Source organism: Mesocricetus auratus, unplaced genomic scaffold (genome assembly GCF_017639785.1).
Source record: "Mesocricetus auratus isolate SY011 unplaced genomic scaffold, BCM_Maur_2.0 Super-Scaffold_100676, whole genome shotgun sequence".
NCBI classification, from domain to species: domain Eukaryota; kingdom Metazoa; phylum Chordata; class Mammalia; order Rodentia; family Cricetidae; genus Mesocricetus; species Mesocricetus auratus.
Window position 1 is genome coordinate 168619117 of NW_024429266.1, and position 144179 is coordinate 168763295.

General features: G+C 42.4%; 2 protein-coding genes across 10 annotated transcripts in view; one reads left to right on the forward strand and one right to left on the reverse strand.

Annotated features, from left to right (window-relative positions):
• Positions 1-22060: 22060 nt before the first annotated feature.
• Positions 22061-100385, reverse strand: Sumf1 (sulfatase modifying factor 1). The gene is made up of 9 exons (XM_040737966.1): positions 100099-100385; positions 85263-85436; positions 81860-81934; positions 65398-65480; positions 63259-63381; positions 62370-62484; positions 54986-55099; positions 30939-30998; positions 22061-23144 (listed from the first exon to the last, which is right to left on the reverse strand). Exons 1-9 carry the CDS (start codon positions 100360-100362, stop codon positions 23034-23036), a joined length of 1119 nt encoding a protein of 372 aa, XP_040593900.1. The 5' UTR covers positions 100363-100385; the 3' UTR covers positions 22061-23033.
• A 31059-nt stretch (positions 100386-131444) lies between these two features.
• Itpr1 (inositol 1,4,5-trisphosphate receptor type 1) overlaps positions 131445-144179 on the forward strand; it is a 343520-nt gene continuing 330785 nt past the window's right edge. For all 9 annotated transcript variants that reach the window (XM_021224857.2, XM_013110375.3, XM_005066174.4 and 6 more), the window contains exons 1-2: positions 131445-131618; positions 132440-132515. The gene's annotated coding sequence lies outside the window, so the exon portion shown is untranslated. The remainder of the gene's footprint in view (positions 131619-132439; positions 132516-144179) is intronic.

The window sequence follows — 144179 nt, forward strand, 5'->3', positions numbered from 1 at the left end:
TCTTCCTGTTCCCATTTAGAGACCAAGAGACATTTCCAAACTACATAGTATTTATTATGAATGCCCTGGAAACTGATTTTTCACACCACCATATAGCTCATATTATTTTATATTGGTTTATGTGTGATTCTAGAAGTTTTATATTGAGTTCTTGTCAGTATTGTATTTAAGAGATGGTGAAAATGTCCCCTAAAATTAATAGTTTATACAATTTAAATGTTTCTGCTGTAATAGTAATTTATTGTATGTAATAACCCCATTTTTTTGCATGATATATAAATTTCATGGTTTGTTTTCAACTCAGCAGAATAAAGCTCAGATTTTTATTTTTATTTTATTTATTTATTTTGGTTTTTCGAGACAGGGTTTCTCTGTGTTAACAGCCCTGTCTTCCCTGGAACTAGCTCTGGAGACCAGGCTGGCCTGGAATTTACAGAGATCCTCCTGCCTCTGCCTCCCAAGTTCTGGGATTTAAAGCATGCACCACCACCACCTGGCTAAGCTCTGATTTTTAAATACTATCACAGAACTACAATGATTCAAAAGTTTCTTTTATTTGGCATTAATAGAATGACTACATGAAAATCTTATTTGTAATAACACAATTTGTGGTTTTACTGAATGATGAGAAAAGCAAATTTTACAGAAACTACATAGTAATTTATGAACCCATATAGGCCATTATTTTATTACCCATCCAATTATCACCAGCTCAGTGAATGCCAAGGCATGAGAAAAGATAATGGAATTTAGAAATATTCGGTGGTTTTGCCAACTTTCACTTTACAACTCAGCTTTGTATATGGTTTCACTCATCTGGCTTTGAGGATGCTTTTTATGCACAGTTCTCCCACAAGCTGTCCTGGCCTTGATGCTTATAAAGGAGACAAGGGATTAACTTCCCTGGCAAGGATATTACGGTACTCAAAGCAATTTATGGAGATGTTACCCTCCTTACCACCTTACCCCATGCTTCTTTCTGGCATCAGCCCCTTGGCCTCCAGCTGTGCATTCCTCCCATCTCTTCCTACAAGAACACTTCTGCCTTCAACATCCAATGGTTTATCATCAATTTAAAGATGTTGGTCGAATTCCTAAACATAACCAGCAGGTCTTCAAACAGTAATTTCTATCAGTTTAGCCTTGATGACAGTATTCCCTGCTATTGGGAGCTTTAAGGAGCAGATTTTTAGATTTCCTCATCAAAGGGCAATGTGTGTGTGTGTGTGTGTGTGTGTGTGTGTGTGTGTGTGTGTGTGTGTAGTTTTTACTTTAAACCATACTCACCCCTGCCTTTGTTGCAGAATACTCATTATTTTCTTCATTCTGGTGATCTCTTTAGATACTGCTGTAATTTTTTGCTCTCTGTCCCTTATACTTACTTTTAATAATGCTACTAGACAACTGAAAGTAACAGCAATATATTCCATGACACTATTTCTCTCCCCACTTCCTCCTTCCTTCTCTCTCTTTTTATAATTTTTTTATTTAAATTAGGAAAAGCTTACTTCACATGTCAATCCCAGCACCCTCTCCCTTCCCTCCTCCCTTGCCCCTCTACCAACTCTCCCAGCCCCCCACCCAGTCCCCACACTGTTCCCCAGGGAGGTGAGGCCCTCCATGGAGAATCTCCAGAGTCTGTCATTTCATCCAGGGCAGGGCCTAGGCCCTCCCCCATGTGTCCAGGCCGAGAGAGCATCCCTCCATGTGGAATTTCCCTCTCCCTTTGCTTCCATTTCTTCCACTGTCTTGTCTCTGTTTGCTGCCTCCAAATTATACATTACTTTCATCAGCCTGCTGTTACCTTGTCAACGTTTTTATCAGGCACATATCCAGCCCTGTGACATATCACCATAGTTGAATGAGGGAAATACAAATGACCTGATCTACCCTATAATCTCCTTTGCTATGTCCTACTTAGCTAACTTGATAATCCTCTGGTACATGTATATTCAATATGCAAAATTGACAAAGACAACCAATTACCAAGCATTGACATCAGTCATTATAACTCCACACCCAATGACTTCCCACTGTGCCCTCCTCTGAGACCCCACCCCCACACCTCCCTCCATCATTCCACCGGTTCTGTCTCTTCCTAAGAGGGCATTACTTCAAATCTTTTAAACAGAGTAAACTAACATTGGGGGAAAGCAAAATACCAATCAATCTAGATTGTCTTTAGTCAAGTCTGGGCCATTTTCTTGACTGATGATTGATGTGTGAGGGTCTAGTCCACTGCAGGCAATGCCAGGGTATATAAGAAAGCAAACAGAGCAAGCTATGAGAAGCAAAAAGTATACCTACTACAGCTTCCCTCAGTAGACTATAATCTGAGACATATAAACCAAACAAATCCTTTCCTCCCCAAACTACCTTGCTTATGGTGTTGAGCAAGCATAACTGAATCCCTTCTATATGAGTTTTTGGTTTTGTAAGAATTGTTTGCTTGCCAGTGTGCATTCCTTATTTTCCCAACTCCTGCAAATAGCATGATACCCATTTCCTCTCCAGCAACCAACTCAACTGCTCCCTAAGTCTAACAATAGAGACCCTTGACTTTCAAACACAGTTCAAAGATGTAAATTTTTAACAGATACCAGACCTCCATTCTATCCCAATTTGCTTTGCTAAAATTGTTCTCAAAACAGAACAAATTGAGTATTGATGGTCATCTTGTAGACCTTTCTCCTAATACCTTGAAGATAAGTCAATTAATTTTTAATCACTCTTTTTAATGTAATAAAAATAAAAATTTTAAACTTCTGTTGTTATGGGATTCCTGCCTGGGTCCCGTTGCCACTTTAGCCCCCAAAAGAACACATGGAGACTCTATTTGTTACAATGCTGTCAGCCAATGTCCATAGGCTAGTTCTGTCTTAAGTATTAACCCATAACACTAATATATATATATAAGGTCTTATCTTATTGAGGATACCAACCTCATGTGTCCTGTCTTCCTGGGATAACATGGTTACCCTCCACTCTTAACTACATTTCCCAGAATCCTCCTCAACTCCTAGTTCTACCTATTTTGATTCCCTATTGGCCAACAGTGCTTTATTTATCATCCAACAAGACAAGCATATACACAAAAGGACTTCCCTCATCATTCTGTTACTTATTCAGTCAGCCAATTAGTTCACAAATGTTTTTTATTATTCTCATACATACAAAATTCATGAAGTTGAGCCGCTGAGCTCATAATTTATTCAACAAATGGATTTGAGCCCCTAATCTACCATATCCTAGAGAAGTCAAAACCAATAACATTCTTTATCTTCAAAACACTTAGTTTCCCCTAAAAGAAAAGCCACTGACATTGTGAATAATGGGGCCATATACATATGTTTCATATAGTTTTTGAGTACCTATATTATAGTACAGGAACAGTGTATGCAAATTTGGCACCTGCATAAATAAGTGACCAGCAGAAGAGAGTTCAGAGAAGATTCGAGAAGACCAGGAACAAGATTGTTTAAGGCAGACCAAGAAAGTTCTTAAGTAGCTGCATGAATTAGTAAGCATACAAATAGAACCAGGAGATGAACAAGATGGCAGGGATGAGGGATCATGCACTCTGAGGAATGGTGCTACAATATTTACTAACACAACAAGTTGCATTGAAATGTCTATTCCAAACACTGGAAGAAAAATCATTGGTAGAACACAAGACCCTCGATACAGAGTTTGTACATTTTTTGTTTTTTATTCACACAATTCAAGTGTTAAATGCAAAAACAAAAACAAACAAACAAACAAAACACCTTAATTATAATGCTGGCAAGAGGGCTCCAAGGGTAACAGTATATGCCATACAAGCAGGAATCCCTGAGTTCAGATTCCCAGAACCTACCAAGAAGGCAGTCATGGTACCACAAATCCTAGTGCCAGAGAGGCAGAAACAAAAGCATCTCTGGTGGTCACTGGCTAGTCAATCAGTGAGCTCCAGGTCCAGTGAGAGACTCTCAAAGAACAAGGAGGATGGCAGTGGAAGAAGCCACCCAGATTTAACCTCAAGCCTGCCGATGTGCCTACACACATGTGTGCACACTGCCCCCCCCACACACACATACAATCTTCACTTGCTTGACTTTTCTTCTCACATTGATTTTTCACCCCGGCACTGGGCTCCTAGGGTAAGATCTATGCACTGTAGCTTTCAGATCCAGAGAATGCCTCTAGATATTTGACCTTCAAAAACAATTTAAAGTTTAATAAGAGTACATCTTGTTCTGCACTGGCTCTACCCCAAAAGAAAAAAAGTGACAAAGAACATCACATAGGCTGGCATTGTTGCCAGAAAGCACATCTTGCCAAATTTGCTCTCCTCAAACACAAGTCCTGGCCATTTTAACAACATTAAAAAGGAGAAACACAGGAGAGGAGACCTAAAGAAAGGCAGTATCTAACAGGGACTTGAGGCAAGCGCACCTCCTCACAGGAAGCAGAGGTGCCTGGAATAATGATCCTCCGCATGATTAAAGGAGTTCTGGTGTTTTAAAGGGGACTTTGACCCCTAGGCTTTATTTATAAGATTTGGGTATCTTTTTCCATTTCTGCTATAAATTTGTATATAAATACCTATGTATATATGCATACTGCTTTCCTTTTATGAAATAATTTTCCAAACAAAGATGTGTTCTTTTCACAACGTAACACTACAATATCAGAGTAAAAATATTTTTCAGTTTTTCAGTCTAGGAGCTAGGGAGACAGCTGATCTGGGAGATGCCTTGTAAGCATAAGGCCCACAGTTCAATCCCCAGAGCCCGCATAAAACAGCCAGGTGCAATGGGACAGATGCATAATCTCAGGGTTGGGGAGGTGGAGACACAAGAATCTCAGGTGTGAATCTTGGGTTTGCCAGGATATATCCTACCTTTACCTTTTTCTTTTCTTTTTAATCTGAGAAGAAAGTCATTTTAAATACTCCAGCCCCAGTTTCGGTTCATGAAGAATGCTGCTCTGGGGCCACACAGAACAGTAACAATTTACCTCTGCTCACAGTGCCAACCTGAGTAGAGTTGTAAGAGTCTTGCAGAGGTCCAGAGACTGGAAAGTTCTAGGGCACCATGTTCATCGTGGACAACTCCAGTTTCCAACAACGAAAGCACATGCAAAGGGTAACCTAAATGCTATATAGCATCAAGAAGCTGCTTAGAGGCCCACTTTATGTCATCAATCACAACAAATGTCAAAAGCTCAGGTCATTTAGTGATACTTAGTAAGCAGCTATTATGTAAGAGCCACCATAGAAGAATTTCGATCTATCCTAGAACTTTTTGTAGTTACTTGTGCTTGAAGTATTATAGAAAGCCTTGGTTTCAGACATTGGAAGGAAGACAACATACCCTGATTAGTTCCTAGCACACATACACACACACACACACACACACACACACACACACACACACACACACACACTCATAACATCTTTTTTAAAAGGACCCACATACATCAGGTTTTCTATGGTTGGCATTGCTTTTGCATTTACTTACAGGGTGGTCTACAATATACCTGTGTGCCAAGGGTGATGACATTTCCCAACTGGTTTTGTGTTTTATTTGGTATTATTTTGATAATCAAAGGGAGACAAGACTAAGGCAGTCCCCAATGACAAGGTAACCAAGATGACCCAGGAATGACTCACTTAATCTAATGTCTCTAGACAGAATTTTCCTGACAGCTCTCCTTTCCATTTCTCTGCAGGAGAGAAAGTCTAATACAGTTCAAATCTACTTTTCCCACACGCTACAACTTAATCTCCCAAGAGTCAAGAAGCCCACAACTCAGAAGGTAAGAACAGAGGTTTAAGGTTTATAATCCCAAGCCTTGGTTTGATCCAACAATCTAAGTCCTCTAGAGAGAACACTCAGGAAAATGTATTTTGAACAGTCTCCTGACAAATACTTCTAGTACAACAAGTTGAGCCTGGTCCAATGACCAACTCTGGGGATCATAAAATGGAATCAAGAGATGGGGTGTTGGGATATGATGAGACTAGGTAGCATGCCAGACCTCTCTGGCATTTAGACCAAGGTTATTAACTCTCAGAGGCACATGGGGTCAGAGCCAGCCTGAATGAGCCATATGTAGGAAAGGTCAGAATTATTAGCTCAGCAAGGGACTCAGCTCACCAAACCACAGAGAGAAAAACAGCAAGGAAACTGCAGGCAGTTAGAGGTCACTGTCAATTGTGGGCAGAGAGAAGTGTGGAAAGAATCTGTTCCTCAGGACAGAATTGATTAACTGTGAATCACTTTTGCATACTGGAGTCATTTGGAACCAAGAGTGAACCAAGCTACATACCCCAGGGTAGTGTTTCAGCCACAGAAAGTAGGGAGGACTGCAGCACTGGACCACATGAAGAATTGGGCTTGATTCACTCACCACAACTGCCCACCACCATGGCAGCTATCCTTGAACCCTGCAAAATTTCCCCTGGGCCAAGCTCTGCTGGCTCTTTTCAAATTCAATGTGGGATAAAGAACTCTTGAAGTCTTGCAGATTCCCTGTGTTAGGGTGTATAATATGGGTACACCCCTTACTGGGCTGTAAACTGCTGCAGAGGACTGGCAATGTCCATCACTGTTAAAATAATTTTGTGTTTTGATATAACATTTAGATTCTAGGAACTATCCTACCAAAATTATCACCATAAATTGGCAAAGATAAGTAAGTGAAAACTAGTTTGCTGTTACATTTTTCATCTTCATCAGTGAGGATGAAAAATAACCCAGAGCCGGGCGGTGGTGGCACACGCCTTTAATCTCAGCACTCGGGAGGCAGAGGCAGGCGGATCTCTGTGAGTTCGAGGCCGGGCTGGATCGATAGCCTCCAAAACAATACAGAGAAATCCTGTCTCGTAAAAAAAAAAAAGAAAGAAAGAAAAATAACCCAGATACTTGCGGTTCATGTTCAAATTAAATCAATTCTTTTAAAAGGAGCAATACCTGGGCTGTGGAGATCACTCAGAGATTAAGAGCATATACCGCTATTGCAGAGGACCCAAGTTCACTTCCTAGCACCCAGGTCGGGTGAAGCAAACTACTTGTAACTCCAGCTCCAAGGGATCTAACACCATATTCTGGCCTCTTCAGATACCTGCAATCACATGCACAGACACATGCACAGACACAGACACACACACAGACACAGAGAGAGAGAGAGAGAGAGAGACAGACAGACAGACAGACAGACAGACAGACAGACACACAGACACACAGACACACATACAATTTAAAGCAACAACAATAATCTAGGTTCTAGGGGTTGGGGAGAAGGCTTGACAGTTTAAGATGTGCAGAGGACTCAAAATCAGTTACCAGCAACCACATAGTAACGAAGAACCACCTGTTACTCTAGTTCCTGGGGATGCTACACCCTTTCCTGGCCTCTGGGGTCACATGCACTCACATATACATAATTAAAAAATAAAATATATTGAGTCGGGCATATGATCACACACCTTTAGTCTCAGTACTGAAGAGGCAGAGGCAGATGGATCTCTGTGAGTTCGAATAAGTTCTAGGAAAGCCAGGGCAGGTACACAGAGAAAAAAATCTGTCTCCAAAAATATTTTAAAAGATGCACTTCAAAAATTAAAAAGTGAGCTACAACCACAGTAATATACAGTACCTTCACAAAGTATATAAGATATAGTGTTTATAGCTATATTTTTTTCTTTTGGTGCTAGGTATCAAACTCTAGCAGGGTCACAAATGCTAAGCAGGTTTCTATCAATGAGTTCATCTTGTTTTATAAAAAGCAATGTTTTATGCATGATATATAATTTCTATGTGTGAGTACATATATACTTACAGTTATCAGCTTATTCTGCAATGTTAATATACATATATAGTATTATTTACAAATGCACAGGAAAAATCTGAAAAGATCGACGGTTGACAGTGACTGGCAAGGTTTTGAAAAATCAGAACTCACAGAATAAGTACAGAGAGAGAATTTTAAGTTGTTTAGTTTTTGAAACAGTCTCTTTGTACAGCCAAGGATATCTTTGAACTTATGTAGCCAAGGATGGAGTCAAACCAACAATCTTCCTACGTCAGTCTTTACTTAGTTGTCTGAGTTGATAGTTTTATTCTTTGTATTTATTATATGTAATACACTTTTAAAATACAGATTTATCTGGAGAAACTTGATAAGCAGCTATTAATAATTCTTTATTTCTTTTTGAGATTATAATATAATCACTTCATTTCTTCCTTCCCCTCTGAAGCCTCCCATATACCACTCCTTGCTCATGGTCTAGTTTTTCATTAATTGTTGTTACATGTATGGATGTATACCTCCCTAAAGATAGTCTGCTAGTCTGTATAATGTTACTCGTATGTATGCTTTCAGTGTTGACCATTTGGTATTGGATAACCAGTTGGCATGTTCTTCTCTGGGCAAGACTATTTCTGCTACTCTCAGCATTCCTTATCCTGTAGTTCTTTGTGCAGAGTTGATGCTTCCTGGGCTTTCCCCTATCCACGTGGTCACGGCTACTGTTGTCCTCGTTCAGCTCATATTAGGTAGCCACAATGTTGAGACTTCATGGGTGTAGCTTCTGACATTACTGGGAGACATAGTCTCCCAGCAACTCCCCGATTCTCCAGCTCCTATGATCCTTCTCATCCCTCTTCAGTGATGCTCTCTGATTCATAGGTATGGGGGTGTCTTGTAGATTTAACCATTAGAACTGGGCTCCACAACTCTGCATTTTGATTGGTTACGGTTTTTCTGTAATGGTATCCATCCATTGCAGAGAGAAGTTTCCTTAATGAGGAATGAAATATGATAATTCTTAATAAAAGTAATAGAAGCTTCCAAAAATAATCCAATTGAAAAGATGATGCATCACCCCAAACTACTCTTCCTGTCTGTTCTCTACAAAGCTAGCAATTGGGGATGGAGATATAGCTCAGCAGATAAGAATTCTCACGGGTTGCTCTTGAAGTGGACTCAGGTCTGGTTCCTAGCACCCACATAAAAGCTCACAACCATCTTGTAACTCCACTTCCAAGAGATCTGACACCCTCTTCTTATCTCAGTGGTTACCAGACACACATGTAGTGCACAGACACATACATGCAGGCAAAACACTCATACATAAAACACTAAAAATAAATAAATCTAAAAAAACCAAACACCTGAACATTGACTAAAGGGAAGTTGTACCCAATCTGGGTTAGCTCCTTCCTCTTAGCTCCCCTAAATCCACAGCAGTCCTAAATAAAAGATTCTCCAACTTTACAAACCATTTATTCAAAAACAGTAAGAAAACAATAAAATAAATAACTACTAATGCAATTTGGCCACTAGAGGGGGAACATTCCACATAAAAGCTCTTTCAGAGGCCATCATACAGACAAACATAGCCACAGTAGGAGGTACAATTGTTGGGCCCACTAACAGTAACCACTATATTCCTGTCTTTGGCTTCCCTAATATGTGCTGAAGCAAAAGCAAAGGCCTTGCCAGTAAGATTGGTGACTGTGATTGCTAAGATAGGAGGTTTCTACCACTACCTCCAAACAGAAACAAAGGGGGAGCCAGAAGTGACCCCCAAACCATTTTTTAAGGAACAATGCTCCATTTTGAGTCCAGCAGTGGCGGTAAGAGAGTAAGAAACATCTGCCTTGTTTCACCAAGACTGGGGACTTAATCTTATCTGAGCTGCCCTCACTATGTTTTTTTAAAACTCTCACTGAGTGGATCTCAAGCCCCTCAATCAACTTCATTCTTTTCATGCACTTGACTCTGGCACAAACGAGCCGGTAATGGACCCTGTGGTTGCCATTATTTCCAGCAAGATGACCGTTTCCCATATACTCACCCTTCCTCTACTTGGCCTCTCAAACAAATTCATGTCTTTCTTGAGAGTTACCTAAGCATTTGGAAAAAAAGTGGTACATTCTGCAGGGGGTTCGAACGTGTGATCAAAACGTGTCTCCAAAAACACCATGGTCTTAACCTTGATTGTTTCATTAACTTGTGGAAAGTACTGAGCTGTGGCAAAGCAGTCATTCTGAGTTGGGACTGGATTCAAGGCAAGTCAGAGATCTACATATAAATCACTCTATACGACGACTTTAACAGCCCTGGTCTCAATTCTATGGCTTCCGGACATACTTCCACTTAATCTTCAAAGTTTAAATGGGATGGTTAACTCGGTCAGACTCACAGATCTAACAAGTGGTGGGGCCAGACTTGAACCTTAGATGCCTGACTCCAAAGCCCATATTCTCAACCAGGAATCCATTCTAACACCTCCCACTTGGCTGTTTCTCCTTGTGGGGCTTTGCTTGACTAGCAATCTCCCAGAATTCATCCATGCTTCCTCACACCAGATACACCATAGTCACAGAGTCAATAGCATAGTGGTAATAAAAACAAATAAGCAAGCAAAATCAGTGAGTGTCCTGATTCTCTCTCTCTCCAAGGTTGCCCCGAGGGCACGCTGCAGATCATAGAGTCCTGGTTTCCCACACACCCACTGAGAGTAATGAGCCAAAACAACTAGTTCCTCTCACCGCTGTGCTCCAGGTTAAACTAGCTCGTGGACATCAAGCACTCAGCACAATGCTGAGCACATAGGTGGTACCTGGAATTGCTGGCTGGGAAGCAAACCAGAAGACACGGAATAATCACAGTTAATAGCACTGAGATGTCAAATGTCACCAGGGAAGAGTGAGGTGGGTGCTTCGGACAGCAACACCCTGACTCTTCTCACTGGCTTTATGACCCAGCCCTAAAGGGAAGACATAAGGACACACAGTGACCCAGACCTTTGTTGCCTTGAGTGAAAGCTTCCATGTTGAGGAATCTGGCTTGACATGTATCTAATATATGTGGAAGTCTGGCATTACACTGACTCCAGCTACAAGATTCATCCACACACCAAATTGTGATACAAAGGATATGTAGAAACTGTGACATCCCATGACAGTTCCTTGCAAGGTCATTTAAGCTGTTCGTGTAATTTAAGCTCAGTTCTTGTAGGCTGTCCTCAGGAGCTAGAGAAGGGTAGGTCACATTCTTCAGAGACAAAAGCACAGTTACTATGGAACCTTGCTTTTCTCATAGGGAATTCTCTTTTAATGTTCTGTTTCCTAGAAATGACAGAAGATTCAAAACAGCTATGGTCATTGGGCTACACCCCATGAAGTCTCTGGGAAATTCTACAATGCAGTCATGAGACACTAGGGAATTTTTTTTAAAGCAAATGATATGTTAATGGTGCTGTAAAAATAGTGCAGACTCATTGACTCCCAGTGACACTGAAGTCCTCAGATCGCCAGACCATACTGTGTGAAATGCTAAGCTAGGGAAACACTACTGTACGGTGAGTCCTCTCTGCCTGACCCTAAATTGTTCCCTTGAATATCATCCTAATCTTTAAATGTGGAGTTGAAGAAGGTAGAACCGAGATCCCGGACCTGTAATCAGAGAGAAAAGTATGAATTTAAATCACAGGGCTGAAGTAAACCAAAATCAAACCATCTCAGAAAACATCACAGAGAACATTTCTCTAGCTGATCAAGGTCTCTTACACTAACACACTGCCCTCCCTTTTCTGTTCTTTCCTTCTCAATCCTTATAATCACGAGTGACTTCTTTTTTAATGGAGGTGCTAGGATCAAACCAAGGGCCTTGGACATGCCAGGCAAGCATTCTGCCACTGAACTCCAAGCCCAGCCCAGGTGGCACTTGCCTTGTTTGTGAGGTAGGTTAAGGAGGACAAGCTTCAGAATGACACACAGCAGCAGTGCCCAGATCTGACTTTCCTTCTGCCTGTACACTTTGTGAGCCAGACAGACCATGTAGCATAGAAGTGACTTTGCAAATTCAGGGATCCGGGAAGCAAGTTTATTTTTTAATGGAAGTCTAGTTCACACTTTGCCATGGTCTCAGTCCGTTTTTCTCTGTTTATAGCTACAACCACAGCTGATCAGCCCCATCTGACGGATAGTACCTTCCTCGTCCTCTGCTTTGTTTTCAGTGTGTGTGTGTGTGTGTGTGTGTGTGTGTGTGTGTGTGTACACGCATGAGCACACACAGGCATGGCACACAGTAGAAGTCAGCAAACGGTTTGCAGGAGTCAGCCCCCGCTTCCATAGTGTGGACCGCAGGTTTTGAACTTGGGTCATCAAGCTTGGTAACAAGTGACCTTACTTGCGGAGCCCTCCTCTGCTTTAAATAACAGATTCACAAACAGGAATGATCATCTGGGAAGCAATGATCAAAGTACACTATGCTGAACACTTGAGTTTTTCATCCTCTCCCACAGGTGGGCATCACTGCCAAATACCACAAGGAACAGTACTTACCTCAAGGTGACCCAGCGAAGTAGATAGACATGATCCCAAATGACCTCGTTCCGCTGAAGTGATTCAAGACGTGGTTTCCTATGTCTATGATTTGATTTGGCAAGTGTGCGAAGGCAACATACTTGTGGACTTTGAGAAAGCAAACAACAGGTGTAACAGAAATGCAGGTGAACCTTTATCAGCTCGCTAAGGATGGCCTTACCTTTTCCTCTGGCAGCCCGCTAGCTGCTTTCACTTTTCTCCTAAACTGATTCTGAGCATCTAATGGCGCTTTGCTGAGGTGCTAGGCATGCTGGGGTCACACTGATAAGCTTCCATTCCCAGCAGCATATAAAGCAAGGTCATTGTCAAACAGGGCCTCGACTGGGTGCAAGAGAGCAATTCTATCCGATCTCAGTAATTCTGAAATTCCAAAGGCCCAAGCAGCAGCCTTCTTGTGAGGATGGCTTTGGAGCCAATGACCATTTGGGAACAGGTTAGCATTGGAAGCTGGCCATTTCCACCCCTTAGCATTAATCCCTTGAACTTTCTAAACTCAAATGGGACACGTTTCAAAAGTCAGCATTTCTTAGTTTATGGTCTACCTAAATATCATCTGGAGTGATTCCCCTTAATCAAAAAAAATTAATTAAACTCTGGCTCGAATGCTCTAAACATAACACTGGAAGAAAGGAGCCCTGGCTAGCTGCCAAGGTTTCATCCCAGGCCCTTGGAGTTAATAAATTCCATGGCGCTTTAAGCATTAGAAACAACAAAGGCTAGAGTCTAACAAACCTGTGGAACTAAGGTCTACTCTGGGGACTTTGTATTACAAGAAACAAGTTCCAAGCAATAAAAATGAAGCCAGCAATTAAGAACCTGATACTTGCAATACTTCCTGGTATTGACCAGAAATCTCAGTGGCGAAGGGTGACAGTAAGGAAAATGGGCTCTGCAGATTATACAATTCTGTTAAATGGTTCCAGGTGGGCTGGGGTGGGGATGGAGTCATGGATCTTTACAAAGGATTTCTGGGTAAAATGAGGTACCTAGGCAAGCTGCTGCTCTCTCTGCCACATGCTGCTTGTATCTACTGGCAGGAACAGTCTGTCTTCACATCTGTGTTGTACTCCATGCTGGATTTTTCACTGTGTGTGCATCTTATATTCATTTTTCATATTCTGTAGTATGTATACTGTTTTATCTAATTGAGTGTTTCTGCGTCATGAAAATGCCTAGTGCCCACCCGTAGGTACCAGAAAAAGATTTCATTTTTCCTGGAACTGGAGTCACAGGTGGCTGTAAGCCACCATGTAGGAGTTAAGAACACAACTCAAACCCTCTGCACGAGCGCGGCACATGCCTATAATCCCAGGGCTCATACCTATAACTTCAGGGCTGCAGGATGTGGAGTTGCAGGCCAGCTTGGGCCACACAACAGGAGGTAAGGGGAAGGGCTCAGCGAGTGCAAGCGCTTGCTAGCAGCCCTGCCTACCTGAGTATGACCACCAGGACACACATGGCAGAAGGAGAAGATTCTCACAGATGACCTCCATGTGTGTTGTAGCACATAAACACACACACAAAACGTAATAAGAAAAGTTTTAAAAGGAAATGCAAATATCTAGATCTACCCTGGTACTGAACAATTTAGCAGTTGCACGATGATCCCTTAGCCTCTTTGGAATGGTCCTCACTCACACAGAGCCTGTTTCACTGGTGACAATTTGTTTTGTCTTGTTTTATTTGTTTTTGCCAGGCTCTGTACTTCCTTTTTCTGGTAGCCAGCCTACAGGTTAATCCTCTTGTGTAAAAGACTAATACTGGAAAGGAGGAGGAAAAGATGCATGTATAGCATCATTCCAAAATGAAAATTAAAAACAGTAAGAGAAAATCCTTCTGTGGTTCCTCTTGTGAAATTCCCAAAGTTTCAGAATAGAAAGCAAGTGATGTTCATTTCCAAAAGATTCTTTGCTCTAAGTCAGCAATAGATTTAACTACCTGGAAAAAGCTCTAAGTGCAACTGGAAAACTAAAGATAAATATGACTTCTTTACTAAGGGTGATAACAAGAGGGTGAGAACTCTGGAATTCCCATGGTTAAAGGCCATTATTTTACTTTATGTCAACAATTCAATTATCAGGGAAGAAATGGAAATAGCAATGACCCACTCCAACACTATTTTGGAACAACCATCTCCCCACACGTTTGCCTGAATCAACGCCTACTGAAACAAATAGCACCTTTCATTTCATTTTTTCCCCCTGAAGAGCAAATGGGCAACTGAAATGTTTTGTTCCAAAAGTGTTCCGAGCAGGGAGGAGGAAAGATCTGCATTGCTACATTTTAAGCTACAGGCTGAACCATTTGAAGTTTGAGAACTATTTGCAATTCAATGTTCCACAAGAAGGAAGTGTCACTCTTGGTGGCCACCACCATCTCCTGCCACCTCCTCTTCCTTCTAATCATGCCTTCAAGGCCTTGGGAAAGAAAATACGCCTGCTTCCCACTCAACTAACAAGTATAACACACACCTGAAAATAAAGCAAGATTATCCGGAATTCAAGGCCAAAACAGATTTTAAAAGCCACACCCCCAGTGGAGGTAAAACACTATATGTGTAATAAATAAAAAAAAACAACAAACAAGCAAACAATAGAAGGCGATCCCCTTCATTCAAGTTTGACTTGTTTTGTTGTTTCATTTGTTTGTTTTTATTTGTTTGTTTGGTTGGTTGGGTTTTTTGAGACAGGGTCTCACACTATGTAGCTCTGGCTGTCTTAGATGTATGTAGACCAGGCTCCCAGCTAAGTTTGAGTTTTGATGAAAATAGGCTCCATTAGAAACAGATAGAAGGGAGAGACAGCGTCAGGGGTTAAGAGGAACAAAAGACTGAAGAGCTATAACTCTACTTACAAATGGCAGCAGGGAGTTTCTGGGCCTGCATTCCAGTGCCTGGAGACCACCACAGAGCCTCCCCTCTCGGCAGCAGCCTATGCACCCCAGATTTGTCTCGCCACATAATAATCAAGACCCCAAACATATAGAATAAAGAATATTAAGAGCAGCTAAGGAGCCAGGCGTTGTTGGCACACGCCTTTAATCCCAGCACTCAGGAGACAGAGGCAGATGGATCTCTGTGAGTTTGAGGCCAGCCTGGTCTACAGAGCGAGTTCCAGAATAGCCTCCAAAACAATACAGAGAAAAACAACAACAACAACAAAAAAAAAAAGGAGCTAAGGAAAAAGGTCAAGTAACATACATACAAAGGCAAACCTATCAGAATTATACCTGACTTCTCCATGGAAACTCTAAAAGCCAGAAGTACCTGGATAGATATTCTAACAACACTAAGAGCCCATGAATGCCAGGCCAGACTACTATACCCGACAAAGCTTTCAATCACTATAGATGGAGAAAACAAGATATTCCATGAGAAAACCAGATTCAAACAATACCTACACACTAGCCCAGCCCTACAGGAAGTTCTGGAAGGAAAACTCCAACCCAAGGAAATTAACTAAAACCAGAAAAACATAGGCAATAGATAATCCCACCTTACCAACAGCCAAAAGAAAAAAAGGGATGGAAATACACATATAATTCCACCACCAACAACCATTCCAAAACAAACATGAATGAGCAATCAATGGTCATTAATATCCCTCAATAGTAATGGTCTTAACTCGCCCATAAAAAGACACAGTACAAGAAACACACCTCAGCCTCAAAGACAGACATTACCTAAGAGTTAAGGGTTGCAAAAAGGTTTTCCAATCAAATGAACCCAAGAAACAAGCGGGGGGGGGGTAGCAATCCTAATATCTAATAAATTAGACTTTAGGTCATTGCATACTCATCACAGGAGAAATCCACCAAGAAGAAGTTTCAATTCTAAACATGTATGCCCCAAATACAAAGGCATCCACGTTCATAAAAGAAACATTAGTAAAACTTAAATCACATATAAAGCCCTACACACTTATAGTGGGAAACTTCAACACCCCACCCTCACCACTAGACAGGAATAACAGACAGAAACTTAACAAAGAAGCAAAGGAACTAATATAAGTTATGACCCAATTGGGATTAATAGACATCTATAGAATAATCCATCCAAATAAAAAAGAATATACCTTCTTCTCAGCGCCACATGGAACCTTCTCAAAAATCAAACACATACTTGGCAAAATATCAAACATCCACAGGTTAAAAAAAAATTGGAAGCCTGGCGTTGGTGGCACATACCTTTAATCCCAGCACTCGGGAGGCAGAGGCAGGCAGATGTCTGTGAGTTCGAGACCAGTCTGGTCTATGGAGCAAGTTCCAGGACAGCCTCCATAACAATACAGAGAAACCCTGTTTTGAAAAACAAAAAACAAACAAATAAAAAAATTGTAGTAACTCCGTGCATATTATCAGACCACCATTTGTTAAAATTAGAATTCAACAACAACACAACTTGTGGGAACACTACAAACCAATTGAAATTGAATAGTGTACAATTGCACCATTCTTGGGTCAAAGAAGAAGTGAAAAAAGAAATTAAAGACTTCCTAGAATTCAGTGAGAATGAAGACAAAACATACCCAAACGTATGGGACACTTTGAAAGCAGTGCTATGGGGAAAGTTCATAGCGCTAAGTGCCCACATGAAGAAACTGGAGAATAGTTACACGAGAGAATTAACAACGCAGCTGAAGCTCTAGAACACAAAGAAGCAAAGTCACCCAGGAGGAATAGACCCCAGGAAATAATCAAACTGAGGGCTGAAATCAATAAAGTAGAAACTATGAAAACAATACAAAGAATCAATGTAACAAAGAGTTGGTTCTTTGACAAAATCAACAAGATAAACAAACCTTTATCCAAACTTACAAAACTGCAGAGTATGAACATGCAAATTTACAAAATCAGAAATGAAAAGGGACACATAACAATTGACACTGAGGAAATACAGAGAATCATCAGGTCATACTTTGAAAACCGCCCCCTACAGACACTGAGGAAATCCAGGCAATCATCAGGTCATACTTTGAAAACCTGTACTCCACAAAATTCCAAAATTTAAAGGAAATGGACAATGCTCGGAAATCACTTACCAAAATTAAATCAAGAACAGAAAAGCTTATTTTATGTGTGTGGATAATTCATCTGCTTCTATGTCTGAACACCAGAAGAGTGCACTGGATCCCATGGTACTACAGTTATAGACAGTTGTGAGCTGCTATTTGGGTGTTGAGTGGGAATTGAACCCAGGTCTCTGGAAGAGAAACCACTGCTCTTAAGATCTAAACCAAAAGCAATCTACAGATTCAATGCAATCCCCATTTAAATCCCAGCACAATTCTTCACAGATCTTGAAAGAACAATTCTCAACTTTATATGGAATAATAAAAGACCCAGGATAGCCAAAACAACCCTGTTCAGCAAGGCAATGTCCGAAGGCATCACCATCCCTGATTTCAAGCTCTATTATAGAACTATAGTCCAGAAAACAGTTTGATATAAAAATAGACAGGTAGACCAATGGAGTCAAATTGAACACCCTGATATTAACCCACACACATATGAACACTTGATTTTTGATAAAGAAGCTAAAATTATACAATGGAAAAAAGAAGGCATCTCCAACAAATGGTGCTGGCATAACTGGATGCTAGCATGTAGAAAACTGCAGATAGATCCATGTCTATTGCCATACACAAAACTTAAGTCCAAATGGATCAAAGACCTCAACATAAATCCAGTCACACTGAACCTCTAAGAAGAGAAAGTGAAGGGTACCCTTGAACGAATTGGTACAGGAGACAGCTTCCTGAACGTAACAACAGTAGCACAGACACTGAGGTCAACAATTAATACATGGGACCTCCTGAAATTGAGAAGCTTGAATAAGACAAAGGACACAGTCAACAAGATAAAAAGGCAGCCCACAGAATGGGAAAAGATATTCACTAACCCCACATCTGACTGATCTCCAAACTCTACAAAGAACTCAAGAAGCAAGTCTCCAAAGCACCAAAGGATCCAATTAAAAAGTGGTCTACAGAACTAAATAGAGAATTCTCAATAGAGGAGTCTAAAATGGTTGAGAGGCACTTTAGAAAGTGCTCAATATCCCTAGCCATCAGAGAATTGCAAATCAAAACAACTCTGAGACACTATCTTACTCCTGTCAGAATGGCCATAATCAAAAACACCAATGACAGTTTATGCTGGAGAAGATGTGGAGAAAGGGGAACACTCCTCCACTGCTGGTGAGAGTGGAAACTTGTACGGTCACTTTGGAAATCAATATGGAGATTCCTCAGGAAAATGGGATCAGCCTACCACAAGACCCAGCAATTCCACTCAGGCATATACCCAAAAGATGCACATTCATACAACAAAGATGTCTGTTCCACTATATTCATAGCAGTGTTATTTGTAATAGCCAGAACCTGGAAGCAACCTAGATGCCCCTCAACTGAAGAGTGGATAGAGAAAATGTGGTACATTTACACAATGGACCACTATTCAGCTGAAAAAAAACAATGGAATCTTGAAATTTGTAGGCAAATGGATGGCACTAGAAGAAACCATCCTGAATGAGGTAACCCATTTACAAAAAGACAAACATTATATGTATTCATTCATATATGGATTTTAGACATGGATCAGGGGAGTGCCAGCATACAATCCCACTGCCTGAGAGTCTGGGAAACAGAGCCTTTAACCAATGACTGATGGAAGCAGAGGCAGACACCCACAGCTAAACACTGAGCTGAACTCAAGGAACCCAGTGACAGAGAGGGAGCACTGATGAGCAAAGGGGTTAAGACTGGGCTGGCTTAACCCAGAGAAACAGCTGACCTGAACAAGGGGGGAGATCATGAACCCCAGGCTGATAGCTGGGAATCCAGCATGGGACTGATCCAGACCCCTGAATGTGGGCGTCAGTGAGGAGGCCTAGGCAATCGATGGGGCCTTGTGTAGTAGATCAGTATTTATCCCTGGCATACAAATGGACTTTGGGTGCTCATCCCACAATGAGAGATGCACTTTCACCCTGGATTCTTGGTGGAGGGCCTAGGCCCTGCCCTGGATGAAATGACAGACTCTGGAAATCCCCCATGGAGGGCCTCACCCTCCCTGGGGAAAGAAGTGGGGATTAGGGGGAAGGGGAGATAGGTGGGGTGGTGGGAGGGCATAGGAGGAGGAGAGGGAGAGGGAGAGGGATTTGGGATTGACATGTGAAGCATCCTTGCTTCTAATTTAAATTTAAAAATAAAAAATAAAAAAAACAACAAAAAATATACAAAACCCAAATGGCAGCAGGGACTTCATTAGGGACCTGGTAGAATTATGTCACAAGTGCTGCTGTGAGTTTCCTAAGTAGTCTGCATCTATCTATATATTTTTCCTTATGTGCTGTGTTCGTGACCTGTGTGCCTGTATGTGTCTATGTGCCTGTATGTGTATGTCTGTGTGTGTGTATGCCTGAGTATATGTGCTAGTATGTGTGTGTCTGAGTGTGTATATGTGCCTGTGTATGTGTGCCTGTTTATGTATACCTGAGTGTGTCTGTGTGTATGTTTGTATATCTGTCTATGTGCCTGTACATACGTCTGTGTGCATGTGTCCCTCTGTATGTGTGTATACATATATTGTAAAAGACAAAAATTATCAGTGTTAATGGTTTGAATGGTTTGACTATGCAGTGTTCCACCCACTCAGGTTCATGTGTTGAACACTTAGTCTACAACTGGTGGGACAATTTTCAGAGATTGCAGAAATTAGAAGAGGTAGGACCTAGCTGAAGGAAATAAGTCCGTAGAGGTATTTCTGCAAAAGTTATATACTTGAGGTTCCTTACCTCTCCCGACTTCCTGGCCTCCACGAAGTAAAGAGTCTCATCTTCTACACACTTTGGCTGCCATGGTGATCTGCCTCCACCACAAGTCCAGAATCAGCAGGCCCAAGGGTAAGACAAGCAACTAACACATTCAGAATCACATTTGCGGGACTGTTCATACGTCAATATGTACTACTATGAGAGTATGCTGCAGTCATAGATATGTGGTTCCTCAATCCTAGAACACTGTAGGATTTTGTTTTAAATGCTCTCTAATTTCATGCTACTGTTAAAAATGCAGCTCTAAGGGCTGCCCCAAACCACTCAAGAATGTTTGTGATACATAACATTAGTTAACAGGGAAAGAGCCCAAAATATATACATGATAAAGATATAAAACACAGACAGGTGTGTGCATGCACACAACCGCATACACATAAACAAAAGGTGGGAGGTAATAAGTAAAAACAAAAACAGTACAGGAGTAGTGGTGACTTAAAAATAAAAACCTTATTTGCAACATAAGCTACTTCCTACAAATGTTTGTTATTTTTTCCCTTTGAGTGGGATTAATCATCACTTAGAAGTTTTTAGAGAAACATTTTATGTTCACAGAGTGATCGTAAATAAATGTATCTACACACGAATGACTACATTGTTAAGGGGTTGCACAATGGTGAAACCCAAAAAGACAGCTGACGGTACAAGGGGAACTCTTGAACACCAGACTGATGGCTGAGAGGCCAACAGGGGACTGATCCAGACTCCAAGAATGAAGTATCAGTGAGGAGGCCTCAGAAATCTCTGGGGCCTTGGGTAGTAGATCAGTGTTCACCATAGCATACAAATGGACTTTGGGAGACCATTCCACATGGAGGGATGCTCTCTGAGCCTGGACACATGGGGAAGGGCCTAGGTCCTGCCCTGGATGAAATGACAGACTCTGGAGATCCCCCCCAAGGAGGGCCTCACCCTCCCTGGGGAATGATATGGGGATTGGGCCGGGGGCTGGAGGGCTGCGGGGGGAAAAAGGGAGGAGGGGTGGGAGAGGGAGCTGGGATTGACATGTGAAGCATGCATGTTTCTAATTTAAATAAAAACATATATTGAGAAAAAAAAGAGGTTACACAAATACACAGCCATGGTCAGGCCTGGTGGTACAGTGCTTAGGAGGCTGAGGCAGAAGGGCAGAGAGTTCAAGGTCAACCTAGTGAGTTTCAGAACAGGCTAGGCTGTAGAGTAAGACCCTGTCTCAAAAGCAAAAGGTGGGTAGGTAAGGTGGCTCTGAGACTAAATTCGCTTGTCACCAAACCTGAGGACTTGCGTTTGATTCCTAGCACCCAACAGCAGACTACCATCAGTTGTCTTCTGACCTTTGTCCATGCACAAGTACTCATGTGCTCATACACTCGTGTCATTTTTTAAGTAAAAACATAATAGCAACAACATTTAATTATCACCTTTAAGTATTACTTGACTGACATTTTGAGCAACTAACATAGATGGGCCTTTCTTCCACTGCTGTGCTAAAAACGGCTCAGGAACCTGGGTGGATCTAACAACAGGGATGTTGGGTTGAAAGCCACCACTCTAATAGAAGTGCTTTCCTGGCATGCGACGCACCTGCTCACCAAAGCAGTGCCCTTGACTTTGCATCGTCTATTGTGACAAGACGTAGCAAGGTTATAACAGGCTTCCTGAAGGAACGTCCTTGCTTTAAAGAATTAAAATTGTCACAAACTACCCACATATCAAGTTATCAACTAGCTTCTGGAATTTAAAAAGCATTTTCTAGCAAACAAAATATACAAGCATCACAAAATGATTTTTTTTTTAAAAAAAAGGAAAACACCAACGAGGGAATGAGAAAGGGCATCCAAGTTAGGAATGAAGAGTGAAGCCTGACTGGGGGGGTACCAGTTTATTTGACAGTGCATGATTCAAAGCATCTGGTATCTCAAAGTCAACAAGACTTCCCATCTCTCTAGTATAATATACCAAATACCCGGAATTGTAGTCTATTCAAGGCCCTGGTTCTTTTTCCCTTGTACCTAGAATTAGTACACATTTAATACAGTTTCCCGAATTAGTACACATTTCACATTCTCTGAAGGCTTGGGGGGCGAAGGGGAAACAGGGCTTCAAACTGTCCCTCTGAGCCAAAGGCACTTAACGTTAAAAGATAAAGGACAGTAGAGTCACTCCACAAACCCTGCTGTGTGTTCAGATCTCTGAACTTGAGTGTCCCATCACTGGCCCACATGGGATTTGTCACAACAATGTAAAAGACACTGATTTCCTCAAAAGAACAAAGTGCAGTATGAATATAAAAGACTCACACCCTACCCTTTCCTGAAAATAATACAGAAGAGGACTCTCACCTTGTACGATTAGTATTATCCTAGGTTCACACATGGCAAAAAAATAGCTAAAAAATAATCTGTCATAAATTCTCACTATGCAATCACAATATGCTCTGCTATTACACAATAGAATCTGCGAGTTGGAGAGAGCCTCAGAGATCATGTTGTCCATCCCCTCATTTGATGATGGGACAGAGGCCCAGGCAGAGGAAGTACTGGACCCCAGGGTCTCACTCTGTGGCAGAGTCTGGGCAGTACTTTGAGGTTCTCAGCTCTCTCCTTCCCCTTCAAAAGGCTCTCAAAGAAAACATGGCGATGATCCCAAAGATGCACCACACAATAAAGCACAAGCACTGACATGCGTCAGCAATTTGGTCACGCGAGACGGTCCCTTTGGCCACTGGGCAGACATGTAACTCTCTTCAGGTGGGAAGTCTTCACACGAGATCAGTTCAGAGTGAAGGGGGAAGCCAGTCAGAAACAATTTCTTGGCTCTGGAAAGGCTCCTGTTGGCTATCAGTCAGCAGCGGGCAAGTGGTCAGCTGCACAACGGAATCCCAGGTTGGAGGCAGAGCTATCCGGTGTGTTCTGGCTTCGAGCAGCACAGCGGTACCTATAGCAATAGGACTATAAGAGATAACATGCCATAAGAGATCCTGAAACCTTAGCCTAAGGCTTAGAGCACAAAAGTACCTGGTACAGAGGAGGCAGAGCTACCTGAAGTCAGAGATTCCCCTGAATGGCCTCCTAGACACTCAGTGTACTATAGGCTTGGCAAAGAGCAGCACGTTCAACAGTCAACCAGCCTGTATTTTTCACCTTAAAAATACTACTTACATAGAGTAGAAAGACCTCTACCACTTACAATACCCAAAAAAGCAGACAGTAAACACCCATGGTTATCCATGTGACTGTTCAGTCAGCAGCCACTGAGAATCATGGTTTTACATAACAAATGAAAACACAGAATTCCTGTAATAAACCGTTGAATTAAAAGTCATGATATAGAGCTGTACATACAGTATGGTCTAACCTATATAATCATATACTAAGAGGAAAAAGACACTAAAAGACCCACAAGATTATAAAATGTATACACTCACAATCATCCTTGAAAGCAAAGTTTCTAATTTTTAGCTTATTATATCAACTTTTTGACATCTTATCAACAGAGATAAATGGCAATAAAAAGATTAATAACAGCATCAAATATCATGTAATAAACAGGCTGGCAAAAAAAATTAAAGAGTCAGCATAGTACCATAAAACTATAAGAAAGGCTATGGGAAAATTGCTTTCTTCCCAATATCCTGGGAGTTTAAATCAGTAATAATAAAGCTAGACATTTTGGGGTGCAATTTATTTCAGTCTGTCAAACTGTGTAAGAACAGAGTGTAAGCGCTCACACAAACATGGACATTGATTTCCTAGGACATATTAGGCATGGTAGCAGGCACTTTTGTCTTTTATTTCTTTGATTGTAAGAGCCTAGGCAAACCAATTAAGTTACAGAAGGTGACACAGCTGTTAAAGGGAGCATGACTGTAGTGTGGTCCCTTTCTTAGCAAGAGTCTACACTCTCGGTGGGAAGTGGGCCATCCTTCTCACATCTTTCCTACCACCACACACACACACACACACACACACACACACACACACACACACACACACACACACACATCCCACTTACAGACACAACACAAACACACAGGACATGTATCTGTAGCCACAGACTATTTGACACAACATTTTGAAAGCTGCCAGATTCCAAAGGAACCATGCACAGACCTCTTGTGAGGTTCATTCCCTGATTCAAAGTAACAGAGAATGAAAGCAGTCATTCCGGGTGCCATGAGCATAAACTCAAGAGCTGGCCCAGTGAATCCAAGTACCTGCCAGCTGGTTAAAGTATTGTGTAGAAAATGTTGGGAACTCACACAGAAGAGGTAATTTGTGGGAAGGGAAAAATGGGTCAGCATGCAAGACATTTTCTTATTCCTATCATTTCTTTTCTCTCACAAAGAGTCAGATGCTTCCAATCTCCATAAAAATTATCTCTGAGGTTGACATGGAAATTCTCTGGTGTATTTCCCCCATAAAAAAATAAGAGACAGAATGCTCTGTCTTCTATTGATAATAAACAATAGCAACCAATTTTCCTTGTGGACAGCAAGGAACAGAATGTATTACCAATTCTCAGGTAGATCAACAGGAGATGAATTTCGAATGTACTTGAAATAATATCTGCTCCTATGTGACCCGCATGAATGGAAGCTCTCAAACATCTGGTAAGGAAGGAGTGGGTGAGAAGACACAGCAGAAGCCTCGGTGCAGGCACTAGGCTGCTGTGAAATGGCAGAGCTCTGGCATTTCTAGAATCAAACTCAGATAACTCAGCGCTTTCTGAAACCACACACACACGCAGTGAATTCCATGCTGTAGCAAAAGTCAAGCTTGGGGGAGGCATACAGATGACTTTGACAGTCTTATTCCACGATGGGAGCACACACAATGAAAACGATAAGCATTTCATTTCCTGACTGCCTAATGTATACATCGGAAGAAATTTCATTTCCTTAATGCCTATTGTACACACTGTGAGAACATACCCAGGTCTAGGCATGATCTTGTCCTGGTTGGCTAGAGACCACAGGCGGGTGAGAAAACAATGACTACACATCAAACCATTATAAAACAGCCTTGGACTAAGTTAAAGACTAATGCCAGTCATTTGTATACCTTGCAAAATATAAATGTCTCTAGGAAGTACTTGGCCTAAGTGACACATGCATGTTTATGTCAGTGGTTCTCAGAATGCAACTGTGGTGATTAATGCTGTAAATTAGACAGGACTAAAACACCAACGAGATAAACCTTGAGCCACACATGTGAGGGATTATCTTGATAAGGTTAACTGAGGTGGGAAGACCCACCCAAAACATGGGTGGCATCATTCCCTAGGCTGCAGTTCTAGAATGCATAAAAAATAGAAAGCTAGTTGACCATCAATATTTCTCCCCCTCTGTCTCTTGACTGTGGATACAATGTGACCAGCTACCTTAAACTATAGCCACTATGATGTTCACGTCACAGAAAATCTACCCTGGAACTGTAAGCCAAAATAAGCCTTTTCTTCCGTAAGTTGCTGTTAAATTATTTATTCTGTCTGTGTGTTGTACACGTCAGTGATCCCACACATCAGTCCTGTCAAATACTTCCTTCCTTCCACCCAGTGAGTCATCTCACTGACCCGTAAATTGCTTTGGTAAGGATATTTTATCACTGCAATAAGACTCCCCCAACCCCTCCCACACAGCCTAGAGAGCTTATTCAAATACACATACCTAAGTTGTACACCCAGAAATGCTGCTTTTACAAAGCTCGTGTGGCATTCAAGGTACATTTCTAACAAGCTTCCTGGGGCTGCTTCAGCCCACGGGGTACACTTTGAAAAACAGTAATTTATAAAGGAGAGTGGCGTGCAGATTAAGTGGCTAAACAGTGGTATTTGAAGTATGAAAACAGCAAAAATTGGGCAAGAGAACAGTCAAACCATAGCCCAATCATATCACAGCAAGGTCATACATTAATTGTATGAGAGCTTGTAATACGCCAGATGCAATTTGAGGCATGAGGAATATAATCAGAGCAGACAAACAAGGAACCTGTTATCAGAGAGCTGACATTCAAAGGGAGCAGCCAGACTATAAACAGACTGAAAAATTCAAGACAGTGGTCGTCTCTGAAGAAAGCAAAACTGGGGAGAGGACTGAAAACAAAGGCAGACATTTCTCACAGGGTGGTTTGGAAAGGCCTCTCTAAGAGGGAGCGGAGATGCCCCCAAAATTGAAAAACTGGAATTCCAAACAAAATTAGCCAGAGACAGTTAATGTAAAAAGCAAGAAATGTGATCACATAAGTAGATGGAGTCACACTACCATCCCCACAGTCAAAGGAATCTGGACTAGATACAAATACAAATTGTGATAAACATTTTGCTAATTTTTGACCAGCATTGGCAAAATTCCAAGCTCAGTGGCTATTTACCCTTAAGCAAAGCCTTCTAGAATCTGGGTCCTTGTTGCTAACATGAAGCTGTCCACAGAAGCACAGAGAAACACTTGGTCTTGGCTGAGAGACTGCGCTCAGTGTTAGAACACACATCTACTGTGAACAAGGCCTGCATTCAATCCCTCGCACCCCCAAAATTGAAACACACCAAAACAAACCCCTTCATAACAAAGGAAAACAGTGGTCTCTAGAGAGCACTGTAGATGATTTGTTTAGTGGACACCCACTCTTGGTCACAGAAACTCGGCTTGGCTGACGGCTTCCTCACAGAAACAAGAGCAGCACTGTCCAACCTTGAAGCAGGCCTGTGTTGACTGTGGGGAAAAAAATGAAACCTCCTCCAGCTTCCGACTGTGGATACACTTGTGTCACACGGATGGAAGGGAGAGGTTTACTGCCGTATAAACAAGTGAGTTGAAGGACAACTCTGGTGGATTATTCTATATGCTACCAAAGCCAGGCTGCAACAGCCCTGATGAATTTTTAGTGCCTGCTCAGAACAGTGTTGAGAAGGATTCTGCTTCAATGACACAAGAGAGGAGAAAAAAGATCTGTGATGTACAAGATTGTTATTATGACCGTAATTGAAAACCTTAAGTATACACAGAGTAATTAATTCTATTTTTGAAAAATATATATATTAAAGTACATAAAAACTCAAGGTAGAAAACCATCTAATAGTTTTCTCTAGGACATAAGACATCTAATTTTATGTCATCTTTATCATTTCTTTTCTAAATTTTATGCAATGAATTCGCTTTGTTTGTATAACAAAAAGCCTTAAAAGTCAACAACCACATAAAGGGTCACCACTGGATGACAGCAGTTACTGAGCCTTCCATTAACCAGAACAACTATGAAGAATTCAAAAGCTGCAAGTCTCACTACAAAAGTGGCGAAGGAATAGAGACATCACTTGGTGACAGAACATTTTCCCAGTGTGTGCAAAGCCTGGGTTTGATCCTCAGCAACATGCATGCACATGCACTCGGGAGAGCTGAAATGAAAGGTCAGGCTCATCACCTGCAAAGAATCAGTTCACACCACCGTTCCACGTAGACTCACCCATTCACTCAGAAAACACTTATTAATAAGCGCTTCTCTTAAATTTCAATCGCGAGTCACCAATGGAGCCACAGATAAAGGGCAAATGTCCTGGTTATGAATGTTCTGGTTATTCTTTCTATTTTTCTACCTCTAACTGTAGCATCAAAAGTGGTTCTTAAAGGAAGGTCTTTGGGTGGCTGAAAATGGGTCATTCTATTAATTAAGAACGGGAATAGTAGGAGGGACTTGTTTCAACCCAATTTCATCTAAATGGCTAATTACTTTGTGAAAGTGATCTCAGTATCTATGTTAAGGATCTAATCCTGGATCAGGAAGCAATCCAGTTAAGATAATGACCTACCAGCCTGGAGGCTGTGAACTCAAATGAGACACAAATATGTTTTCCATGAGAGGAAAATGTTTCTCAGATAAAGGATATTTTAAAGGCAACTGTATCTCATACTGAATAAAATCATTCTAGGGAAGCAGTTACCAGAGCCCAGGTCTCTTTTAAATGACATGTAGTCAATTCCTTTGCCATTTTGGTAGGCTGATCCCCCTGGTGCTGTGGATTGGCATGAAAAGTTCACATTGGAATGTTAGGCATCAATTTAACAACATCAATTACCAAAATGTGTATTTGAGCACTTATTAAGTGCACTGATCCATCAATTTACCATATGTTGATTCTGTGAATTCTTCAAATAATCCTATGAGAAAGGCATAAATCATACTCACATTACACAGGAGGAAAAACTGAGACCAAGAGATAGTAACAGTAGGCCAAAGGCCACACAGATTGTAATCAACAGAAGGAGGACAATAGCCTATGCTCTTAACTGGATGCAGTGCTACCTCACTGCTTCTCTTTCTGTGTCTTCATCATTCCGGAAGCTTACACAGACTGCTAAAAACTAGGAATGAAGGTGTTAATCAGCTGTAAGGGTTCCCTGGTAGAGTTCTTTGGGTCATTTATGTAAACTATCATATCATCTGCAAACAGTGAAAGTTTGACCTCTTCCTTCCCTATTTGTATCTCCTTGATCCCCATTTGTTGTTGTATGGCAATGGCTAGAACCTCAAGTACAATGTTGAAAAGGTATGGAGAGAGTGGACAGCCTTGTTTTGTTCCTGATTTTAGAGGAATTGCGTTGAGTTTCTGTCAATTTAGTTTGATGTTAGCTGTTGGTTTACTGTATATAGCTTTTATTATGTTTAAGTATGTTCCTGTTATCCCAGATCTCTCCAAGACCTTTATCATGAAGGAGTGTTGGATTTTGTCAAAGGCTTTTTCAGCATCTAGTGAGATGATCATGTGATTTTTGTTTTTCAGCTTGTTTATATGGTGGATTACATTGATGGATTTTCGTATGTTGAACCATCCCTGCATCCCTGGGATGAAACCTACTTGATAGTGGTGAATGATTGTTTTGATGTGTTCTTGGATCCGATTTACCAGTATTTTATTGAGTATTTTTGCATCAATGTTCATGAGGGATATTGGTCTGAAGTTCTCTTTCTTAGTTGTGTCTTTGTGTGGCTTGGGGATCAAGGTTATTGAACCCTCATAGAAAGAGTTTGGCAAAGACCCTTCTGCTTCTATTGCGTGGAATACTTTGAGAAGAATTGGTATAAGCTGTTCTTTGAATTTCTGGTAGAATTCTGCACTGAGGCCATCTGGACCTGGGCTTTTTTTGTTTGGGAGACTTTTGATGACTGCTTCTATTTCCATAGGGGTTTTAGGTCTATTTAAATTGCTTATCTGTCAGCCAGGGCTACAGAACAAAAGTGAAAATATTCTCAATCTGATATGAAACATAAAAACTATAGTAGTATGATACTTAATTTCAAAAAATTATTTATTCCCTATGATTAAGGCTGGGCATGGTGGTGCACACTTTTAATCCCAGCACTTGGAAGGCAGAGGCAAGTGGATCTGTATAAGTTCAAGAAGAGCCTGGTCTTCATAATAAGTTCCACGCCAAACAGAGCTACATAAAGAGACCCTGTCTCAAAAAAACAAAAACACAAACAAACAGAAAGAGATATGAACCAAGAAAGGTAGAACATATCCATAGTCCCATTTATTGGGGGGTTGAGGCAGAAAGAATACTTTACTTCAGGAGTTGAAGACTACATGGCCAGCATACCAAGATCCTAACTCAAAAATTTAATTAATTAATTAACTAGTTAATTATGATTCCATAGAGTTAAATTTATCCACATCTTATTATCAATGTAGATTTGTTGTCCTATTTTGGTTTCAGCTTTTTAAGACAGGATCTCACTGTGTAGCCCTGGCTGACCTTGAACTCACAGAGATCCATATACTACCTCTGCCTCCTGAGTGATGGAATTAAAGGTGTGTGCCACCATGCTCAGTTTAATGTAGGTATGAAACAAGAATTTAGCTGAACTGAATGAACTTCACACCTGAATCACATGGTCAAAGATTCTAAACTAAGAAACAAGCAGGAAACACATACCAACAAACTCACTCATGTACATCATCTAGTTTCTTGAGGCTATAACCAAACGTTGCTGTATGTTTTCAATACCTGCAGAACTTTAAAGCCCCTGATGTTTTTGGGCAAAGTTTGATAATGTCCCATCACAAAATTAGTAACTTAATTTGAAGGTACTATAGATGAATTTAAGTCTCCAGGACTAAGTCAATTACCATGCAAAGATTCTTGGCAATAATAAACTGCAAAATGCTTGAGTGTTCATGGCACTAAAAATACATGAGTCACAGAGGAAAGCGAGGGGTCAGATTCTATTTCCAAATTCCTTATAAAAGTTTCTCTCAGGCACCCATCACTCAGACTAACCAAGAACTACCAGTTTGTACACTGAAATCATAGCGCATGGAAGAAAAATGCACGTTTACACCCAACACTCTGGGGTGCTTCCATTTTGGTAGACCACAAACCATCCTCCATTTATAACTTTAGCTTGAATCCAACAGAGAGTTTGGGAATTTTACACATCTGAGCATATGGGTGTGGCCCTAGGACTAACCAGGGGAAGAGGTAAATGGCCCACCTGATGTCACAGGCTAACAGAAGACTCTGACCAGGCAAGAGTCAGCAGATTATCTGGTTGGCAGCATGCAATTCACAAGCTGTTTCTCCGGTTACTTTGCCCTGTGCATGTTAGGAAACTGAAAACTCTCCTGTCTTTTTCTCATTTGGTTGGGAAGAGGTTTATATTAGCAAAAATGAACAGAACATTTGGGGACAGTATGTTATAATGAATTTGTGACCCACAAGAACATCTCAACAGTTTAGTAGCATGACTGACCTTATGGCACATGTAGGATCCACCTTTCTTCACGCGGTCTTTCCCAGAAGTGGGGCCTTTCTATTGATGAAAAGAAAAATCATGTTAGTCTCAACATGAATGCTGCCCACATAGTAGAAAAAGAGTCCATTTTGTTGAGAGACACCATCCCATGGCTACCTAAACTTTCCACATGTGTTTCTATCCTGGAACACTGCATCTGCACCCACACCCATGACCCCAAATGTCCAACTACTTTTCTTTTCTAGTTCACCTCAGATTCCTGCTACTGTATAAAGACTTGGTGATGACAGAAAGCAATTCCAGTGATGACAGAAATAATCTCCAAAATTCATTTTTTTTTGCCTAGGTGCCTAATAAACTACTTGGCAGCATCTTCTGCCTCATCATCCTGCTGATATTCAGATTTATCCTGTATTAACACTGGCTTATTCAATCAGATAGCAATGTTGAGTTATGTTGTTGTGCGTTAGAAATTCCCCTGTTCATCACCCAGTTTACCCTTTACATCCCTTCAAAAACTACATACAACCATGTAACTGTCAATGTAATTCAGAAGCAGAACACTGTTTTCTTAAAAAACAAAATGAAACACTTCAGACATAGTGCCTAGTAGGGAAAAAAGCATGGCACGGCTCTAAGTATCTTGTATTAATTCTTGTGCCATCAATAGCCCCTTTGCAGAGAGGTTAAGTAGCAGAATGAAGATGTGCACCCAAGCTTTGCTCCAGGCTCTGTGCTTTGAAGGCCTCTCTACCTTACTTCCCATTAGAAACCAGAAGGGCAGGAAGCTGGAGAGCGCCTAACGTTTCACAAGAAGGAACAGTGAGGAGAACAAAGATCCAGACAGAGCAGCCAAAAGGCAAGTCTGTTTCTTCTAGAAAGAAGTTCAGATAAAACGGCAATGGAGATGAAAATCCTGGAGTTTCAACTGCCAAGATAAGAGCCTCAAGACCAAGTAAGTTCTCCAAAAGGCATGCAAGACATGCCAAGAAGCTCCCATAGCCAGAGCTGGGGGGGGGGTGAGGGGTGGGAATGATTTTGTTTTTCCTTTGTTGTTCAAAAATACAGCTAATCATACAGCCATCTGTTCTGTTTACTGAAAATAAGAGAAGCCTGCACAATCTTCTTCCTGGCTTAGTTTTCCCATTTCTAGCTAAAAACATATTTGTCAAAGGCTATTGAGTAAGAGACAAAAGACACCTCACCTCCAAACAGGGATAACACATTGTCTTGATAATGTTTATCAAGGTGGAGGGAAGGGCAGGTTTCTCCGCAAGCATTTTTTTGTAAGTCGCTGACCCTACATCATTCCTTTGTAAGCTGAGAGTATTCCTAAGGCCCTAAACACTTAAGATACATTGTTACATTTTACCCATTATCAGTGGCATACTGACAATGTAAAAAGCACCAGTGAAGACAACGGCTAGAAGCACAGCTTTCTCTCTAGGAACATTTAGAACTAGACAGCTATTGCATCAGAGTCTCCTGGTGAGTTAGTCAATGTATAAAAGTAAGGCATTGCTGGGCGTTGGTGGTACATGCCTTTAATCCTAGCACTCGGGAGGCAGAGGCAGGAGGATCTCTGTGAGTTCAAGGTCAGCCTAGTCTACAGAGCGAGTTCTAGGACAGCCTCCAAAGCCACAGAAAAACCCTGTCTCTAAAAAAAAAAAAAAAAAAAAGTAAGGCATTCGGGGCTGGAGAGAGAGCTCAGCAGTTAAAAGCAGAGGACCCAGGTTTAATTCCCAGGACTTACATGGCAGTTCACAACCATCCATAAGCCCAGTCTAGGGGATCAGAGGTCTCCTAGCCTCTGTGGGCACTGCATACACATGGTGCATACACATACATGCAGGCAAAACATCCATACACAGAAAAAAGCAGGAAAAGGGTAAGGTATTAATCAAGAATCTACTTGAAGGGCTGAGAAGATGGCTTAGCAGTTAAGAATACTGACTGTTCTTCTAGAGGACCAGGGTTTAATTCCCAGAACCCACATGGGAGCTCACACACATATCTATAACTCCAGTTCCAAGGGACCCAATACCCATGGCAAAAACACCAATGAACATAAAAAAATCCACTTGAAGTATGTATAATTACATATCTCCTCCATATGATGGTCATATCCCTTAAGACTGTTTCTTGCTTGGAAATTCTTGCATTTGCTGCCTTGAAAGGTTCATCATATTCTATCAGACCATAGGTTAATGACAATTCAGTCTTACATAATTATCACAGTATGTGCCAGAATATAAGATAAATTTTCTTTTGTCAAAATACACCTAAGAACAAGAACAGGTCATTCACCAATGGGAAGATGTGACAACAAAATTTCTCTCTTATTGCTACTCCAATGACCTAAAGTTGCAGCTGAAAAGTATGTCACTTTTCACGGTGGCACAGCACTAACAAGAACCATCACAGGCTACTACAACTACAACAGCCAATACAAGCCTGAACCTAGGTGTGTGCTCAGCAACTGGTTATAAATAACACTATTCTTCCTATAAAACAAGACAGTGGATTAAGTACAACTGAAATGCTTACCACTTTGCCAAAAAGGCAGGAAAGTTACTAAGAGGATGCAGTATCTTAAATAATGTTCAACAGAACCTTAATGGGGTTATTCATTTGGGTTGCCGGGATAGCTCAGGTGTAAAGGGGCTTGTCATGAAGCCTTTATGATCTGAATTCTATCTGCAGGACTTACATGCAATTTGTCGTCTGACTTCCACATTCCCACTGTGGCATAGGTGTGCTCACATATAAACATACAAACAAAATAAATAAATGCCTTAGCAATGATATTTCTATATCTTTAGGTGGTAAGAGCCTATTGCTGAAGACACGACTCACTTTGGGTACAGGACGTAGAGAAATCAGCCTCAAACTAGACCTGGACCAGTAAACTCTCTCCTGAATGACAGAGTGGCAGAAGTACTATGAAGTCTGCTGGGGGAAAGAAACATCACGGGTCTTTCCTAGCATGGGAACCTGGTGCTATAACACTGACCTGTTGGCAAGCTGTGCCCATTAGTGGCATGGTGGTTACAGGAATTACCAACTGCTTTCTGATTGGCTATGGGCCCGGCTCCACAAGAGGAATTTCATACCTGGTAATATAAACCTGGTCAAAAGTCCATTACCAAGGAGATGGTAGGCCTTAGGGAGAACCTACTGCTTTTGTTTTGCTAAACAGTTACACTACCACACTGTCTTCTAAATATTCTAAATATAAATGTTTATACCCATGGATTTGAGTTGTTCTCATATTTGGTCAGAGAAGATGCTTATGTAAGACCCACAATTGGTGGGAATGCATAGGGTGAGTGACTGTGGATTTGTCATCTGTAGTAGCTTTCCAACACTCAAGGCTCAGAAAGCATGGCGGGGGAGGGGGGGGTAAGATCAGCAGATGGGGAAGAGAGCTGACTTCTGGACACGCTGTGGTTGCTGAGTGCATCAGCTCAGTTTCATAGACTCAAGTCAGTCAAAAGTCCACAGTAGATCAAGGAAGAGTCCTCAAGACCCACCTCTACTCAAAGAATTAAAATACTGTTTTAAAAGTCTACATTTTACAGACACACACTGAAGTTTTAGATAAAAATCACAAAGCACTTGGAATTTCTTTTAAAATAATATGAAGGAGTTTGAAAATAGAAGCTTTACAATGTGTCCCAGTTCTGTTCCCCTGGCTTCAGGTTAAGGTCAGCTACAAGAGGCATCTACTGGGAGGCCTGGACAACAAGAGAAACGGGAGCCCCCGTGTTTCCTTGTTCAGAATACTACCATGAGAAGACCAAGCAGATCTGCAGTTGCTGCTGCCTCTCTCAGACCATCCACCCTGCAGCCTCGAACTCTAGAGCAAGTGGGCTGTAGGCTCAGAGATGAAGGGCAGTGAGAGATTGGCAGTCAGCCCATCTGCATGAACTTCAGCTGACAATCCTGAGAGCCAGGTTTCCTTTGTTCTTTTGGCCAGACATGCATATTTCTTTTCCACTGTATTCTCAAGGACCCACACACTTGAAGAAAACCACTACTTCATAATACAGGGTACATATGTATGACACTATCAAACGTTAAACTAAAAAACAGCATTACAGCCACTCTGCACAGTAAAAGTTCAGTAATAAATTCACCTGCACATGCAGATATGCACAGACACACACTCACACACTCACTATGGCTGGTCCATCTCTGACTGAATAAATCACAACTGACAGAGTTAATAACCCCTGAGTCTGAACTATGGAACTCTCTATTTTCATTTATATCTCAACATTTTCAAAACAAAAAACTTAAAAGTAACATTTATCTATGATGCCACCAAGCAGAGTCATTAAAGAACTATCAGTAACACTGCTTGAAGAAGAAAGAAAAAAGAAGTTAAGAGACAAGGATGTGGGTCTTTGAAATTGCCATTCATGAGTTACTTATCAAACTCTTTTAACAAAAATTGGGGAACAGATTCAGTGCAGTAAAAACTAAAATTCTCTGGCATAATAAAGGTCACCTTTGTACACTCAGAGGCAATTCATTAAAATGTTAAACGTATCTTTCACTGTGTTTACTGTTTCAAAATAAACAACCCAGTACTGTAAGCACAATGTATTCTCCAAACCAAAAAATAATATTGAGCTTCTAGGAGGTGCCCACAATCCTCCAAATAATAGCTTACCCATACCCCAGTAAGCAATCCCAGCGAAACTCACTGAGATGGACACACACACACACACACACACACACACACACACACACACACAGGGACTACTTGGGAGAGGGATGCAGATTACAGAGATTGGGATGGGGATAAGTAGGCAATGGGGTGAAAATGATAATTGTGTACATGTATGAAAATATCATAATGAGTCATGTAGTGGTGGTGCAAAGCTTTAATCCCAGCACTTGGAAGGCAGATCTCTAAGTTGGAGGCTAGCCTGGACTACAGAGCAAGTTTCAGGATGGCCAGGGCTACACAGAGAAACCCTGTCTGGAAGAACCAAAAAGTCATAATGAAACCCATTATTGTGTGTAATTGATACATACTAATAAAAATATTTTTAAATGGGTAAAAAATAATGAAGGAAAATAAAAGAATGAGCCTCTGAGGAAAAGATCCACCACCACACTGTAGATGCCACTTGTGCAAACACTGAGCATGTGAGAGCACTCGGGTGGTACTCAAACGCTGGCTGACAGCCCGAAGGCCATTAGCAGAGTCTGAGCAGAGCAAGAAAGATTTATAACCACAATGGACTTTCCCTTTCAATCACAATGATTGAGAAAAGGGGCAAGCAGTGGAGAGCAAGACCCAAGTTGTTTGAGTTCAGAAAATGTCTTTGATATCAGCCAAATCAGATGCTTGTAGTATGCACGTTTTGCCTCTAAGAAAATAAAAAGAGGGATCATGAAACTACTAAAAATTTAAGAAAAGATTCTAAAAGGTCTTGTAAATTTCTCTATAAAACGTCTGCTCAGGTAACCCAGACAAATGCCTAGAAGCCACTTCTCACCAGTCTCTCAGGAACACTTGATTCTCTCTGCCTAATATCTGGTCCTGCATGTTCATTAGACTCTTACTTACCATGCAAGATCCACCTCAAATGTTATCTCTGGATGAAAAACATGGGCTCAATCAGCTTGGGTTCAAACCCTGCCTCCGACACTGAATGACCCTCTGGGATAGTTATGCAATCCCTCTATGCCCCTAGGCTCCTCCTTTACAAAATAGAACTAATAATGGTCCCTGGTTCTCTGGACCCGATGTAGGAATTGAAGGGAATAATGTTTTGGAGGTACTGAGTAAATGGCAGGCAATCTGTGTCAGGCTGCTGACACTGCTTCATATTATTAATTTATAACTACCTCAGATTTCCCAAAGGCACTGATGAACTTAATAGCCCTAGTAGTGTATAACTTCAAATTCAAACCCACAGAGACCACTTGATCTAGTTTGTCTGATGCTCAACTCCCAAATGGAGTTGTCCAAGTCCTAATAAAATTCATGGCATGCTAATAACCCTTGCAGAAAAAAGACAGACTGTTTTATACCATAATAAAATTACCATAGCTAGCATCACAAAATGCAATCTGACTCTATCATGGCATCAGACATAATTGAACTGAACTTTTCATCAGTAAAACCAACACAGAAACCTGTGAGTCATTGAGAGCAGAGTTAATGTCACTTCAACATAAATGAAAAGTCCAAAATATTTGCCTTCATATCAAGGTCTCTCCACTAGTCTAGTTCAAAACACTGAAGAGAAAACCGAAACTTCAAAATGTTCTATTGGACAAAGAAAGGTGTACTTTATTTTAAAAAAATATTTAAACAGCAATTTTGTGACTGTCTCAAAACATCATCCAATCATGGAGATAATCTGGAGTCCACCCTGTCTTTCACCCCTACATCCAACTAGTCCAATTAAATTTACCTCCAAAGGAGAGCTTTCATGAATGGCGGCTCACCATCACCATGGCAACCTCTCTGATACAAGCCACCATCGCTTCTCACTTGAGCCAACTACAATAGCGGCCTAACAGGCCTTGACAGATTCCAAAAGGGTTCCTGGGGAAGCTCAATAACATTTGTAGATTAGATAAAAGACTGGTGTTTCAGAAAAAGGCCAGAAAAAGGAATGTACAATGTATGATTCCATTTATCTAAAACTGAAAAAGTACCGGCTAATCTGTGCTTTCTCTGGGGCATGAGTCCCAGAGAAGGATGGAATTACAAGGTGGTACAAATGAAATCTGAGGTGACTAGTACGTTCATTATTCTGATTGGGATGATTTCATGGATGTCTACCAAACTGGATCAAAATGGGCACTTTAAATGTATGCAATTAGTTGCATATTAATGTCAATTATACCAAAATAATGCTGGGGAACTGCTTATTTATTTGTTTGTTTTAGCGGGGTCTCACTCAGTAGCCCTGGCTGGCCTGGAACTGCTATGTAGATCAGGCCACCTGCCACTGTGCCCCATGTGCTGGGAGGTGTGCATGCTCAGCCACAACTACAAGTTTTTTATTTTTTTTTTTTAGAGAAAACAAAAACGGAAAATGATAAATGTCAGAGTAAGCCATACATCAGTAAGAAGACAAGGCCATTGTCAGTAAAATACAAAATCTGAAGTGGTCTCTGCAAACACCATAGCCAGAAGACCTTAGTGCTCCCTACATGCTACGAGGCAAGAAGAAACATAGCATAGATCCAACAAGATCCACTATGAATTGGTAATTAGTAAAAAGCTATTAAGAACAGGAGTTTAGCAGACTACTTTTTTCTATTTTTGCATGTTTGAAATTTCTATATGTGTAAATAATTTTTAAAGTCAAAGGACACAAAATGAAAAGATAAAATTGTGTCTTACATGACTCAAAATGTTAGTCATTAAAGACTCCCTTGGAAGTTTAAATGAAGAGGAATTCAGAGACTAAAGGGAGAGATTTTATTCCCCACTCTATAACCTTGAGAAGTGTACTTGCTGAGTTGCAAGCTAAGTTGCCCTTGCCCTGGTTAGGTGAGTGCTGAAGTCCCTGGCAGACTTTGACTTCTAGGCAAGTCTTCCAGCTGGCAAATGACATGGACTCCTATAGGCAGGGTTCCAGCGACCCAAAATTTGGGCAACAAAAACCCATCCAGCTGCCTAGCCTAAGGTTTCCCTGCACATTAATGCTAGCATACCAACAGGGGCATCATGAGTGTGACCAAGACATTTGCTCTGCTCACCTGCTCCGACAAAAGCTTCTTCAGCCACCTCTGCCCTCTTCCTTTTTTCTTTTCTTTCTGGTTTTTTTAAGCAATGTCTCATTGTTGTAGAGCTGCTTGTCTCAGCCTCCTGAGGGCTAGATGATAGGCGTAGACATCACACCAGCTCAACCCCACCCCTCTGATCCCACCACCTCTTTTAAAAAAGGCACTCTGCTCTCAAACACCCCATAATGTAAAGACAGCGGATGACTGCTGATTGCTCTGCATCACGATTACTGTACACGGACCTTTTCCATCTCATTCCATCCTAATGACGATTCAGGAAAGCAGGAAGTGTCATTTTAAGGATGAGAAACTCGGAATCCCCTAGAGATGAAATGTATGTCAAGTCTCAGTCTCACAGCTAGCAAGTAGTTAGCTGGGAGGCCATATTATCAGAATACCACGGTGCCTTTACCTCTAGCCCATCAACCATCTTGTAGACTTCACAGAACCTCTTCCCAAGGCACAAAGTAAACCAATAATTCTCTTTTATGCTCAGTATTAAACATAGACAAAGGATTTTAAGGGTAAACAGATAAAATCATTACTTCAAATAAAGTTTTTTGAGTTGTGTGAAATGTTATTCATCTCCTAGGAATAAATTAATGAAAAAGGTATACAAGCTGGTTGTCGTGGCAAACGCCCTTAACCCCAGCACTTAGGAGGCAGAAGGAGAATCACTATGAGTTCAAGGCCAGCCTGGTCTACATAGTGAGTTCTAGAACAGCCAGAGCTACATAATGAGAGCCTATCTCAAAAGAAAACAAAAAGATTTAAAAAAAAAAAGGAAAAGGGTAAATAATTAGGTTAAGTTATTGCAGGAAAAGAGTAAAGAGGAAGTGATGTCCAAGAAAGGTCAAAGGTGGAGAGACTAACTTAGAACAACAGCACATCAGATACACAAACCAAATGAACAGCTCCCCTATTTACTTTGTAAAACCACCCAATCCTGTGGCAGTAAATTATCTGCTTGGGAAATGAACGAGAAAAGCTATTTCCTTCATGCCATTTGTTCTACTCTTGCCAGGTCAAAGAGGAAGAGAATTCTCAAAACTGCATTCAAGTTGCTCACATCATAATGAATGGCCTCCACTGGCTAATGACCTTCATTCAAATCTTGTTTCTGAAATCATGCACAAAATATGGTATTTAACATAATAGTTCTAATCACAGTATAAGCAGCATAAAAATAAATATAGAGGTTGATATGTATCACATATATACTATATCTAAGTATTGTTTTATAAGCCTTAAAATTGTAAAGTGACCATTTATTGGTTATTCTATTATCATTATTGTTGTAAGACAACCACAGGCTTTATTGGTTTTTTTTTTTTTAAAAGATGTTTGAAAGACAAAGTGAGAACTGTGCCAGCACAAGTATGTATGGGCACTCAGACATTTGCTCTGTTTTTCAAATGAAGAATTAAGGATAAGGTGAGGAGACTACTAAGGTCGCAAGCAGGGAGAGAAGCAAGAATTCTAGCCCAGGCTGTCAGGTTCCACTCCATCATGCATGCTGTATTTCTGCAATAAATGACTCAGTTGTTCCAACTGGGGTGTATAAATTTTCCTTTACAGATTTCTTTCAGGAAAATACCTACAACTCAAAGAGAATTGTGAGTGCAGAGCCATTTTTTAAAGGACGTTGATTAGCTTTACCTCCCCACCTTCCCACTTGGGGGGCAGGGGTGAGAAGGGCTCACTATGTCCTAGGCTAGCCTCAATCTTTTTATATATATAGAAAACTAGAGTAAGTGGCCATGGGAATGAATGCAAGCACAGGGGCCAAGGGAAGCCTGAGTCACCTGAGTGCCCTATTTCAGGCTAGTATCTGGGATGGGAACAACCTTAAAGATCTTAATCTGTGGAGTCTGTGCTAAAGTCCAGAGTTTCAGTTTATATTAGAACTAATGAACTGATTATTATCCATTGGTGTTAGAGAACTGGTGTAATAAAATGACATGTATTTCATGTCAGGAAAAAACATATATACATATATACATACATTCATGTACACACACACACACACACACACACACACACACACACACACACGATGTAATGGCACGTGTCTGTAATCACAGCACTTAGGAGACAGAAGCAGGATTTCATATTGGAGCCAGCCTGCACTACATAGCAATTTCAAAGACAGACAGGGATATGTAATGAACAACCCTTATCTCCAACAAACAAGAGAAAGAGGAGAGGAAGAAGTGAAGAAGGGAATGAGAGAAGAAAGAGGAAAAGGAGGAAGAAGAGGCAGTGACGGCCACTATGACAAGTGACCAGAAAAAATGAGACATACTAGCATTCCCCACCTCAAAACAATTCCATCTTTATGTCTGCGAGTATAAGGCTGGAGCCTTGACAGCACAAGCTTTGTTCTGTTCCCCTATTTATCATGAGCGTTCACCAGCATCAGAGACTGGGAATGTAAACAGCCATTTACCACTCCATAGTAAATGTCTGTGAAATAACTGTTGGCCAGAGATTTGCGATTTGGCAAACAAAAGGAATTGTCAGAAACAAACAGACAAACAAAAGATGGAAAGGGTAACTTTAAAAATCTTAGTTATACAAGCATCCAAAGTCAGTCTTGGTCTTAAAACACACTGCAGATAGAAAGTGACCAGGGGCATTTGCAGGATGACCTGGACAGATGACATCCTAGGGTAGCCACTACAAGGACAAAGACCTGGGACCACAGGGTCCAGTCTGGGCTATGTACTGCACTCTTACCCTTGAGTACCCTCATTTGTGAAATGCAAGAACTGCAGAGGGACACTCTGAAGTCCTGCCTTTTCCGCCACTTCATGGGAGCTTGTAGATACAACCTTAGATGGGTGTCTTCACATCCCAAATGTCTCACTACCTCCAGAGAACTTTCTATCCATTCTTTCAGACAGGGGAGGTAGGCGACTACATTCTTCTTTAAAATGCCTCATTAAGGCTTTCAACTTTCCTTGCCACTCCCCATGACTGCCAGGAAGGAGGAAGAGAAGAAAGAGTGCAGCCAGGCTCCAGGAAAATGGTTTCATGCTCTAAACTACTAGTGGCATATCCATACTCCCCATGGTAAATGAGAGGTAACTTTAAAAGGTAAGAATATGAAGTATCTCGGTGCTAAAAACCAGTCACCCTGAATACAGAGGCAGTTATTAGTGAGAGAAAACAAGTCATGTGGATCTCTGCACCACAGAAACTTTCCCATCATCTACCAAAAGCAGTACACTGCTCTGTGGATTCTGTCTCCTAACAGAATCCTTGTCTACCCAATCCCAGTGATAGTCACACTAAATTACAGAGAAATCAGTTTTCTTCACTTTAAACAACGCATACATCTTCTTAAAAGATGACTTCAGGTGAACCCAAACCAAACCACTGACATCACAGGGTACTGGCTACATGGGCTTAAAGTCCTTCTCCAGAGTCAATCACTTCTACTTCTCAAAATAACACTATGAGCGCACGATTCTGCAAGCAAGGTCAGACAGGGTTCTAAGCATCCTTTAAAGGGTCCCATGATTTGATTTGGATGCTCTGAAAGTGGGTAAGTGCTAAGTGCCCAACTGTGGAGACTGTTTCAGTTGATGAGACGCAGTGTTTACTTCCTGTGTTGGGTACGAGGTGGAGGCTGTCCATGGGAAGAAGTGTTATTTATAACCGCATGCTACCAGATGGCATAGTTCTTCTCCACATTTCTCTTGCATGTATTAGATTTCAGAGTAAGGTGTATCCTTGTAGCTTACAAATATTTCTTTTAAACTTTAATTACATTCAAAACACTAGTTATAATTAGCATTTATGAAGTGCTTACTACATACCAGACCCTACACTAAACATTCTCTTCAAAGTACCATGGAAACCTCTCAATGACCTGGAAAAGGCACTACTATTTCTTCACTTTTTTCAATTACATTTATTTACTTATTGGTTTGTGCGCATGTATAGGTGAGCAAGGCAGCGAGACAATGAAGGGTATATCTACGAGTGCCCATGAAACGGGAGTGGAGGCAGGACCTCAGAGGACCCCTCAGCAGCTCTCGAACTTAACAAACGAGGGAACTCAAGACCAAGAATGAGGGTCAGAGCACATACTACAACCCTGAGGTTCCAGTTCCCTGTCCTCATCATAGTGGCTTCCCTGGAATGCCATCTGTCTTGCTCAACCTGCAGATGTGTCTGGTTACTTTCTGTCTGCAGTGTGTGTTAAGACTAAGACTGACTTCTGTAGAAATACGATTTTAAAGTGATCCTTTCCATGGGGCTGAGTGAGTGCTTTACAAACTTGCCTCAGTCTATCCAATTAGTGGGTAGCTGAGCTAAGACTTCAAACAAGACCCAGCCTTAAAACTCAATGCTTCCAACATTCACAGTCTACTTCCTCCTACATGTAATTAAATAGACACACATTGTGTGTGCTTAGCTGCGTTCACTTTTTATTACTTTTTAAATACCTGCAAACTTCATAAAGGAAAGGGGCTATGTCTACAAATGCCCGAAACCTTACATACAAATATGACATTCATAGATTGCGGATAAACAGATGAAAATACAAACATTCTTCAGTATCTGGAGAGGACTGGATCCAAGTCCTCCGGAGGAACTCAAATTCTCATGTAGTTCAGTCCCTTATGCAAAACGGGGCAAGGCTGGCATATAACCTACACTCTCTGCTAGTATTTGCAACATCTCTAGATTATTTATAATTTCTAATAGAACACAGACATTGTATAAATCTCCACCATACTACATTGTTTAGGAAATAATGACAGCAAAAAGGTCTGGACAGTTTTGGTGCGATTTTTCAAATTTTTTCAAGGAGTAGTTGATGGAACCCTCAGATTCAGAACTTGTTGATGCCAAAGACCTCCTCCATGGACTCACCCCAGAGTGACGTGTGATGTGCGTATACCTGTATTAAAAATGGGTCTAGAGAGTCACGTCAGAAAAAAAAAGTCACTGCATAACCTGAATAAGAATAAAAGACAATTTGACTGTTCTATTTTCTCATCAGGCTTTATTTCCAGATACTTGAGGGAAAGAACAAATGAGTCACAGTGTGGCAGAGGGGAGGCATTACAAGTAAGCTATAGAAATGGAAAATGACAGTTACTTTATCATTCATTAACAAGTTAGGTACCAGATTTAAAAAAAAAACAATTTGCCTAGTCACTAATTTTAATAATAACATAAGAGCAATAAGAGATGGAGAAGGCAAGAAGACCAGAAATCCAATTTCAAATCTCAAATCTTAGAAACTATAGGCAGAATTTACCACCTCTCTCTTGCTTTTGGAAAGGGGCACTGCATGACATAGCAATTCATGCCTCTTAAATTATCTTGCATATTCATAACACTTCCTGATCTAACATATGTGGTTTGTGATAAAATATTACTACAAGGAAGTAAGTAGCCCTTCGTATTTTGTGTTTTAAATAACACTTAAGAGTCCAGTAAACAGCAACAAGTCTGGGGATCACAAAAGCTAGAATTAAGTCCAGACTACAAATGATGTTCAAAAGCCAAGGTGAAGTCAGAACCTCTCTCCACTCCATGAATAATCATGAAAAATGGTTCTGAGACCATAGTCATACTTGCATATCATTAGAAAGATTTTGAGGATATGGTGTGAGTGTGAGTGTGTGTGTGTGTGTGTGTGTGTGTGTGTGTGTGTGTGTGTGTGTGGCCTTGGGTTCCATCTTAAGCAACACACACTACAAACCAAAACAGATTTTACCGTTTTCACCTACATAGAGGGATACAGTCTGTTAGGTCCAAATTCCCCAAACGCCAAAAAGTAGTCTAAATATCCAGAAATGGGCTCAACCTGGACTATAGGAGGATTTCTGGAAGTTACATAAAAGGCAGCATTCCTCAGGAATTTGTGAAGCTGGTTCCCCTCTATCAAAAGGAGTCATTTTCCTTATCTCTGGCAGAAGGGACAAATGGCTACCCATGGTGCCTACTAGCAAATCAAAGCTTAGGCTAGCATCTAGACCTTCTCACCTTCCCCCATCCTAAACTTCCTCCCCCCAGCTATTCATTATTCCCTCTAACCCTGCTTCTCTCTGTCTCTCTCTCTCTCTCTCTCTCTCTCTCTCTCTCTCTCTCTCTCTCTCTCTCTCTCTCTCTCTCTCTCTCTCTCTCCCTCCCTCCCTCCCTCCCTCCTCTTTCCCTCCTGGACTGCCTCTCCCTCCCTCTCCATTTCCTCTCTCTGCTCTCCCCTGCTTCTTTCATGATATTTTCTCTATTCCCTGCTGTCTTCCCCTCCTCTCTCACTGATAGCCCTGGCCATGTCCAGTCTGCTGGCCAAGTTCAGTCTATTTCTTTCTCTCTATTCTAGACTATTTCAGATGCCTCTGGCTATTCTCCTTCCCTCGTCTCTACAATAAAAACCTTCCCCTTAACCATACCATGGAGCAGTCATGTCATCAGTTTATATACAGAGGCCAGCCTGGCTGCATAAGAACCTATCTCAGACTAACAAACAAAACACAAAAAAGCAATTTACACTAATAATCTACAAGCTCAAGTGGAAGACTGCTTCTAGCTGAATGATATGGCTGTTTTCTGTAATGCTTTCACTTCTGGTTCATCAGTAGTCAGGGGAAAATGTCCATGAATATGAGTTGACTCATACATGAGAAACTATAAAGGTCAAAATCTATACATATGCTAATCTCTGTTGATTACTGAGAGTGATAAAACAGAGCTCCAATTGAAAAATTCAGCAAAGAAAAAGTAGGGTTTAACAAAGTGTTGCTCAATTCTAAATGGGACACCTATGCCAACACCCCCTGCCTCCCACACCAAAGGCTTAGGAAACAATTCCAAACAAGAGACAGAGAGCCAGAAGATGGATGGGAGGAGTGCTGTGAAACGCTGTCTTTTGGATATGACATGATTACGGTGCTCATGAACTCGCTGTAGCTATGTTCCCTACTGGGTTACTTCGGGGAGGGCACTCACATGATGGGGGGAGTGTTGAGAATCCCAGGGGAATGCAAGAGTAATGAGCATGATCAAGATACACTGTCTGCATGTATGAAACTGTCAAAGAAAAGATATTCTATTTAAAAATTTAGGAGCCAAGATTCTACGGCATGTTGGATGAGGAAAAACCATTGACCCACTGAAGCCGCAGCTACAAAGAGAAGGTTAAGAGGCCCACAGAGATGAAAAGTATACTGGAGATAGCCTGGCCCTCAATGCAGTTCTAAGCTCCTATCCCACTCTCCATCCTTACCAAGATAAGACAGAGAAGCCTCAGGCAGCTAACCCAAGATCAAAGCCCAGAACTCAGTGTCCCCTCCTCTGTCAGAAAGCTGTGGACATAACGAAGGGGGCCAAAGTCAGGGGCTCTGGTAGTCCCTGCCTGTCTCCATAGCCCTACTCATGTTCAGGAAGGGACAAGAAAGGCATAAAACATCTTCAAAAGGAAACTATGTTCCTGGGCTTTAGCTCCAGCTTCTAAAGCATGAATGGGACAAAACTATCCAACACCTCATAAGTGATAAGGATCTGCAGTCTGGAATTATAAAATTCACTCTCTGTGGGTCAAGGCCTGTGATACTGATGTTACCATTAGTTTAGACCAAGTGCCCAACAATATGACTCAACAAATGCAGATCCATTAAACAAGAGGTGTTGCTGAGGGGAAGAACTGGCATAACAGGAAACATTCCCACTTGATAGTACTTAGAAATACTAATTAGCTCTCATTTGCTGAGTACTGACTATGTCGCAAGTACAGGACCCAGTGCTATAGTCTTTCTTTTTAATGAAAGACTACAATGCTGATTTTTTTTCCATTCTTTTTCTTTCACAGAGCATGAAACAGAGCCAAAGGATTTCCTCCTCTTTTCCCAAAGCCACTATACCACCTGTGATACATGTATGTAGACCTCCATCTGAATCATTTAAAAGCTATCCTCCCAATTGCTTGACCATCAGCTGTAGTATCTTCAATAGTGGACTACTTTACCAACCAGAAGCAACGCTGCCCACATTGCCTGGCCCCTGAGAATGGCTTGCTACATAATTAAGACAATTCACAGATACCTTAGCTAAGGTTTCTATTGTTGTGATAAAAACACCACAACCAAAAACAACTGAGGAAGAAAGGGCTTATTTCACTTATCTCTCAAGTCACACTCCATGACTGAGGGAAGTCAGGGCCAAACTCAAGGGAGGAACTGAAGCAAAGGAAAGCTGCTTACTGGCTTTTTCCCCACTGTTCACTCAGCCTGCTTTTCTTTACACATCCCAGGACTCCCAGCTGAGGGTGGTACCATGCCCAGTATGCTGGACCCTCCCACATCAATTATCAATAAAAAAATAGCCCACAGACTTGCCTACAGGCCAATGTGATGGAGGCATTTCCCCAATTGGGGTTTCTTTTTCCACATTAAGTCCCGCTTATGTCAAGTTGACAAGAAACAACCAGGACAACAGATGAAGGACTAAGCCCAACAAGGATGAGATGACTCACCTCTGGCCTTGCAGCATTTTGAAAACTGCAAATGGAGACACGGCTACTGACCTCTTTATTCCATTACTTAACCAGAGTTGTTACTGAGTGTAGCAGAAACAACATTGCTGAGAAAAACAAATAACCCACTGAAAAACTCTCTGCTCTTTTCAGTAAACATTGGCAGCCCTAACAAGTGTCATATACTATGAAAAAGATAGCTCAAAAGTAGACTGAAGCAAGGAACAAAATGTGTAAGACATTCTCTGAAGCCGCTAACTGGTTAGTCAAAAGAAATTCTATATGTGTTTCTAATTCTCCCATTAGGAGTGAGGATACAAAGCAAAAAGAAAAGGAGAAAAAGGAAACAAGTATGTACATACACTGGAAAGAGTTAAGTCACCATGCTTTGGCGATGAGCATAAACTGAAGACAGCAACAGCTCCAAGTACCAAACAAACTATAAACAGCACATGTGGTTGTGGTAGGGAGACCTTCGATTCTCCTTAACAGGCCAGCCCTGCCATTCTTATATACTTGGATCCCACTCATCTAGCAGAGTGACCTGCAGCCATCATGCTAAGGGCTTCTGCTAGAGACGTCATCACAGTTCCCACAGTCAAGAACAAAAAGCTCATCCAGACTCCAGGGCACATACAAGAAATCTCACCATAGTGGACCATCGTTTGCTTAGCATCCAATATTTCCCCCTAAGAACCTTCTTGATACCAAGACCTGTCTATTACAACCCTGTGTCAACCCCCAGATCAGGGACAGCCCCATAACACAGTGAGGACTGTGGAAATGTGGGCTGACTCTGGAGCTCCAGAGCACTGACTTCAGGGTCCTTCTCCAGAGCACTCCTTCTCTTCAGGGTCCTCTCCACTTAGGAATAGCCAGAGCTACCAGAGATAATCACTGAAAAGGAAAGCTCCTATTCAGTGAGCACCTCTACCCCAAGCTGCCCTAAGGTTAAAAGAAAACATTTCAACAATTAGTTGCTGAAAGTCTGATGGTTCAATTGAATAAGTTGTTTAATGTATAAAATTGTCTAAAATATTATTTAAAATCACCTTCAGGTGTAAGCTATGTGTGATATGGAAGCATTTCATATGCACACTTAGATTTCACCCCTGAGACAGTGCAAAATGTGTACTCAAATTTCCTAAGATCCAAATTTTAACTTCTTCAAGTTCTAAACACTTCAGTGTGTTTCTGTATGTGTTCTGGACATTTTTTTCCTCACTGATATTGTTCAGAAGAAGGTAACTGAATTGCCCCAATTGTAAGTTACCCCAGGTACAACAGAAGAAAGGGGATGTTTACCCCCAAAAGACTAAGACTCAGATGACTGCCTTCAGGCTTCCACATGAGGAGAAAGCAGAATGAGAGGCAGAGGGTTAATGCTCCAGCAGAAATTTTTGGTTGGACACAGCACCTTTAGACAGATGGGTCCACAGAGCAACCTTCTCCAGGTTTTGGAGACTTCCTGCTGCCCAGAAGGCTTTTAGCAAGTGGCTGCAGGACCATAGCTTTCTGGGTTATTAGTGAGTCCTGTATGCCTGATCTCCCTAACAATGAACGCAGGGAAGGATCACATGAGCAAGGAGGGGGTATGTCAGATCATGATGGGGAAAACCACAGAGATAGCCAACCCAAGCCAGTGGGAGCTCACAGACTCAGGACTTGCAGCTGGTGAAGCTGCATGATAAACTAGGCCCTCTGAACGTGGGTGACAGTTATGTGGCTTGATCTATTGGGGAACCAGTGGAACCTGGCAGTGGGGCCAGGACTTATCTCAGGTGCATGAACTGACTTTTTGGAGCCCATTCCCTATGGTGGGATACCTTGCTCAGTCTTGAGATGGGGGAGGGGCTTGGGCCCTACCTCAACTTGGTGCACCAGACTTTATTGACTCCCCAAGGGAGGGAGGCCTTATCCCTCTGAGGAGTGGATGGGAGGGTGGGATGGAGGGGAGGGAGGGGGAACTGGGGTTAGTACGAAAAATGAAAAAAAATTAATAAAAAAAGAAGGCGGGGAGGGCAGTTTTATGTTCCACTCCTTGCTCAGGAAGTTGCAATGTGAGCTTCTAAGAAAGTAATTTTATGACAAAGTGGAAGCAAGGGTTTTATTATGAAGATGGAAACAGATGCTGTCTTCTCAGCATTAGAATGAGAGAAGCCCCCACCCCCCACAACATGTTGGAAACGTAGTCAAAGGTGCTAACACTGCAACTCTATGCACTCACACTGACTTCTGTGCCTCAGTAGCTCTTTTGTGCTGGATGGAAAGTTCTACCCCAGAGCCACAGGGACAAATGGCAACAGATACCCATGAGCATTTCCTCCAGAAGGATTTCCAGCTTCCACTAGGACAAAGTTAAGAAAAATTTTAATTTCTGAGATTATAATTTAATTACAACATCTCTTCCCTTTCATCCTTCCAAACCCTCCCACATATCCTTCCACACTCTGAAAATTGTCTTCTTGAAAGTCCCAGGAAGCCAACAGTACCGCCACCGGGGTTTGCCCTAGGCACTCATTAAACATCGCTGTAGTTTGTTAGTTGTTAATCAATGAACTCCATTAACACAATCACACTTTTTCATTTTGAGCTCTCACACCCCAGAATATCCTCACTAAGACACGTGAATAAAAGTCTTCGAGCAGGTAAAGGTTCCAAAGCAACTTCCTGTTTGTAGTACAGACTAGGTAGTCAGTGTATGCTTGATGAACAGCTATGCCTGTGGATGGAGCCTGGATAGGCTAAGATATCATGCAGGCAGAGGAGGACTAAGAGACAGTCGGCAGCATATGGCTTTGTCCTACAAGCAGTGGCTGGGGGCCGCAGAAGGGCTATTGGAAGAGAAGCAAGTAAGCATAACATTTAGGACCTACAAAGTAAAGGCAGTCTAAGCTCTACACCAATCAAGCAATAGGGAAGAAGTGTCTAGGCAGGGCCAGTAAGTCAGCACAGTTACTATTCATGCTGATCTCACACAAGAACACAGCTGTGTGTCCCAATTCACTTAATGTGCCATGTGCAGATCGGTGAGGGTTCAAAGAGGACCCCTTAGAAGCAAGCAAAGTACAAACACTTCATGCCATGGAAGGTACAAAGGATGGGCTAATTGTCTCCCTAACTGAGTCCCTACCACCTCAAAACATGCCAGAGAAAGACACAGACTCTCCACCTGTCCAGAACCACATAGTATGATATATGGTCAAAACCCATGTTGATATAATCTCTGACTAAGCCTTGGCAGGCAAGAGGGGAAGAATGTGTGTGGGCATACCTTGTTTCCACTGGACTGTCACAAGCATGGAAGCACGAGCAAGGTTTGTATTGTAAGAATGACTAAGGAGTGCGCCAACTGAAGACACGGGGATAGGAATAGCAAGCAGTTGGTGTTCATAAGCACAATTGTCTTCCCTTTTGCGTCCATAGGCCAGCATTCCCCATTATCTCTGCTGGCAGACACATGTAACATTCCAGTTAGGTAGTCAAACCATAGCTTAACAATAGAAAACAATACCTTTGAAACACAGAAATAGAAAGTGTTTCCACAATGAACACATCTAATTTTCCAACAACTTGATCAGGTAGGGACTCTTATTTCCAACTCATACACAAAGGAGTTCAGGTGCAGTGTAAGTTGAGATTCATTACGCTGTTGTTCAGGGTAGAGTAGCAAAGAATAGTTATTCTGGCTATCCCAAGGCTAGAACTCTCCTCCTGGTGGTAGGACAGAGGATGGATGGCTGTCTGAGTGAGGCATGATGGCACATTCCTGAAACTACAGCAAAAGCTGGAGGATTTTTGTTTCAGGCCAGCCTGGGCTACAGAATGAGATTCCGTACCTTGTCTCAGAACAGTCAACCCTGTCTAGATACAACTGTGCTCCTCTTCGAATCAGAAAGACACTACAAATCACACTATCCCATCACGTCACTAGCTGCACATCAGCAAGAGACCTGGTAGCCATAGTGACTAAGCAGGAGCAGGAAATCAGAACATTAAATAATAACTACTTTTTTTAGCTCTACATTTTTTTAAAGCACTACGTACTGTCATAGATAATATGGGGCCAGATGTAAGCAACAGAGAAAGACAAAAAAATACAAATAATTTTTTTAAATATGCATATTTTATCGGGCTAAGATATTATCACACAAATCGCCACACTTTGGTGCCTGTGCCAGTGCTCTGAAAGCACCTACAGAGGACTGACAGATGGACAGACGCACACAAACAAGCTCATTCACATGGCACATGGCCAAATAACCTTATTTTCTTTTGAGTCTTTGTGTACAAAGCATTCCGGGCTGTTTTTACAACCTGCTTTGCCATAAATGACAGCCCAATAAAATAAAAACTAATGATTAACTTTTACTTCCTAGAAGCCACAGAATAAGAAAAGACATTCAATAAGCTGTGCATAGAGGGAGCTGACTTTTCCCAAGCTCTCTGAAGCAGGTTAGGACTATTTGCTGTGTGTGAGCTAGTCTTGGAGCTAGCACAAGCACAAGGCACTAAAGAGGTGAGATTCTGGGTTGAAATGTTTACATAGGGTCTTGGGGTTAAAACTCTCCATGAAGATGTGTATTTCTAACTGCTTCTGACACACCTGGAGTCTGGACAGAGACTAAAGTCTTCCAGGTCTACATATCTGGAACTAGCATTTCTATGGGATTAATGGTTATACTATGGGATCCTTGCCAAACACTAAAGATATACAAGTCATTAGGGAAGAAAGGCAAACAAATCATATCCTCATAGAGAAATAGCAATTGACCAAACCAAGCAAGAGCCTCTATAGCTGCAAGAATTGCAGAGCACAAATCCCAGGAAGGGGGTTCCCTAGAGACTTGTCAATTCAAATGGCAGTGGGTGCGAGATAACTTCCAACCCACTCACAGCATAAGGAACAAAACTCTGGAGTTCATGGCCCCTGGAGGAGTCTCCATGGAAAATCCTGTCTCTCAGTTGGTACCTTGAGGAACCAAGGTAAACTGGCAGTAGGCTTGAGAGGGAGCAAAGCTCAGCTTCAGACACTTCAGTTCCTAACTGCATTAAAGCTAATACAACACAGAACAAAAGCAAAGGCTCTCTAGAGAAAAACTTGCCACGGTTTTCCACACACAGTGTCTGGTACTCAAATCAAAACTAACAATGTACAGGTGAAAACAAGATGTCGATAAAAACCAAGGACAAAAGAAGTGGATAAACATGATAGCCAAATGCTTCTTAACAGGTGAGCTCATTGCAAAATAATGACTGTGGGGCTAGAGAGACAGCTCATCAATTAAGAGCACTGCCTGTCCTCTTCCGGAGGACCCAGGTTCAAATCCCAGCACCTACTTGGCAGCTTTCAAGAGTCTCTAATTGTAGTTCCAGGAACTCTGATGCCTTCTTCTGACCTCCATGTGCACAATACACACATACACAGTCCACACACATCCATCAGGTAAAGTACATATGTACACATAAATTTAAGTATTTTAAATGACTGAAAATACACAGCAAAAACAGCACTAAAAATGAATCAGGGCAGCTGAAATGTAAAATACCGATAACACTGAGTTCTGGTAAGAACAACATTTGTCCTTTAATTCTTTCTCTGATCAAAAGGCAGCTATACAGGTCCCTGTTATGCTGCAGTCTATACTCCTCTGTAGCATTTCATAGTTAAGAGTTTTAAAAAGAACTGAAAGTTGAGTCTGAAGAACAGAACAGCAAAAGCTGTATCATTTTTGGCTTTCAGAGTCATAGTCAAAAGTCACGCTTTCTTTATTCTGCAGACAGTAAGAAGCCATTCAAAACCAGGTACACTGGTGCAAAAGCTGAAACTCCAGCAGCACACTAGAGGCCAAGGCCAAAAGGATTCTGAGTTCAAGAACAGCCTGGACTATATAGTGAGCTCTAAGCCAGCCTGGGCTAAGCAACAAGATTACAACTCAAAAAAAAAAAAAAAACAAAACAAAAAGAACGAAAGAAGAGTGGGAGGGAGGGAGGAAGGGAGAGAGGGAGGGAGGGAGGGAGGGAGGGAGGGAGGGAGGGAGGGAGGGAGGGAGGGAGGGAGGGAGGGAGGGAGGGAGGGAGGGAGGGAAGGACAGACGGATGGATGGATGGACCCATGAAAGAATTTCAATGGAAAAGTGGCAGTATTAAATTATTTCTGCACTAAGACCATTCTAGAGGCAAGAGATGAGAACTGATGAAAGACAATGATGACAGCTCATCTATGGAATAAAGAAAGCTGTAAAGATCTCAATAATGGAATCAATGATTTGGGGCTTAGTTCTCAAAAATGATGAAATGCAACCCATCAAATCAGAAAGCAACTGAGGCCACTGTGACAAAGATGAATCTAAATGGGACAATTTCATTGGAATAAGAGTGACATCCAAGAAACAGCCCGCAACTGGTGAAAGGGAAATATGAATTTTCCTACAAATCCTTAGAAGAAAGTCAAGACTATAAAAGAGAAAGCTAATGAGCGCTCAGCTCAACACCAGATGGTCAGATAGATACATTCACAATGTGCCAAAATTCTGGAGCCTTGCACAGCCCCTTCCAAGCATGCAGATGCTTTAATCTGACAGGGAAAAATCTATTTCTGCCTCTGACAGCAAATGCCAAGTCACGTCCTGCCAGGGGAAAGTGGCTGCTCCCAACCACAGACTCCCCAAGTATGCCCAATCTTACTCCCACTTAAGAGACATGGACTGCTTGGCCACCACTTCCACCAGCCCTGCCACAAAGGAAAGAAGGGTAGAGTTTCTAAAGATCTCAGCTTTTTCATCTGCGATCCCAAAAAGTAGAGAAATAGCTCTAGATTATTCATGAATAGTCTACATTCATCTGTGAAAAAAATTAAGCATATCAAACAAACCTATCTGCACATTCTGAAAATGGCCTGAGGCATGGAGTCCAACAGGTTTTTCAAGGACTCTAAACTGGCTAATCTTCCAATGAGAAGCAACTAAAAAATTAATGTTCTTTATCTTTGTCTTCTGTGCATTGCAAAGAGTAATAAGCATAGAACATTACCAGTGGGGCTGGTTTTAACACTGTTCTTTGGTCAGATTGATGAATGCCTGTTTGATTGAGATGGAATTATTATATATTCCACCCCCAATGTGTTTAAAGACAAGACATTTTCAAAGATGTTCTTTGTAAAGGAGGCACTGTCCAAACACATGTTCATTTCAAATCTCCATTTTTATGTACAGCACTGGAGAGCTTGATTTTAGAGGGAGGGAACTTGCATTTAACATTCTTCACAAAGCAGAGGAAGTAAAACTCAGAGGGACAAGGAAGTCTTCTATTCCTGAGGAATATGGTACATTTGCCTGTCAATAGGTTCAGGAAACAACCACTAAGGGAGTCAAGTTCCTGACTGGACAACTACCCATTCTCATGCTCTCCATATAATGCTCCTGAATCAGAACTTGAGCCCAGCAAACCCCAGGCAAGGAGTTTCATGAAAAATACCATCTACCAGAATTTACCAGTTCATATTAAAACACAAAAGACTTGTATGGTATTTTATATATCACATGTTGCTCAAATTTATGAGATGGTGCATAGGTAAATGCCCCCAATAGTTATCATTGTCACAATTCAGTGGCACATAAAACATTTTTATACAGCAGTCTACAGCTGGAATAAGACACATGCTTGAGGTATTCTTTAGGGAAATGTGAGGATGACGTCAATACAAGCACATGAATCCTTGCTGCTGTCTGCTTAGAGGACAAGTGTCACCCTATCAAGGTACAAGCCTACTCTACAAGATACTCACTGGGTTGAGTGCTTCCTCAGCAGAATGATGAACAGTCCACCAGTCTGAGGTCCACTCCCAAGCGTTCCCCACTATGTTGTACAAGCCATAGCCATTGGGAGGAAAGGCATCAACCTAAAAATAAAGAAGGAACAACACTGACCAATTACTCAGCTTGCTTTAAAAATCTCTTTGGCACACGAATGTACCAAGACCTATTTATTTCAGAATATGAATATTGATTTTCATCCCTACGTGTCAAAAACCAATCTGATCAACAAAAACAAAAAGCCCATGCAACCTGTTTTTGGTTTTTGTTGTTGTTGCTTCTTACTTTAACTACTCAGAAGGAATTTAGAAACCTAAGAGGAGCTTTATTGAATGACCCAGAACTGTTGAAGTTATTTTTAGTAGTGACTAGCAAACACTAACTATAAGTATCAAGACTTCACTAGTATGAGAGAGGATGAGTATCTGAGAGAGAGAGAGAGAGAGACAGACAGACAGACAGACAGACAGACAGACACAGACAAACAGTACTTAGGCCTTCAAAATCATTAACAGGAATATCCTACTATATAAGTATTAATGTAAGTCTTGTCACTAAAAAATCAGCTTTTTGTGTCATAGTGTCTTTAACACTGTAGATTCCAGGTCAACTCTGCCCTTTCCACAAGCTCCCTCCAGTTGACTAACTTATCTTTGAACCTTGGTCACTGTCATTATCCCACGTGTTTCTAATGGCATAACTCTGGGATGCAGCAGTCTGCAGTAAATTACATACTCATATTCACCAAGAGATCATAGTATGAATCAAAGGCAGGTCAGACAGTACTGGGCACCATGTATGCACATGGAAGCAAAGTGCAGTTTATGTAAGACAGAGCACAAGATGGGAACCATGGACTGAATAATAGTAAATTCAGGTCACTGGGTAGTTCATGACGTAAAAATTCCCCCACTCATGATTGAGGGTTTAGCTCAGTGGTCAGTGCTTGCTTGTGAGGCCCTCACAATAGGCAGGGAGGAGGGGAATATCTCAAAAGGGCAAAGGCACACATAAAAAACACCTTGGGGAAAGAGAATTCTTTCCACCTTTTTTAAAAATCAATTTGTGATGAAAAAAAAAGTGGTTATCTTTGAGAATTTTTTCACTTTTCATAATTCATGCTTTTCCATACTAACGAAGTTAGACTATAAGAATGAATAAACTAACACTCGTTTCTAGGTGGCTTCAGATGGTTTTACATCTACACATGAATACAGAAGCATCTGCTGCTTAGGCAATTCAGAGCATTTCAATCAAAGTTATGAATCCACACTGAAAAGAAGTTCCTCGAGAAGAGCTGGAAAGTCCAAAAACCCCACCATGCTGCTTCCAGAATCAGCATTCACTATGGAAACAGCCGCTTGTGCCTTGGCTCATTGAGAAATGCCATGTGTGGCCAGTATGGGCAGGGAGGGGCTCAGTGGCAAATAAGATCTTAAAAGAGTTTAATGAGGGAAGGAGAAAAGAGAATGCCTCAAACTAAAGATGGAGCTCTAAAGAGCTGGGCGTGGCAGGCATGAAGACAATCCTACCACTTGGGAGGTGGAAACAGGATGATCAAGGTCATCCTGGGCTATACAGTGAGTTTGAGGCTAACCTAGGCCACATTAGACTCTCTCTCTCTCTCTCTCTCTCTCTCTCTCTCTCTCTCTCTCTCTCTCTCATCTTTTTGTTTTTGTTCCTTTTTTAAATCCAGTTCTACAAAGCAGATTGGGACAAAGAAAGGAAGATGATAGCAACTGCCACAGAAATGGCAAGGGGCCAAACTCTGGTGGGGATCTCAGCACACCCTGTAATAGAGCTCTGTGACCCAAATGTAAGAGACAAGAGGGAGGGGTGGCCACAGCATAAGCTATTTATTCGAGAACTTGAAGGTGACCAAAAAGTGTCCCCTGGACTAAAATGGAAGGAAGAAGGAAGAGAAGAGGTGAGCTGGGCTGTGGGGAGGGAGTGGAAGGTGCCATGGGGCAGGGGGAATAAGGAGGAGAAACACATTCTGCAGGAAGGAATCCATCTTCGGGCTTCTAGAAGGTTCGGAGAGGTGCTGTCAAGAATCTGTCACACCCCAGACCGACAGCTGTAAGGCCAGCATGGGACTGATCCAGACCCCCAGAGTGTGGGGGTCAGTGAGGAGGCCTGGGCAACCTATGGGGCCCTGGGCAGTAGATCAGTGTTTATCCCTGGCATACAAAACAGACTTTGTGTGTCCATAACACAGAGGGATGCTCTCTCAGCCTGGACTCTTGGGGGAGTGCCTGGACCCTGCCCTGAGTGAAATGACAGACTCAGGACATCCCCTATGTGGAATGAAGTGGTGATAGGGTGGGAGGCTGGGGGGTTGGTGGGGGAGTGAAGGAGGAGGGGAGGGAGAGGGAACTGGGATTGGCATGTGAAGCAAGCTATTTAAAATTAAAATAATAAAATAAAATAAAAAGAATCTGTCCCAACCATCGTGAGTGCTGTTGGTCCTCAATAGGAAAGTGACAGTGTCTGATCAAAGGTTTGCCCCCTTTAAGTAATTGGACATTTGAAGTAAAAATGTGAAGGTTACCATCATCTTAATTACTAAGTTATTAAATGTGAGTATGTCAGCATGAAAAATGAAATTTTCACAGCTCATGATTTATGAATTACACTAACCAAAGCTTCCTTTCAGGAAAAGTTAAATCCTGCTTGAAATGCTCATATTCAGGCACATGAGTCCAAAAGCATTAAAACATAGATGAATTAATGATTGTGGGACAGTGGCCTGGCAGAATATACATCTAGTTCCTTAGGTTCACAGCACTGAGCATGCTGAGAGGGGGCAGGAGGACTGTGAGTTTTATGCTAGCCTGACCCTGTCTTAAAAATGCAAACAAACAAAACAGTTAAATACTTGTCCTCGACCTCCCAGAGCATGCTGACAGTCCAGGTCAATCTACGGGCATTTCTGCATGTGTCAATTCAACTTAAAGACAGACACTTGCCTCATCCTTGACCAAACCTTGTTTCTAGAACTCCTGGTACCTGGAACAATTTCATCTTGGTAACTCCAGGGACAATGTCTTCAGGGAAGTTCTGCAGACACCTGATGACCTCTCTGTCAAATACTCTAGTGCTGAACACGGGAAATGCAAAGCAGTGTTTGTGTGGCTTTGTGCTAGAGTGGTCCTAGGTTCAGTGCACAGTACCAAAATAAAGGTAAAATAAACGTGTGTGTGTGTGTGTGTGTGTGTGTGTGTGTGTGTGAGTGTGTGTGTGTGTGTGTGAGTGAGTGACTCGGAGCTTTGTGTTGTATACAAATGTACCCAGAAATGGCTCAATTCTTTTTCTCAGCTCACCTAACTAAATGCACATAGAGTACTGTGGTGGTAAATCCAGGAAATACCCATAACTGGCCTTTTACTAAAACTGATCGCTGCTTACATTATTGATCTGGTTCATTACAGTTACCATGGACTTCTTCAAACGACGGGGACAATGCTGACTGTTTCCTGAGCCTCTAGGATGGAACCTGTTCCTCTCTCAGGACACAACGACCCTGCTCCACAGCTGAGCACGTGCACACTTCTGTACTTTGGCCTTCACAAGCTCATTCGAATGTTGTTACTATAACAACCAAGGTCTGTCTCTGTGGCTCCATCCGAGCCATGCCCTGGGTTCAGGGTTTACTGCAGCTGCTGTAGGTGGCACCACATGCTTTGAGAGAAACCCCTTCTGCCAAGGTCTCTCTTCCTGCCAGGCTCTTGCATGTGTTCACATCCAAAATCAGTTGAAGATGAGTTTGAGACAAACAGTATTATCCATTTTCAGGGCTACCTGCACCTACTAATGGAAGCCTTCCTCCTTCCAACATATAACAGCCAACATCTTTTTATTACATTTCTTTAGTGTGAGAGAGAGAGAGAGTGTGTGTGTGTGTGTGTGCAAGCATCTTTACCTGCTGAGCCATCTCACTGGCCCAGACACCCAACACCTTCCCTAGAGTGTGTTGCACACTCACATTAGGCACACTCACATTAGGCACTTCCACAGACATTTGGTTCCTTCTTCTGGCCAAGAGGCCCCCTAGAAGTCCTCTATCCTGCTCCATACCTAAAGTCTTGACTATGCCTGAAGAAAGTAGAGATCATTGCCTCCCTAAGACCTCAAATAAAACTCTGAGTCTGGGAGAGGAGCAGCTATCCTGAAGAAAATTGAGGAAGAACCAGCTACCAGATGGCTTGATTTGCCTTTTCAGCCTCTATTGAATAATGCATCAACTCCCATCAGTTTGAGTTGGCTTAACATATATGTAATTCACATACATGGAATTGGATACAAAAACAATGCATCATGTGCTTGTATGGTGTATGTCCTCAAGCAACCTGTTTTTAAACTTAATTCTGCTCCAAACACTGTGGTGCCTAACAATAGCTCAAACTGATTTTAAGTTTCTCTCCCATCAGGTGCCTCTTCACTCTTCGTTTTCCAAGAATTTTTTGGTCTTTTACTCTCATTTGGTTTTCAAGCTGAAATTTTCTAACCATTTGGTCATGTTCCAAATAACATATCTGTGTCAAATGTATAAATAGACTTTGCAGGAAGATTTTTCTTGAGGGAAAAAATGCAAATTTAAAAAAAAAGAAAAAGAAAGAAACTGTTTGAAAGACTCCTGGAAAAATAAACGATCATTTTCTTTCTAACAAACCCTGTTATGGGCTATTTCTTCATCACAAAACTTCTTTGTTCGTTATGCTAAGAGAAAGTAGAAATGTTTTTGTCTTGTCTGAAGAATTGTTACCCCCTCAAAACTTCTACTGAAACTTAGTCCTCAATTCAACAGAACTAAGAGAGTGACCTGGTTGGGGGGGGGGATAACCAAAGGATGATTTGATGTGATGAGTACTTCTATAGACAGGCTCAAAGTTGAATGGGCTGTGCTATGGCTCTGGCCATAGGAGGGCGAATTGCTCCTTAGTCCCTTCAAAGGGATACACAAATGCAGCCTCCATCTTATACCTGCCAGTTTCCTTATCTGCGGGACATGTTTTTGTTTAGCAATGGCATTTTGCTATAGCAGCACAAATTAACTAGGACAGTTTTAAACAGGGCTTCATTACTACATTGTCAGTAAAAGCTTGATGAGAATGGATCTCCTCTACATCAATAAAAAGAAGCACTACTGAATACCATTTAGCCAAGAAAGTTTTCTCAGTTGGGAGCGTAGCCACAGGCAAGGTGTTGAGTTTGGTTCCCAGCGGGAAAGGAAAGGGAAATGGAAAATGGACAGACATTTTCTAACCTTTAACATTTGATTACTGCTGGAAATATATTTTTTAAAAATCAGAGATAGTTCAGTATGCACATACAAGATGCTCACTGCAGTACTGTTTAAGTAAAAAATAATCCAAATCTATAACAATCAGAGGTAAATCAAGATTTATTTATATGACAGGTTATCTAGCTGGTGAAAGACAATGTGATCATGACCTATAAACAACAGATAGAATGTTCTTTACAGTAAAGGGGAGCCAATAGGATTTAAAATGTTCTATCCAGAGCTAGAAAGATAGCCTAGTTGTTGAAGCATGAACTGCTCTTCCAGAGAACCTGGGTTCATTTCCCAGCCCCCAAGTTGTATGCAACTCCAGCTCCAGGAGACCCAACTTCCCCTTCTAGCCTCTGTGGACACCTGCACATACCCATACACAGACACATAACTAAAAACAAAATCTTTAAACTATTCTAAGGCAAACTGATTCAAATCCCAGCTCGGCCACTTCCCAGCTGGGTAACAACCTTGACTGAGCTGGTTCGCATCTCTGTGTCTCAGAATGTCACTTGCAGGACAGGGACACCAGCACCTATCTTAAAGAGTTAAATGCACATTACTAATGAGAAGATCTCTGTATGATGATGGAGCTCTATGCCTGACACACCGCAAAGCTGGTGCCACAATCCCCACTAACCCCTACGTTGAGTGGAAAGACAAGGACCAAAATGCTAACAGGGATTAACCTGGGGGGAAGAATTTCAGGGCAGTTTCCTTTCTCCTCTAACCTGGCAGTCTTTTTCTAAATCTCCTATAGTCTGCATCATATGGTCAAAAAGAAAATGTATCATAAAAGAAACATCTGATGATTTCTAGCATTTGGCACTCTTCAGGGTCAATAATGTAGGAAGAAGAATGTCAGTCAGAGAGTCAGAGAGGGATTGGTGCCTTTCACTCCATTTGTTGGGCGGGGGATGGTTCGTGATTTTTGCTTCATTTTTAACTCTGTGCGTGTCTGTGTACACGTGCACACATGCATATATACACGCTCATGCCACATTGTGTGTGTGGAAACCAAGAGACAGTTTATGAGAGTCTGCTCTTTCCTCCCACTGTAAGGGTTCTACGTGGTGACTCAGGTCACCACACGCCAGCAAGTACCTCTACCCACTGAGGAAATCCCCTGGCCATGGGAAATATTCATAAGACGGGGTCTCATGTAACTGAAGGTAGCCTAGACCTCACCCTGTAGCTAACTTGAATTTCTGGTCTTCCTGCCTCAGCCTCCCAACTGCTGGGATCAGAGGCATGTGGTGGAACGCCTGGTCCTTTCATCCGACTTCTATTCTGTCTCAACTCCCAGGGCCATTATCCTTCTCTAGAAGCCTGGCTTTATAGAATATTATTTTAATATATGTTATATTCATTTATGCTGTAGAATATTTGTTTAATGATGCAAAGATGTGCTGCATTCTTTTATGTTGCATTTGTTTAACTTTGGTAAAGCTGTGTTACTTTGCCTGTCTAAAACACCTGATTGGTCTAATAAGGAACTGAACGACCAATAACTATGCAGGAGAAAGAAAATGGTAGAGGGCCGGGCAGTGGTGGCGCATGCCTTTAATCCCAGCACTCGGGAGGCAGAGGCAGGTGGATCTCTGTGAGTTCGAGGCCAGGCTGGACAGACAGCCTCCAAAACAATACAGGGAAACCCTGTCTCGTAAAACCAAAAAAAAAAAGAAAAAAGGAAAAGGTAGAGCTTCCAGGCAGAGAAAATGAATAGGAGGTGAAATCTAGACTTGAGAGAGAGTGAGGAGAGAGAAAAGGAGAGGGAGAGGGAGAGGAAGACCCTGGGAGCCAGTCACCCATCCACACAATAAGCCATGGAGTAAGAAGGGACGAAAGACCCAGAGACACAATGTGGTTAAAGAGAAACTGGATAATTTATGTTAGTTAATCTCACTAGAAACAAGCCAAGCTAAGGCCAGAAATTCATAAGTAAGAATAAGTCTCTGTGTATTTATTTGGGAGCTGCGTAGCATGCCCCAAAAGAGTTTTGTTTTTTGTTGTTGTTTTTTTTTTTTAAAAAAAAAAAAAGGCCAACTACACAGGCTACTCACCGGTGCAGCTCCTTGAAAGCCATCCTCCCCAGTGTTGGTCACAGGAAACTCACCCTGCCAAATGTTGGCATAATGTTGGCCTTTGGGCTGCAGTTTGTTGCCCCAGGGGAAAAGCCTATCGGGAGAGACACAGGCATCAGCACGGTGCACAGGCTTCTGGACTGCAGTCAAGAGAAAGGATGCAATAGAAGAGAACAAACAATGCACATTTGTTCTGAATGAGCTTTTTCTCTAAAAGGTATATTCATAAATATAGCTTTTAACTGGAATTTTAAAAAATTTCCTTAGAACAACTCATGTCAAGCGTACAACTGCAATCTCTCCTCACTAGTGAGAAGGCCTGAAATAAATAACATGACTGAAAGAAGCCTTCTAGAAATCTGATAAACGAGGCATCATTCTGGACTTATATGGTAGCATGAGCAGGCACAGCACACCATACTTTTTTTTTTAAGCCTTGTCTATTTTAAGGAGCTTTTCCTAGAAGATGTGACCCAAACATGCGTTTTCTGTCTTATGGCTGTAGAAGCAGAGAAATACCACTGCTTCAGAAGACAGCTAAAATAAGAAAATAATAAAAGCAGGGCAGCCTGCCAAGCGGCTCCGAGGAGGGACACTCGAGAGGATGCATGACCAGAACTACTCTGGGACAGCAGAGAGCCCATTTGGCCCCATACCTGGCTTTAGGGACTGGAATGAATTGATGACTCATCCACTGGTGTCACCAAAGGACCTCACAAGGAAGAAGAAAAGCCAGCAAGAACAAGAGATGGAATTAATCAGCTTCCTGACCACAGCTAGCTCCAGGGAGCTGAAGAGAAGTAGAGGGGGAGGGGTGGGAGAGGAGGCCAGCACACGCTGGACAGGGCAAGGCTTCTGATGTAAGCACCTGTTCTGCAGGCCTCCTCTACAGCTGTACTCCCACTCTGCCTCCGTGGGCAACCTCTTCCCTGCCCACGTGCAGTAGGCAACGGCGTCATTCCAGGAGACATGGAGAACCGGATGATTCAGCCTAGGGAGGAGCAACCACAGTTAAAAGAGGCATTGACCTGAAAAGAAAACAGGAACTAGATTCAGAAAGTGGCCAGAGGCACCCTCCATCTGGTCATGACTTCAAAGCCTAGCCGTGACACATCTGTACTGACCATTAGGGACTTCTGAAGTCTTAGAGCCCCAAATGGGTCACAGCTCATCTTGGAAATACACTCAAGCATTTCTTCACTTTGCAGCCTTGGATGCTCACAGAGTCCACGGGGATGGTGGACACTGGGAAGTTCCGCCACACTGGTTCAGCACTAAGAGTGCCATCAGCAGATGCTTCTGGCTCCTTTATAATTCTGAAGACGTTATGGGCACCTTAGAGTCCCCAGTGGCTATCACAGCAGGGACATAAGGCCCACAGCGACTCAGCTCATACATACGCTGCACATGCCCCAGAGTTCTATGTGAACGGGGCCAGAACTTCGTTGGACATTATAGTTTTGGCACCTACTCACTTACTCACGTGTGGGTCACTAACAGACATTCTACATGTCAAACTCTTACCTCAGCCTGTTTCCAGACGCCCGACTTTAAATGTTTCATCTTTCTTTATTTTACTAAAGATCATCCAGCACAGTTCGGCTCACTCTAGCACAGTGGTTCTCAACCTGTGGGTCGCAACCCCTTGGGAGTTAAGCAACCTTTCACAGGGGTTGAATATCAGCTATCTGGCATATCAGGTATTACACCTCAATTCATAACAACAACATTGTAGTTATGAAGTAGCAATGATAATAATGTTATAGTCGGGGGTCATCAAAACATGAAGACTGTATAAAGGGTGGCAGTATTAGGAAGGCTGAGAAACACTGTTCTAGAGGATCCCAAGTCAGCCTTTTCCTGAGAGGATGAGGAAGTCAAAGGAACTGAAATCACTTCTTTTAAGTGAACTGGACTGTCCCACTTCACTCCCCATGCATATGTGAATGCCTACCAGGACATTCATTCATTTTCTCAACAAATGTTCCTGAGAAGCTCAGCATCTAGCACACAAATGTAAAAGTACATTCTAGTGTGGGGGTACAGCCCAATAGTAGAACACAAGGTCCTGGGTTCAATTCTTAGCACCACAAACTGAAAATACATTCTTCTTCAAGTTTCCCTTCTTCTTTAGCTTCTCAATCAACTTTGAATGTGGGGGGCAATGATATGAACTAGAAGCTAAGAAGCCCAGTTCTCTCCATATCCCCAAGGATACTACAACTTTCTACCTCATTGTCTATTTCTAGAGAAAGCAGCTCAGACTATGAAAAGTTTGATACCTGTCAAGGGGCTGTATCTCAGAAGTTGAATTTCATGTACTCCCTGCTCCATGACTGTAAGGGCAATAACCCAGAATGTGGTTGAAAACGAAGGCCTCAAACCCCATCTGAAGAATGGGGTTAGGAGAACACAGTTCCCAGACTGTTGGAAGCTGAGTCATAATCGAAACCCCTCTTCAGCTCCAGAGTTTAACATGCGTCTCTATTTTTGATTAAGACAATTACCTCCCTGTCACCCTGGAGACCTGCTGACCGACTTGCCACTCTGGTTCTTTTAGTTAGACTGTGGCTTCTAAGTATGTCAGTCCAGGACTAAAGAGCACACGGATCCTATACCCAAGGCCTCCTGGCAAGAAACAACTCCTTATCTATAAAGTAATTCTTCTCCCACATAAAGACTCATTCATGGATAGACTAAACATGACATGAGATTTGTGGTGGCCTGTCCAAAGGGAAGAAATCTGTGAGGAGATACTCTGGCAAGACAAATGAAGCAAGACAGAGACCATTTATTCAAAGCCGCCTATGACTAGGCACAGTAGCTAGGTCTTTACATACATTATTTCCTACCATCCACTTTCCTCCCCAAGAGGGGTTGGCCATTCTTGTTATTCACTTTACATATGAAGATAGCTAATGAGTTCTACAGGAGCACAGTTTTGTTTTGTTTTTTGTTGGTGTTGTTGCTTTTGTGAACCACATCAATTGGGCATGACCAGACTCACCTGTGCAGAATACTGGAGTCTGGGCCCTCTGGGTGCCTCCAGTTAGCGCCTTTGACAGGTAACCACCATGGAGCAGCTGCAACCTCAAAGCAACCGAGAACAGGCCCTGTCAGCTACCATGATTCCAAAAAACCACTGAACTCATACACATAGCCAAAAAATAAATAAAAATCTCAATTAAGGTCAGGAGGTCTATTTGGGTCCAAAACCATCTGCCTTTACAGAATTTATATCAGGACAACAGATTTACATGTAAATACACCTTTAAACAAAAAGCTATTTATTCATACCATAAGGCACAAGTGACTTGATAGATATATGTGTAAGTTAAGTGTAGTATAGCTCCAGGAATTTTCTAATGTTGCTCTGCCCATTAATCCTCTATAATTTGTGACAAGTGAGAGATAGGAAGCATGGTACATTTCCATCTTTAAAGATGGGGAGGGTCTGGGCTGCCACCTGGGGCCATGCTGGTGTCTGAGGGCCTTGCTGCCATGGAGGCCATGCCAATCCAAGTGGCCTGTGCTGTTACCTAGGACCATGATGACATCCAAGCTGCGGCTGCTACTAAGGACCATCTCTGGGTCCATGGTCCCACCACAGCTGGGATCTGTGTTGATGTCCATGGCCCAAGGTACCACAAAAGGCCACACAGATACTGAGGGACTGAGTCACAACTTGTAGCCATGTTGGTGAGGAGGGCCATGCCACCATCAGGGCCATGTCAATCTGGGTGGCCTGTGCAGCCACATGAGGCCATGCTGTCATCTGGGCCAGGACTACTGCTGTGGGCCATGTCTGGGTCTGCGTCCAACAACACCCAGGGTCTGGACTGATGTCCATGGCTCATGTTATCATAGGAAGTCATAGGAATCATGCATGTTGAAATCCCAAGACCATGCTAAGATAGCCCTGCCCCTCACTGGCCCCAAGATAGCCGGCCCTTCCTCTCACTGGACACTGCAGCAGGAGAGCTGTCTCAACCCCTCATGGGAGAGCTGACCCCAGCACTCAGGTGAGATGGCCCAAGTGTAGGAGAGCTGGCCCTGACAGTATAGGCCTAGGAAAGCTGGCTCTTCCCCTTGCCTGAGGGGGCAGTCCCAGTGGCCTGGACCAATCAGCTTAGCTACCACCCAGACTCACATCCAAGGCCTTGGGTTGACCCACCCTAACAGCTGCCCCATCTATGACCTGCTGGAGTGTGTGAAGGAGTTGGTCCTGTGGAAGAACAGCCACAGGATCTCCATGACTCCGGGAGGGCTATCTGAGAGGGCCCAATGAAGATGATTCGAGAGAAGCCTTGAACCAGACCAATGATTTATTGCAATGAAAATTTTTCAGGTGGGACTGATTGGACAAAAGGCTATTCTGAGTGACACACTGCAGCTCCTGAGGCCAGCAGGATGAATGAAGAGGTGTTGGAAAGACAGAGAAGCGAGGTGGATAAGTTCATGATGCTTCACAGACTACATCTGTGAAATGGGATCAAGATTCAGCCTCCACTAACTCAGACACCAGAGGAGGTCAAACCAGGTAAGATTGCAAAGCACTGAGGAAATCATCACTAGTACCTTAACAATGTTTTTAAGGTTCTGTTAATCCTGTTCACCAGAGTAAAGAGAGTGGGAAGGGATCCCTACTGATTGACTGATTTGCTTAAAGCTTTGATGATGATCACAATTAGCTTTCAATTATGGCTCTGCTATTTACAGATTTAACCTCGCCAGGCCTACTTGCTCATTTGCAACAGAGTCAGAAGCTCTATTAGAGTGAAGAATTATAACAAGCAGGGCTTAAGGCTCTGCCCTTAGCAACTTGGAGTAATGTCTGAGCAAGCTGTAGGCAGAGGGAACCAGTTTCACTGGGCATGGCCCTATGACAAGCAGTCACAAGGACAGCCACATAAATCAATCATTATTGCTAACAGTGAAAATCAGAAACTTGGGAATGATTCCTCTAACATAAACTAGAACAGCCTCATGGATAGCCCCATGACAATTGTATTCTCAACGTACTGCATGCCTGTGAGCTTGGTGGAGTGGAAGTGACAGGGACTATGTCCCTGCTAACAGTGAAAGAAAGCTGTCACTGTGAACATCAAGACTACTCTCACTCATTTTTCTTACATTAGCACAATGAAAACATTTAAGATGTCTGCACAACAGTGTGATGAAAAAAGGCATCTGCTTTAAACACTTCAACAGAAAGGCATTTTGTCCTTCAGCACGACCACAAGGCATTGGATCTCCCGGCATGCAGGAGCTGAAAGCATGGCTTCCTTCTGCTTCATCAGCAGCTAGTCTGGGTTTGCTCTGTGTGGTGCCAGTGACAGGTAATTCACTTGGTGTCAAGGGAACATGTTCACAGGAAGCTCATGTCATCCCACTCTGGGATTTCAAAAAGATAACCACATGACTCAACCTGCCCAACTTCACTCCAAGCACAAAGCATTGCTATTGGAAGATTCTAGTTCTTAAATTAAAAAAAAAAAAGGAAAAAAATATATCAAATCTGGGTGGTAGATATTGGAACATTTTTGTTTTTTCTCATGCCATTTTGTATTTTGAAGTATTTCTTTCACCTATGGCAATGAAAAAGAATGCAATACCTGTTTATATCCATTCTGCCTACTAGTGGGCATTTGGGTAGTTCCAATTTGGAGCTATAATAAACAGTAATTTGAATATTCTTCAAAGGGCTTTGGGTAATACCCACTTCTGCTCACTGTACATTGTGGGAAGGGCTGCAGGTTATACATACCCCCAGCTTTAGAAGAGACAACAAAGACAGGGTTAGGAGCAGCTCCCCAAGCTTCCCAGTTCTTCCCAGGAGAATATCCGTGGAGTTGGGTTCTCCCCAGAAGACCCAAGAGCTGCTGCAGCAGTGGCCTGCCAGTCCTCTCATCTTTAGCTTTTCCTTGAATTCAGCTGGCTACAGATACTTACAGAGGACCCTCTTAGTGGCAGGCACCGAGTCTAATTCCTAGAGACGGTCTCCACGTTCCAGTGAGGCAGGATAGAACAGCAGGGAAAAATAAAACGATATGAGAAAGCAAAGAAGCCCTCCTTGCCTCAGAATCTACCTGGCCTTTCTTGCTGAGTCAAAAACAAAGGACAAACAAACAAAGAAAAACCCGCAACTGATATTGCCAAAACTGCCTCTAGGGGCAATGCAGGTTCTAGAGACATGGCAAAGATGCTAAAACCTACAAATGAACTCAGCTTACCTGGGACCAGAACCATTGTAACCTTGAGTTTTACCATATTAGCACTCCTTTCTCATGCCTACATCTAAGCTGTAAAACTGATGAAAACCACCTCACATTTTCAAAAGAAAAATCTTTTTCTTTGGTTTTTTTTGTTTTTTTAATTTTTATTTTTTGGTTTTTCAGACAGAGTTTCTATGTATTGCTTTGGAGGCTGTCCTGGAACTCGCTCCATAGACCAGGCTGGCCTGGAACTCACAGAGATCCGCCTGTCTCTGCCTCCCAAGTGCTGAGATTAAAGGCATGCACCACCAACGCCCGGCTCAAAAGAAAAATCTTTAAACGTCTCTACTTGAATTTGAAGTTTTGCTTAAACTTGGTTATAAATTCCTTCTGTTGTGGAATGTAAGTTGGAAAGCCATGGGATCACACACACCCAGTGTGGAGGCCAAGCATGGCCGTCCCAAACCCTGCCCCATATCTTGTGCTGTGTGCTGTCATTCCCCCAGATGACTTACTGTCTAAACACTCAATGAGCTCACTAACTCCACTTTACTCTGGCTCACCCTGACATTCTTTTGGGTAGTGTAATCAAGGATCTGTCTTTACCAGGTGGAGGGCCCTAATGGGGAAGAAAAAACGCCTCAGGCTGGTGGCAATGTTGGGACACTACTGTCACCAGGAATTGTCAGAGTACAGTTTAAGGTATTTGGTATATTGACAGGTTTTCAAAAATTATTTATATTATACATAATAATTATTTCATTGCAAAATTAGGTACAAAGTGTAAACCTAGTCACCTCATTTTCTTTACAATGTATCTCTGAAACTCAGACTCACATCCAGAAACACACACATCAGTAACGTGGTCCCTTTCCACTCTCTTTCTCTGCTTTTGACTTTTTCTTTTCTACAATTTCACGATACTCTAGCATACCACCCAAAATGAACAAGTTTTAAGGTCCTGGAGCTGTACAATGATCCGCTTCACTGATGGCTACAGAGGAAAAAAAGAACCCAACATGCAGGGCATAAGGAAGGGACACTGTGACTACAAGTCTTTGATCAAAGACCAAAGACTCCTGTGTAATCCAAAATAGCAAGATCTGAATACAAAGATATTTTTACTTGAATTGCATGCAAAACATAAGCAGGAAATGCAAAGCCACATGTGGACTCATAGAACACTGATTCTAAATACAAATTACAAAATTACCCAGCTACACTTAGGCATCAAAACTTACCTAAACATGGAAATATATCATGTATGTTATAAAAGTAATCTAGAGAGTATAGGTCTGACTTTGTTTCCATATTTGTGTAAAAAAATGTATGTTAGTATACCTAGAAGTAATAAAAAAACCAGGAAAATATACATACACTTAACAGGGTAAAGGATGAGAAGAATTTCACACTTTTTTTAGATGAGCGTGTATCATAAAACATGCTTTATCAGCCTCAGCACTCTGGACATTCTCTAGACCACTGAATTCCATCTCGGTTAGGGCTTCCTGTGTCAAGTAAAATGTGCAGCACCATTTCTGTCTTCTATCCACTACACTCCAGTTGCATGTTAACTGTGACACACAAGCAAATGAATCAAGACATTGTCACATGTTCCCCTGAAGAGCAAACTGCCCAATGTAGTGACAATCTCCAAAAGCACTAATCATTTAAATTGCTAATACATACTTCACACTGGCACAGTGATAGACACACCTGACTCTATCTAGCAGGTACACACTACCCATGTTTGAAAACTGCACAACATTCTACAAAACATAAGATCTCTCCAGTTTACTCATTTGTGAAGTAGAGACAAGAATCTCCTGTGTTCCCTACAGCTGACATAAGAATTGTATAACAAAATACAAAGCATTTTGATAAGGAGGAGGAATCACCAAGTGTTAGTTACTAGTCTTACAATCATTTATTCATGTTATTGCATGTTACAAAATCATCTTAAAGCTTCCATAGAGCACATATTCCAATTAGTGAAAATCTACCATCATTAGCTCTCCAGTCTGTGCCTCATCCCCCCATCAGATCACCACTTCAGAATACTCACAGGCCCAAGTGCCCAAGGCTACAAAGTCAAGGAACAGCAGTTGTCACATCAGAGTATTCTCTAGAAGACTATGTAATGACAATCTTTCATCACAGACTTGCTTCGAGAACTATCTACACATAAGCCAGTCAGTTCCTTTGCAGCAAGATGCACCATGGAGGTGGCAAAGAGGAGAATGACCTCCAAACTAGACAATAAGGACACTGATGGCAACATGCCAGTCTGTGAGACTGATGGTGCTTACCACTGTGCTGTGATAGACACAGGGTCAAAATCTCCAAATGACACAAGAAACTAAAGTCACCCCAGGATAATTATGATGAGATCAGACGTGGCCTTGCTTATCCTGGCCAACTTGTTCTGGATGAGCCAAGATATTTTCATGGCACACTCCATCCAATGTCATGAATTCCTTCTTCTTGCAAATGTCAATATTTTGAAAGATTTTTAAAACATATATATTTTAAAAAATCACATTATACACCCCAATCACACCTACCTCTTAGTGCTCCTAAGTCTACCCCACTCCCACCCCTCCAGCCTCCACTCACCAAAAAAAAAGGAGGAGGAGGAAGAGGAGAAAGGAGAAGAAACAAATCCAATGTGTTGCATACACAACCACTGGAGCATGGTCAAACCCCCAGTGTCCGGCCCCTTAAAGAAAACTGAGTCCTTCCCCACCCCCACCTCTCCATCGGTTGTAGAGAGCTACACTTCAGCATCCTTATCACAATATTTTGAAAGTTCTCTTCAACAGCTTTCTATCTAGGCTGTTTCTTTTTTGTGGGGGAGGGGGAAGCAGATAGTCACAGAAGCCTTCTATGTCTCTCTTTCTCAACCATGAACCTGCAGTCATCCACGCCTCTGCAAAAGCAGCTTCCTTGCCCTTTACAGACAGCGGGAGCATGGATCACGGACTTCCATATAGTTTCTGGCCACAGCATGGACCTTGGGCATCAATACAACCCCAGCCTGCAGTAGGACCACAGACCCAGACATGGCCCTCAGTGGCAGCATGGGCCATGAAAATCAACATGGCTTCAGGCATCAGCAAAGACCATGCATCATGGCCTTTGGTGGTAACATGATTTTTTTTTTTAATGTGTATGAGTGTTTTCCTGCATGTATGTCTGCGCACCATGTCTGGTGTCTGAGGAGGCCAGAAGAGGGCATCAGATCCCTGAGACTGGTGTTACAGAGAATTGTGAATCTCCATGTGGGGGCTAGGAATCAAACCTAAGACCTCTGAAGAACCAGTGCTCCTAACCACTAAGCCATCTCTTCAGTCCCAAATGTCAGGGTTATTAATTCAATGTTTTTAAAAACAGGCATTTAAAAACACATTTAGGAGCCTTTATAAAATAAAACAACTTTCATGAAAAAACACACTTGGGGAATTATCCAGGATTAAACTGCAAATGCTACTACCCCTAACATTGCTCTTTACTGGATATTTTATAGAAGCAGCAATGTAGACAGGCTGGCATAAAAACAAGAAAACCACGTCATCCTAAGACAAGAAAGTCTCTGTGGTTGTCCACATACACATTTGCTGCTCCACCAAGACAACCTGAAGCTATAGCACTGCTTTACATTTGAGGGAAAGGACTTTAAAAATGACCTATTTCTACCCAGCCATTTCCATAGCAACTGCCTTGGGTTTAAGTCGAAACAGCTGTGCCAGCCTGCCAGTGACCAATGGCAATGTAAACAGAGTCTCATGCCCCCTCGAGAAAATGACTTCAGAAAGCAAAGACATGGTTTCCCACCTCTCCCGTGGGATATAGCCAGACTTGTAATAAGAGCTTGAGAAAAGGGAATGGGGAAAACAGCAAAAGTGCCTTTATTTTTGCCAAAGGTGGCAAATTATGCTTCTTATACACACATAGCCCAGAATAAAACTCACACAGAAAAAGAAGGAATACTGTGCAATTATGCATATCCAATTCTAAAGATGTCAAGTTCACAATTTTACAACTTCTCTCTCAAAAACAAAATGCAGTTAGACAAGCAGATTAAAAAGACAGAGGTTTCTTGAAATGTAGCATAAACATGACAGCTATCCTTACAAAAACAGCCAGGGAGAGGTTTTCAACTGGCACGTGTGAACAATGAAAAATTACAGATATATTCAAATTCACAAAGTATAAATAAAACTGAAGGAGACTCTAACAACTGGAAGAATCTAATGGAACAGACATCATGGTGACTAAAATGTATCTAGACTCAGCAACCTGTACAAAGTTATCAGAACAAGCTCTAGTAATGGGTGGAAACAAAATCATCATCACAACAGAAAAGTAGTCAGGCCAGATGGATGGCTTCTAATTAAATCCTAAGCCAGGCAGGCACCTTGATGATTTCATAGGTTATGGTAGAGTACTTACAAAAAGTGTATATAACTCTGGCTTCAAACATCAATCCTGAAATATAAGCACCTATAGAAAATATGCTAGAAGGGTATTTTGACAATTCTATCCACTGAAATATTATCTCTCTCATTCTTGTTCTTGCTTTTGCTCTTTCACAGTGCTGAGACCAAATGCAGGGACATATGTGTACCACCACTGAGCTACATCTCCAACCCATGATTTGTTTCATTGTTTGTTTTTAGATAGGGCCTTGCTATATAGGTCAGGGTGGCCTTGAACTTGTGATCCTTCTTCTGCCTTCTAAGTGCTGGGATTACAGCAGATATTGATCTTTCCCCCCTTCCCCCAGATAAGGATTCTCTGTGTAGCCTTGGCTGTCCTGGAACTCAATCTATAGAACAGGCTTATGTCAAAGTCACAGACAGCCACGCATCTCTGCCTCCCAGGTGCTGGAATTAAAGGTGTACAAAACCACCACCTGGCACATATGGATTTCTTAAAGCTGGGTATCCCTATGCAAGAGTTTTTATTCTGTAATCTACCTTGTTTCTATAAGGGAGTCGGGGAAATGAAGGCTAGACTCATTCTTTTCATTGATCCAAGCTGACCCTTAAAAGACCCATGCTGGGACTGGAGAGGTGGCTCACTGGTTAAGAGCGCAAGCTGCTCTTCCAGAGGACCCAGTTCAATTCCTAGCACCCACATGGCAGCTCATAGATGCCTGTAACTCAAGTTTCAGGGGATCCAACACCTCCACATAGACATACATTCAGGCAAAACACAAATGTACATGAAATAAAAGTAAACAAATTATAAAAACCAAAGCTCTATGCCTTGAGAGTGAATGTAAGTGCACACTGAACAAGCACTGTGTGACCCCACCTTACCTCATGCAACCTTATACTGATCAGGAACCGTGGAACAGGTTGGAGGAAAGCAACTGTCCCTGTTATCCTGTTATATTAATTTCTTCCTTTCCAGGGTTATCACTTTTACTTCCCGAGCCCACACCACACACACTGACTCCAAAATCAAGCAAACAACTGTTCTTTTCAATAAAAGCACAAATGACAGAAGCACTTTATCTTATCCAATCATCCAGCCCTAGACTGCCCTTTCCAAGTAACTGCAGCGCTGAACTCACCTCAACCCTGATGACCAGGCCAGCATCTTTCACCAAGGAAGAGCCGCCTTTGCAGACAGAGAGAGAGGTCATACCAGGTCTGAACCCTGCTCTTTCAAAAACTAAGTGCTCCAATACAATACCTGAGTGATAGATAGACTTCCATTCTGCCACATTGTATTAAGAACATATCAAGTGACAGTCTAGGGATATAGTAGTAAACACACAATGCAAAGCCAGGCATGATGCTGCATGGCTTTAATCCCAGCACTCAGAAGGCAGAGCCAGGCAGATCTCTGAGTTTGAAGCTAGCCTGGCCTACAGAGTGAGTTCCAGGGGAGTCAGGGACACACAGAGAGACCGTATCTCAAAAAACAAGGACACAAGAACAAAACAAAACCCACAGGCATTCGACCCACCTTACAAAATGAAATCTAGCAAAGGGGAACATTCACGAAATACCTCCACCAGCAATCGTGATGTAAGTGAGACGAGCAAGCAGGACAGAAGAAGGGCACAAGAAGCCACAAGGACACCTAACAGACAGGGAGCATGTCGGTCTGGGATGTGGGTGGGACAAGATGGTGTCCAATGGCCCTCCCCAAGGGAGCACAGTTGAGATCTGACCGCAGAGGTGAGGTGGACAGTCAAAGCAGGTGGGCACCGCACCCCTAGCCAAGGGCTCTGCCTGAGTCGTTCTGAGCTCAGTTCCCCTCAACCTGCAGGGATCCGCTGAAACAGTCTCTCACCCAGACTTTCCAGGATCCAAACCGTGGGAAAATTCTCAAATAATAGACAAGCATTGCTGGAAAGCCCTGAAGACAATTTGAGAAAAGCAACTCGAACTGGAAGGAACTGTATCCACTACAGCAGCCTGTGAGTGTGAGCGGCCCACGGTGAGAGTGTGGAAGGGCTGGGACTCTTCCCCCACAAACTTGACACTGACCCACCATGGTTCCCTTCCAGCACAGACTCTATCTAAGAAGTCCTACAGGGCAAATGTCACCTGACCAAAACAGAATGGCAGGAGGGAGAAAGGGCAAGAAGGATCTGAGCAAACTTACAAAGCTACTCTAGAGCAGTTGACAATGAACAACAAAAATGACTCAGGTTCGAATCCAACCAGCAGTTACTACGAGGCAAAAAAAGAGATGAAGAAACAGGACAGAAATAAATGCAGCCTGGAAGGTGTGTGCTCCCTTTTCCCACTGTTATAACAAAATACTGGATGCTGGCTAATGTTTAAAGAAAACTAGTTTGGATTGGGAGTGTAGTTCAATGTCTACCATGTAGAAAGCTCACTCCCCATCATCACAAATGAAAAGGGGATATTTACACAGTAATGATTCCATCCATGCATGTACACACAGTAATGATTCCATCCATGCATGTATATACAGTAATGATTCCATCCATGCATGTACACACAGTAATGATTCCATCCATGCATGTATATACAGTAATGATTCCATCCATGCATGTACACACAGTAATGATTCCATCCATGCATGTATATACAGTAATGATTCCATCCATGCATGTATACACAGAGGCCATAGGCCAGGTCCTTTCCCACTTGCTTAACATCTTCTTTCAGAGTTGTCACTGGCTTACCAATGTAGCTAGACTAGCTGGCCAGCAAGCCCCAAGAATCCTTCTGCCTGTTCCCCCAGTTCTGGAGTTATAGGTATGTGCTATTTAAGTCAGCTTTTTCACACAAGGTCTGAGGATCAAACGCAGGTCTTTGTGCTCACAGGCAAGCATTTACTGACCCAGGTTTGCTCCTTTATAACAACTCGTATAAGAACACCAATCCCTTTGGTAGGCAGCATCCACACTAACCTAAGTACCTCCTAATATTAAAGGTTAAAATTCATCTTAATTGTCTACTTAAATTCTATAAATTCTATCAATTCTATACACGACCATATTGCAACTAATCTTCTAGTACAGCCACACCTAAACTATGGGAGAATAGCTCTCATATGTGCTCTGGCACACGGTCCAGCACTCTCCCCCAACACACACAACATGCTGTTCTAAAATGAGATAAATAATATTCATAAAATTATAGGTAAATGAGTAAAGTTATAATTCATAAACACACATAGGTGCCAAGGTCAGTAAAGCACTGGAAATTAAACAAAAAGTCATTTCACAAATACTATTTCAGACACCCAACAGGCAAAATGAACAAAACTTTTAACTTAAGGGAAAATAGAGACAAAGGTAATTCAAAAAATAAATAATAAACATGGTCAGAAGGTATGCCTCAACAGTATAGTGTTTGCTTAACATACATAAGCTTCTAAGTTTGAGCTCATTTCAGCCCCCCAAAAATTAAAATGGGTCTTACAAATAAAGGGAGCAGTGAAGGCACAGAGAAACAGTAAAAACTTTTTTTTAAGTTCTTATGTTTAAACCATATTGCTAAAAATACAAATTGAAAACTCACACTTGTACCTGAGACTATTGGCCCCCAATGACCAGTGCCAAGACATACTAATAGAGCAAACACCACACACTAAAGAGGAAAAACACACTTGAACACTCAGGAAAAAAAAAAAGCAGCTTTCAAGGGAAAAAAGAAAAAAGAACTTTTCAGACTTTTCAACAGCAAGGCTTTATTCCAAAAAAATAAAAATAATGTGTACAAGACAGTCAAGAAAAACAAATGCGAACCAGATATTTCCTCTCCAGCAAGACTGACCTGAGCGTTTAAAAGTGCCGCAGCAAGATATGAAGGAATACTGTTCCCATGGACACTTCCTGAAGAACCTAGCGGAGAGTGAGCCTCTTCACTTAGAAGACTGAACACAGACTCACTTTTAGAACTCAGTCTAAGGAGCTAAAAAAGACGAACAAACTCCACGCAGTGGAGTCCAAGCTTTGGAAGTAAAATGAAGTAGTCTTAGAGCTGGGGGAGAAGAGGAAACCACAAGTGAGGATTTGAGCTTGCTTTAACCTGTTCTCAGGCACCACAGAGATGATGCTGGCACTGGAGTGTGATCATGGATGAAGTCCTGAATAGCTGTGAATAGTACCCCCTGCCCCTGCCCTCAGAAACAGGATTCCTGGTGTAGATATGAAGCAAAGGATGTAACGCAGGACAGGCTAAGTTGAAAATCCAGAAATGGAAGTATCAACATGAAACTGTGGGCTATCTTACTTAAGCTCTGCCCACTGGAGAGGCAATGCAGTGGCACTGAACACGCTCTGAAAAAAAGAGAAAAAAGGAAAACAGTCCTCTATTGAGATGCAGTTGTGATCTGAACGGAGAACATTCTTCTAGCCTCATTGGTTTGAACACTTGGTCCCCAGCTGGAAGCCCTGTGTGGGAAAGTTACTGAACCTTTAGCAGGTGGAGGCCTGCTGGAGGAGATGCAACACCAGGGCAGGCGTTGAGGTTTGCAGCCTGGTCCCACTTATTTTCTGTTTCCTGAGTGCGGATGCAGTGTGATCAGCTAAGTTTCCCGCTCCTGTCGCCATGCCATAATGGACTCTTCCCTCTGAAACTTTAAACCAAAGTAAAGTCTTTCTCCCCTAAGCTGCTTTTTGTTTGGACATTTCATGCCAGCAACAAAAGAGAAACTAGACAGAAACCAGGGCTTCTTACAACAGAGCTGATACTGGACCGGGGTGGGACAGATACTATCATCAGAAAAAGCACAGGGGCCATAAAGGACTCAAAAGGATCCAGAACAAGGTTCCCTTATGGGCCAGGGAAAACAACTTAAAATTAGACTGTGGGGATGGCTGCACAACTCTAAAAGCATACCAAACAACACTGAATCGAACACCTAAAAAGATGAATTGCACAATATATAAACTACATCTCAATGCAACTGTTTAAAGCAAGAGGAGGGGACAGAACAGGGCCTACATGAATTTGAAAAGGCATCCGGAACTCAAAAATGGCAAGGTGAGGCCTTCAGAAAAGATCATAATTCCAAGTGAATGAAACACATGTACAGATCCATGAATTCTTTTTTTTAATATACTATTCACATATATCTGCAGTTGCTTCAAAATTAAATAGGACTAAATACATATATGCACAATAAATACACAAAACTGGCTTGATCAGCCAACAAGGGGAGGGTATACCACCTGTCATATCTGGCTGTGAACTATAGTTAAACAAGATAATATTACCACAGGAAACTCAGTTAGGACACACCCCCTCATATAACTCCCTGTGAAAATATAACTGTCTTTAAACAAAAGTTGGTTTGGGGTGTCTTCTGTTTCTTTGTTTGTTTGAGATAAAGCTAGTCTTTAATTTACTATGTAGCCAAGACTAGCACTGATCTTTGGATGCTCCTGCCTCAACTTCCTAAGTGCAGAGATCACAATGTGTGCTAACATGTCCAACTTAAAAATAAAATTTCTAGCAGTTGGTGCATGCCTTTAATCCCAGCACTCAGGAGGCAGAGGTAGGTGGATCTCTATGAGTTCAAGGCCAGCCTGGTCTACAAATCGAGTTCCAGGACAGCCAGTGCTGTACCAATGGTAAGAAAACACAAAGTGGAGGGAACTACCACTTTATGAAAGGATCTCTATCAATAAATAAAAAATAGTTAGGCTCCCATCATCCACAATCTCAATAAACTCATGGACGTAGCCACTAAGCACAGTATCAGCTGATAGACAAAAAGGATGAAGAAGCAGACATTAGCTGCTTTACGCTAGGACAGTGGCTCTCAAGTTTCCTCATGCTGTGACCCTTTAATACAGTTCCTCAAGTTATGTTGACCCCCGCCATTAAATTATTCATTACTACTTCATGGCTGTAATTTTGCTACTGTTATGAATTGAAATTATCTGATATCCAGGACATCTGACACTTGCCCCCTATGGGGGTCATGACCCACAGGTTGAGAACCACTGTGCTAGAGGACGACCCTGCTATGATTTTCATGACACAGGTACACCGTGAGCCTGATCACTTTCAGAGGTCGGCTACCGTCTGCAGGAAACATCTGCAAACCATCACAGTTGTCAATCAGCAAATTCGGACTTGGAAGTCTACAAGCTAAATGTTCTATGGTCTTCAGAGGGTAAAAAGTAATAAGACAAATGCAGTAATGACTTTGACAAGCATTTCTTTAAATGGGCAAGATTAAATGTAAGGTATACCCCTAGGTGATGATGATAAAATGAAATGCAAGGAAGAACTCACTTTAAAAACCAGGCCAGGGACCGTGCGGTGGTGGCGCATGCCTTTAATCCGGAGGCACTCCGGAGGCAGAGGCAGGCGGATCTCTGTGAGTTCGAGGCCAGGCTGGACCGACAGCCTCCAAAACAATACTGAGAAACCCTGTCTCGTAAAAAAACAAACAAACAAAAAAAAAAACCAGGCCAGGGGCTACTTTAAGAACAGAACGGGTGTGACTACTGTCACACACATAGGGGGATGCTGGGGCAGGTAGCAACTTTCATTACTGCATTTCATTCATTCATTCTAGGTGACGGGGGCCAAGTGTGCTCCATCTGAGGACAATGTAATAACACATTTAGATCAGGCTACTATCCGTATTTGTGTTTTATTAGACACCAAAAATAGCAAAATTCATACTACTATTGTAAGCTGGAATAAACATAATACAATCCGGAAAACAACCACATAAAAATAAACACAGTTGCTATATTTTTACCAGCTAATACAGCAGCAGCAGGGTTCTCCCATCTGTTTTTATGTTGAAAACAAACTATTGTCAGGTGTGAAGGACATTCCAGAACTCCAATGAGCCCTTCTTTTGACTTAAGGCCTAAAGATGCCTGAAAGGTACTGTAATTCCAGGTGACCTCCCACTGTCTCATCCCCTCCTAAAGTCAGCCTAAAATCATCTCATGGGCATCTCACGTCCTGCCTTATGGAAATGTGGGCTTACAAAAGGTCTAGAGAGCGGAGATAATCAGGTCAACAAAGGAGATGGGATAAAGCTCTCCCAGGCCATCAACAGACTTACTTTGCTCTTCTAACCCTTTCAAAACAACCTTAAAAGGTTTACTTTTCCATTATAAGCATTTAAACCAGGGCCAACCCTGCAGCCAGGTGAGAGCTGCTTGTCCTTCTCCTAGCAACGAGCACACACACTTCACTGTGACTCAGGACGCCTCTGGAGCCTTCGCCCCACGTCTGCCTTCCCACCTAAAACATTCGGAGTTCCTGAGACACACACCCTGCATTTGAAAGGCAGATTACAGAAACAGGAGCAGATGGACTCCTTCATCTGAACCCCATATCTTAAACCAGGAGCCACGCCCTGAGTTGCTTGCTGGGTCATCACCACTACCCTGAGCTGAACTCAATCCCCCCCCCAAAAAAAATGGAATTGGGGGATTAGATTTTGTAAGAAACAATACTAACTGGTATGGGCAAATTGGAATTTAAAAGGACAATCACACCTTTTGAGCATTTACTAAAAACAAACATGAAAAATGGCCTGACTCGCCAGAAGACAATTTTACAATCTGAGACCAAATCAACTTCATCATCCCCTACCATAAATTGTTGTACATTGGTTACAACAGAGAGAGAGCAACCCAGCATGAGCCAGAAGGGGTCCATTTCATGATGCTGCTACTCCCAGGAAAGGACACAAGGATGCCAACACTTTAGGATGAAGTTCAGATAGGACTGTTTTTTGTTTTGTTTTTTTTTTAAATGTGGTGGTGTTCACCTGCCTGTATGTCTGTGCACCACAAGCATGCAGTACTTGTGGAAGCCAGAAGAGGGCATCATATTCCCGAGAACTGAAGTGATAGATGGTTGTGAGCCTCCATGTGTTATGAGACTAGAAACATGGGTCCTCTCTAGGAGCAACCAGTGGTCTTAACCACTGAGCTATCTCTCTGGTTCCCAGGCATGACTGATTTAAAGGAACCTTGTATGAAAGAGGAAGATTAGGGTGAGCTTTCTTCATCTTTACCTCCGTAGCTGTCTTTCTTGAGTCGTCAGACACCCCAAGGTCCACTCTCTCTCACTGTCTCCTGTTCTGCAGTCTCTATTCACCATGTTGTAAGAACTCTCAACCTCGATCTTTCTCTTGCTTTTGCATATTCATGAGACATATATACAAATAAATATTTATAGACCTGCCAAACTGGTTGACACAGGAATCCCAAGTTCTTCCTGACACACAGTACTTATAGAAGACTAGCCAATAGTGTCCACACCTGAGAAAAACAGAGTTAACTAACACTCCCTGTACAAGATGGAACACACCTTCCTCTAAGGACTAGTTCCCAGCCCCCATCTTTTATGAACATCCCCAGCAAAAGGACTCCTTCCATGGACATGACTTTGCACAGGGATTCATGAATGCTAACAAAGCTTGAGCAACACACCCAATCCTGACAGGGTCAAGACTTTGAAAACACAGTCTGTGACACTCATTTATCCTCCATTCTAAAAATGGCTGCAAGTAAAACAAATCCAAAGTACAGAACTGGGTTCTACTTAGAAGCACAGTGTCACTCCAAGGCACAAGCAGAAAGACCAGAAGTTTCATCAACATCATCCTGGGCTTGTATATTTTCAGCCAGACAAGGCACTCTGGCCCATGGGCCTGTGACCGGGGCAAATCTACACTGAGAGAATGGTTAGGCACCAGCAGGGAGATGAAGGTAGTATTTGTAGTTTCTGATGGTCCCAGAGAAACAAGAGAGCCTGTTTAAGCACTACTTACTGCTTGGTGGACGTCCGCCTTCACTTGCTCACTCAACATGCCATCAAAGACAAAGGAGTCACCAAACTTCTCTGCCTATAAGGGTAAGAAAAAAACTGGAAAGGGTTAGAGTCAAAGGCTTCCAAGGTGCCATTTTTTTTCACATCCAAGTAGACTCAGGTTTTCCCAGTAACTCCCCAAACTACTCAGAAATGACTTGAGAGTGTCCAAGTTCCTCTTAAAACAGATTCATGTCACTGACAAGACTACCTTCATCTGAGCATGGTAAGACTGCAAGCTAAAAGAGATTAGACTCTGAGAAGATGAATGCCCTGTGGAAGACACATAACTCTCCCAACATTGTAAATAACGGAGAAATGACAGTTTTAGTATACGTGCTATTACACAAGCAAGCTGTTTGCCCTGTTCCTAGGATCTACCTAAAAGAATCAGATGGCACTGTATGCTGATTCTCTAACACACTCCATGGGTTTACAGTTGTCAAGGGACCAATATAAGCATCAGGTGGAAATCTGTATCTCATTGTTTGACAGTCTATCACAAATCTTCATCAATATCTGCTCTAAAAGTAGGACCCTGTGACCTCTACTACCTGTGACTCTACTGCTCTAGTTTTCCTCCTATGTTGCCAACTGCTCTCACACATCCATGAAACGTAAGGACTCATCTTACTGGGGCTCCCCAGAGCTCTGCGCCTGCCTGTGTGAACTTCTTACACTAGGCTGGCAGCTCCCTGTAGGCTGCTGCTCTCCAACCATGGAGATTCTTATTATGGGGCTGAAAGGAGGCCAAACCACTGCCGTTGTTAAATTGGGGAGTGCTAGCAGAATGAGCTCAAGAGAAATGCAGTGACTAACTGTGGACAGCCCCTCCAGTCTCCTCGCTTTAACCACGACCAGTTTGTGGAATGCCCCCCACTAGGCCCAGCCTGTCCTCACCAGATGTAGTCAACTGACTCCTGATCCCTGTACATCAGGCCTCACAAGAGCATCCAGCCTGTTTTTACTGACTAGGTGTGAATGTTTCTTCACCTCTGACAGTATTCCTATGATCCTAGTGATACCACGATGCCTAACAACCCAACCCACTTATGCACTCAACATATACAGCACCTACCACATGCCTGGTCTAGGGCTAAATCCGGGATTACTGTTGTCAGTATTCCATAGGCATGGACTCTGTCCTTTTGTACATTTTATGAGCATATATTAATTATATGTAACAAAGGGTTTTTATGTCATTTTACCAGCATATATTAATTATCTGCAGTAAAGCGTTTACTATATTTTCACACATGAAGAGAAAGCACTTTGATCCTATGCACTCATTATCTCCCTTGATCCTTTCCCACCTTCTATAATCATCCTCTCCCCAAACAGAGCCCTTTCTCCACCCCGCCCCTGTGGGTGTGTGTGGGGGGGTGCAGGCCTGGGGATTTGGATGATGTATGTGGGGATGTGGGTGGGTGTGGGGGGTGTGGGGGTACTGAGGGTGTGGGTGTGAGGAGTGTGGCTGTGTGGGGTGTGGAAAGTGTGGGGGTGTGGGCCTGAGGGTATGAGGGTATGGAGTGTGGGAGGTATGGATATGTGGAGGTAGGGGTCGGGGGTGGGGGTGAGTATGAGTATGGATAGTATGGGTGTGGGGGTGTGGGAGGGGTGGAGGAGGTGGGGGGCGAGGGGGTGTAGGGGTGTGGGGATGGGTGTATGTGTTCCAATGAGTTTAATTATGGCTGCCTATAGGAACATGGATAAAGGGTTATTTACAAGCGCATGGCACTTGCCGGTATATGCCATTGAAGAAAATGGCTCTTGTTTCCTAGCCACCATTAACTGACTAGGGAGGGCTGGTCTCTGTTCTTAAAGGGCTTAAATGTGAGGGCAGAGATAAAAGTCAAGATGAAAAAAATCACAAAATGATTACTATTTAATTTTGCTTTCTAAGTTAAAATGGTTGATGACAGCCTTCTAGCAGAATGAGTAGCAGACTCCTGGAGAAAGGACAACCCAGCCAAGCAGACTGAAGCAGCAGCAAGACACGCAAGGAGGGGTAAGCAGGGGGCTCCGGTCCCAAGCAGAGGGAACTAAAGGCACTGAAGGGGGGTTATCACCCTCAAGTCAAGAAACAAGAGTCACTGGGCTAGAAGGTGGTGAGAAGTGCGGAATACTTAAATGAAGTTAGACATTGGAGGGAAATCTGTGAAATGCCATGAGAATATAAAATACTCTGTCCAAGACAAGAATCCTCGACTTTGTTGCACCCAAACCCTCCAGGCAGCATGAAGCTGAGACTTCCTCAGAATGAGAGGTTCATAAAATAAAACCAATAGATTGCCAACACACTTACTTCACACTAGTGCTGCAATGGCATATGGGAGGCCGGCTTGGTTTACCCAGGCTCACTAGCCAGCCAGTCTAGCCAAAAGAGCTATCTACAGGTTCAGTTAGAGACCGTCTCCAAAAATAAGGTGGAATACCAGGCAGTTCACAACCACCAGTAACACTAACTCCAAGAGATTCAATGCACTCTTCTGGACTCTTTGGTCATGTGCACACACACACACATACACACATACATACATACACACACACATAAACATTTTTTTAAAACAGTTAATATAGGGAAGATATCCCAATATTAACTTCTGGCTTTTATACATACCCACATGGGTGAATTCACCCATATCCTCATGTAGGTATGTACACACACATACACCCCCACACACACTGACAGATTATGAATTGAGCTGAGAATATGAAACAAAGAGAATGGAGATTTTTGCTTACTACAAATATCTACAAACAAGATTTATGACCACTTCGTATATTTTAGGAAATTCCAAAGAAATGAGACAGTGCAGAACTGAACCCAAATGTTGTTTTGCTTTTGGCATTAACCCAAGTGAAGTTTTTAAATAAAAAAATAGTTTAAAGTAGGGACTCCACAAACTGAATAACAGGGTAAAGGGTTTTTTTGTTTGTTTGTTTTTTTCTTTTTGGTTTTTAGAGACAGGGTTTCTCTGTGGCTTTGGAGGCTGTCCTGGAACTCACTTGGTAGTCCAGGCTGGTCTCGAACTCACAGAGATCCGCCTGCCTCTGCCTCCCGAGTGCTGGGATTAAAGGCGTGCGCCACCAACGCCCGGCCAGGGTAAAGGTTTTTTATGAGATTTTAAAAAGGACAGGACTTAGGAAAAAGTACATTTGAGATTCTCACTGAAACAGTCATAAACTAGAAAATCAAGCTCCCAGTTCCCATTTGAGACAAACATTCTCTTGCCTTGCGCTGTGATTCAGTGACCCCTAGACACAAAGTAAAAGTGTTCAAAGTTCAGTGTTTGTAGTTATTAAACCCTTCTGGAATGTTCTGGGTAATAGCACATTCTCCCTCCCATCCTCAAGCCCATTACCTCTGTCAAGTAGCCAGTTGAGTTCACGAACTTCTCAAAATCAGCATTACTGACTTCATAGGCATCCATGTAAAAGGCATCAACAGTGACTCTCCTGGCAGGGGCTTCTCCATCCTGCTTGATCTGAGGATCATCGGTGCCCATTGTAAACACTCCAGCAGGGATGGGGACCATCTGCAATGAAAGGGGACACACAGGACATCAGGCTCAAAAGCAAAGTCTACCTGTGTAGGCTGTAGTTCTCAGTGCATATCAAGAACCCAGTGCTTAAAAAACCCACCACAGAAATCTCTGCAAAGCTAGTAAAATCGAGGGCCTGGGGACATGGCTCTCTGGGGAAGCGCTTGCTGCACAGACACAGAGACCTGAGTTTGGATTCCCAGCAGTCACATAAAAGCTAGACATGGTGGCTCAGATCTGTAACCCCAGTGGTGGGGGTAATGCAAGGTCACAGACAGGAGAATGCCAGGGGCTCAACAGTCAGGAAGTCTGGCTGAATCAATGGTATCCAGGCTCAGTGAAAGACTGTGCCTCAAAAAAATAAGTGGCCACTGAGCCATTGAGAAAGACACCTAATATCAACCTCTGGCCTCCACATGTGCACGTATTTATGAGTGTACACATACAGCACATCCCCCGTGTGCACACACATACACACACATACACACACACACACACACACACACACACACACACACACACTTGCAGAATCACTCCATACATCAATGACCATGACTCACAAGTCATAGAAAGAAGAAAAAACTTTTGAAAGGGATCTTTCTAGTTGAACCTCATAACAGATTTGGACATGCAAGGTAGACAGTTCTGGAAAAACTGCTGCTAACAGTGAACTATGAAGGTAAGGGAAATACTGAACTCTTTTTTTTTAGTGTCTTTTTAACATATGTGTAGGTGTCTGCGTCTCTGTGCCTATGTGTGTATGCTCATGTATGTGGGCACTTGGGAGGACCAGAAGAGGGTGTTGGACCCCCTGGAGCTGGAATTACAGGAGGTCATGAGCAAGGAAGCCCACATGTTACTCTAGCTGCACCCCCACAATGCAAACGTGAATACCTAGACATTTACAACCCACACACATTAAAATTTTAAAATAATAAAGCATCCAAAACAGGACAATGCAAAGAGTCAGAAAGGAGGTCTATGGCAGCCAGAAGCTATGAGGTAGCTGGCATGGGGAATGACTGCTTAACGGATGTGGTGTGTCCCTTGGAGATATCCCAGAAATATTCTGAATAAGATAGCAAATCATTTTGGCTTCACTAAAAAACAAAATCACTGAGTGAACTATATGACATATAAATTATATCTTTATCAAAAATAGGCCCTCAGCTGGGCGCTGGCGGAGTATGCCACTAATCCCGAACTCAGGAGGCAAAAACAGGAAGATCTCTGAGTTGGAGGCCAGCCTAGTCTACAGAGTTAGTTCCAGATAACAAGGAATCCTGTCTTTAAAAAAAACTGAAGTATATTAATAAGTGAATAAATAATAAAAGAGACTCTCGATCAGGTAAACAGGCCTGCTTCCCGGCCTGTGCTCCAGTGCCTGCAGATCGCCTGGGAACTGCACAGAGCTCCCAATCCCGGCGGGAGCCAAGCACCCCAGACTCCAGATCTTCGCTCCCACCAACGAGACCAGGAAAGGAGAGGAGGCTGGGAGTCCAGGGAAGCAGCTGTTCCTCAGGCAGCATCAGGTAAACAGGCCGGCTTCCCGGCCTGTGCTCCAGTGCCTGCAGATCGCCTGGGACCTGCACAGAGCTCCCAATCCCGGCGGGAGCCAAGCATCCCAGACTCCAGATCTTTGCCCCACCAACGAGACCAGGAAAGGAGAGGAGGCTGGGAGTCCAGGGAAGCAGCTGTTCCTCCAGCAGCATCAGGTAAACAGGCCAGCTTCCCGGCCTGTGCTCCAGTGCCTGCAGATCGCCTGGGACCTGCACAGAGCTCCCAATCCCAGCAGGAGCCAAGCACCCCAGACTCCAGATCTTCTCTCCCACCAACGAGACCAGGAAAGGAGAGGAGGCAGGGAGACCAGGGGAGTAGCTGTTCTGGATCAAGTACAACAGGACCCAGCATAGGGTCCAGGGGACCAGGTAAGAGGATAAGCGCCCCAGATTCCTGTTCTTCTTCTCCACCCACGGGACCAGCATTCGGACAAGGAATAGAAGAACCACCAGATTATTGGACTTGCTAGCACCCACCAAAAGGGAACTCTGGTCCCCAGACCAGTAAGGGGCTCTTTCTGCACCCACTAGAAGAAGAGATGGGAAAGAGACAATACAAAAACACAGTCAGCAACAGAAAAACAAATATGACACCGTCAGATTCTAGAGACTCCACACCAGCAAGACCCCAACATTCCAATGCGGACGAAGCAGAAGAGAACGACCTTAAAAGCACTTTCATGAAAATGATAGAGGCCCTAAAAGAGGATATTGGAAAATCCCTCAAAGAAATGGAAGAAGAAACAAACCAAAAAATGCAAGAAATGGAAGAAAAAATAAACCAAAAAATGCAAGAATTGGAAGAAAAAACAAACCAAAAAAGGCAGGAAATGGAAGAAGAAATGAAGCAAAAAATGCAAGAAATGGAAGAAAAAACAAAGCAAAAAATGCAAGAATTGGAAGAAGAATCATACCAAAAAAGGCAGGAAATGGAAGAAGAAACAAAGCAAAAAATGAAAGAAATGGTAGAAAAAACAAAGCAAAAAATGAAAAAAATGGAAGAAGAAACAAACCAAAAAAGGTAGGAAATGGAAGAAGAAACAAAGCACAAAATGCGAGAAATGGAACAAAAAGCAAACCAAAAAATGCAAGAAATGGAAGAAAGAACAAACCAAAAAATTCATAAAAGGCAACAAACGGACGAACAGATAAACAGAAAATTGCAAGAAGCAATGCAAACACTGCAAGGGTTGAAAACTGAAATAGAGTCATTAAAAAAACACAATCTGAAGAAAGGCAGAAAATAGAAAAGCTGGACAAACAGTCAGGCACTACCAATACAAGCATTACCAACAGAATAGAAGAGATGGAAGAGAGAATCTCAAGTGTTGAAGATACGCTAGGAGAAATGGATTTATCAACCAAAGAAAACCTTAAATCCAACAAATCCTTAACACAAAACATCCAGGAAATATGGGACACCATGAAAAGACCAAACCTAAGAATAATAGGTATAGAAGAAGGAGAAGAAATCCACCTCAAAGGGGCAGAAGGCATATTCAACAAAATCGTAGAAGAAAACTTCCCCAACCTTAAGAAAGACATGCCAATGAAGGTACAAGAAGCCTACAGAACACCAAATAGAGTGGACCACAAAAAAAATCCCCTCGCCACATAATAATCAAGACCCCAAACATACAGAATAAAGAAAGAATATTAAGAGCAGCTAAGGAAAAAGGTCAAGTAACATATAAAGGCAGACCTATCAGAATTACACCTGATTTCTCCATGGAAACTCTGAAAGCCAGAAGGTCCTGGATAGATATTCTACCTACACTAAGAGACCATGGATGCCAGCCCAGACTACTATACCCGGCAAAGCTCTCAATCACTATAGACAGAGAAAACAAGATATTCCATGACAAAACTAGATTCAAGCAATATGTGTCCACTAACCCAGCCCTACAGAAAATTTTGGAAGGAAAACTCCAACCCAAGGAAGCTAACTACAACCAGAAAAACATAAGCATTAGAGAATCCCTCTCTACCAACAGCCAAAAGAACAAAGGGGTGAAATTCCACCAACAACAACCATCGCAAATTGAAGGATGAGCAATCATTGGTCATTAATATCCCTCAATGTTAATGGCCTTAACTCACCCATAAAAAGACACAGACTGGCAGATTGGATTCGAAGACAGAACCCTTCCTTCTGCTGCATACAAGAAACACACCTCACCCTCAAAGACAGACATTACCTGAGAGTTAAAGGTTGGGAAAAAATTTTTCAATCAAATGGACCCAAGAAACAAGCAGGGGTAGCAATCCTAATATCTAACAAACTCGACTTTAAAATAAAATCAATCAAAAGAGATGAAGGAGGTCATTACATACTCATCACAGGTGAAACCCACCAAGATGAAGTGTCTATCCTGAACATCTATGCCCCAAATACAAAGGCATCCACATTCGTTAAAGAAACATTATTAGAACTTAAATCTCATCTAAAGCCCCACACAGTTATAGTGGGAGATTTCAACACACCACTCTCACCACTAGACAGGAATACCAAACAGAAACTCAACAAAGAAGCAAAAGGTCTAATAGAAGTAATGACCCAACTGGGATTAACAGATATCTATAGAACATTTCATCCACATAAAAAAGAATATACCTTCTTCTCACCACCACATGGAACCTTCTCAAAAATCGACCACACACTTGGCAACATATCAAACCTCAGCAGCTACAAAAAAATTGGAATAACTCCATGCATCTTATCAGACCACCATGCTTTAAAATTAGAATTCAACAACAACACAAATTGCAGAAAACCTACAAACTCATGGAAATTGAATAATGCTCAACTGCACCATCCCTGGGTCAAAGAGGAAATAAAAAAGAAATTAAAGACTTCCTCGAATTCAATGAGAATGAAGACACAACATACCCAAACCTATGGGACACTTTGAAAGCAGTGCTACGGGGAAGTTCATAGCGCTAAGTGCTCACATGAAGAAACAGGAGAACAGTTATACCAGAGAATTAACATCACAGCTGAAAGCTCTAGAACACAAAGAAGCACACTCCCCAGGAGGAGTAGACGCCAGGAAATAATCAAATTGAGGGCTGAAATCAATAAAGTAGAAACCAGGAAAACAATACAAAGAATCAATGCAACGAAGAGTTGGTTCTTTGAGAAAATCAACAAGATAGACAAACCTTTGTCCAAACTTACCAAACAGCAGAGAGTGAACACGCAAATTAACAAAATTAGAAATGAAAAGGGGGACATAACAACAGACTCTGAGGAAATCCAGAGAATCATTAGGTCATACTTTGAAAACCTGTACTCCACAAAATTCGAAAATTTAAAGGAAATGGATGACTTCCTGGACAGCTATCAATTGCCAAAATTAAATCAAGAACAGATAAGCAATTTAAATAGACCTATAACCCCTATGGAAATAGAAGCTGTCATCAAAAGTCTCCCAACCAAAAAAAGCCCAGGTCCAGATGGCCTCACTGCAGAATTCTACCAGAAATTCAAAGAACAGCTTATACCAATTCTTCTCAAAGTGTTCCACACAATAGAAGCAGAAGGGTCTTTGCCAAACTCTTTCTATGAGGCTTCAATAACCTTGATCCCCAAGCCACACAAAGATACAACTAAGAAAGAGAACTTCAGACCAATATCCCTCATGAACATTGATGCAAAAATACTCAATAAAATACTGGCAAATCGGATCCAAGAACACATCAAAACAATCATTCACCACGATCAAGTAGGTTTCATCCCAGGGATGCAGGGATGGTTCAACATACGAAAATCCATCAACGTAATCCACCATATAAACAAGCTGAAAAACAAAAATCACATGATCATCTCACTAGATGCTGAAAAAGCCTTTGACAAAATCCAACACCCCTTCATGATAAAGGTCTTGGAGAGATCTCGGATAACAGGGACATACTTAAACATAATAAAAGCTATATACAGTAAACCAACAGCCAACATCAAACTAAATGGACAGAAACTCAACGCAATTCCTCTAAAATCAGGAACAAAACAAGGCTGTCCACTCTCTCCATACCTTTTCAACATGGTACTTGAAGTTCTAGCTATTGCCATACGACAACAAAGGGGGATCAAGGGGATACAAATTGGGAAGGAAGAGGTCAAACTTTCACTGTTTGCAGACGATATGATAGTTTACATCAATGACCCAAAGAACTCTACCAGGGAACTCTTACAGCTGATTAACACCTTCAGCAAAGTGGCAGGCTACAAGATCAACTCAAGAAAATCAGTAGCCCTACTATATACAGATGATAAAAGGGCTGAAAGAGAAATCAGAGAAACATCACCCTTTACAATTGCCACAAACAACATAAAATACCTTGGGGTAACGCTAACCAAACAAGTGAAAGACCTGTATCGTAAGAACTTTGAATCTTTAAAGAAAGAAATTAAAGAAGCCCTCAGAAAATGGAAAGATCTCCCATGCTCTTGGATAGGTAGTATCAATGTAGTAAAAATGGCAATCCTGCCAAAAGCAATCTACAGATTCAATGCAATCCCCATTAAAATCCCAGCACAATTCTTCACAGACCTTGAAAGAACAATAATCAATTTTGTATGGAAAAACAAAAGACCCAGGATAGCCAAAACAACCCTGTTCAACAAGGCAACGTCCGGAGGCATCACCATCCCTGACCTCAAGGTCTATTATAGAGCTATAGTCCTGAAAACAGCTTGGTATTGGCACAAAAATAGACAGGTAGACCAATGGAATCGAATTGAAAATCCGGGTATTAACCCACACACGTACGAACATCTGATCTTTGACAAAGAAGCTAAAAATATACAATGGAATAAAGAAAGCATCTTCAACAAATGGTGCTGGCATAATTGGAGACTGACATGTAGAAGAATGCAGATCGATCCATGTTTATCGCCATGCACAAAACTTAAGTCCAAATGGATCAAAGACCTCAACATAAATCCAGCCACACTGAACCTCTTAGAAGAGAAAGTGGGTGGTACCCTTGAACGAATTGGTACAGGAGACAGCTTCCTGAACATAACACCAGTAGCACAGACAGTGAGATCAACAATTAATAAATGGGACCTACTGAAGCTGAGAAGCTTCTGTAAAGCAAAGGACACAGTCAGCAAGACAAAAGGCAGCCCACAGAATGGGAAAAATATTCACTAATCCCACATCCGACAGAGGGTTGATCTCCAAAATTTACAAAGAACTCAAGAAGCAAGTCTCCAAAACACCAAAGGACCCTATTAAAAAGTGGGCTGCAGAACTAAATAGAGAGTTTTCAATAGAGGAGTCTAAAATGGCTGAGAGGCACTTGAGAAAGTGCTCAACATCCTTAGCCATCCGGGAAATGCAAATCAAAACAACTCTCAGATACCATCTCACTCCTGTCAGAATGGCTAAAATCAAAAACACCAATGACAATTTATGCTGGAGAGGATGTGGTGAAAGGGGACACTCCTCCATTGCTGGTGGGAGTGCCAACTGGTTCAGCCACTTTGGAAATCAGTATGGAGATTCCTCAGAAAAATGGGAATAAACCTACCACAAGATCCAGCAACTCCACTCTTAGGCATATATCCAAAAGATGCCCATTCATACAACAAAGATGTCTGTTCCACTATGTTCATAGCAGCTTTATTTGTAATTGCCAGAACTTGGAAGCAACCTAGATGTCCCTCACCTGAAGAGTGGATAGAGAAAATGTGGTACATCTACACAATGGAGTACTATTCAGCAGAAAAAAATAATGGAATCATGAGATTCGCAGGCAAATGGATGACACTAGAAGAAACCATCCTTAGTGAGGTAACCCAGTCACAAAAAGAGAAACATGGCATGTACTCTCTCATATATGGATTTTAGACATAGATCTGGGGAGTGCCAGCCTACAATCCTATGGCCAGAGAGTCAGGGAAACAGAAACTTTATTTAATGGCTGATCGAAGAAGAGGCAGACTCCCTTGGTTAAGTACTGAGCCGAACTCACGAAAGCCAGTAACAGAGAGGGAGGACTGATGATCAAAGGGATTAAGACTGGGCTGGTTTAACCCCCAGAAACAGCTGACCAGACAAAGGTTAACTCTTGAATCCCAGGCATCAGCCTGGGAAGCCAGCATGGGACTGATCAAGACCCCCTGAATCTGGGTGTCAGTGAGGAGGCCTAGGGAATCTATTGAGCCTTGGGCAGCAAATCAGTACCCATCCCAAGTAGACACACGGACTTTGGACTCCCATAGAACAATGTGAGGTGCACTCTCACCCTGAACTCTTGGGGAAGGGTCTAGGCCATGCCCTATATGAAATGACAGACTATGCACACCCCCATGGAGGGCCTCACCCTCCCTGGGGAAATGAGGGGATAACGGGGGGGGAGGGCTCGGGAGGAAGGGAGGGAATGGGAGAGGGACCTGGAACTGACTTGTGAAGCAACCTTGTTTCTTATCTAAATTTAAACTGGAAAATAAAATTTTAAAAAAATCTAAAAAAAAAAGAGACTCTCTGCTACACCATCCATCAGAACACTCTTTGTAGAAACAAGGTGTAGTATTAAAATCATGAAAACAAAAAGTCAAATTACGGGCTCTAAGATTTCATCAACTGTCAAGTCTCTGACCTAGAAACAAGAGTTCAAATCAAAGAAAGAGAAAATAAACTCAAAGGGGTCATTAGTTGGAGGGGGGCACTTCACAGTGAGCATAAAAGAGTTAGAAGAACACTAAGAAATAGAAGCTGGGAATCCAAGGATTACTCATCCCATATTCCGCATCTACAGATTCACTCAGTCAGAGGTTACTTCAATCATTTGCATGTATTTTCCAGTCACAATAGTGCTATTTTTTAATTTATATGTATACATGTTTTGCCTGCATGTATGTCTGGGTACCACACCACATGCACAAAGTGCCAGGGTTAGAAGAGGGTGTCAGATCTTCTGCAACAGGATTATCAGTGGCCCTGTGGCTGCATGGAATTGAACCTGCATCCTCTGCAAGCACATCAAGTGATCTTAACCACTGAGCCTTCTCTCAGCCCCACTGGTACCGATCTCAGCTGATTTGCATCAATTGTGCTATTTGTCCAGAGTATCAACCCTGTTCCAGGAAATAAACCTTGACTTCCTCCATCTCCAAATGCCAACACCCATAGCTCACCTAGCCTGACTGGTCCTCCTGCACCCATCTCTTCCTAATATCTCCCTCTTTTCCTCTCCCAGGCAACTCAGTGCCCTCACAGGAGCCTCCCTGGCTCCAGCCTCACCCATTCACATCTCCCCATTTCTGCCACCCATTTATGCCACCCAGCCATTCATGTATTCCACTTGAGCTTTCTGGAAATGTCAGCATTCCGTATTCAACACAGCGCCACAGCTCTGTCGCAGAGAAAAACAGGAAAAAAAAATAATCAGTAGTATATTGTTGAGGCTTATGGTAAGGCCATGTAGAAACAGAAATGAAGGAAAAGAAGAACCTTTTAATATGATGGCATGGAGCAGTCTCGCCAATATAGAACTGGGGCGGGGGAGGGGAGCCGCGGGGAGGCAGGGTGCATAGGGGATGTGATATTCCCATGTATGAGGGGGAGGAGGTTAAATACAGGGGACTTTGGGGTCATGGATTTCAAGATTTACTTGCATTTGGTTGTCTGGGAGGGGAATAGTATAAGTGAGTATTTTTCTTATTCTACACTCAATTCTTTTTAAAATTTAGAACCATGTTAATGTAACATTTATTAATAATTCATCGTGGCCCACACCTTTAATCCCAGCACTAGAGACAGAAGTATATAGATCTCTGTGAGTTCAAGATCAGCTGGGTCTACATAGCAAGTTTCTGGTAGGCCAGAGCTACACAGTGAGACCTTGTCTCAACATAACTACATAGAGAAACTAAGTAATCAACAAATTGAAGTGTCAACCTAATCAAACATAATTTCCTATTAAAATTGTGCAGGAATTCCTATCAAAATTCCTATTTTGATACAATATCAAAGTCCTGGAATCTAACACTTATCACCTCTTACTTGTACCCTATGCATAGTTTCATAAGCTACCTTGTCTCTTTATAAAGTATGTCACTGTTCACGGACCACCTCCTTCAGGCCTCTCCTGCCACACATCCTTCTCTTGTCTGTGTCATGGCGTCTCGCTCTGCTTCCTCGGATGCATCTCTGGCTATTGTACTATCTCCTCTCCCCACCCTCTCCCTCTGACTCACACACAAATTATTTAGTTACACAGTGTTCCTAATGTTTTATTTACCTGTATGATTGTGTGTACATTGATGTGGGGGGGGCACACACATGTAGATGCGCTTGTGGAATCCAAAGAACCAACTTGGGCATCATCTTCAGAAACACACTCCAGCTCCATTAAGACAGGGTCACTGATTGGCCTGGAGCTCACCAGTTTGGCTGGACTAGCTGGTCAACAAACCTCGGGTATCTTACTGTCTCTGTCTCCCCCATGCTGGAATGGAAAACACAAGGCACCACACCCATGCTTGTCAGGCAAGCACTTTACCAGCTGAGCAATCTTCAAGGCCTCTTCAGTTACATAGTTTCTCCTTACTGGCATCTTAGGCTCCCGATGAGCCCCAAACAAACTCTGCATCTCTAAACCTCCAGCACACCGCACGGCACAAGATTCACAGTCAAAGGGCAAATGGTCTTCACTGACTGAACATGTAAGACCACAAACATGGAATATGCTACTATTCTGAATTACTCAGGCAAAATGATCAAAAGTCCATTTCATTTGTAAGACAGTCTCAGACATGAACTACTTGTGTCTTAGTGAAACCTGTAATAGCCTTGGCTCAGGGACTGAACTAGATTTGCCTATCATTCTTCATCCTCTGTAACACCTGTACACAAATTCTATAGTCCTTAAGTGAAAAATGGGATTTTCAAAAACAGCTCTGTGAAGAAATAGAAAACCTTAAGATTTCAAGAAAAAGTTTCAAGAGTACCTGGAGAGCTAAGAGCACACACTTCTCTCACAGGATCGGAGTTTAGGTCCCAGCATCCACATCGGGTGGCTCACAACTTGTAACTCCAGTTTCAGGGGCTCTAACACCCTCTTCCAGGTTCCTGTTGAGTAGCAGTTTCCTCCTGTATTAAAACCTTCCACCTTGAAAGGAGGCCCCTTACAACACAGGATGTTTACAGAGAGGTGAAACAGGGTCTTCTCAGGGGACGTTCCCTTCCTGTGGGGAAAGTCCCTGAAACTAACCAGATTCACAAGGTCCCTCTCTCCCTGGCATATGTACAGGTAAGAACTGCTAAGAGGTACTCTCAGACGAGCTGAACTGCTTAGAAGAGGAAGAGACAAGCCTATGCCCTCCAAGCTGTTAACTGCCGGACAGCTGTGCAGTGTGCTCCAGGGTTCCAGCTTTGTGAACTGTCGCCCATGCTGGGGTGAACTTTGGTGACACAGCTGTCTTTTAGTCATTTCTGCTCCTGTAAGTAACTCCTCTCCCATGTTCCTGTGAGTAGCCCCAAGTTGGAATTTGGTGGCATCCTTACTTCAGTCTGTATTCCATAAATCTAGTTATTTCACTCAGCTCTCCATCAAGGATGAATAGATGTTATGTCTCCCTAGCAATAGTGTCACACAGCACTTCCCTGGGCATTTGCACTCACAAGCACATAATTTCATTTAAAATGTCAAAATAGTCTTAAAATGAGTCTTCAGATCCCATTAAGGTTTCATAAAGAGTCATATTCAGTGCTGTTATCACAGCACTAGAAAAGGCAAGAGTATCATGAATTCAAGGCAAGCCTGGGCTACATAGTCACTACCCCTCCCCTCCCCCACCAACAAGAAAAGGTTTCATAAAGGACTTATAGAAAGTGAGGAAAGGAGAAAAAATAAAGTCCACAGAAGACAGGGCCTTGTCTGAGAACAGCTTCATGTCCCAGGTCAAACTCAAAGCCCGCGGAAGCTGTGCACACACACTGTACCCAACAAACTTCTACAATTACTAGTTACTTTTCAAACTCTTCTCCCCAAGGTGAATACCAACAACACTACCACCATCACAGCTTGCACTGTGGACTCCAGCCTCATTTCTTTTCCCTCTTTGATTAACCAATGGAGGTAGAGAGTACTGAAAAGGCCAAGTTTCCATTCTGGAGGATATAAACAAAAACAGCTCTAGACTGCTCTAAGTAGATCCTAATTTTTAACTTATACTAATCGGACTTTCTTTCCTACGAATGTAAAATGTCCATTCTAGTAAAATTCCATAAATCCAGTTATTTCACTCTTCAGGACCTGAGGTCAAATTAAAAGTCCGCTAATCTATTCTTGCCTGTGTCTAAAAAAAAAAATTGCTGTACCACAGCTTCTGCCACTGCCACTCAAGACACCCATAGGGGCTAGTGAGACAGTTCAGAGTGTAAGGTCACTTACTGCACCAGCCTGGCAACCTGAATATGATCCCCAGAACCCATGTAAAGGTAGAAAGAGAGAACTGACTCCTTAAAGTTGCCCCTTGACCTTCATGGAAGCACATACATAAGCACACACACACACACACACACACACACACACACACTTAATAAACTTACATCTTTTAAAAAGACTGAAGCATAAGGTAGTCAAGAATCATTCCATTCCACAGAACCAGGCTTAGGCTGCACACGACTATAAAGTGCAGTGAGCAACCACTAGTTTTGCCAACCCAGCATCTATTCCTCTGCAAGCAGAAGCATCTGAAGTCCCCTTTGAAAACTGCCTTCTCAAAACCTCACTAAACATGAGCCCATGGGAAGATGGGTAAGTCAAGTACACATCCCATGGCAAAGGCCTGTGTTCTGCATTCATGATCTGTCATGATACATGACAGCCATGCTTTGGGTCTCCAATGGGTGAGTTTATCAGGTAAACAGCAAGCTTGTAGAGCATCAGATCAGAAACACTGTCCAGCAGAGACTGACTGGGGTAGTTCCAGGCACCAAGGAGGGAGCCTCTGATCCAGGAAAGGGGGGGGGCAGTCCGAGGCAGAGAGTCTTCTCCTGGGTAGGCTTCCCATTAGCCATTCCCACCACAGACTTTGGGATGAATAGTAGCTGAGTCTCCAGTTTGGGAAGGTATCTCTCAGCAGAATTCCAGGATACAATGTTTAATCCATCCTGGGATAAGGGATCTTGAAGGACACCTTAGACAAACATGCTTGCGTTTAAAGTAGGGGAGCCAACCTCACCTCCAGAGCCAATTTCTCAGTAAGTTTAAATAGCATATGACAATTTAGGAATACTAGGGGCAGGTTCATGGCTCAAAGTTCACCTGGACACTTTTCCTAGAGCTACCAAAAAGGAACTCTTCCTCTTCCAACTGGTTTGGGAGATGGGATGTTATCTAGAAACAGAACCAAACTAGAATAAGATAACACAAAGGACAGCCAGTGATGGGCCTGGAGATGATGGCGGATACCCTGAGCCCAGCTGTGTATAAGCCATGTCTGTTCTTGAACTTCCCAAGTATAGAAAATCTATATATTTCTCTTTCCTTGCTTTAAGCTATATTGACTCCAATTGCTACTTGAAGAATTTTTTTTGAGCATAAGTAAAATAAACTCATATACAACTCTATTGGAAAGCTCTTTTTCCATTCCTTTCTTTCCACTCCTTAAACTTAGCATAAAAGACTTGGGCAAAAGAATTATGTGTGTCAAAAGCTATGTCAACTACATAAGACCTATGTAGCCACACCACACACGCAGACATTACTCATAGGAGGAAGGGAATGGCATCCAGATTTCATCCAGACCTATGTAGCCACACCACACACACACACACATTACTCATAGGAGGAAGGGAATGGCATCCAGATTTCATCCAGCACTGAGATTTGATTCATAAAGTTTCAGGTGCCTCACCTATGAACTAGAACATAACACACTGCCCAGGATTCTTGGGAGGGCGGATACGGTGGAAGTATATGTTTAAAAGTCCCTGATAGCTTTTGCCTCACAAAGTAGCTTTTCAATATTGTCCATACCAAAAAGGACAAAACATCACCTAAGGGATTCTTACAGAATGCCTAAAATAGGTTAGGCATTGGGGGAGGGTAGTCCATGGAGAAACAGGTCTACACCTGTTTCCATCACCAAGTAGGTAACAGGAAAACAACACTACTGTAAGTAAAATAAACAAGCTGCCATTGGGCACAACACACCCCCAAATGATATGGGCATTTCTAGAACAGGGAAAAGTAGTCATAGCTCTAAGTGCCACCATCTCCACAGCTTAGCTGAAAGGGAAGTCTGCATTTTTAGCTGTTGCAGTACCAGCTACCACTGTGAAAGATCAGGCAAGACCCACAGGGGATCTTACCCCCTCACCAAGTCCTGAACATTCGTGCCAATTAACATGGAGGAAAGAAAAGATAGTTGGGAAACAAGATGGACTATATAGGAATACAAAAGAGGGGGTGTTATTCTGAGGACCTGAGGTGAATTCCCGTAAGTTTATGCCACAAAGGCAAACACAGAAAAGCAGGTAGGAGGTAGAATGAAGAACTATTTCCTGATTCACTGTTTTCATCTGTATATGACAACATCTAGCACACCTAGGCACTGTGCAAAAGACATAAATAAAAGCAATAAAGTAAGTACAATTTGCTTGATCCTTCCTTGAGCTCAAAGTGCCAAGCACACAGGATAATGTCATAAGTCTGCAGTCTGCCCTTATCAAGCAGATACCACTGAAATAGACTGCAAATGAGTTCAAGGCAGTGATGGAGACTCAGTCTCCACAGGTACTAAAACGACAACTGAGAACTTAAATCCGAATCAATTCGACTTTAAATTCCTAGTTCTTCATCAGGACAGCAGGATGGAGGGAAGAGGTGAGCAACAAAATGTTTAAAAAGAAAATGGACAACACTCTTCAAGCTAAACTCTTAAGCTTCAGTAATAAACACAGTCACAAAACCCGGTGGGGAGGAGCAGGAAGGGGGGGGTCTCCCATCAAATAGGATCTTCATCTGAGCGACTTTGGGGTGTAGTTATACCCTTTGCAGGCCTTACTAATCACCCCTAGCCTGGTTCATTCCGGAGTCCTGCGGCACCCACACTCCCCGAAGAATAGATGGCGCACCTTGGTGAGCGCGAGCGGCCGCGGGCCCGAGGCCAGGCCCGGGGCGTTCGCCTCCCGGGAGTAACGCTGCGCGGCCGCAGAGCTGCCATGGGCCCCGGGCCTCTGAGGCGTTCCGCAGCCGCACGAACCCGCGAGGGTCGCCGTGCCGTCCCCGGCCCCGGTCTCTTCGCTCCCTGCTGCCCCGAACGCCAGCACCAGCAGCCAGAAGACACGAGTCAATCCAGTACAGCAACCGAGAGCTGGCCCTTGCACGGGCGCAGCCATGTTGTTCTACAAATCATGTGATCCCGATGGTCACGTGACCTGCCTGGCGGCAAGCGGTGGTTTTAGCTGAGTTAAGGAACAGTCTGAAGATGTTCCCAGGTAGTTGATCTGAACTCTCTAGCTAATGTTAAAAGTATGCAAAACACAACAAAACGCTATAATATTCAAGGCCTTCCACGGACAATGCACCTTCTCTAGTCTTGTGATTAAAAAATAGTGCTCATAATCCATTCAGCATTTTCTAAGCACCACTAATACATTAAATAGGCACTAAATTAAAAACAAACAAAACACTTGTTTAATCTCATAGTGATTCTGAAATATTGGGTTGACAGTTAAGTAACCTACTCAAATCACTTTAAAAAACAGAATCTAAATCCAAGGAATTTAGCTGGAAACCCTGAATTTTAGCCATTACAAGCAATTCAGTAAATGGACCCTTAAAAGGAAAATGAACATGTGGGGGACAGTACACCAGTGAGCAGAGTTAGGGATCTAGACTATGGGATGTGGACAGTGCTTCTCCAAGTTTGGAACATGCCAACAGCAGAGCATCCCCTGGTAACTTACTAGAAATGCGACACTTTATCAGAATCTATGAGAAAAGGGCAAAACAATCAGTAGGCTCTGGAGAGGTGGGGGTGCCTGCCAAGGCCAGAAGAGGACATCAGGTGTTCTGCCCTATCACTCTCTGAGACAGTGTCTTTACTGAACTTGGAGCTAAACAGGAAACCCAGGTAATAGTTATCCAGTCTCTATATCTTCTCAAAGCAATGGAGTCTCAGATTTGGGAAGGGCCCAGATTTCTAGCACACATGGGACACTGCCCAACTCCACCTCTCCTCTGCATATTTTGAAGATACTATGTATGCCCTGACTAACCTGGAACTTACTGTGTAGACAAGCTGAACTCAAACTTTCTGAAATCCGTATTCATCTTCCTCCAAACTGATGAGATTACAGTGGTACACTACTCACCATGCCCAGGTGAACCATGTGTCTTAACTAGTTCTTTAATATTCTGGTGCATTTTGAAGATATCATGGGGTTTTGTTGTTTGTTTTGACAAAGCTATGTGACTATGAACTCCTGATCCTGCTGCCTCAGCCTGCAGGGCTAGTATTACATACCTGTGTAACCATAGCTTATTAAAGTTTAGAAGTGATTTTTCTACAGTTCCGTCAGTAAGTAGATTGCAAGATAAAAACAAAAGTAAGATGAAACAAGGAATCTACAGATAAAAATAGAAACAACATTCTGGCCAGCGTTGTTTTGATTTGCATTTCCCTGATGGCTAAAGATGTTGAACACTTTCTTAAGTATCTTTCAGCCATTTTATATTCTTCTATTCAGAATTCTCTATTCAATTCTGAACCCCACTTTTTAATTGGATTGTTTGGTGTTTTGGTGACTAACTTCTTGAGTTCTTTGTATAATTTAGAAATCAGATGTGGGGTTGGTGAATATCTTTTCCCATTTGTGAGTTGCCATTTTGTCTTGTTGACTGTGTCCTTTGCCTTACAGAAGCTTTTCTGTTTCAGGAGGTCCCAGTTATTAATTGTCTGTCTCAGTGTCTGTGCTAGTAGTTATGTCCATGAAGTGATCTCCTGTACAAATTCATTCAATTCATTCTAGGGTACCTCCCACTTTCTCTTCTGAGAGGTTCAGTGTGGCTGGATTTATGTTGATGTCTTTGATCCATTTGGACTTATGTTTTGTGCATAGTGATAGATAAGGATCTATCTGTAGTCTTCTACTTGTCAACATCCAATTATGCCAGTACCATTTGTTGAAGATGCTTTCTTTTTTCCACTGTATAATGTTAGTTTCTTTGTCAAAAACCAGGTGTTCATAGGTATGTGGGTTAATATCCAGATCTTCAATTGGATTCCATTGGTCTACCTGTCTATTTTTATGCCAAAACCAAGTTGTTTTCAGAACTATAGCTCTATAATAGAGCTTGAAGTCAGGTATGGTGATGCCTTCTGAAGTTCCTTTATTGTACAGGGTTGTTTCTCAGGAGAATGGGAATCAGTCTACCTCAACATCTAGCAATTCTACTCTTGGGTATATACACAAAGGATGCACATTCATACAACAAGAACATATTTTCAGCTATGTTCATAGCAACATTGTTTGTAATAGCCAGAACCTAAAAACAACATAGATGTCCCTCAACCAAGAATGAATAGAGAAAATGTGGTACATTTACACAATGAGGTATTACTCAGTGGAAAGAAAACAATGAAATCTTGAAATTTGAAGGCAAATGGATGGAACTGGAAGAAACCATCCTAAGTGAGGTAACCCAGTCACAGAAAGACAAACATGGTATGTACTCGCTCATATATGAATATTAGAGAAAGAGCAAAAAGTACCAGTCTACAATCCACACCACCAAAGAAACTAGGAAACAAGGAGTGTCCCAAGGGAAGAACACATGGTCCCTGGAAGAAGAAGGCAACAAGAACTCCTGAGCAAATTGGGAGCATGGGTAGAGAGGGGATGGAAGTAGGAAAAAGAGAAGGGGAGAACAAGAGGGGGGAGAACAAGAGGGATCAGGAAGACTGAGACAGGGGAAGAATAGAGGAGAGCAAGAAAAAGAGATACCTTAATAGAGGGAGCCAGTACCAGTTTAAAGAGAAATTTGGCACTAGGGAAATGTTCAGAGATCCACAAAGATGACCCCCAACTAAGAATCTAGGGAGTAGTGGAGAGGCCACCTTTGATGCCCTTCTACTATAATGAGATTGATGACTACCTTAAATAATATCATAGAGCCTTCATCCAGTAGCTGATGGAAGTAGAAGCAGGCTCTCACAGTTAAGTACTAAGCCATACTCCTGGAGTCGTAGAGAGGAAGGAGGGATGAGCAAAGGAGTCAAAACCATGCTGGAGAAACCTACAGATACAAATGACCTGACCTAGTGAGAGCATAAGGACTCCAGTCATAATTCTGGGGGGAGCAGCATTGGGCCGAACCAAGCCCTCTGAATGTGGGTGCCAGTTAGGAGGCCTGGGCAGTCTATGGGACCTCTAACAGTGGAACCAATATTTATCCCTAGTGCATAAATGGACTTTGGGAGCCCATTCCCTATGGAGGGATACTATTTCAGCCCAGATACATAGAGGAGAGCCTAGGCCCTCCCTCATATGATATGACAGACTTTGATGATCCCCCATGGAAGGCCTCACTATTCTTGGGGAGCAGGTGGTAGGGGGCTGGTAGGGGGCATAGGAGGATGGGAGGGGGGAGGCAATGGGGGATTGATATGTAAAATTATTGTATGTAAATTAAAAAAGGATAGATACAGTCTGACATGATGGAGCTGCCCTTGTTATAAGATATCCTGAAGGTTGATGCCAAAGTCAGTGAAGCCCAAGAGCTTGAGACCAAGCTGAGGAAAACCCCAAAGATAAAGTATAGTTGGGAATCACACTTGGGTCCTCTAGCACAGTAACAAGTGCTCTTAATCACTGGGCAATCTCTCCAGCCCCTGCTTTTGGATTGTTAGCAATAATAATTGAATTTGTGATTCTTTGGGTTTTTACTGTTCTTTATTTAAAAAGAATTAGTTTTTGAGAGATAAAAAGATGTGCAGTAGCTTGTGTTATCTGAAGAGCCCCTGGCATTAGGACAAGGATCTATCCCTGGTGCATGAGCTAGCTTGTTAGAACACATTTCCTATGAAGAGGTGCCATGTTCAATCTTAACACAGAGGTAAGGGGCTTGACCATGCCCCAACTTAATGTGCCAAACTCTGTTGACTCCCCATGGGAGCCCTTAACTGTTGGGAGGGGTGGATGGGGAAGAGTGAACTGGGGGGAAGCAAGGAGGATGAAAAGAGGAGTTGGAGGGAGAACTTTGATTGGAATGTAAAATGAATTTTTTAAAAATAATAATAAATAAGTAAATATTTTTTACTAAGATCACTGTCTGCACTTCCAATGGATTCAGATTCAGTTTCCTACATCCACATGGCAACTTGCAGCCATCCATACTCCAGTTCCAAAGGACCCAGGGCCTCTGAAGGTACCACAAGTGCATGCAATGCACTTTATAGCAATGCAGACAAAGCTCTCATGCATATGAAATAAAGTTTTTTTAAATAATTATTTTCCTGATTAACACATATATAAACACTGTGTGTGTGATACTGGGGACTTGGTTCGTAACACACCCCCCCCAAAAGTCACATAAGACAAGATGGGTCAGTTGATAACTGTGGTAACTAATTGATAAGTATTTGAGCACATACTGAATTACTCTGACATATTTAAAAATTTTTAATATAAAGCCATTTCCTCCTGTTTTAGAGAAGTTTGACAAAAGCTTCCTTATATTTTTTTCTTTGATATAACAAACACTTGGCAAGAAACCTATTACTATTCCCATATTTTTAATTGGTGAGGCTAAAAGGTCACAGGACCAACCAAAGCTATTTGTGTATACTCTACATAGTATATATTCCAAAGCAAGGATAATCTTTGTTTTTTCCTTTCAAAAGGTCAGTGTTGGCATGTGCTTGTGACTCAAAGACCTCCTTTGATTCATGCTTTGGGCTTCTGTTGCTGTGAAGAAACACCATGACTGAAATCATCTTGAGGAGGAAAGGGTTTATTTCAGCTTGTCACAGTCCATTTCTGAGGACAGTAAGGACGGGAACTCAAACAGGGCAGGAACTTGGAAGGAGGAACTGTGGCAGAGGTTGTAATGGAGTGTGGCTCACTGGCTTGCTCCCTCATGCTAAGCTTAGCACATGGCGCTGGCAGCTGGCTCTGCCCACAAGCAGCAGCCAGTAGCCATGTTTCCGCACATCTCCAAGCCTATCTAAGAGACGGCAGTCAGCCACATTTGACTCTGACTTCTGAACTTCTTAAAGCTTTCTCATGCCTTATATGGATATTTGTGCCAGACATTTGGCTTTTCTTTGGGCTACCAGCTCACAAAAATGACACAGACTTATTATTAATTATGAAACTTCAGCCTATTGCTTAGACTTAACCCACTAGCTCTTATAACTTAAATTAACCCATATCTTGGAATATACATTCTTTTATGTGGCTCGGTTACTTTTACTCTGTACTGCCCACACTGCTTCCTCTTCATCTCCTGCCACTCTGCCCTTCTTCCCAGCATCCCTTGTGCCTGGAAATCCTACCTAGCTACTGGCCATTTAGCTTCTTATTAAACCAATCACAGTGACGCATCTTCACACAGTGTAAAAGAATATCCCACAGCATAAGCCCTACCTTTCTCTTCATGTTTCAGTCAATGGCTGGGGCTTCCCATGAAGAGGACTAGTCACTGCTTTTAATTTGAGCACTGAAAGATGACTGAATACTTTGCAATGCATGCTCTCTTAAAGGCTCACTTCAGTACACACTCCTGCTGACTGCCACACAGAACCAACAACATTCTGGCGTATCTTCCTGCAAGTTTTCCTTTTGCTCACCGTGTTTCAGCCATGATCTTCTTGGTGCTCACAGGACACATCAAATGCAGAGCGACTGCTGAATCTTGATATGTTCTATCCTTCCCGCCTGGATGTTTTAACCTTCTTGTGGTTGGTGCCTTCTTGACCATCATGCCTCTGCACAAAGTACCAGGTTCAGGGAGGTCATCTTTGACCCTCAAATATCATTCCACTTTCTGCTCCATTACAACCCCTCCCCCACTCTCTTCATAGACTTGTCACTTCCTGGAAGGAGGGTGTTTACTTTTCCCATTCTCTATGGAGACAGAATTCCTTAGTAATCAATACTGTATTCTTAATGACTTAAAAACTTGATATGTGTTCTACTTTGCTTTTCTGCTGCGGTGATAAATACCACAACTAAAGCAAACTTTGGGAAGGAGAGGGCCTATTTGGATTACACTTCTAGGTCACAGGCCATCATTAAGGAAGTCAAAGCAGAAACTCAAGCAGGAACTGAAGCAGAAACCATGGAAGAATGCTGCTTATTGGATCACTCTTTAGCTTGCTCAGCTAAACTTTCTCATATAGCTTAGGACCACCTGCCTAAAGATGGTGGTGCCCACAGTGGACAGGATCCTCCCATATCAGTCATCAATCAAAACAATGTCTCACAGATACAGACACAGGCCAATCTGATTAAGGAAAAATTTTAGGTCCCTTCCCAGGTGAATCTAGAATGTATCAAGTTGACATTAAAAATAAATAAATCAAAACAATGTATATAAGTATTAAGCAAACATATATGTATATCCAACAATCTAAACCTTCTTCACTATTACAGGAACAGTATACAGAGGATAACAGGAAGACACTCTTGTCTATGTGGAACTGTCATTAAGTTCTGGAAATATCTGAAATACTTAGAGAGCATTATTTGATACAAAAATAGCTGAAGATTATCAGCTATGGTTATTACTGTCATAAATTTATTTTATACCAAAAACAAGTATTTCAATTTACTTAAACAGGATATTTTTCTCAATATCATGAAGAAAAGAGAGATAGATGTAGCCAGAGTTTCTGTTCTGCCAAGTCCCACCACCCTTCAGCCCCAAATAAACACACAGCTGCTTATATTAACTATAAACTGTTTGGTCGATGGCTCGGGCTTCTTGTTGACTAGTTCTCTCTTAATTATTAATTATTAATCCATTTCTATCAAACTATGTATAGCCATGAGGCTGTGGCTTACTGTAATACCCCACCCCTCTACCTGACCACCTGTATGTTCTCTCTCTCTCTCTCTCTCTCTCTCTCTCTCTCTCTTTTGTTGTTTATTGTTTATCTTGTTTACTCTGTCAATCTCAGTTTGTATTGCCCAACCACTCCTCAGATCCATCCTGATGTGTGTTCATAAACTGGTCACCGCACTGCTAAATAACGTTGACTCTACCAGCAACCATCAAATGCCAATAGTGCCTCAGTGAGGGGGACTTTGTGCTCAACTTCCTTCTTATGCTGGAACTTTGTCTGACTTGAGCTTGCACATGTCTTCTGCATGCTGGGGTATCATCTTCACAACTGCCCTGTTGCACCTAGAAAGCACTGTTTCCTTTAATTCATTCCCCACCTCTGGCTCTTATAATCTTTGCACCCTCATCTTCCATAAAGATCCGAGTGATTAAGGGAAGGCTTTGATACAGACCTCATATTTGGAGATAAACACCTTAAAGTCTTTTACTCTATGCACATTGATCAGTTGTGAATCACTTTGTTAACTGGAATCTACTACAAGAAGCTTCTCCAGTGAGAGTTGGAAGACACATGATCTATGGGTAAAATAATAATTCATTAGGTATCATTTTAATATTGTATTCATTCAGTAAAATGATAATAGAAAGTTTTCCCTAGGGTGTATGAACTATCTAGCTACTGGTTCTTGGCCTTGTTGACAGTGCTAGATATGGATTTCATTTAATGGAACATGCTTTAAATCCAAACAGAAAGTTGTTGGTTAGTCCCAAAACATTTATGCCACTATTGCATGAATGGGCATATCTTGCTAGGCAGGTTGTTATTATTAGCTCATAACGTTCAGAGTTTGGTGAGATTTTTTCTCTCTCCACTAGTGTGCACAATACCTTCCAATGCTATAGAACTAGCCTGTAAAGAATAACCTTCCAGATAATGTAAACGGAGAGTAAAATATATTCATAGTTTACAGAAGGATTGTCCCACAGCAAATTAATGCCTCTATGCTTATAACTCAATAAATAAAAGATGTCTTCAGTACTATGATCTTAGCATTAATTTCTAGAGGATAACAAAGATCAATGGCAATATCTGGCCATCTTTGGAGATCCATGGGACTCTATTAGACAACAACCCAGAGAGAAGTAACCCATTTCTGGTACTGGGAGTTTTGTCTGATAATTTGTTAGGACATGTTTTATACTAGTAGGTTTTTACATGGGGTTTTTTTAAAGGCCTTCAATGTAGGCCTTCAGTGTCCTTTCTTCTTTCTTATCCCCTACATCTCATTCCAGTTAATCCTTCCTGTTCCATTACTCCCCTCCCCCACTTTATAATCTATATCCTACAGGACTCATTTAATTTTTGAGACTTCGTCTCATTATATAGCTTTCTTATATACCACTGTGTAGCCCAGGAAGTCCTGCAACTCCTAACACTTCTGCCTCAGTCTATAAAATGCTGACCAATGAGAGCAAATTAATAAGCCAAGATAAAGAGACAGAGATTCTGTTACTTGGAACAGTTATATTTCAGGTCAGAGGGCATGGTTAGGTGCTAGGATGCTTGCCCAAGATGTTCAAGGCCCTAGGTTCAGTCCTCAACACCACAAGCAAAAGAGAATGCTTTGCACAGGTGTGAAGAACAGAACTTTGAGCAGGGCCTGGTTTAGAGTGTGCTAGTTCCAGAGATCTTCACTGAAGGTTCTCTTCAGCCCCACATGGTGACTTCCCTGCTTCATTCCCCACTCCACCATGCTCTGTGTCTTCTCTTCCTGGTAGCTCGCTTTCTTCAACTTCCCCTTCTTCTACATTAAAAATGTATTTAATGTCGTAGCTTCTACTTGCAGTTCCTGTTTCGAACACGTTCATGACCTTCTGTGGCCCCCCTCAGCCTCTACTTCTTTAAGCCCAGTGACACTCAGGGTATCACTTTCCCTATTTAGCCACTGCTAAGGGGAAGCCTGGTTTGCTGCTCTTCCTCACACCACAACACACCATAAGCCCAAAGGGGAGTCTGTGCTTTGGCTGCACTTGAGTGGGAAAGCCATCTCTGGGCCAGTCTGCTGTAATTAGGTCAACAGAACACATAGTCTGCATTAGAATCACTTAGAGATTGTTTGAAAGCATTGGTCTGTAAATCTGAAGTGGGTCCCAAGAAGTCACATTTCTCACAAGTTCTCCTGTGCCACCCCTTTAATAGAACTGGCTTGTAGTGCTAGTCCCCAGAGCCTGTGCCGGGAAAGGCAATTTTTTTTTGGTTTTTACGAGGCAGGGTTTCTCTGTATTGTTTTGGAGGCTATTGGTCCAGCCCAGCCTTGAACTCACAGAGATCCGCCTGCCTCTGCCTCCCGAGTGCTGGGATTAAAGGCATACGCCACCACCGCCCGGCTGGGAAAGGCATTTTTAATCTTTATATTTTTGGAGACATGGCAGACACATAAGTGACAACTCCAATACACCCTAGAATTATCCTTGTATTAGCTTCCCATCTCTTTGTCTTCCTGGTGTTTCTGGACAGTAGAGATTGAAGAGAAAAATGAGAACCAGGATGGTACCAAAAGAAACAAAGAGCAAGGAAGAGATGTTTTCTGTGCCATTGGAAAAGGAGAGAGGCTACTTGCATAAGAAATCATCACAGTGGCTCTCTTTTTTTTAATGTATTTGATGTGATTATTTTTTTTAATTTAAGTTAGAAACAAGCTTGTTTCACATGTCAATCCCAGCTCTCTTTTCCTCCCCTCCTCTCCTGCCCTCCCCACCAGGTCCCCAGTCTCCCACCCAATCTCCACTCAGATCCCCAGAGAGAGTGAGGCCCTCCATTGTGGATCTCCAGTGACTGTCATTTCATTAAGGGCAGGGCCTAGGCCCTCCCCTAAGAGTCCCAGCTGAGAGAGCATCCCATGTTGTGGCATGGACACTCAAAGTCTATTTATATGCCAGGGATAAATGCTGCCCAAGGCCCCATAGATTACCTAGGCTTGCTCATTGAAACCCACCTTCAGGGGGGTCTGGGTCAGTCCCATGCTTTCCACACATAAATCTGGGGTTCAAGAGCTCCCCCTTGTTAGGTCAACTGTTTCTATGGGTTAAACCAGCCCAAACTTAACTCCTTTGCCCATCAGTTCTCTCTTTCTGACACTAGATTCCAAGAGTTCAGTTCAGTGTTTGTCTTTGTGTATCTGCCTCTGCTTTCATCAGTTTCTGGATGAAGGTTCTGTTTCCCAGACTCTCTGGCAGTGGGATTGTATGTTGGCACTCCCCTGATTCATGTCTAAAATCCATAAATGAGTGAGGACATACCATGTTTGTCTTTTTGTGACTGGGTTACCTCACTCAGGATGGTTTCTTCTAGTGCCATCCATTTGCCTGAAAATTTCAAGATTCCATTGTGTACTTCATTGTGTAAATGTACCACATTTTCTCTATCCACTCTTCAGTTGAGGGGCATCTAGATTGCTTCCAGGTTCTGGCTATTACAAATAATGCTGCTATGAACATAGTGGAAATGACATCCTTGTTGTATGAATGTGCATCTTTTGGGTATATGCCTAAGAGTGGAATTGCTGGGTCTTGTGGTAGACTGATTTCCATTTTCCTGAAGAATCTCCATGCTGATTTCCAAAGTGGCTGTACAAGTGGGCACTCCCACCAGCAGTGGAGGAGTGTTCCCCTTTCTCCACATCTTCTCCAGCATAAACTGTTGGTGGGGTTTTTGATTTTAGCCATTCTGACAGGAGTGAGATGATATCTCAGAGTTGTTTTGATTTGCATTTCACGGATGGCTAGGGATGTTGACGACTTTCTTAAGTGTCTCTCAGCCATTTTAGACTCCTCTATTGAGAATTCTCTATTTAGTTATGTACCCCACTTTTTGATTGGATCCTTTGGTGTTTTGGAGACTTGCTTCTTGAGTTCTTTGTAAATTTTGGAGATCAGTCCTCTGTCAGATGTGGGGTTAGTGAATATCTTTTCCCAACCTGTGGGTTGCCTTTTTGTCTTGCTGACTGTGTCCTTTGCCTTACAGACGCTTCTCAGTTTCTGGAGGTCCAATTTATTAATTGTCGATCTTAGTGTCTGTGCTACTGGAGTTATGGTCAGGAAGCAGTCTTCTGTACTAATTCGTTCAATGGTGCCTCCCACTTTCTTTTCTAACAGGTTCAGTGTGGCTGGATTTATGTTGATGTCTTTGACCTATTTGGACTTAAGTTTTGTGCATGGCAATAGACATGGATCTATCTGTAGTCTTCTACATGTCAGCCTCTAGACATGCCAGCAACATTTGTTGAAGATGCTTTCTTTTTTCCATTGTATAATTTTAGCTTCCTTGTCAAAGATCGGGTGTTCATACATGTATAGGTTAATGTTGGGGTGTTCAATTTGACTCCATTTTTCTACCTGTCTATTTTTGTGCCAATACCAACCTGTTTTCAGGACTATAGCTCTGTAATAGAGCTTGAAGTCAGGGATGGTGATGCCTCCAGATGTTGCCTTGTTGAACAGGGTTGTTTTGGCTATCCTGGGTCTTTTGTTTTTCCATATAAATTTGATTATTGTTATTTCAAGGTCTGTGAAGAATTGTGCTGGGATTTTATTGGGGATTGTGTTAAATCTGTATATTGCTTTCGATAAGATTGCCATTTTTACTATGTTGATTCTAACTATCCAAGAGCATTGGAAATCTTTCCATCTTCTGGTGTCTCTTTAATTTCTTTCTTTAAAGACTCAAAGTTCTTGCAATACAGGTCTATCAATTGTTTGGTTAGCATTACCCTAAGATATTTTATGTTGTTTGTGGCTATTGTAAAGGGTGATGTTTCTCTGATTTCTTTCTCAGCCCTTTTATCATCTGTATATAGTAGGGCTACTGATTTTCTTGAGTTGATCTTGTATCCTGCCACTTTGCTGAAAATATTTATCAGCTGTAGGAGTCCCCTGGTAGAGGTTTTTGGGTCACTTATGTAAACTATCATATTATCTGCAAATAGTGAAAGTTTGACCTCTTCCTTTCCAATTTGTATCCCTTTGATGTACTTTTGTTGTTGTATTGCTCTAGCTAGAACTTCAAGTACAATACTGAAGAGTATGGAGAGAGTAGACAGCCTTGTCTTGTTCCTGATCTTAGAGGAATCGCATTGAGTTTCTCTCCATTTCGTTTGATGTTGGCTGTTGGTTTGCTGTATATAGGCTTTTATTATGTTGAGGTAAGTTCTTGTTATCCCATATCTCTCCAAGACCTTTATCATGAAAGGATGTTGGATTTTGTCAAAGGCTTTTTCAGCATCCAGTGAGATGATAATGTGATTTTTGTTTCTAAGCTTGTTTATATGGTGGATTACATTGATGGATTTTCATATGTTGAACCAACCCTGCATGCCTGGGATGCACGGTGACTCTCTTTTAGTTTTGATAAGAATGTGGCCTCACTCTTTTTAGGAGTGAGTGCTCAATAAGGAAGAGACAGCAGTTTGACTATTGGTACCCATTTATTTAGGAAATGAAATGTCAAGATACACTTATGAAAGCCATGCATCAGCCAAGGAAATTTCCCAGTACACCGTGGGAGCATCTTTTAGAGTTGCTATTGTACATCACCTCCCCAAGCTCAGCCAATTCCAAACATAAAGCAAACTCCCAGCTGTTACAGTTTTCTTTGATTTACTTCAGTATGCAGCTACAGCTTGAAGGCTCCCAGCTTGCTTACTTTGTGGAACAGAAAGAGATGGAGGCAAAGATCAGATTTAGATTGATCTTTAACTAGTTTACTAGTTAAACTTGTGTAAGTCTGTTTCCTGCCTTTGCCTGCTTCTTTGTGCTGCTTTATGGAGGAGATCAAATATACAAGTATAAGGAGAGAAATAAACACTAGCTGAGGCAGGCTTAGCGATGCAAACCCATAATCCCATTGATTAATTCCTGCTTTGGGAAGTGGAACTGTAAGGAGGAGGAGGAGGATCAGAGCTCAAAGTCATCCCCAGTTATATAATAAGCTTAAAGACATCCTGGGATACATGAGATCTGCCTTAGGTTTTTGTTGCTGTGAAAACACAACACAGCAATCACAGCTTGGGGAGGAAATGGTTTATGTGGTTCACACTTCACAGGCACAGTCCATCATGAGTGGAAGTCAGGAAAGAATTTCAAGACAGGAACCTGGAGGCAGGAACTGAAGTAGAGGCCATGGAGGAATAAGGCTTACTAGTTTGCTCCCCTGGTGTGCTCAGCCTAGCCTGGTGAAGGTATTTTCTCAGTGGAGGTCCTTCTTCCCCGATGACTATCACTTGTGTCAAGTTGACAGAACAAAAACAAAACAAACACCTAACCAAGACAAGACCTTATGCCAAATAAGCCGGGTGGGGTGGGTGCTAGTGAGATAGATGGTTCAGCAGTTAAAAGCAAGTACTACTTTTCAAGAGGACCCAAGTTCAGTTCCTAGACCCCCTGGAGTGGCTCACAATCACTGTAACACCAGTTCCCAGGAAATCTAGCACCCTCTTGTGGTCTCATCGGACACTGCATTTGCATTCATATTCCTCAAGAATTTGTGAGCTATCTCAGGTAATCATTCATGCTATGAATACCTATGCTTTGCTAGGACTCCTTTCTTTTCCTCTCAAAACTTGTTTTTAAGATAGACTTTGTGGTGGTTTGAATAAAAATGGACCCCATGGGCTCATAGATTTGAATACTTAAGTCACCAGGGACCGACACTATCTGAAATGTTTATAGGGATTAGGGGTGTTTCCTTGTTGGAGGAAGTGTGTCACTGGGGGTGGGCTTTGAGGTTGCAGAGGCCTATGGCAAGTCCAGAGTCTCTCTCTTTCTCTCTCTGTCTGCCTGCAGATCAGGATATAGTTCTCAGCTACTGCTCCAGTGCCATGGATGCTGCCATGCTCACCATTATGATGAAAATAGACTAATCCTCTGAAACTGTAAATGTTTTATTTCATAAGAGTTCCTTTGGTCAGGATGTCTCTTCACAGCACAGAGAAATACAGAATTTATTTTAGTAATTCATCTAATAAAAAGGAAAAATGGCTTTCTATATTTCTCTTGTTGGCAAAGGTTATGTGAACTCAGTTTTTTTTTCTTGCTATGATGCCTTGTAATTTGTAAATATAGTTCCCCAAGTAAAAAGTTGCCTACAAGAAACGATTCTGGCAAGCAGTGCAATGCTGGGGGTGTCTACATTCTAGTTTCTAGAGCCTGTAAGTGTGAGGCAAAAGGGCATCTGCAGATGTGCTTTAGTTAAATGCCTGCAGCAAAGGCATTAAGTTGGATTCTCTAATATTATAGCAAGTGTCTAAGCTGTATCCAGAGAGATAAATACAATGGAAGAATAGTCAATGGCATACAACATTGTTCGTTTTGAAAAGACCCAACAGCCAAAGAATGTAGCTTTTAAAATCTGGAAATGGCAAAACAAAATCTAAAAAAAAAAAGCAAGATTCTGTTCAAGAATGCCTGAAAGAAACAGCCTTGCTAAAGCTTTGAATTCATCCTAATGAAACCCATGTTGGACTTCTGTCCTGTGGAACTGTAAAATAACACCTTGGTATTGTGAATGCTACTGGGTATGTGATCCTTTGTACAACAAGGAGAAATTAGGCCAAATTTACATTTCAGTTCTAGCATCTTACAAGGTGAGGATTGAATTCACAGGCAAAGAGGCTGGCAAGCACACCGTTCACAATTTTCACTGCATCGTTGGAAGACTGAGGCAACTTAAAAATATTGGGAGGGTCTCTCTCTCTCTCTACTCTCCTTCCCATCTCCAAACCTGTGAGAGTGATCTTGCATGGGGTGCTAGTGGTAGCAACCATCTAGGGACCATATAGAGAGCCTGAGCTCAGACACCAGTTATTTAGGGGGAATTTACAAGAATGTCAACTGCCCAGTTACTGAAAACTTTGGGTGAGGGTCTCATAAACCTGGGATATCTCAGGCATCTTGTTGAGAAACAGAAAGGGGTTGGTGGAAGTTTCTGTCCCACAAGTCATTCCAAAAATAAATACACAGAGGCTTAATATTAGTTATAAATGTTCAACCCAAACCTCAGGCTTATTACTAGCTAGCTCTTACAATTTAAATTAATACATTTCTATTAATCTACATTCTGCCATGTGACTTTTGCCTCTATCTCATTTTGCATGTCTGTCTTGTTCTGAATCTGACTGACAACTCCTCTGACTCAGCCCTTCTTCAGCAAAGCATCCCTAGTTTAGTTGTCCTGCCTATACTTTCTGCCTGGCTACTGGCCAGTCAGCTTTTTATTAAACCAATTCAAGTGACAAATCTTTACAGTATACAAAAGGATTATTCCACAGCAGACAGCCACAGGCTCTCCCCAGTCCCTGGCCAAGCAACACAAACTTCTGGAGTCGTTTCCCAGGTGGCCTTCATAGTTTCCTAATCACAAGTGTGTTGCCTCTGTACGCAGAAAGCAAAGCACAGAGTCTTCAGTGTTCACATCCATCAGAGGTACCCACAGAGCTGGTTAAAACAAAGATTGTTTCCCACCTGCTGCCGCTGGCCTGGAACTTCCAATTCCATCCATCTGATGTGCAGTTGAGAATTTGCATTTCTAGCAATTTCCTGGGTAACAGGCAATGCTGCTGCTGCTGAGCTGAGGGCAACACTTCGAGAAGCCAGGGTAATCCTTAGGAGTCAAGCCATCCTCACTACTTCCAACTGAATGATCTTAAGCAATTTCCCTTAACTTTAGAAATTAAGTTCTTCATCTACCAAATAGGGTAATAAAACCCATCTCTGAGGATGGTGACACGGTTCAGCAAGGTGGTCTACGTGAAGCGCCTAGCAAACTGTGAGACCTTAATAAATGGTTTCTATGGCCGGCTAGATGGCTCAGATGGAAAAGGTACATACTGTGAAAGCATGATAGTCTGGAACCCATATAACAGTGGAAGGCAGAACCAACTCCACAAAGTTGTTCTCTGGCCCTTTACTTACCTGCTATGGAATGTGCACGCGTGCAGGAGCACACCCACCCACACACATACACCCACAGCCACAGCCACACCCACAGCCACACCCACACACTAAATTTAAAATAAATGCTCCCTAGTGTAATGTATTGATATGATTAATGAAAAATTACTTAGTTTAAAAATTACTTAGTGCCTCAGATGTACCTCCATCAGGCATGCCAAAGGCAGACAGTAAATGTACCCTCCTTGGTCCTCTCCTCCCCACAAGTCCAGATGCTCGGCCAGCCTTAGATTATCACTTAACTTTCCCCAAGAAGACTCCCAGACGAAAGGGTCTGAAGAAAATGCTTCAAACACACTACTGAATGAAGAGGAAACACAAAGTTTTCATGTAGTTTGTGAAAATCTGTCCAACAATAGAAAGAGGAAACTCATTTGGCGTGTGATGCAATGGTTACAGAAATGAACAAAAGTCAATTGGGCCAGGAGCAAATTATTCTGAACATAATTGCAGAGAAGAAAAAGGAACTGGGTCACACTCCTTTGGGAAATCTAACAAAAAAAATCCAGGTTTGTGTTCTTTTTTTTTTTTTTTTGTTCCTTCCTGTTCTAGAATAAATAATTGATATCACCACCACGTGAACAAAAAAGAAGCCACCACTGGGAAGACTCCATTTTCTTGTGACTGTGAGGAATTGTTTGCCTGGGTCACAGTGACAGAGTAGGTTAGGTCACCAGGAAAGTAAAATGTTCCTGTGATTCTTCATGGAAAGTTTTCATGGTGAGGACTGGCCATATTGATTGACGAGCAAGTAAGTCAGTGGGATACAGTGCTGTTATAACAAAAAGGTAGATTTATTACAGTGTGATAATAGTGATTTGATAATATGAGCATCATTAGAACATTAATCACATCTATGTTTCAGCGGAAAATAACCAAGAGCTGAATGACAGAACAGGGAGGGTTTTGAAGTTAGTTTAGTAGTTTAGTTTTCCAGTGATCTGAGAGTGATGAACTGATTCCAAGCTTGATTTATCATTTCAATTGTGTGTGTGTGTGTGTGTGTGTGTGTGTGTGTGTGAGAGAGAGAGAGAGAGAGAGAGAGAGAGAGAGAATGTTCAAGTGTGCAGTTCTCATATATATGGTTCATATGTCAATGTGGTAGGGGAGGGCTGAGAACAACCTTGGCTGTTTTTCCTCAGGTTCTGTCCTTGTCCTGAAAAAAAAAAACTCACAGTAGATTAAGCTGCCTGGTCACTTGGCCCCAGGGATCCTCCCGTCTTTACCTCCATAAGAGACTGGTATTATTAATACATACTACCTCCACTGGATTTTTTAAAGTGGATTCTGGGGGTAACATTTAAATGTCTGTGCTTACCAGGCCAGCACTTTCACCAGTGAGCTATCTCCCCAGGCCCTACATGCTAGTTTTCTTTTTGTTTGTTTGTTTTTTGTTTTACATTTTGTTGAGAAAAAAAGAGAAGGGTACAGTAGAATCACTGAAATTTCTAACATTTTTATTGTTGAGTATTTTTAAAATTCTTTTGAGACACTATTGTAGGCAAGACTGGCCTTGAACCCAGGATCCTCCTGTCTAGTCCTCCCTGTGTTCTGGGATTATAGCTATATTGAAACCATACCTGACTCACATATCCTTTTATGAAAAATGCTTTTCAGTCAGACACGGTGGGGCACACTTTCAGTTCCAGCACCTGGGAGGCAGAGGCAGGTGGATCTCTATGACTTTGATGTATGTCTGGTCTACATTAGAAGATCCACTCCTGACTACCTTTCTGGAAAAAGAAAATTACTTTTCAATCACTGGTCATTGAGGTAATCCAAATCTAAAGATCTGAGTGAGATGACACTCATAGCAGTCAGATCAAACTACTGCCATGGAAATACAGAAAATATCACATCTGGCCAGGCTGGGAAAAGAGAGGACACTTAGCCTCTGTTGTAGGAAATGCAAATTAGTACGCCTATATGGAAACCAAAAGAAGTTTCATGAAAAACAATTCTCAAAGTATTATAAAAAATGTTATATATATATACATATATATATATATATAAATACAGGGGACTGGAAAATGGCTTAGTGTTTAAGAGCACTGGCTGCTGTTCCAGTGGAAGCTTGAGCATGCTCTGGCCCTGCATGCACGTGATATACAGACATATATGTGGGCAGGACATCCATAAAACAAAAATAAAATAAAGGCTAAAAAACATTTTAAAAAACCCAAACTACAATGATCATATAATTAAGAAATCTAAGAACCATCCAAATATCCAAAGGAAATGAAATCAGTTTATTGACAACACACCTGCATGGGCCAGCGGGACGGCTGAATAAACAAGCATGCTTGCTGCTGAAGTGCCTACCAGCCTGAGCTTGATCCCTGGGATCTCTGTGTTGGAAGGAAAGAGCCAACTGCTGAAGGTAGTCTTCTGATCTCTACATGTGGTCTGTGTCTGGAATGCAACACACACACACACACACACACACACACACACACACACACACCAATGAAATGAAAAAATAAAAGTTAGAATAAGAAGATATTTGTACCCCTATGTTTATTGTAGCGTTAGTTAAAATAGCCAAAATAGCCAAGATTTGGAATCACACTAAGTACACAACAAGAGATGAATGGACAGAGAAAATGTGATACATATTTGCAACGGGATATTACTTAGCCATTAAAAAGGATGCAGTTGCTACTTTTGAATGTAGCAACGCCATTTGCTACAACATGAATAGATCAGGACATTCTGTTAGGTAAAATAGTCCAGACACAGAAAGACAAATACTGCCTGATCTTACTTATAGGGACTTCTTGTAGAAGGAGGCCGGGCAGAAACAGAGTGTTGAATGATGACTGCCAGAGATTGGGAAGAAAAGGCAGGGAATCTGTTAGTCAAAGAATGTAAGGTGGACATGCCAAGGACCCCACCTCCGACCCATGGAGGAATGGCAATACCTTCTCCCTGGGATGAGGCTCAGAGGAATGGTAAAGCCTTCATCTGGTCCAATTGTGGATGCTGACAGTATGCAGAAAATGTCTAGCATAGTTTTATCCTTCTGAGTGTTTATGGCCTGAAGACTGGGCCCCTACAGAGACTGTATCTACTGAGATTAGCTTAGCCTGTCCTTTTGATCCAGCTGTGTGCCATAAATCTTCCTCCTTATTTATCACTGTGTAATAAGCTCATCTCCTTGCTCGGCTGTATGCAATAACCCCACTAGTCTGTTCAACTCTACTATGTAATAAACCTGTTGACCTTCCAGTGTGCTGAGGCATCTCCAGCTGAGAGCCCAGATCACCAGCTTTCTGTCTGTGTGTTCCCTGTTATTTCTTCACCCCCTTAGTACTCTAGTCAAGTCCATCCCTGGAGCCCAGCTAGATACAGTAAAGGGGCTCCATCATACAAATATATAATGGAGAGATGGGGAAGATCGAACATGTGGAGGAGAGATGGGAGAAAAAGAAGCTGAGTAGTTTGTGTGCTGTGAAGAGAGGTCTAATGAAAGATGCTGTGGCAGTGAGTAATAGGCTGATACAAGGAGTTTACACTGCCACCTGAAGCCATGTTGATATTCTGGGGGGTCATGCTGCCACTGGGGGCGGGGGCATACTGATCTGAGTGGCCTGTGTGGCAGGCCACCTGAGGCCATGGGGATTTCTGAGCCTCCAGCTGCCCCTGAGGGCATTGTCTGGGTCTGTGACCCTATCACATTTGGGGTCTGTGTTGATGTCTATTGCCTGAGTTGCTACCAAGGGACACTTGGATATCTGTTGTCTGGGCTGCCACCTGAGGCCATGAGTATGTGTGGAGGTCATGCTGCCCTAGGGGTCCAAACTGATCTGAGTATCCTGTGCTATCCAGGGCTATCTGGGGCCCTGGTGATGTCTTTGTCCATGGTCTTACTGCAACCAGGGTCTGTGTTGATAGTCATGGCAGAGTTACCACCAAAAGCCATACAGTTGTCCATGGTCTGGGCTGCCATCTGAAGCCATGTTGATGTCTGAGGGCTGTGCTGCCACAGAGGGGCCATGCTGATCTGAGTGGTCTGTGTTGCCACCTGAGAACAGGTTGACATCAGAGCCTGTGCTGCCACCAAGGGCCATGTCTGGATCTGTGGTCCTACTACAATCAGGATCTGTGTTTATGTCCATGGCCCATGTTACCACCAAAGGCCAAGATACCTATGGTTTGGGTTGCCACCTGAAGCCACTTTGATGTTTGAATGCCCTGCTTAGTGGGTCCTGCCCCTCATGGTGTGGGTGAAGGAGAGTTGGTGTTGGCCCTCACTAGCTGTGGCACTTGGAAGGCAGGCCTTACATCTCTCCTGGGTAATATAGTAGAGCTGGCCCTGCTGGCATGGGTGTGGGAGAGCCACTCCCAAGGGCATGAGCTCAGAGATCTGGTCCCACCCCTCAACCGGGCAGTGTGGAAGAGCTGACCCAGGAAGTATGACCCTGGTGGCATAGGTGCAAGAGCCCCAGAGGGCTGTCCAAGTCAGCTACCCAGATCCAGTGTTCTGCACTGGCCACCCAACATCTAGCCCATCCTTGAACTACTGGAGCACACGAAGGAGCCTGTCCTGCAGAATCAAAGCTGTGGGCTCTCCATGACACAAGGCAACAGCAGGATATCAGAGAAGAGTCCTGATCCAGCATTGATAGTGTAGCAGAAGCCAGAGGTCCAGAACCAGTCCAATGACTCATTGCAGTGAACACTTGCAAAGAAGTCTGTTTGGGCAAAAGTTATACAGTGTGACATAACATGACATATCATAGCTTCCGTGGTGAGATTTTTTAATTATTTGTTTTCTTTTGGGGGGAGGTTGCAAAGGTTGGGGGCAGATATAGTAGGATGGGGAGATAAGTGGGAATGGGATGCATGATGTGAAATTCACAATGAATCAATAAAAGGTTCTTACAAAAGAATATTTTCAGTAAAAGATAGGTTAAGTAATATGATTTAATTATTACATAATGTATAGTACATATCACACTGTATTTCTTTTTATGGTAAAGTGAAAGTTTTATTTTAAAAAATCTTTTTATTTATTTTACATACCATTCCCAGTTCCCCCTCCCTTCCCTCCTTCCACTCTCCCCATCTTCCCACCACCACACCCCCATCCAGAGGGTGAGGTTTCCCATGGGGAGTCAACAAAGTGTGTCACATCACACTGAGGCAGGACCAAGACCTTCCCCTCTGTATCTAAGCTGAGCAAGGTATCCCTCCATAGGGAATGGGCTCCAAAGAGCCAGTTCATTCGCTAGGGATAAATCCTGGTCCTACTGCCAGTGGCCTCTAAACTGCCCCAGTCACACAACTGTCACCCGCATTCAGAGGGCCTAGTTAGGTCTTAAGCAGGTACCCAGGCTGTCAGCTGGAGTCAGTGAGCTTCCACTAGCACAGGTCTGCCCATCTCTTCCTCCAATCGGTGCAGGTGGGGCCTGTGCTTCAGGTCCCTAACCCTTCCTCCAGATGGTGAAGGTGGGGCCTGTGGCTCTGGTGTTTGCTCCTCCAGGTACAGGCAGGGTCAAGGCTCCAGTGGTTGCTGATGTGGTGAGGGGTGGTTGGGGGTGTAGGGAGGCTGCTGACAGGTCTCTAGGGCTTCAGAGGATGGGGGTGGAGCTCGAGATGTACCACTGGGGGCTAGGGCCTAGAGAGCAGGGCTGTCCAGCCTGGAGCCAAGACACACTCATCTCCTCCAGGTGCAGGCCCACACTGTATTTCATAAATATGGATCTTTATTAATGCTAGTTACAAAATAAGACAATCTTTTAAAATTAGTTTTAAACCCAAGACTGCATAATATGAATAAATCTGTAGAATCAGCTACTTAGTTAATTAAATGAATTTCTTGAGTGGAATAAATTTAGGTTAATAAAAGAGACTGCAGGGCTAGGGAATGTAGTTCACTTGGTTGTTGTGGAATAATATTTTTATATACTGTAAAGATGTGTCTTTACCTAAGGCACCTTCTCATTGGTCTAATAAAAAGCTGAATGGCCAGGTAGTGGTGGCCCACACCTTTAATCCTAGCACTTGGGAGGCAGAGGCAGGTGGATCTCTGTGAGTTCGAGACCATCCTGGTCTACAAGAGCTAGTTCCAGGACAGCCTCCAAAGCCACAGAGAAACCCTGTCTTGAAAAACCAAAAAAGAAAAAGAAAAAAAAGCTGAATGGCCAGTAACTAGGCAGGAGATAATATGCGGGACTTCCTGGGAGAAAGAGGAACTAGTGAAGAATCTGAAGCCCCCAGAGAAACACCAGCAAAATGTGGAGCAAGCCAGACATACACAGTGGAGGAGAGGTAAAAAGCCATGTGGCAGAACATATATTAATAGAAACAGGTTAATTTGAGTTAAAAGAGCTAGTTGGTCACAAGCCTAAGCTAAAGGCCAAGCTTTCATAATTAATAGTAAGTCTCCATGTTACTCCTTGGGGGCTGATAGATAATAAGGAAGACTACAACTGGTAGAGTGTTTGACCAGTATGAAAAAAAAAAGTCGGGTGTTCTGTCCCCACCACTGCATAAAACCAGTGGGCATTTCTGTGTTTCTAGCACTGGAAAGGTGGAGGCAGGAGGATCCAGAGTTCAAGGAAGGGAAATACTATGATGTTACTGGGTGGACAGGTAAGAGCATGAAGGCTGGTGTAGGAGAGGATGGCAATGGGTAGGAGTGCTTACTGCTCTTGAAAAGGACCTGAGTTCAATTCCCAGCACCCACACGATAGCTCACAAAGCCTGTAACTCCATATCCAGGGGATTCAATGCCCTCTTCTGGCTTTTGGGAGGTCATGCACACCTGTGGTGAACACACACTAACACACACACACAAATACAGACAAATACAGGAGCTAAAGATGATAGGTAGATAGATGATTGATAGATAGATACATAGCATGAAATTGTGCCCACTTTTTGCCTATTCTGACTAATGCTGCTATAAACATTCATTTACAAACGTTTATGCAACTGCTGTCCTGCTCTACTTTCATTTCTCTTGGATAGACATCTAGAAATGATGGCTCCCCTTTTGGCTTCCCTTTACTTCTGTGCGTGTGAGGCTTCTTAGTTGTGACCTGTCTAGGATACAAATGACTTAGCACTACAGGTTGCATCTTAATTCAATAATTATTTGAAACGAGTGATTTTCTTAGCGTACATAGTTCAATATCAAAGAACCATCACTAACTAGCTAGCTTAAAAATCTATCATGGATCTGCATTATCACCTTGTCTGACCTGCAGAGACATGGTTAGTCTATGCAGATAAATGGTGCTAAGACATATGTTGACTCCATGTGTTTACTAATTACATATACATACCAGGCACAGTATTAGGAACAGGGGACTTAACGAGCAAAAAGATCTAGGACCAGAAATCATTTTAAGTTCTAATTGCTGGTGCATTCTAAGTTCTACTCAGATCTCTTTATTGTGTACTTTGTGGGTGTTACCATTTGCCAAATACATACCTCAAAGAGTGCATCTAATGAACATGATTTCTGGAGAATCCTACATTATGAGCCACTCTACCAATAAGACTTTATAATACATTCTGCTTTCCCTCAAGATTTTCCTACTTCTATTTCATTTATACAAGAAACAAAAACAGAGAATGAGATTTGTAATTTAATGGCTTATAGTAATCACACTTACTTGTGGATTGGGCATTTTTTCCATAAACATATGGAAAGTGTTTTTATTTTCTTTACTTTATAGCATGAATTAATATTATTACTGGTTCAAATCATAGTTGGAAAATAGGTTAGCAGGTTTTTCCCCTTTTCCTTTCAATATTGGTGCCTCTTCCCTTGTGATATGCTCTGAAACTCAGGGAAGCAGAGGAGAAATAAAGGCTAATTTAATGTGAGAACCTACTTTCTAATACTGATTTGGGGTCAGGCTGAAGACAGTCTAAAATAAAAATGTCAGAAGCAAGGACGAACAGTTAATGAAACAGTGAGATTTTTTAATATTGTTCCTCCTACTTCCTAAGCCCAAACCAGATACACTTACACATTTTCTGAAGGCCAAATAACTCTTCAATAACACGCAAGTTAAACGTTAAAAATAATTAGTAAAAATCATTCTAGATCTTTTCTTCTCATAGGCCAGACACATTTACTTACTACTAAGTGGAATCTTTTCATTCTGTCATGTAAGGAACAAAAGAGAGAACTTTGGAGGAAAGGAATTCTTTTGAAAACAATCATTATTTTCTTTTAAGTAGCCTTTTCACGATAAAAGTATCATAGACTTGTTTAAAGCCTTCTTATTTACAGAATGACTACTCGTTCGGTTAAGGATAGATAATTTATTCTGTATCTTAAAGTTTACCAGATATTGAGGAAGGCTTAGCCTATCTTTAAAGAGATTCACTTTCCTCCTAATCACAGCTGCCTCCTCTCCTCCTCCTCCACCTCCTCCTCCCTTGATTCTTTTTCTCTTTCTCCTCCTAAGAGGTAGCACCGAGTATACACACACAACAAAACAAAAACAAGGGTTAGATTACTTCTGAAGGAAAAATGATCGGAACCACTCGGAACCACTGCTTCATTTGCTGTCTTAAAGTCAATATAAACGGCTTGGTGACTTAGGATCATCTTGGTAATATGTAATATGTTAATGGAGAAACACTGTTGCATGAACTGATGGCTCATGGAGGTAAGTAACTGAGGATTTGCCAGCATCTGGGCTGCTTTCTCGGCCACAGCTGCATACTCTGCAGTCTACACCTGGAGTTCAAACCAGAAGGGTATGGGGTAAAAGCCCAGCTGGTGACTAGCTTGTGATTTCAAAGCAGCCATTGTCTTCCATTGTCCCCAGTGCCCCACAGAACACCTGGTAAAACAGGAAATTACATATTTAGTATGAGTTTAGTGCCGATCGCCCAGCACTAATTAACTAAGCCCCACACTCTTAGTCCGGCTTCTCTTGGCTGTTCCCACCTAAATGATCCTTATTGTGAAACATGGACCTCAAGTGCTTTATCTGGGTTAACTCAACACATAGGTCAATCATAGCCTATACCCACTATTAGAGGGTAGCAGTACTTAAAATCTGGGAAGGTAATAAATGGGGAATGAAAGCAAGTAGTTGATTCTCTTACGTCTGGATACACCAACAGAGGACAGGAAGTGAGAAAAGTTACAGGTTTCACTTGACTAGTGACCGAATTAAGTAAAATTGAATACTTGGGTTAGTGAATATATTTATTGAGGTCTGCAAAAATATTCAAGTTTTCTATCCTCTGTTTCTCTTCAGAAAAGGGCAGGCCTCAATTTGGTAAAGTTTTAAGAAGGCTGTACTGAAATACATAGAATTACTCTGAATTAAGGAGATTATTGGCATGGGAATTGCTAGGTTATTGCTAGTTTGTATGGTCAATGTATATTTTTTCAACAATCTATTGAAATGTAACCTCCTACATAACTGCCAATGTATTAGAAAAGGGAGTTAACTATCTATAAATACTTCACATAAGGCTTTCTTCGTAGCTTTTAATAAGCTAGATATATAAAAATAAAGAAATGTGTAATATCTTTAGGCAACATAATTGTGAAAGATTTGAGATTCAGTTTCAGATATCACAGAACTTTACTTTGTGAAATTCTAATCTAAATAAAGCATTTCTCACAGAACTGCAAAATAATCGATTTCTTAAAAATGATACCATCTTTTAAAACATGGATTCCTGAATTCTTGTGTAAAGTTGAGCTTTACACAATCCCAGCACTGGGAAGGAGATGAAGGATCTTCACATCAGTAGAGTTTGGCTATATGGTGATATCCCCATAACAAAACAACAAAATAGCTTCACGTGTCTCTTCTGACACCTGGATTTAATTTCTGCTATAATAATATAATAAGGCAGCAAGGCATTTCAAGGTTTCAGGTCCAATTTGTAAACTCTAGCAGGTTAGGGTAACCATCTTGTAGATGGGAGCAGGAAATGGGGCTGGATGTTGTACTTTGTGGTAAACCCCTGACTCTGCATGTTTCACAGGAAAATAATGTATAAGAAATTAATGTCGCCAGGTGGTGGTGGAGCACACCTTTAATCTCAGTACTGGGGAGGCAGAGGCAGGCAGATCTCTGTGAGTTCTAGAACAACCTGGTCTACAAGAGCTACAAGAGCTAGTTCCAGGACAGCTTCCAAAGCCACAGAGAAATCCTATCTCCAAAAACAAAACAAAAAAAGAAAGAAATTAATGTCTGTGGGATTCTTCTACCATCAGACACAGCGCAGCTGCATTTCTATGTGAAATAAAGTAGTAGTAACTAGTTTTTGCTTTTTTTTTAACTTGCACTAAGTGAATACTATACCCGTAGGCTGCTACCTCAGCCCAGATTTTTGCTTTTTGTTTTGTTTCATTTTGGGTTTTTTGTTTGTTGGTTTTGCTTAGCTGCTTTTTGAAATTATTGCCTATGGTAACATTACTTCATCCTAGTACCATATAGTCACCAGGTGACTAACTGGCAGACTCTTCTAAATTCCAGAGATAGGACAACAAATATAGAGACTTTATTTCTGATATTTTCTCTTGGCCACACAGGATACCCTGAGTCTGGACTCAAGAAATGCCTTCCTTTTCTAAGTTCCATAAGGACTTATTCTCTTTCCAGTTTTTTGTTGAATACCAGCTCTATTTTGCCATCTCATATAGGCTGTTGAGTGTCTGCAGGTAACCATTTCTTCTGGCCATTCTTGGAGTCCCAAGAATTCATAGTCCAGTAAGTGTTGAGCATCTCTTCCAGTTAGAGCTACAAAAGGTACACAAATACTCATCTTCAAAGATCTTATCTCGTTTGTGAGAATAAAAACCACACATAGAGCTCAAAGATAACTTAGTCTTTGGGTATGCCCATGAGTGGGTTTTGAACCACTCAGTGCAAAAACTCAAAGGACTGATGCTGCCTGTCTTAGTTGAGGTTTCTATTGCTGTGAAGAGACACCATGAACCCAGCAACTTTTATAAAGGAAAACATTTAATTGAGGTGGTGGCTTTCAGGACCAGAGATTTAGTCCATTACCATCGTGGTAGGACATGATGGTGGGTAGGTAGACATGGTGCTGGAGAGGTAGCTCAGGGTTCTACAAGCAACAGCAAGTGAACTGAGACACTGGGTGTGACTTGAGCATATATGAGACCTCAAAGCTCACCTCTACAGTGGCACATTTCTTCCAACAAAGTCACACCCACTCCAACAAAGCCATACTTTCTAATAGTGCCACTCCCTTTGGGGGCTATTTTTTTCAAACCATACTATCATTTGGATGTCTGGTGGTATTTAGGGACAAGTGTCATGTAATTTATAAAATCATCAAAAAGAACTAGGTTCTTCTACCACACAGGGTTAACAAATAAGTAGGAAAGATGATCTGGTAACTATATAGGCAATATCAATTTCTCTTTACTGATATTTTTCATGCCCAATGGTAGACCATCACATCAGATAAAAAGAAGTTAGCTCAAAGATAAAACACATTCTATAGGTTGATATCTGCTATGCTGCCAGGCCACTGAAGGGTGATGTGGAGAAGCTATTAACAAAAGCATTCAATGCTTACTGTGACAGTCATGGGTGATGGGAATTTATGCCTAGAAGAAAATTGGGAATATTTGTGTTCCAACAAGATGACACTTGTTTTGTGGCTAAGAATGATATCAAGATGAACCAGTATATTTTCCTGGCTTGGCGATCATGTTCTTGTTTTGGTAATGCTCAAGTGAGGTTTGAAACCACTTTCTGTCCTGTAACTCAATGACTGAGTGGGTTGGCAAGTCAAGGATTAGTCACATCCTTCTCTCCACAAACACACCTTGGATGTTAAGGGTACAACTGCATGTCAACCCTGCTTTTTCTGAATCCTGCTTGCCTTGTTTCTTTAGTAGGAGGGGATCTGTGGGTGGGTTTCTCAGCAGATGAATTTAGAATTTAGTCCAAGTCTGAAGCCGTGTACTGCTGACAAAAACTGTTTCTATTTGTAGGACTTCCCTGGAGTAAGCTGCTGTGCTAGTTTTGGGCTTTCTTCAGACTCAGTCTATAATACTGTCTTGCCTGCAAAGTTCTCTGGCTTCCCTGCATGGGCATTTCAAGGGTAAAGTCACACATGGCTAGTTTTATGGTGGATTATCATTTCTTTTTATTGGGTATGTGCATGTATTTAGTATGTGTATATGTATATATGTTTGCATATGCATAGATACATCTGTTCATGGCACATATATGTGTACATACATGTCAAGGCCCAAAGGTGGCACTGAGTATCTTCTGTAATGTTCCTTTTTATTTACTAGGCAGGGGTTCTCACTGTATCCAGAACTCACCATTTCCAGTTGGTCTAATCAGCTAGTATGCCTCTGGAGTGCTGAAATTATAGGTTGCTACACCTGCCAGGCTTTTATGTGGGCTTGGGGGATCAGAACTGGGGTCTTCAAGCTTTTATATAAGGGTTTTAGCCACTGAACTATCTCCCCAGCCCTGGTCCTCATCATTTGGAGTTACCTTAGGAATCTGATTCTCAGTTTTCTGGATTAGCATTGTCAACTAGAATATAACATGAGCTGCAGACTGAATTTTTAGTCAATTTAAAAAGTAAAAATGGGGGGAGAGTCATTTCGATTGTGAAATCTAATCTATCCAAAGTATTGCAATTTCATCATGTAATCAACATGAATTATTGAGGGTGTTTGTTGTTGTTTTTGAACTAAGTATTTGAAACTCACTGTATATTTTACAACTACTTCATATCTTTGTTAGAACTATCTGCATTTTCGGTGCCTAGATGGCTGGTGGCTCCTGGATCGAAGATACAGGTCTAGAAAAATTCTTTCCATGAAAAAATATAACAATGAAGCAGGAACTCCCCTCCCAACCCATGTTCATAAAGAAGATGTCACTCTTCCTAGCATCCATCACTGTCAGCATCACCACACATCGGTTGTACATGATTAGGAACTTCCTTTAACAAGAGTACTTTCCTGTGATCTAGCAGCTTCCAGAACTTACTAAAAGTTGAACGATACTATGTGCATACACTGAAATAGAACACAGATCTGAACAGCTAAACCGTTTGCATGCTCAGAAAATATGCTTATGAAATCTACAAAAATGTGCAGACAAAAGAGTAAGTCCTTTAGAGTCTAGAGAACTACAGTATATAAACAATAGTAAGACATGGTCTTTCACTGGAATATTAGGTTGGGGAGGGAAGACCATGGATAAAGTAGGTAGGGGGCTTATGTCTACTGTGTGAAAATGAGCCACCTGTTCCTTTCAGCTATGACCAAGTATTCTTTGGGAAACCCACATTACAAATCCAATGTTTCCCAGTTAGAAGCTCATGAAGTAATCGCTTCTTTTTTATCAGTTATATCATTATCATGGACTAATGCGCTGAAATTGCTTGACAGGTATAATCAAAGGTCCTTGGAAAACAGAACTAATTGTTTTTATGGCGGGGAAAGGAGAAACAACAGATATGAAACGGTGTGGATTTTTCTGTTGTGGCAAGTTGGGGGGTTTTCCAGAGGAGGAAGAAAAAACATCGAGAAACATCAGATGCTAGATTTCCAAGACCAGCCAATTGTGTGCCTTCCAGGAAGTAACTCAACCTGCATGTCTTTAGGTTCCCATGGGCTAAAAACAAAGACTCCTTAATAGGAATTGATGAAATGATACAGTTAAAGAGCTTAGAAACAATGCCTGGACACAACATGCACCCATGAGATGCCCATAGTTAATAGCTATTTTGCTCTCATTTGTTATTAAAGTTTCACAAGGCTTCAGGCAAGGCTGTTGGATCAAGCAATAGGGAAAGGCAGCAGGTAGATACTAATGAGTATCTGATCCCTCTCTAGAAGGCAAAACTGTGGTGGAGAAATGACAGGGATTTATTTGCCTAAGGGCTCAGATGCTACTCCTAAAATGGGGGGAGGGGTCCTATAAGGAGATAGTGATTGAGGTCCCAAAAAAGCAAGTGCATTGTATAGTTACAGGCTGGAGCTGCAACGGAGACTGAAGCTAACCTGTTTTCTCCTGTCTTGAGTCGTGCACCTGCCACACAGACCAAACCCAGAGTTGGTAAAACTCAATAGCATGACTCAGAAAATGCATGCAGGCTGAGCTCAGTAGAACCATTTGTTAGCATTACAAGGATTACTGTTAGTAGCAGGTCTTTAGCGGGAGCAGACAGACCCTGCTTAGGATGTTATGATATATTTTGGCGCGCTCTCATATCCTGGCACAGTGCCTGGCCTGGCACCCAGATGACACTCGGGTAACGTTTGTGGAATGAATACGTGTAATCTGGTTTGGGGTGTGGGGCAGGGAAGGATGACTTTGCCTGGGACCCAAGCACTTCTTCAAAAGCCAAAGCCCTAAGCACTTTGCAGCCTGGCGCCCAGACACTACTTGGTGGTGGATTGAAACCCACTTCACCTCAGATGCAGGGGTTGAAACCCAGGACCGCGCAAGCATCTCAGTGTGAACAGCTCTCTCTGAAACCCTTTTTTTTTTTTTTTTTTTTTTTTTTTGGTTTGCGGTTTATTTACTTAAGCCTTTATAGATTCCAGGAGCAATGGGGCTGACTGCTAGAAACCGGGTCAGGGCCGAGGTCGCGGTTCGTATTTCTTTTCTGCTTCGCGATGGCAGCTTCGGCAAGTCACAACACGGTTCCTTTATTTGTTAAATGGAGAGGGTTGCGTTTCTTTTCCTCCCCACGAGAAAAAAGACAAGACACAGCTCGGATTCACAAAAAGGATCTCACACGATAAGCCCGCGTCCCCAATAGCAGGAACCATTCCATCTCCAGACTTAGTTTTTCATACAGACACTAGCAGGATTTAATAAAGAACTAGAACAGATTTAATAAACACAAACCTGCTTCTCTAATCCTTGACCGCAAACACTAGCGTTTTTGCGCCTCGGATTTCTGAAATTCTTGGCTTCAGGACGCGGAGATGGGTTAATAGCTTGTAAAAACTTCCCAAAGCAGTAATTCGAGCTCTTCCCCTCTCTCCGGCTCCTAGGGACACCTGGATTTTAGGAAAGCGAAGATACGACAGTCAGAGGAGAATGGTTTATAGGGGTGACTGTGGGTCGTGTTTTCCAAACCTGGAGAGTCGGATGTTTAGACATAGGTTCGCAACCCCGGCGGTCCCGCTGGACGCCCCGCCCCCGTCTCCGCGCGCGTCTATTTAGAACCCAGCCCCAGAGCCCAGGGGCTTCTGGGACCTGTAGTCCTTTTCAGCAGCCCCAGGCGCCGGCACGACCTGGGACTGGGACTACATTGCCCAGGGAGCTTTCTGGCCTATATAAGCGGCCAGGAGCCGCTTCAAAGTGCAGTAACCATGTGGATGTTCTGCTGAAGCGTTTCCTCAAGCCTGCTGGGGTGGGAGGAGAGGAGGAGGTGGTGGTGGTGGTGGAGGAGGAGGAGGCAGGGGGTGGAGAGAAAGAAAGCGCACGCCGAGAGGAGGTGTGGGTGTTTCTCTCCCATCCTAACGGAACCAGCTCCCTCTTCGCGGACATGGGATTGCCCAGCGGCTGCTAACCCCTCTCCTGGTCCTGCTCCCCTAAACCGGCGTGGCTCCCCGGTCACCAAGGTAGCTGCTGGGGCCGGGCAGAGGGCGCGGGGAGTTGGCACTGGCTCCCGTGCACAGAAGTTTTTGCCCTGATCTCTGGGAGTTCTTGGTGGCTTTGCATGCACTTGGCGTATATTTTGGGGCTTCTTTCCCTGCGAACAATTTCGGAGGTCTGATTTTTTTTTCAGGTTTAAGCAATCCCAAATGTCCTCCACTCTAGTGACTGGCTTCAACCCCTTCCCCGTCCTGAAATGGCATTCCCCCAAGTTGGAAACTGTTGGAGTGGCTGCAGGAAATAGTCCCCCCGCGGGGGGTGGGAGGGCAGTTGAGGGGGTGTCATATGAGTTTGCTCAAGGAAATAATCTTTCTAAATATGTAGCTAGTCCTGTTGCGCCGCATGGCTGGTAGAATGCATGCGTGGGGGCCCCAGTAGGGAGGGTTAAAAAAAAAAAGAAACGGAAGAAAACCGGGGGAATGGGGGAGTGGTGAGTGAAGAAGTGTGGACCCAGCTCGTGCCCAATGAGGATGCGTGTTTCTCATACTTGGCCTCCACGCGGGGAAACAAGTGCTTTGGGATCTTCTCAGCACTTCCCTTAGTTCCACCTCTGTCGTGTTCGAAGTTCCTGCGTGCCTGATCTTTCTGGTCAGCTATGTACAGGAAAATAACCAAGCTGGGTTTGCTGTTATCTGGGGGCAAGAGATCCCGCCAACTAAATTGGGAGGTGGGGAGTGGGATCTGCAGGAAACGGGGGCAAAAAAAAGTCGAAACTCGCATTTGGGAACATTTCTGATAGGCACTCCCGGGGTCCCCTACTCAGTCTTCTTTCTTTGTAAATATTTAGGAGCTGACTACAAGGGATCACGATTCGCATCCTTGGCTGGGCCTGCTTTGGCTACAGAGTGCCTGACCTGGGTCAGGTGAGTGTGGAAGCTACAGTCAAAAAGGGGATTTGCCCTAACCTTTTTTGCGAGTCCTCTTGTAGCAGCCGTAGAGGTAGAGTAGGGAAGAGAAACTGTGGTCAAAATTGGTCATGGTCCTTGGTGAGTAAAGATCCAGTGACAGCCACTTTTGAAGGTGGCTCAGAACTGAAGCAGCCTGATGTTTCTTTTTTTGGGAGTGGGGGTGGGGGGAGGACACGGAACAACAACAAAATGCAGTAAAATGGGACTGTGGCCAGAAGACGTGCTCATTATTTAAATTCTAAGAGTGAAGACCTTTTGCTCCGCCAAGGTCTTTAAGCAAAAGTGAAATACTCCTCCGTTTTACACAGTCACTTCATGGACGTGCATGTAGTCAGTGGACCAGACTGCAAGAAATGAAAGTGACAAATAGAAAGAATGAGAACTTCTTAAAGGGAAGTTAGAGTTCAGAGGATAACACAGTAGCCAGGATTTGACTGGAGCCACCTGAATGTCAAGGAACCCAGAGTGCTCCTCTTGTTTTGATACCTGTTTTTGGAAGAGGAGTTGAGGGCACAGTTTCTCTGTCTATATAGTGACTCCTGTTTTTATTTTTTTACCCCAAAAATGGTCACACTCCATTTCTAGAAAGTAGAGCCTCTGTAGGTGCACAGACACCCCCATGGTTTCAGGTTTGTCCATCACGTTTTTTTCTTGTGAATGTTTGTGAGTCAAGTAAACAACGGGTTAATGGGGTGGGGGAGTTGTGGGCAGCTGGTTCTTGGTAACTTCTTTAATGTCCTAAATATTTAGCTGTTCCCTGGGCTACAATCTTGGGGCTTTTCTAATTAGGGAATAAAAGCCAGATACTTCATTATGGTGGTATAATGCTTTTGTTTCCTGTTGATAAGATCCTCAGGGGTGCTGGTGGAGCGGGAAGCTTTTGGATGGGAGGGTTAGTTCTGTGGACTAGTGTTGACCAAAGATTGGGGTCAGTCTTCTTTTTGGAGTATGTTGCGGACAAGGGACAACTGGTCCACAAACTCTTCTCTACCTAATGCCTAAAAATAATGAGACTGCCCCATTAGGTTGTAGTAAGCCAGGTTCAGAGCTGTGTCTCACAGAAGGCCTTACATAGGAGCAAAGAAACTGAGATACAGCTCAGGCTTGTGCTTAAGTTTGTGGAATGCTGGGGAGAGAGATGCTAGGAAAAATAGTAAACACATTGCTCTTAATGCAATAATTCCTACCGATGTCCCATCAATGATACACTAACTATACTTGCCCTAATGTATGAAGAAACCGGCATAGCCCCTGGCAGGGCTCAAAGGGTGTAGATATTTGTAGAAGGATTTAATGTTGGGCCGAATTCATTTTGGAAGGCCTCATGCTGAAATCTTGAGTCAGGACAGTTAAGAAGGAAAGCCAAAGGAAATCCAGTGTCCACGTGCTGCAGCATGAGGCCTTTCTCATATTTGAAGTGTATCTTGGTCATTCACATCAAGGCATCTCAACAGGTTTAAATAGTCAGGTGTGTCTCTGCCGGAATAATTGGAGAACTTAAACTGCTTCAGTTCAATCTGTGGAATGTTGGTAGCTTGTCCTGTGGCCTGATTTGCCTGGTCGCAATGTTTTTCTTCGTCTTTTCATTTCTGTCTTTCTTTTGAAATTCTTAATTCTTCTTTTCTATCAGTTGTGTTGATGTGTACTTGTTGTGAGCGTGTGCATTGAAGATACAATCTGCTCTTTGACGAAATCAAATCAAAACAGAAAATCCCATCAAGATTTCCTTCTAAATCAACCAGGAAAAGTTCTTTAGGTTCCAAGTAAATCACTCCGGTCCCTCCATGGAAGTCATTGGGGTGTTATCATCCATTCAAACAAGGTGATTCTCTTTGCCAGCCTTCCTTGAAGAATGTGAGGTGCAGTGGCTGCTTAGAAGAGAAATAGGTTAATCACCACAAGGAAGATCTGTTGACTTTGCCCTCAAAGTGTTTTCAGCTGCAAAACCCCAGGCTGTGGGGGTAGGGGTAGCACACTCTGGGACCAATTCAGTGGTGTGCAAGGAACTGACTTGAGAAAAATCCACATGGCTTTTTAGCTAATAATGATCTCATGGAATTTTAGTTTGACTTTTTTGTTTTTTTAAATACAAACAGCTCTTTAAAAACAAACCAAATGAAACAACAGATACTAAATATGAACAACAGGAAAAGAAAATCCACCAAAATAAAAGCAGGCCCGGAGTTAGGTTTCTAGGTCAAGCTGTCCTTGGATATTTCTAGTTAAGGAATCTACACAAGGACAGTGCCCTGTCTTGTCTGCTATTGGTTTGATCTTTTTAAAATCAAATGCACTGAATTTGCAGATTTTTGATGACTAGAATTGCATGCAATTGTGTTAGCTCATTTTTTTTCTTTTTTTGCTGTTGAAGTTTGATGAATGCGATTAGGCTTGACCTCAACGGTATGAATGACATTACTTTTATGACTTTCTAGTTGTGGTAGTGTCTGTGATTCTGAGAGGATTGCTATTGAGGAAAGAGCCGAATAAACTCCTGAAACCATCACCTGTTAAACCATGAGATTCCTTAGACTGGTCATAGTTGGAGGCAGTTGGTGTGATCCATGTACCTAATAGACTTTCACCCCTGTTAGAATTGTTATGATTCAAGTGTTCTGTATTGCCTATTCAGCAGATTTCTTGAGTACCTACTATGTATCAGTTGTGTTCTAGATGCTTGGGGAATAGCCGTAAGCAGTCAAGTCTGTTCCTCGGAGGTTTAAATCCTAGCTGGTGGGAAGCAGTCAGTGTAAATAATCAAGTAAGCATTACAGTATGGCAGGTGCTAAGTACTGTGGGAAAAATCAAGCAAGAAGAAGATGAACAGAGAGCAAGTGGGGGCGGGGGTGGGAGACACCGAAGCCCTTGTGTATCGTTGGTGGAAGTGTGAGAGGTAGCTCTTAGGCAGAACAGTATGGTCGCTCCTGAAAATATGAAACAGAGCTATCATATGATTTGACGTTTCCATTTTTAGGTATCTGAAGAATTCAAAGCAAGGACTGACAGTTTGTTTTACGTTGAAAGTTGCCTCACTCACGTTAGCCAAGAGGCAGAAACAAAACCCCAAAGTGTCTACTAATATATGAATGAAAAGCAGAGTGCTGTTTATGTGTTCAGGAAACTCAGCCCAGAAAAGGAAGAAACTCTTGTCACAGTGTGTTCAGACCACGAAACTATTATGCTAAGTGAAAGAAGCCAGCCATCATCAGACATATAGTGTCTCATCATCGTAGTAGGAAGTCCCCTGTGAGTAGTGAGATTTATAGGGCCAGGATGTAGACTGGTAACATCTCAGGGGCTAAAGGAATGGAAAGTACGATTAATGAACCCAGCCTTTCTGTCTGTAAAAGTTAAAAAATTGTGGTAATACTGGTAAATTTTATTTATGTAATATTCAAATAAATAAAAAACCACAGTGTGAGGGGTGTGAAAGTTGTATTGGGGTTGAGAGGAAAAGCAGAGGTCTTTACTGTTGGGACATTTGAGCAGAGCTCTCGCAGAAGTGGACAATATCCCCATGTTGCTATCCTGAAGTCCAGAGTAGAAAGTGTGGGGGCCCTGAAGTAGAAGGAGGTGGGCCGTGTTGGAGGCAGCACAAGAGTTGCAGGAGCTGCAGGTAGGAGGCAGGGGAGGGGCTTAAGGGGAAGGGCAGTCAAGGTCCAATGGTGAAGGTCAGATTTTGCACATCAGCAGTTCTGAGGATTTCTGAACCTTGACAGGGTCCCCAGTGTGGTTTTCAGCATTGCTGAACTCGACTGTGCTTTCTAAAGAGACTGGCTGGGCTGGCAAGACCACATACCAGATGGAAACTTGATACAGGGGGCATGGGAGAAACCTAGATTTCCAGACTGGTTGTCATGTGACGTTTCCTGGCATTGAAGTTTACTTAAGTAGGAAAGGAGTCTCCTGAGTTAAAGAGTAGAACCGGCTTCTGCTTTGCTCCACAAATTCTAAGAAGCAGCTGGTGGTCCTGGGGATCCACCAGCCTTCTGCCTTGTCACCACTCTGCTGCCCATCAGATTTCACTTAGAGGGATGACTTGACTCCGAGCACCATGTTTCATCATCTCTGAGAAGCTCCATATTAGTGGTTCTCCTTGAAAACTGCAAAGAGATGCTGTCATAGGGGCAGATCTGAAATTCCCAATTGTATTATTACTGCAAAGATTACATGTTCATTGTCAAATGCTAGGAAGCAATGGGCAGGCCACACAATAAAACAATGAATCTGTCTCAGCTATCACAGAGCAGAACCAGACTTTTCACCATGGGTAGAAATTATCTGTGTATTTAATAAGACTCAGTCACACCCCTTCCATTTGCTGGCTTGGCTTCTCAACTCAGACAGTTGAGTCTCTTGCTAGCAAGAAGATACCCGTATTTCCTTCTTCCAAAGGTCTGTCGCTCTGATGGGATTTTATTTCATTCATTAATAATTAATTATTTCATTAGTTGTTTTAATTTTATGTGTGAGTGTTTTGCCTGCATTTGTTTAAGTGCACTGCCTGCATGCCTGGTGACCTCAGAGGCCAGAACAGGCACTGGATCCCCTGCACTGGAGTTCCAGGTGGCTGTGTGCCACCTCGTAGGCACTGAGAAACAAACTGTAACCTCTGGAAAAAGGAGCAAGTGCTCTTCACTGCTGAGCCGTCTCTCCAGCTCCTGATGGGGTTTTATTTAAATAACGTGTGTGAAATGAGTAGAGTACAAAAATACTGCATCCTTCACAGTTCATCATTTATTGAACAATCCAAATGTTCTCAACTGGTGTATCTTGTCCTCTGAAGAAAATGAAATGTACACTATCTTATTACAGAAGACAAGTCTGGTAATCGTCGTATGGAACTATAGCATTTCTCATTTGTTAGACTAGGCTAACCCTGTGAAGCAGGTACTCTTTTCTTTTTCTGCTGTTGTTGCTTTGGTTTTTTAAATATGTCAGTTCTACAGACTGACATAAGTCCTCAAGCTTGCAAAGCAAGTGTTTTTTTTCGCCCTGTTTGCTTGTAAGGAAGACTTTTACCATAGAAGATTTCAAGCATAAGCCAGTGGCATGTGTTGTGGCATCTGCAAAGGCCAGAAAAGGGCACTGGATGTAATGGAACTGGAGTGACAAGCTGTTGTGAGCTGCACAGTGTCGGTGCTGGGAACTGAACTTGGGTCTTCCGTAAGAGAAGCAGTGCTCTTAGCCATTAAGTCATCTCTCCATGCCCAACAGTAGCTTCTTACTACACAGAACCTACTTTGTTCATGGTACTCCGCCTTCAGCCATTGTTAACTCAGCACTAATCTTGCCATCTGCATCCTCACACCCTTTCCCCTTTCGTCTTTGATAATGTTGAAACCCATCTTAGACACACTAGTGCAACTATATTTTAGCATGAATCCTTAGGATCTGAATTCTTTATGTAGGTACATAATGAGATACTTAAAAGTCTGCAACACAGGGTGCTCTTCTATGCAGGTGCTGGGGGGGAGTACTATTGGCATTTATTGCGTAGAAGCTGTGACTGCTAACTCAGCAACCTACAATATATCGTATTTTAGTAGTTAGATACAGAGACTCAGTTCAAGTCAGATTCCTTTTTTATTTTTATTTATTTATTTTTGCCCTCGGAGGGTACAATATATTTCAAAATATAGCTAGGGCCACTGTTGGGCATTCCTGAATATGGTATTCTTTAAAAGTACCATTTTGGGTGTTGTATGCTTTTCTTCATGCGGTTATTTTTATTCATCTTCCTCCCACCCCACTTTTGTTCTTCTGATTGTGAGACAGGGTAACCGTGTAGCCCTGGTAAGCCTCAACTTAGTGATCCTCCTGCCTCAGCCTCCTGAGTACAGGGATTACACATACTTGTGTGCCACTATGCCCAGCCTTGTAGCTATTGAAGTCAGTGAGAGAGTTCAAGCTGGTTTCTGAGACTTTTGACAAAATCTTGAAAGTTCTCATAGTTTTCTTCCTTTCTGTGTGGCAAGATGTTCCAGGCTTATGATGTCCCACACCATGAATCGCCCTTTTCATCAGGAAGCCCTTGTTCTTTTGAGAGGGAAATGACATAAGACACCTTTGCTGAGGACCGCAGGAGCATTCTTGCCCTCATCTTGTAGGTGATAAAACAGAAATAAAAAGTAAAACACCCGACTGTTTCTCTCTTTCTCTTTTGAGACAGGGTCTTACTATGTAGCTCTGGCTGTCCTAAAACTCACTATATAGACCAGCCTGGCCTCTAATTCATGGAGATTATCCTACCTCTGCCTCCCAAGAGCTGGGGATTAAAGACTTGTGTCACTGCTCCTGGTTTACCTGAATGTTTCTTAGTGACAACATTTCCCTTTTGATATATCCTTGTTTATCTCAAGGGAGTCTAAAAGTAATCTGAACTTAAAAGAAATTGATCTGACTTTCAGTGTATTTCTGGTTAAGCAAAAATGCTGTTCACACCTCTTAATGGCACACCATCTAGAGGTGGGGAAGTCAGCTTGCTCAACTTTTGCAATGAAGCAGGATGAATAGAAGACAGCCAAGTGTATGCCAGTGATGTGGACAGGAGGCATCTTGGGAATGGATCCTAAGTCTAAACACTGAAGCTCACTTGCACGTTATACACAATGTCTGAAGATAACCTCAGACAAGACTTCAGTGGTTTTGTGCATGGAAGTAGTTTTACGGTCTGGAATTTTCTTTGTGGTGTCATGTCAGCATTCAAGAAGTTATGGAATTTTGAGCATTCTGAATTTTGGATTATCCTGGCTTAATCTGTACTGAAACTGGGCTGTGGGAATAGCTCAGAGGCAGAGTATGTGCTTATTGTGTGTGAAGCAGCCCAGTGGCAAAACAATAACAAAATAGATCCATGTGTTCATTCCAGCAACTAACCCCCTACACAAACACAGAAAGAGAACACATTATGTTGTTAAATTCACTATTTCTCTTGCTGTTGGATTCAGTCAAAAGTTTGAGAAACATTGTATACATTTTTCTATCCATGTAGTCCATGGACCAGCATTTGGTGTCACCTGGGAACTTGCTATTTGTACTCTCAGGTCCCACCTGGACCTGTATCAGTTAACATTTAGGAAGACCCTCAGGTGGTATCTTGAGAAAGTCTGTCCTAGAGGATGCCTGCCCAGTTCTGTTAGCAGCGGCCTTTTTATAGTTCCTGTGTTTCATGGCTGGTTCTTACTTGTTGAAGCTCACCTTTGTACACAACCCTGGCAGCCTTCTCCTTTTCAGGTAAATGGAAAGACAGGCTGACTCACTAGGCAGAATTCTGACAAAAAAAGGAGAGCTCTGTGTTTATGTTTGAAGATGCTTTATAGCTTTGGACCTAGAGGTAGAAAGAGACCACAAGCTACCTGAGAGCCCAGGGGTCATGTAGTCACATGAAGTAGCAGGTGCCGCTATATTTTAACCTGCTGTCCATAGACACTGGGGGAATTGATGTTTGGAGACTTCTCTTATCACAGAATGTCTGCACCCCTGGGTATAAAGTTACTCATCAGGAAAATCTAAGCAAAGGAAAATAGCACCAGCCTCCAAGTGCCCTTGTTTGCTTGCATGGGGGGGGGTTTAACCTGGGGGGGTGATTTTTGTTTTGCAAAGACAGCTTAAAAGTATTCCATATCTATTTCTGAATAGGAAAAGACTTAGGGGCATTCATTTATTTGCCTTGCCGTGTGTGTGTGTGTGTGTGTGTTGTGTGTGAGAATGTGTGTGTGAATGTGTGTGTGTGTATGTGTGTGAATGTGTGTGTGTTCTGCCTGCCGTGTACTTCACCACACTCTGCATGTCAAGTCTTCCTGTTCCCTAGGATCTTACTCAAATTCTTCCTCCTCTGTGCAGCTTTTCCTTTTACTTGAGACTTGTGTCATTTGAAACTCTCTGTATCTTGATCTCTGTTTTCTTCACGGCTGTTTTTTGTTTGCTTAACCCTCAAGAGTCCCTAGCACATTGGAAGAGCTCACAGCATATTTGTTGAATGAAGTAATCCATACCCATTTTGTCTTTGAAGGTTGCAGGCTCTTTCTCAGAAGAAACTAATGCTCTGTACCTCTCTGCTGATTAAATCTTCTCTGAATTGCCATATTACTTTGGAAAACCCTTTTGGCGTGCAGAGAGATGTGAAGAACACGTGGAAATGTATTAAGCTGCTCTTTTGGTAGGGTTGTGAGCTGTCGCTCACCACAGCTCTCTAGAGGGCATGCAGCTTGGGGATTGCTAGAGAGGGTGTGAGAGTGTTCACTACTGAGAACAGGGTACTGAAACAAACACACTGCTGTTGTACGTGTTGCACCCTGCTGTACCACAGGACGGGGGCTCCTGAGCCCCCTCCTGTTTACTGCTTCTTAGATATCAACAAAACATGGAACATCTGTGTGTCTGTTTCCTCTTCTGTAGATTAGGTATAAAAATACCTGCTTGGGGCTGGGGGGCTGGGAGATAGCTCAGTCAGGAAAGTGCTTGCTCTGTAAGCAGCAAGACCGCAGTCCAGCCCCCAGAGCCACATACAAACACAGGTGTGCACTTGTGATCCCAATGCTGGCAAGTGGAGTAGATCCCTGGAACTCACTGGTCAGTCAGTTTGTCTTAATCAGGGAACCCCAGGTCAAAGTGAGAGGTTCTGTCAAAAACAAAAAGCAAGCCAGGCAGTGGTGGCGCACACCTTTAATCTCAGGACTTGGGAGGCAGAGGCAAGAGGATCTGTAAGTTCAAGGCCAGCCTGGTCTATGCAGTAAGTTCCAGGACAGTTAGAACTACACAGAGAAACCCTGTCTCAAAATGCCAAACCAGACCAAAAAGCCAACAAGTTGGAGGGCTCCTTGGAAGCAACACTAAAGGTTGACTTCTGGCCTCTGCACACATATACACACATACCGTTCTTCTCCACTCAAAACACCTGCTTCGGATCATTGTCACCAAACTGTATAATCAAACTGGAAAAAAACATACACACCTATCCCTAGGGTCAGGATAGGTCTCAACTGGGTTATTAGGCCTTTTCAGGAGACATTTTGCTTGTCACACTTGTGAGTCTTGGGGTGAGGTCCAGCTGGTAACCCATGGGTCTTGGGGTGAGGCCCAGCTGGTAGCCAGTGGGACTTGGGGTGAGGTCCAGCTGGTAATCCATGGGTCTTGGGGTAAAGCCCAGCTGGTAACCTGTGAGTCTTGGGGTGAGGTCCAGGTGGTAGCCAGTGAGACTTGGGGTGAGGTCCAGCTGGTAATCCGTGAGTCTTGGGGTGAGGTCCAGCTGGTAACTAATGTAGAGGCTTTGAACAATGATGTCCATTGTGCTATAGCAGTGGTTCTCAACCTGTGGATCATACTCCTTTGGGGGTCACATATCAGGTATTTGTATTATGATTCACAATAGTAGCAAAATTACCGTTATGAAGTAGCAACAAAATGCTTTTTATTGTTGGGGGGGTCACCACAACATGAGGAATAGTATTAAAGGATTGCAGCATTAAGAAAGCTGAGAACCAATGTACTGTGGTGCTGAGGAAAATGTCTTCTCGTGAAGAACTGCTCCAAATGTCAGTCATGCCAGGATTGGGAGCCCTGTGGTAGAGTAGGCAATTACATCTCTGAAGAGACTGATTTAACTTGATTTGCTGGTTCAGTTTAGACAGGCAGAGGGCTTTCTTCTGAAGCTGAGGCCTACTTTTACTTAGAAATGTTTAAATCACATTTATTTGTTTGCTTCATATCTGCATGTGTGCACACACCTGTGTGTTTATGTGCATGCCATGGTGCATGTGTGCACATGTGCATGTGTATGTTTATGCCTTGGTGCATGTGTGGTGGTCAAAGGATGACTTGGAGCAATCCTTTCTCCCTGGGGATCTAACTCAGGTTGTTATCAGACAGAGGCAGGAGGCACTTTTATTTGCTAAACCATCTCACTGGCTCCCCTTGAACTTCTTAGCAAAATAAACACCCTTTCCCACCTCTCACAAGTGCTGGTCCTGGTATCCACAGCCCCATGGTCTGTCATTGGCTTCTCTTAGGCTCTGTGACCTCCATGAAATCGCCAGACTGTTGGTTTTTTTCCGCACATATAAAATGAGGACTGTTGGCTCCATGCTGTTAACCACCAATTCCCCAGCACTTTAACTGGCCAGCTCTGAGCTTGTGACTGCCTTCTCTTATTGACGTCCATACCGGCATCTTTCTTGAGGAATAACTCTTTGTAAAAGGTGGACCTGTTTCCAGGGTCGACTACTTAGTAGATGTGTGTGGAAGGCTAAGTAGACTTGTGTGTGAAGTATGCGAGGGGCAGCTTTCTGGAGATGGACCTAGGGACTCGTGCACATGGGCTAGCTCTCTTCCACTGAAATGCATCCCAGCCCTAAGGGCATCATTTAAACTAAACTGTTGCTTAGAACTTGAGATTTAGAATAACTAAACAGAGTTTCTGAGGTTGGCAGAAAGGGCCTTGAACCTTCTGAGACGATCATTTCCTTTGGGACGGGCTGAAAATGAAAGCATTTGCGTATGATTTCTATGCCCCGAGCAGTGGTTTTTATAAAGGAATTAATTACATGACAACAGGAATGTGGTGTTTCCAAGGATGGTTTCTGATAGGCCAAGACAGCAAGGGGTGGCCTGTGTGAATGTGTGGCGAGGCTAGGATAGCATTGTGTCCAACTCCAGAATATTCTGCAGCTCATCCTACTCTGGCAGTAGAAATCTCATCCAGCATCTTTGCCTAAAGGGAGTTCAGAAATTAACCCGAGAGAGCCCAGGAGCAGAAACAGATAGTTGTAAAAGAAAACCTTTTCCTCTGTCTTGGGAGCACAAACCATAAAAGTGTTGGGCTTTCCCTACTGTGGGTTTACAGCCATATTACCATATATGTCCCCGTGTGAGGACATGGTGAGGAGACTTCTGCTCCTCAGGACAGAGTTTCCTTGGCCTCTGGCCAGGAGATTGATCACATGCCAGCCACCCTTCCTTCTTGGGGCATTCCTTTCTCTTTCTGAAAGACCTCATGGCTTGCCTGACTCTGTCCATTGTTAACCCCTCCCAACTGGAGGCTGCTTGACCTGACAGTGACATGGTATCTTTTGAACAGGTCTTTGGCCTCAGTTCTGAGAGACCTGCTTGTTTTCCAGGTACTTTTAAATACATATTCACGCAGAAGCCCCTCTTTACCTGGCTAACTTTCGATGAACCTTTTCAATGTTGTTATTTTTAAATGAGGCAACATGGATTTAGCGCGAGGACTTTGACAAGAACTCTGTTTTGTTTGCTTGTTTGTTTTGTTTTTGTGCTGTGTAAGAGCTATGCAATCATCCTCATCCCTCTCCCATGCATGATACCTTTTGGTTTTATTAGGAATAGCACAGAGAATGTTCTGCTGGAGTTGGTACTGGCATGGTTACAAATGTGTAACTTGTAATGTGTCCCTTTCCTAAACTCATCATTTGGAGTTGCTGGTTGGAAAGACTTGTCCTCAACTGACTCTAAGAAGTCAGTAAGCAAACAGCAGATTAGAAGGCAGGGAAACGAGAGAGCAGGAATGTCTCTCCCGTTCTGTTTGCTGTGTGCGAAGCACACATGCTATTTTCTTCCTTTCATTCAACCCGCAGCATAGCTTTATATACGGTACCGTAC

Coding starts and splice junctions, on each gene's coding strand:
- Sumf1 (XM_040737966.1), bottom strand. CDS start 100,362: ATGGCTGCGCCCGTGCAAGGGCCAGCTCTCGGTTGCTGTACTGGATTG. Junction 81,935..85,262: donor CAACTGGCTACTTGACAGAG/GTAATGGGCTTG, acceptor TTACCCTTATAG/GCAGAGAAGTTTGGTGACTC. Junction 30,999..54,985: donor CTGAGGAAGCACTCAACCCA/GTGAGTATCTTG, acceptor TTTCATCAATAG/AAAGGCCCCACTTCTGGGAA.